A 138,201-nucleotide genomic window follows, 5' to 3' on the forward strand; every position below is an offset into this window, starting at 1 on the left:
AAATATATATATATATATATATATATATGTGTGTGTGTGTGTGTGTGTGTGTGTGTGCGCGCGCGCGCGCGCGCGTGCATGTGTGTGTGTGTGTGTGTATAGACTATTAGGTATATATATAATACCTTATTAGGACCCCCGCTCCCAATCTTGGGCTCAGGGGGATCCAGATAATAGGTGATGAGCCCGGTGCTGGACCCAGAAGCTCAGAGATGCTGGTGGGAGAGAAGGGAGCAGGTAGGCTAGAATCCAAATGCAGGCTAGGCTTAAACCAATGTAACCAAAGTAAACCCTAATGTGGTCCATAACCAAACCACGAAGCTAGCCATTCCCATAAAGAGCCAGAATGAGGATTTTGTTACTAACACCAATGTGATACCTCTGTGTTCACATTCGCCAGAGTCAGAGGGAGTTCTAATCCTACCCACGGCCCTAAACCTATCTCTAACTCTAATCCTCTTCCTGTCCCTAGGTCTAGGTTGAACCTTAGCCTTAACCCTAACTTCAGACAAACACTAACCCCTTCTAAGCTCTAATGTCTGTCCCTAATCCTAACCCCTCCCCACAGGGGAGGATCAGAAGGGCAAGGGGAGCTGTGAAACACCCCACTTATCCCCTAAGAGCAACAACTGCTCCCAGTCAGCTTGAGAATTTCCCCTTCTCCCCTATTCCCTTCTCTCCTATTCAGGCCTCTTCTGCTGTTGGTGCCTCCTACCTTTCCCTGGATGTGTGACCCGCTGTGGGCCTTTAGGATATGTGTAGGGGTAAGGGAATGGAGCCAGGAACTGCTCAATCCTGCAATGACATCCCTTTCCCTTTCTTTCCACCTGCCAAGCTAGCACCATCGCAGCTCTGATTCCTCACCCTAGGGGGAGAAATAAAAACCTCTTGATCCTGGGGAAGAGGTACCTGAAAAGCTTTGGGTTTCCATAAAGAGCATCCTGCAGAGAATGCCCAGTCTATAAGCCAAAGAGCTATTAAATCCCTCAACTCCCCATATAAGAAGTTAATAGGCTGCCAGAGGTGGGAGGCGGGGCTTGGGCCCCTGCTGGACAGTGCCCAGAGTTGGGGCGAAGCAGCAGGGTAGAGGCAAAGTGTTGGCAACTGTCTCCAACTACTCTCACCTAAATTCAAACTCCAAGAATTGGAGTCAGTATCAGCTATCAGGCTTGGAAGCTGGGGCACTCTGAACCAGGTTGACAAACAGGAGCTGGAGGAAGAGCAAGGGAAAGTGGTGAATTCTTTTCTGCCCCTACCCAGACTTTCAACAAATCTTGTACTTTCTCAGACTCAGTTGCCTTGCCTATCAAACAGGGATGGTTATTGTTACTTAACCTTTTAGGGAGGTGATGAGGTTCAGATGAGATGATGTACCTGAAAGCCTGGGTCATCTGAATACTCACTGACACCTCTTCTATACCAGGCATCTGCCAAATGCTGGCAATACAATGATTCATAAACCACAGTGCCTGCTTGGAGGAGGTTGACAGTCTGGCCAGGGGATCAAGCACATCCACAGATATGGTTAGTATAGTAGAGGGGGTGCAATGAAGGCTCAATGAAGTGTAAAGCCCTCTGCACATAAATGAAGTTTAAGGGCAGACTCCCATACTCAAGCCCTCGGCATGGAGGCCCTTCTCTTCCAAGGGCTGGAATTTCAAAGGTGATGGTGTTGGGAAGTGCAGAATGAGGCTGGGCCCTCAATGGGCACTAATAAAACACACATACACACACACACAAAAAAAAAAACAAGTAAAAGGGCGGAGGGATCTGCAAAGCACTGTATAGAAGCTAATCATTTTGTTATTGTGATCATCTGTGCTGTCCTCACACAGGGCTGGAGCAGGTACATCCTGGGGAGAAGAACAGTTGTGCCTAGAAAGGAGACTCACAAAGGTCTCAGGGGCCACAGTGGGCTCAGGGTGGTGGCCATAGGATGGTGACATCAGGACTGTGCCTGATGCGCCACCTCCCACCACCTCTGATCTTCAGGTGCCAGGACCCTGGATACAGGTTGGCCTGAGCAAGTGAGAGAAAGACTAGTCCTGAAATATCCTGGGGGGAGTGGAAAAGCTGAGAAGAAAGGCAGGCTGTGTACAGTCCCCAGGGGGTCAGCGAGCCAGTGCCACACACACCCTGCCACACGCACCCTGGAAAAACCCTGTCAGTGGGGCTGCAAATACCCTAGGGTCCAGCCTCCCCCAAAGCCTCCCCCCTCGCCCCAGGCTGGCTCAGTCCTCCTCTCCAGCGCTGAGGGAGAAAAATAACAAAATGAGGAGAAAATAAGCTGTTTGGCTGTGGTGTGAGCAGGAATATCCATGCAGGGCTGCCCACCACTCACCCTTACTCACTCTTTCCACACCCAGCCGGGGCGCCCAGCATGAGACAGACCACCCCCCTGCCCCCTCCCCCGTCTGGTCTAAAAGCAGACGCTGGTGAGCGAGCAGCAGGTTATAAATATGCCCAGGGAACTGCCGCCAACTCGCTCCCTTGTCATCCCCTGGGAGGGGCAGGGTGGGGTGGCTCCTAGGGAGGAGCCAGGGCTGCCCCGTTCCCTGAGGCCCAGGAGGAAGTGGGGCTTCCTAAAGGCTACCATATTTTCCCCCCTTTTCAAGGTGAAGGAACCACTGCCACTCCATTTTCTCTGAACGTTTGCTTATCTCTTCAGAGATGGGGTCCCTACCCTCCCTGGGCCCTGGCTGAAAGCTCAGAATGAAAGGGCCCAAAGCACTCTGTGTCATGGCACAGCCGGATGCTACTTCTCTTCTTCACATGCATTTACGCTCAGCAAAACGGAAGTTCATTCATTCATTCGACAAGCATTAACTGAAAGCCAACTGAATGCCAGACCCTGTGCACAGGCACACCTGTGTGCACAGTGTCTGCATACACAGGTGCAAGCACACACAGCCACCCCTACTCCATGTGCTCACATCACCTCCAGCCCCCACTAAGGACTTCCTGGCTTCAACCTGGCAGCCTCATCAGGAAAGCAAAGCTTCAGGCTCCTGGTTGTGCCTCAGAATAGGTTACGGGGCATGGGGCTGGGGGGTGACTGAGAACAGGGCCCCCAAACACTTCTGCTTCCACTACTTCCCTTGTAAATGAGGGGGTCCTTTCTCCCCTTCCTGCGCAGTCATCCTCCCTAAGTAGGTGCCATGTGATGAAGAAAGAGCCATTTCTGGGATGCTGAGGGTACCTGTCCAGGCTGCCAGAGCCTCCCGCCTCCCAGCCACTTGCCAAGTAGGTGCCAAGCTGGGGCAAGAGGGGGCACTTCCACCCTATGAAGCTCCCAGCTCTCCTCCCCCAGGGCTGAACCCCTCCCTTTTCCCTCCTCCCTATTAATCCTCGGAAGTTAAGGGGCCATCCCTGGCGGCCCCTCAGCCCTATTGTGGCCCCTCGCCCTCCTCGGCTGGCGTCTAATTAACTCCTCCTGCCCCTGGTTTTGTGTGCCCCCCTTACCCCACCTTGTCGGCCCCGCCCCTATGCTCGACCGGCTCCCCCCCACGGACATTCCAGCCAGGCCGGGCCAGTGTGCCAGGGCAACCAGGGCCGGACCGAGGCCTAATCCTCCCGCCGCCTGGCCCGGCTTGGGGAGCCCCACTCACCTCCCCGCTCTCTGGGGGCTGCCCGGCTCTGCTGTGGCGGAGACACACAATCGGGACAAAGGCACAGCCCCCAGGGGGCTAACTCAGCCTTCACGCCCAGGTTGTGCGGCATTTGGGGAGTTTAATGAATTGTCCATCACGCCTTTCAGGGCCCGCCCGTCAGCCTGGATTAATCTTCGGAGCCCTGGTGGGGTAGGAGACACTAAGCCTGTATTTATTACTCTCCCATTGTCACTAATTGAGGTAATTATCTGTGACTCTGGCCTGGCCAACAATGAGGCATTCACTCCTGGGACCTCGATGGGCCTGGCTCCCACTCTCGGCACCAGCCCTCCCTCCCCTCCTCTTCCAAACCCGCCAAGGGCTATGATGGGCCCTGGAGCATGTTGGGAAAGTGGACAGTGTCCCACAATGCTTCACCTCCCCACCAGTGTCTCCCACAGCCATCACTACAGAGCTATCTCCTGGTCCCCCCAAAGAAGGTGAGAAAAGAAGGCAGCCTCTGTCAGGGGATGGATTTGGCTGGCAGAGCCCCAGGCCAGAGCGGGACCTGTTTCCGAGGATTTTGGTTTTCTGGACTCTCCAACTCCTCATCTCCAGATGCGTGATGCCGGGGTCTCACGGGGTGCTTTTGCAGATCCATCCTCATGTCCCTATAGCCTCCAGGGTGTTAGGAGGTCCTAGCCTGTACCAGGCCTACTCTGGGGAGGTCCCTAAACCTACCAGGGCTGGCAGAGCGGCTGTGGATGTGATGGGAGAGGCTGAGAGAGACAGCAGGAAAGGGCCTGTCAGGTGAAGAGCAAAAGGAGGCACGTCAAGAAGGAGCGGTCAAGAGTCACAGCATTCCCAGGGGTCACACTAATGTGGCCATGCAGCAACCTCAGCGAGAAACTTGGATTTGGAGGGGCAAGAGTTCCAAAGAGCATATTTCACGTGGAGACAGCTTTCTGGGTCAAGGTGGTTGGCCCTGGGGAGCAAGTGTGTGTGTAAAAGAAAGAGAGAGAGATAAGAAAGGAAGATTTAGGCAGAACCAATTGTGAGCTCCTTGAGGGCAGGAACTATGCCTTTGTGTCTTGGTCACTGTTGCTTTTATGAGAGCTTAACATTGTACCTTGCAGGTAATAGGCACTGTCAAATGAATGGATGACTACAGATGAAGCCGGTACTTGCTTTAAAACTGGGATCTGTGAGCTATTCTCTTCCACAGCTGCACTCAGGCCCCTCATTCTCTCAGGACTTGCTGGAAGGAAATGTCTAGACCACCCCTGGACCGTCAGGGGTGGGCACTTCACCAGTTGTAACACGACAGACCCTGGCCGAACTCAGAGCGGCAGTTGGGATAGCGCCTCCTTGTGGTGACTCTTGGAAGAGCTCCTGGAGAGACTCTAGCAAAGAAGGCAGGGTTATCTCTCAGGAGCAGGGGATCACCCCAGGCCGCAGCCATCCTTCTTCCTGTATGTCTGAACTGCATTGTTATGCCAGCGTTCCTGTGGCACAGTTTTATCATTTGTTCCTTCTTTATTCCAGCATTTTCTGAGAGCCTGCTCCATGCCAAACTTGTTGGGTATACAGAGCTAAATCACCTCCAGCAGCTCATGGTCCAGCAGCAGATTCCACAAGGTAACAAGACCAACGAGGTTACGATCAAGCCGCAGGAAAAAAAGTTCTCCAGGTGTTGAGGAGGCACTAGAACATTCCCAGCTCAAAAACTCTATCATTCACCTCTCCCTCAATTCCTCTCACTGAAGTGCAAATGTTTTATCTTCATTACCAAGAAACAGTCCGGGCATGGTGGCTCATAGCTGTAATCCCAGCACTTTGGGAGGCAGAGGCGGGCGGATCACTTGAGATCAGAAGTTCGAGACTAGCCTGGCCAATATGGTGAAACCCCTGTCTCTACTAAAATTACTATATATATATATATACACACACACACACACACACACACACATATATATATATAAGCCGAGCGTTATGGTGCCCGCCTGTAATCCCAGCTACCCTGGCGGCTGAGGCAGGAGAATCGCTTGAACCCAGGAAGTGGAGGTTGTGGTGAACAGAGATCACACCACTGCACTCTAGTCTGGTTGACAGAGTGAGACTCCGTTTCAAAAAAAAAAAAAGAAATACTTCAAGATCTGGCTCCCACACATCTTTCCAGGACTCACCCTTCTTCCCCTCTGCATTCCCTAATGCCTCTGTTCCCTATGAAAGCCACGTGTTTTCCCACCTCTCTGCATTGTCCCACATTCTAGAATGCCCCCCTTCCCTGTCTCCCACTGTTGAAACCCATCTCAGACGTTCCTTCCCCCATGAAGACTCTTCTGATTTCCCTTGGTCTTGCCTGTTAGAGCTCCTGAAGCACCATGTTGGTAGGGCTTTCATTAGCAGTGCATACTGGGTATCCCATTGGTGGTTGTCTGTGTATATTACTCATCCTCTTACTAGGCTAGCCCTTGCAGCACTGACCTGGGCATATCATATGCCTTTGTTAAATGGTGAATAGATGGCAACATGAATAAATGGATGCATGGACAGAGGAATAAATTGATATAAGTATAAATGCGGCTGGGTACAGTGGCTCATGCCTGTAATCCCAGCACTTTGGGAGGCCAAGGCTGGCGGATCTCCTGAGGTCAGGAGTTCCAGACCAGCCTGGCCAATATGGTAAAACCCTGTCTCTACTAAAAATACAAAAATTAGCCAGGCATGTTTGTGGGTGCCTGTAATCCCAGCTACTCAAGAGGCTGAGGCACGAGAATCGCTAGAACCCAGGAGGCGGAGGCTGCAGTGAGCAGAGATCTCACCAATGCACTCCAGCCTAGGCAACAGAGTGAGACTGTCTTAAAAAAGAAAAAAAAAGTATAAATGGCCAGATAGATGACAAATAGGTTGGTGGACGGGTGGATAAGTGGATGTGGAATGTATAGATGGATGGGTGGGTAGATGGATGAATGGAAAATCTATCCATAAAAGGACTCACAAAAGGCTATGTAGGCAGAGTGCAGTGACTCACACCCGTAATCCCAACAACTGGGGAGGCCAGGATGGGGGGATCGTTTGAGCCCAGGTGTTCGAGATCAGCGTGGGTGGCATAGGGAGACCCCGTTTCCACACACAAAAAAAAAATTTAGCCAGGCGTGATGGCATGTGCCTGTGGTGCCTGCCATTCAGGAGGTTGAGGTGGAAGGATCACTTGAGCTGGGGAGGCTGAGTCTGCAGTTAAGTTGTAATCGTGCCACTGCACTCCAGCCTGGGTGACATAGAAAGACCCTGTCTCAGAAAAAGAAAAAAGAAAAAAAAAATGGCCAAGTGTGGTGGCCCATGCCTGTAATCCCAGCACTTTGGAAGGGTGAGGCAGGCAGATCGCTTGAGGTCAGGAGTTCGAGACCAGCCTGGCCAACATAGTGAAACCCTGTCTCTACTAAAAATACAAAATTAGCTGGGCGTGGTGGCACGCAGCTGTAGTCCCAGCCACTTGGGAGGCTGAGGCAGAAGAATTGTTTGAACCCGGGAGGTGGAGGTTGCAGTGAGCTGAGATCGCACCACTGCACTCCAGCCTGGGTGGCAGAAAAGAAAAGAAAATTGAAAAAAAGTCTAGGTAGCACCAGAGGCTTCAAGGGAAGGAGCTCACCCCATCCCAGGATATGCAGAGGCAGAGACGTATTCAGGCCAAACTTCCCTTCACTAACATCTGCACCCTCAGCAACTTGTCTCCCAGACGCCTGGATACATTCCACTCCCCATAAGAAGTCATAGTCTGGGAGCTGCTCCTCTTTTCATCCTCCCTGGTCTCTCAGGAATGCTTTCATTAACATATATTATGCCATCTTCCTGCACTGCAATGACTGTGGGTTTCCTCTTCCACATCTCTTTCCCTATATCATACGCACCCTAGCTTGTGAGCTCCCCGAAGGGAAGAAGCATGCCTGAGTCTCTTTTGTGTTCCTAGCACCTGGCATATATGTTTAATGGGTGAGTAAACAAATGAACAACTGAGTGAATGCTGCTTCTTCCCCATAGACACATTTTACACACTTCCTGTGTCCTCATGTTCAGTTATCTCTCCTGGCCCTCTTCTTCTCACACACATCACACGCATACTCCTGACCTTGACACTCTGAAATCCCAGAGTTATATGCTGGGGCTTGGTTTCCTTACCTATCACCTATCTGTGGCTGATCTAGGGAAGTCCCAGCCGTCCCCTGAGAGTCTGAAAGAGACGGCTCTTGACTCTCATAAAGCCATGTTAACTGGGTCCCATCGGGGGCAGAAAGGGGCTTCCCCGGGAAGAAGTTGGCTATTGGGAGGGTAGCAGGATCCTGCACTAACCTGAGGTCTGCTGCCCCAAATTGACCACATCCTCCTGCGTCTGCTGTCCCTACTCCTGACCAGTGAGGCTGTCCCAAGGTAGGGGGTGGTTGTGGCCTCTGTCTCAAGGCTGGCTGGCAGACACAGCCAGATTTAGAAGTCATTTTCGCAGCAGGGAGCCTCCAGTGTCCCACCCACAGAGCCCTGGAGGGTCAGTCTGAGATATGGCTCACCAGGGGCTGGCCCCTAGACCTGGAGTCACTCCTCCCCTTCTTGTCTCTCTCCTTTTTTCCCCAGAATTTTGGCAGCTGGTGCTGACTCTATCCTTAGGCAAAGATGGAGTAAGTTCTGGGGGAAGGGGTGTGCTGCACTGACACCATAACCGCTCAAGCACTGCCAGGGCACCATTTACCCATTAAAAGGGCTGTCTGTACCCACCCCAGGATTCCTCCCTCCTCTCCACTGGCATCTGCTGCCTGATTCTCCTCCTCCCCTACTTTTTTTTTTTTGAGACAGAGTCTTGCTCCGTCGCCCAGGCTGGAGAGCAGTGGTACGATCTTGGCTCTCTGTAAACTCTGCCTCCCAGATTCAAGCAATTCTCCTGCCTCAGCCTCCCAAGTAGCTGGGATTACAGGCGCGTATCACCACACCCAGCTAATTTTTGTATTTTTAGCAGAGATGGGGTTTCACCATGTTGGTCAGGCTGGTCTCGAACTCCTGACTTCGTGATCCACCCACCTTAGCCTCCCAAAGTGCTGGGATTACAGGTGTGAGCCACCCCGCAATTTTTTTTAAAAGACGGAGTCTTGCTCTGTCGCCAAGGCTGGAGTGCAGTGGCGTGACCTCGGCTCACTGCACCCTCTGCCTCCTGGGTTCAAGCAATTCTCCTACCTCAGCCTCCCGAGTAGCTGGGACTACAGGCATGCGCCACTACACCTGGTTAATTTTTGTATTTTCAGTAGAGATGGGGTTTCACCGTATTGGCCAGGCTGGTCTCAAACTCCTGACATCATGATCACTGGCCTTGGCCTCCCAAAGTGCTGGGATTACAGGTATGAGCCACTGTACCTGGCCATCCTCCCCTACTTCTAATTCTCTCTGTCCCATCCTCCTGTTCTCATACCCCAACACTAATAAAATAGCCCTAGAGAGAAATAATAATCAGAGCTAACAGTCAATCACCTACTATGTACCAGGTATTGTTCTTTCTTTTATTTTATGTTTTTTCTTTTTAATTAAAAAAATTAAAAAAAAAAAACAGAGAGACAAGGTCTTGCTATGTTGCCCAGGCCGGTCTTGAACTCCTGGGCTCAAGCAATCCTCCCACCCCAACCTCCCAAAATGCTGGTATTACAGGGGTGAGCTACTGTGCCTGGCCAACTGTTCCAAGTGTTTTACATATTGAATTATTTACTCCTCCCAACGACTCTAAGAGAAAAGCACATTGTTTACTTATTTACTTATTTATTTATTTATTTATTTTTAGAGACAGAGTCTTGCTCTGTTACCCAGGCTGGAGTGCAGTGGTGCAATCATAGCTCACTGCATCCTCAAACCCCTGGGCTCAAGCAATTCTCCCACCTCAGCCTCCTGAACAGCTGGGACTACAGGAGAGTGCCACCACACGCAGCTAATGAAAAGCACTTTTAACAACCTCAGTTTATAACTGAGGACACCAAGGCACAGAGAGGTTGAGTAACTTGCCCAAGGTCACATAGCTAGTATGGGGTAGAAGCTCCAGAAACCACATTCTAAACACATTAGTCAAGTCGTTCGACTATGTTAGCAGTGTGGGTGAGATTTCAGAAACTTGCTTCCTGTGTGTTCATCCTCAAAGGGGCTCAGGCAGCATGGTAAAGCCCACCCTCATAGGGTCAGCCCTTCCAAGGTTGCATACAGCTCACCTCCTCTTCCAGTCCCAGAGCCCTAGAGCCCTTTGGTTGTAGAAAAATCTAGGCAGATGCTTTCATCACTGCCCTGGTCTTTCCCAACTTTCTTTGTTTTTTTTTTTGTTGTTGTTCTGTTTTTTTTTTGTTGTTGTTGTTGTTGTTCTTTTTTGTGTGTGTTATTGTTTTTTAAGACAGAGTCTTACTCTGTCACCCAGGCTAGAGTGCAGTGGTGCAATCTCCGCTTGCTGCAACCTTCGCTTCCCAGGTTCAAGTGATTCTTGTGCCTCAACCTCCCCCATAGCTGGGATCACAGGCATGCACTACTATACCCAGCTAATTTTTGTATTTTTCATAGAGGTAGGGTTGGACCATGTTGGCCAGGCTGGTCCTGGTCTCAGGTAATCTGTTCATCTTAGCCTCCGAAAGTGCTGGGATTACAGGTGTGAGCCACCACACACCGCCCTTCCTCAACTTTCCTCCTCCCCCGAAGTCCAGCCTCTTCCCAAGCCTGGAGGCCCAAGGCACATTACTCCTCAGCTGGACCAGGCTTACCCCAGTCTGGCCTCAGTTTTCACTCTTGCCTTATCTTCCACAACTGCCATTAATGTACTCGCAGCTGCAGGCAAATCAGACCATTGAGCAGTTTCCTAAACATACCCTGCTTACCTGCATCCATGCCTCTATTTTGGCTGATCCCTCTACTTGAAATACCTCTTCACCAAATTCTAACGCTGAGGTCATCTCCTCCATGGAGCCTTCCCTTATCTCACAAAATCCATACAATCTCCCTTGTTTGACTCATTGTAATACTTAACACATTGCTCACCTTCACCCCATTGTCAGAAAGGCCTTACTCATCCCTATCCTGGAATCCCGCACAGTTTCTTGTTTCCAGTAGGTGCTCAGTACATGCTCAGTAGTTAGAATTGGTAGTAGGTAGATAGAATTGTAAGTGAAAGGGAGACAGATCTCAATAACCGTTGTTTGTTTTTTTAAGTAGATAGAATTGTAGGTGAAAGGGAGACGGATCTCAATAACCTTTGTTTGTTTGTTTTTTTGAGATGTGGTCTGGCTGTGTTGCCCAGGCCAGAGTGCAGAGGCCCAATCTTGGCTGATTGCAACCTCCTCCTCCCAGGTTCAAGTGATTCAGCGATTCTCGTGCCTTAGCCTCCTGAGTGGCTAGAATTACAGGTGCATGCCACCACACCTGGCTAATTTTTGTATATTTGGTAGAGACGGAGTTTCACCATATTGGAGGCTGGTCTGGAATTCCTGACCTCAAGGGCAGATCTCAGTAACCTTTGATCACTGCCCAAGGTGACACTCCTCCAGCAAGAGCTAATTTGAAACCTGGTAGTGTGGGTTCCAGGAAGGCTCTGGGATGAATCTTCCTGGATAGCTCTGACCAGTGTCTTCCCTCCGGTTCAGAAACCCAAAGAGGAGACCTTCCTCCACTGAACCAAGGCCAGCGGCCCAGCTCCTGCCAGATGGTGGCCACCCCCCACCCCAGGTGGTCCTGCGCCACTCCGAGTTCTGCTCAGAGTACCCCTGGTTGCAGGCGGGAGTGATGTTGAGATAATTGGAGACTAAAACCATAAGTGGTTTGAGAGCGGGGTTGGGGACCTGAACGCTGAGCGGGAGTTGGAGTTGGCAGGTCTGGGTTGGAGTGGGAGCAGAGGTGGGCCGGGGGCCGGGGCAGGACCCGGCGACTGAGTCTGGGAGAAGCCCCCGGGCCCGCGGAGCCGGCAGCTAAATTTACCCCGGCTGACTCAGCCCTTGCTCGGAATGGGGGGCCGGGGGAAGGCGCAGGGCAGTGGGAAGTGCCAACAGGGGTGGGCTGGGGGCAAGGAAGGGAGAGTCCTGGCTGGGGGAGAAAAGAGGTGGGCCAGGAACTCCCAACGAAGAAAGCAGCCCCCTCTCCCTCACACAGAGCAGGACGTAGCAGAGGAGTCCCGGGGGATGGCCACCATGGGGAAAAGGTCAGTGAAAGGAAGACGATGCCAAGGCTGGATAAAGGGAAGCTTAGATTTATTGAGCGCCTACTGTGTGCCAGGCGGTGTGCAAGGCGCTTTACATACATTATCGCATTAAGTCCTCACAACAACCCTGCGAGGTAGGTGTTTATAAACCCCCATTTGACAGATGAGGAAACTGAGGCTCAGGGAGGTGAAGTGATGCGGCCAAGTTCACATGGCTAATAAATGGCAGACAGAGGTGTCCAAGGATCGGAGAGAAAAAAAAAGACTTCGGTGTCTGAGTCCCAAGCCGGCTGGGGTGGATGAGTACAAAGATGGGACCGGCGGGCTCCAGAGGTCTGGGAGGCCGGAGGCCTGCTCCCGGCCCAGCACGGCTGGAGACTGCAAGGCTGGGGACCCGCGCTTGGGAACTAGGGATCAGATTGAGTGGCAGAGCCGGAATTAGCAACTGGGGAGATCCGCGACCTGCGCGCGCCCTGTAGTGGCTATAGAGAGTATCACACCCCACGCCCACTGGCTTCTGGGGACCGGCCTCTTTCCTTGCCTGGCCAGTTTCTTGGGAAGAGGCCGAGATGGGAGACATTCTCAGGATTTTTTCAGGTGGGCGATACCACCTGGGAGGGAAATCGTGGCCACGCCTCAGAGCATCACTAAGGAGCATTAGGGTGGAGGAAAAGGGGAAGGCCTAAAGAGGTCCCAAGCTGATTCATTGGTGTCCTTCCCTCCCCAGCTCAGACCACCACAGGCCAGGGTCAGTGACAGGGCCACTATCTTGCCCTGCTTTGGGGAGCCCTCACCTAAACCTGGGAGACTGGGATAGGAGTGCCTCACTCCCTTACCTCTTCTGCAAACCTTGGGCAGTCTCCTGAATTGATCATGACTTCAGGTGACAAGGAGGCTGCCCAGAAACCCTCAAACTCTGTTCACTTATTCCCAACTCTCATTCTTGGCTTGTCGAGGGGAGGATGAGATAGAGTCCTTTCCAAAGATCTCAAAATGTCAGAGATGGAAGGATGGACCTTAGAATACCATTGTTTTATATACCAGGAGGCCTGGAGAGGGAAAGTGACAGGCCTCAGTCAACCAGCAAGTCAGTGGCAGAGTTGGGATTGAAATCCAAGACTTGTGACACCAAGGTGAGCCCTCCTTCTGCTTTGCTGGTTGTTGCTGGACCTATTCCTCTTCTGCCAAGAACCCCTCTGTCATCTGATCACTCTGCCACCAGGTCCAAAGCCTCTCCTTCACTTTTTCCCTCCTCCTCAGAGGCCCTGCCCTACACTGCCCTCCTATAGCTGCCACCACCCCTGCCCTCCTGCCTGATCCTTGTTAGGCCTCTCTGCTCAGCTCCGCACCCAGTGCATCAGCTGCGAAGAGCTCACCCTTGTGTCCTGAACATAACAGACATTAATTAAATCTACTGCTGATTCTCACCTCTCCTGAAACAAAATCATTAATGGGCATATGCTTCCCTTCCTTTCATTTATATTTCAAGGATGGGAATAGGTATGGGTAAGGATACAAGGAAAAGAGAAGCAAAGGAAGTCTGGGGAAGAATGGGGACCAGTGGACCCAAGGATGGATGTGTTGGGGACTCAAATACAAGAAGGGGCCTCTCACTGCCTCTTCCTATTTCCCTGTTGAGTCCCCCTGATGTCCCTCACCCCGAAGAGGACCTCCTCGGTTTGGCTTATGACATCTAGGATCTCTCCGACACTGTCGCTCAGTTCCGCTGTCTTCCCATCTTCCTCCGGCGAACTGTTTCCAACCCCGGGCAGGGTCCTCTCATTCCGCCAGGAGGCGCCTGGGGCTTCTGTGTCGCTTCCATCAGAGGAGCCGCTATGGACGCTAAGCTCCTCAGCTTCGTCCGTGTCCGAGTCAGGGGCGGTGTGGCGGCGGATACGGGACACGGCTTCTCGCAGGGCCCCGGCGTAGGGCCCTGGGGTCCGCGCCCAGCCCCGGCCCGCGCGCCGCTGGACCACCGCCACTTCCGAGCCCTCGGCCCTGCCCTGGGCTCCCGAAGCTCCTGGGCCTAAGGCTTGGTGCTCTGGGCTACCTGGCTGCGTGGGGGCGTCCCGCAGGTTTACTTCCGGGGCCGGGAGCCCCAAGATGCGGGAGGTGCGCTCCTCCAGTGAGGAGTCCCCCGATCTCCCGCCCTCAGCTTCGCCCCCGCGGCCCCCGCCGGGCTGGTGTAAAAGGCGACTGTTCGACAGCCGCTTTCGGCAAGGGGAAGGAAAGACCGTGGCCCCTTCACTCTCCTCCTTGCCGGGCTTCGATTGGCTGGCGGATTCCCCCACCACGCGTGTCACCCCAGAGGGCAAAAGCTGCACCTGCTGGGTTCGGGGGGTTGGAACATATTGGGATCGTATCACCACGCACGTGGCGTCAATGACAAAGACTCCTTCCCCACGGGACGGGCCCTGGGAACTGCGGGGCAAGGTGTGGGCACGGCGGGTCGCCTTCCAACCCTCCAGGGTCTCCGGTCCTGCCCCCTCTGCAAGACCCAGGGATTCTCTCCATCCGGTGCCTCCGGGAGCCCAGGGTCTGGGGAGTGTCTGGCTATGGCGGGGCGGCTGCTTTTTAGGGGAGGGAATCCAGCATTTAGGGAACCAGATCTGTTCTTTTCCTTCTTTCCCTTCCCTCGAGCCCTTGAGGTGGTGCCTGGATCTGGGAGCGGGACGCGGGGCACTGGGAGCCGCAGTTGCAGACCCCGCAGGAGTTGTCTCGTGCCTGCGCTCCCTGTAGCTTTGGCTTGGGGATGGCTGTCGCTACCACTGTTCAAGTCAGCAGCAGCCAGCCCCAGGCTTTTCTCCACGACCCCCTTGCCGGGCTCTGGCCTTGCTCTGGCCGCTCCACAGCCTGGGGATCCCCCCAAGAGACCTTGCCCCTGTCGGAGACCCCAAGCCCCGAGGACGTCCCGGTAGATCCGAGGATCCAGCCTCTTCTTTGCGCGCCCTCCCTCTGTCCTGGCCGGAGTCGGAGGTGGGGCTGATGAAGTGGGCACCTGGGAGTGTCCGGGGCCTCTCTTAGTCCCCAAGGTCCTATGGGGGCCTTCGTAAGAAGGTGGAGCCACGTAGGGTGGCGGCCGGTCCCAGCGGCGTCGCGGGGCGGTCCCGGCAGAACCTCTCAGCAGCAGGTGAGCCTCGTAGCTTGGGGGCCCCGGCCGCCGACCTCCCCAGGGCCCCGCCCACGCCGACCCTGGGTCGCTCTGCGGCTGCGCGGATGGACGGGGCGCTCGCCCCACCAGCGCCAGGCGCTCCGGCCGCAAGGTAGCAGGGAGCCCTGCCGGCTGGGCTGCCCGAGGGGCGTTGCGGGGCTCCGGGCGGGGCCGACCCGGGGGGCTTCGTCGGGCCCCACCAGCCTTGCGCCTTTTTCGCTCGGTCTCCTTGGCCTCCCGCTCCTGCGACGCCGCTTTCCTTTTCTCTTGCTCCCGAGCTCGGACCTCGGCCAGGGGCCCCGCCCGCCAGTTGGTCGCCTCCTGCAGCACCCTGGAGGCCCAGGGCCGGCGGGGCGGCGGCTGTGGGGATCCCGGGCGCGGCCCACACCTGGGACAATGAGCAGGAACCCAGGTGAGCAGTCTGTGGGGGAAGGGAGCCGAGGTCCGGGGAGCTGGGAGCAGTGGAGACCACTTGGGGCAGCCATGTGAAGGGGTGTGTGTGAGTGTGTGCGCGTGTGCACGTGCGTATATGTTAGGACTGAAGTCGAAGCGGGACTCCTCGCCATCTCTGCCTGCACACTTTAACAGCGTCTGCCCCATCTCACCTCCTGCCCTTTCTCACACCCACTCCTGTTCCCCCAAACAACCGGATGAGTCAGGCCCCAGCCTTCGGGAGCGGGCAGGGGTGGGAGGCGTGGGAAAGAGAAGGGGGATCAGTAGTGCTCGCTGGTGCCTGCGGGGTGGTCCGGACCCCACTCCCCGCCCCACCACTCTCTTCCCCTCACCCCTGCTTCACTCACGTGCGGTTCTGGAACCCGCGAGCCCAGTGGCTGGCCTGGAAGTCCATGGGCTGTCGAGAAGGGGCGCGGCGACTATAATGACAGGAAATAGTCTTCACTTCTATCACCAATAGCTTGGACTTCTGCACCCAGAGGCAGCTGCCAGACTCCTCATCCTGGAGCTCCCGGGGGCTGTCAGGCCCCTCGGAGAACAGTGGGCCATCCAGCATCCTGCCCCACCCCACCCCGGCCCCCCACCCTCCCACCCGCCCCAGGAGCCCCCTCCCAGCCCAGGGAGCCGGCGCCCACTGCAGAGCCGCGGGCCCGGGGACTGGGAACTATATATACCCGGGCACACGTGTGTGTGCCTGTCTCTGTGTGTGCGCGCGCATGTGACACCGCGCGGACTGCTCCGCGCTGCTACCTCCCCCATGTGCACGGCCGCCCCCTGGGGCCCGGGATTGGACGCCCCTTCCCACTGCTGTTGTCCCCCAAGCCTGATGGGATCGCACGAGTGGGCGGGGGAGGGACTTATGATTCTTGCCAAGCTGACAGTGCCCCCTCCCCCGCCCCTGTTTCTTCAACCTTCCTGCCGTTTTAACCCTTTACTCTCCTGCTTGTCAGGTTGCCTGACCACCAGGGTTCTGCCCCTGGCTTCCTGCCTCAGATTTCAGTTTCCCCAACATAGAGTGCGTGAGAATGGAACTCAAGGTCTCTGCCTGCCACTCTGCTGGTTTCCATGGGGTTGGGGTGCAGGAGGGGCTGGCCCACGGCTGGGGGGCTATTTTTAGCGGCAGTGGCTGTTCGGGTGCAGAGATGAGATGAGTAACCAGCTCCCATGCGGTGGAGAGAGGAGGCGGTGGCTTTCACCAAGCTTTGTGCGACTCTGAGGGAGAGCTGCCTTCCCTAAGCTCAAAAAGGGTGACCCCTACACCCGTATCTCCTCGCCAGCTCAGTGCTGCAGCCTAGGACTGCTGGTACAGCAGGACACAGGCGTGTGCCTTGGCCACCCAAGCTGCCCTACCAGTCCCATTCTACATGTTTGTCCTTGGGCAGCCAGGGAGCCCTCCCACAGCAGCAGGCTTTCACCTCCAATTTAGAAGCAGGATTTGGGGGTTATATTGTTCTGTGCCCACACAGCCTGCCCAGCTTTATGGAGGACAGAGTAAGTGCTTATGCACTCTCACCCTTCCAGAGGGGGATGGAGAAGAGATGGTGTGTTTGCTTGGCAAAACTAATCCCCTAGCAACTGAAATGATAAAAGTGGCCTTTTTTTTTTTTTTCCAATGTAGAGCTCCCCCTCACCACCACAATTGCCTAGTTCACTCAGCCCCCACCTGAAGTGGTGCTCCAGATGCTCACCTTTGGGCTGCCTCTGTCCTGGGGGGCTGTTGCTTACATCCACATGATCCCTCCTCCTAAGCTTATACCAGGTGTCCCCTGATTCACCATGGTAATGTTAGTGGCAGCACAGCCCACGCCAACCCTTCCATGCAGAGACTTAGCAACCATGCCTGGCAACCATGGCAGCAGCCTCAGTGGAGGGGAGGGGTGCAGAGAGGGGAAAGAGAGTGTGTGTGTGGCAATGGTTCCTCGGGAAGAAGGGATAATTTGCCTCTGGAGAGGAATAGGTAAGAATAGAAGCTTGTGAGTCTCCCAAATTTTATCCCTTGTCTCTCCCTCAGCTTCATCCTCACACTGAGACTGATAGGTTGGGTTTTAGGGGGAAATCAGAGAAGCAAGAGTTCCCAATTAGTTTTCCACTAATGTACATGGAGCCCTTTGGGTCCAGACCCTTCCTTTTAAGGGGATGGGGGAACAACCAGAAAGGTTGTTGTGGGGCAGAGACTGACTAACAGCTCAACAAAACCAGGCCTCTGCTCCCTAACACAAACCTTTAGAGAGAATGCAAACATTCCCTGTCCCATCCACCCTACCCCCCTTGATTCCACACACCTGCCAGCTGCACCGATGACTTGACTCGAAGGTTCTTCCTTCCACCCTAGGTCCCACTAGAATCCTGAGGCTTTTTAAAGCCCCTGCCTCCTCCCTAGGCAAATCTTCCTTAATGAGGGAATGTGACATAAGAGGCCATCTGTCCTTTCCACCATGTACTTACCCTCCCCACACATAAACATACTCTAATTCTAATAACTTGGAAGCCTTCCTCCCCCAAGTTTGAGAATGTGCTGTGAGAGCTGTAAAGGGGTGAAGGCTGAAGCAGGGGCTCCTCTACAGTCATGATGCAACACTGAAAGCAGAGCTCTGATGAGGGCCACCTTCTTTTTTTTAAAATAAGCTTCCTCAGGTCGAATCTGATGAGGGCCTTGATGCTTTTCCCTGTGTTCCATCGGGAAGCCTAGTTTGGAGAACCCAGTATGCCGTGGCTGGAGGGTCATCAGAGGGGTTAGGCACTGTCAGGGAAGGGGTTAGCAGCACTGTGGGGGAAGGGGCAAGCAATGACTCTGAAATTGCTCCTGGTTTGGATAGGAAACTGTATCATACCTGTAAGGCAGGGGTGAGCTGGCACCCAAATTTAGCTCATACTCCAGTCTAGCAGTTCTGGTGTTGGGTGCTGACTGCTGTTTGGGTCTACATGGTTTCAGTACAGGGAATGGATCTGATGGAGTGACCAGTGCCCTGCTGTTCTCCCACCATCCAGCTCTGTCTCACCTTGGAAGAAAGGCAAGGGATTTGCAGGTTTAAAGATAGTGCCAGCGGGGTACGGTGGCTCATGCCTATAATCCCAGCACTTTGGGAGGCTGTGGTAGGTGGATCACAAAGTCAGGAGTTTGCGACCAGCCTGGCCAATATGGGTGAAACTCTGTCTTTACTAAAAAATACAAAAATTAGCCGGGTGTGGTGGTGCGCGCCTGTAATCCCAGCTACTCAGGAGGCTGAGGCAGGAGAATCGCTTGAACCTAGGAGGCAGAGGTTGCAGTGAGCTGAGACTGCGCCACTGCACTCCAACCTGGGCAACAGAGCGAGATTCCATCTCAAAAAAAAAAAAAAAAAAAAATAGTGCCAACTCAGCAAAAGCCAAACAGTCCAACCTTCCTTAAGAAAAGCTGATAATGGTGGCAGGATTCTCTGCCCAAAGGAGACCCTCAAGTCTGTCTACTCTTGGGAGTAGACACACTGTTACAGGATTTTCCTTGGGTACCAGCCATGATTCAGGCAGAGGGGAAAGTGAGATAGAAAGGAGGAACCACAGGGTAAGGAGTAGTTGTGAAAGAATTAGAAGTCGGAAGTCTACTGTAGCAGTAAAGACTGTTTGGGTTCAAATCCTAGCTCCATTTTTTTTTTTACTAGCTGTGTGGTCTTGGGTTAGTTACCCAGCCTCTCTGTGCCTCCATTTTTTAAAATCTGTAAAAAACTGGAATAGTGTCTACTATTGTTCTGAGGATTAGTTAATATATGTAAAGCACTGAGAATGATGTCTGGCACACAGTTTTGTGTGTGTACGTGTGTGTGTGTGTACACACGTTATTATTAATGACCAGTTGAAGAAGCCATATAAAGTAGGACAGTAGTATCCATCAACTGTAAAAATCAAACACTGCAATACCATGAAGAGATAGCTGTCATTTAATTAGATTTGCCACAAAAAGCAATAACCTTAGCTAATCACGCTGCCCTCCTCCTCCACCTAACCCCCATCTCCCTTCATATGCACAAACACAGGAACCCAAAGCCCCTCCTCCCCACAATCCTCCCCACTCACATTATGGGAAGAAATGTCACTAAATGGACTTAGCCTCCTCCATATAGCATGGAACAGGTGAATAAAAATATCTTTATGAAGAATTTTGTTGTGCTGTTATCTTAGGGTTGAATCAGGGCTGAGATGGAGGCAGAGGCAAGTGAGGTCTGGGGATCTCTTAGAGATCAGGATTTGTCTGAGAGGCACAGAGCCTATAGTTCACCCAGAAAGGGGGCTATGTCTAAGAAGACAGGGGCTAGAATTGGCTAGGCTGAAAGTTTTTTTCAAGTGTATGTGTGAGGGTAAGGGTAGCTATAAATCCATTCTCCTTCCTCCCCCTATACCTTCCCTAGCTCCCAGATAGAAGGGCAGGGGGCCCTGAGCAGGGAACAGAGTCACAATTCCCCCAAGTTTCATCTGATTCCCACAGAGCTTCCAGCAGGCAGTGAGTTGGGCATATCCCCTGGTGCTGCCTGACCCCTTCCCCCAGCTCAGGGCTTCTTCTCTCCACCTGTGAGCACCAGGGCCTGCAGGATGTCAGACAGTGATACAATTCCCTTGACCACATCATTTTCATCCACCACTACAAGTCGGTGAACCTGGCACAGAACAACAAGGGAAAAAGGGAATGTTTAGTGCTGGCCTCAGGGGAAGCCCCTCTGCCCCTACTCTCCTTGCCAAACCCCACTCTCAAGGTTGCTCCCCTCAGCTCCTTTAGGGTTGCTGGCCTCCCTACCTCTGCTTCCACTAGCCTGTTGATGATGGTCTCCAGAGTCTCATGCAGGTAGCACTTGAGAACACCCTCAAAGTAATGTGATCGATGTTGCAGGGCTTTAGTCACAGATACATCTAGGTTGTTGTAAGTCTTTTCTGCTGCCAGATTCTGGGGAGACAGAGGAAGGAGCTTGCAGGGAAGCAAGAAAGCCAGCCTCCAAACCCTGAACCCATCCAACCTCACCAGAGGGATTCAGGGCAATTGTCAGCCACAAGGCATACCCAACTCATTCAATTCCTTTTCAAATAGGATTTGAAAGCCTGGAAGCTTCTAAGACCCTTAGATCACAGAAGAGACTCCCTTCTCCCTCTCCATATTTAATAGCACCCCCCACCCTTCCCTACCTCCCAAACCCTCCACAATCACTCACGATAACATCAAACTTGGAGTAGATGTCCACCACACGCCCTAGGGGGACAGAGGCAGCTCAGTAAGGAGGATCTGGGGTCTAAAGCTCCCCCTACTCACAGAATCACCCTCCTGGCTAAGCTGAGGGGAAAACAGATTTTCCCGGAGCCACCCTGACTTGCCTGGATCTTCCCTCCCTCTCCTTCTGCCCAATCTCTCACCCTTCTCGTCCACCACTGGCAAGGCTGAGACTCGATGCTGTACAAAAATCCCCAGAGCCACATAGACGGGGGTGGTAGTGCGAACCATAGCAATATTGGCATAGGTGCCAATCTGTAGCTCTTCCAGAGACTTGGACATGAACTCTGGCTTGGGGAACTCAGTGATCTGAGGAAAGAACCATCAGCTTAATTTTCAAGGCACCCAAAGCCACCCTTGGATAACCCCTCCAACCCAGTATGTTAGAAATAAGGGCTGGGTGCGCTGGCTTATGCCTATAATCCCAGTACTTTGGGAGGCTGAGGGGGACATATTGCTTGAGCCCAGGAGTTCAAGACCAGCCTGGGCAACTTGGCAAAACCCCATCTCTATAAAAAATACCAAAAAATTAGCCAGGTGTGGTGGTACACACCTGTAGTCCCAGCTCTTCTGGGGGTTGAGATTGGGGGTCACCTGAGCCCAAGAGGTTGGAGGCTGCAGTGAGCCATGATAGTGCCTCTGCACGCCAGCCTGGGCAACAGAGTAAGACCTTGTATCAAAATAAATTAATAAATAAATAAGAAGTGGGGCTGGATGCAGTGGCTCACACCTGTAATCCTAGCCCTTTGGGAGGCTGAGGCGGGAGGATCACTTGAGCTCAGGAGTTTGACACTAGCCTGGGCAACACAGTGAGACCTTGTCTCTTTTTTCAATAAATAAATAAATAAACGAAAAAAGAGAAAAAAGAACTGGGCTGAGGAGCACTTACAAACAATTTGAGGAACTTCAGAATGCGCTTGTGGGTGAGGATATACAAAGTATTGCCTGATTCTGGGTCAATAACTGGCAGCCTGTGGATCTTGTTCCGAATTAATGAAGAGACAGCATCAAACAAGCTGTGGGAGGGTTGGAGATAATAAGTTCCACAGTGCTGGGGCTGAGGGTGAGTAAACAGCTCCATAAAGTGTATCACTAAACAGGGAAAGCTAATGGTTAGGGAAGGGGGGCAGAGTACAGGCCAGACTTAGAGAGAGAAAGAAAGTGTGTAAGTGTGTGTGTGTGTGTATGTGTGTGTGTGTGTGTGTGTGTGTGTGTGTGTGTGTGTGTGTGTGTGTGTCTTTTCTCTCTTCTTCCCCTTTCCCTGGGTGTCTAGGGCATTAGCTAGGCTGATGGCAAATCTCTTCCCCTTTTTGGACAGATGGATAACTGGAACCCACCTGGCATTAGGAGAAATGCAGACAAGCGGTTTAAAGGAATCCTGGAGGTACACCTCTGAAGGGAAAAGGGATGGGTCACAAAATACCACCATGGAAAAGCATTTCCCAGAAACCCTCCATCCCTTTATAACCTTTTACAACCCCAATTCTCTACATACCTCTCCAAGTTTCTATCTTGTGTTCTTCTAGCTCATAGATCTGTACCTGAAAGCAGAAGCAACAGAATTTGAGACCTGATCTCTCTGCTTCCTGAAGCCCTTGTGGCTTGCTGGGAGCAAAAGAAATGAGAATGAGGGACTTAGGGTAGGGAAAGTGATTTTGGTCATTGGGCTAAGGTTCCTTACCAAGGCTGATTTATAGTAGCGGTGCAGGATATTGATGAAATCAGTGATGGTCAGCATGCCTAGAGGACAAGACAGAGCCCTCAGTACTGCCTGAAGCTTGTCTCCCTGCCCAGCACAAGATGCCAATAATAATGTGTTTCAGAAACTTTTGCTTACCCACAAAACTTTGCTTCTTACTATCCCATAAAGGGGCAGCTCGTACACCGTTAGTCACCAAAGCAAAAAAAGCTTTCTTCACCTGTAGCCAAGACAGTAATAATCATAAAGGCAAATCCACAGGGGCAGGACTGTAAAATAAAAAACAGTGTTTGGGCATGTTGGGTAAAACATGAGACTAACTTCACAGAAGGATAAGGATATTACCCTTAGGATGAGATAGGATGAGAGGTATTAAACCACAGGCTCCAAAGGGGGAAGGGAAAAGAGGATTCACCCACCTGCAGGGACGTATCAAATACAACCAATTTGGAGCTTGTGGGAATCAGGTCATAGCAGCGATGAGACTTCATGAAGGAAGTATACACGCTATTGTTGGATTCTGGGGTCTCTGCATAGGGTGGGATAGTTAGCAGCTTCCTTCCCCATAAAAACTCGCAATCAAAAGAGACAGAAAACAGAATAGTGTTCTAGTATCTCAAATATTTACAGCATGATTTTTTTATAAGGCCCCTTATCTGTCTTGTTCCTATTGTTTCCACAAAACCTGCATAAACCTCTTAGAAACCATTTCATCCAACCCCTATCTCCAGGTTAAGACTTTATCTATTGGTCCCTATAGGTAAAAGAAAGTTGACTAAAACATAAAGCCTATAGTATCTCTCTTTAACATGTTATAATCTAAAAATGTTTCTCATCTTTAATCCAAGCTTTCCCTTTCATATATTTAGCACATTTTCACTTTCCTCTTTTTTCAATGAAATAAGCTGCTTAAAATTCTTCCAAGACTGTGCTGGGCATGGTGGCAAGCACCTGTAATCCCAGCTACGCAGGAAGTTGAGGCAGAGGATCACTTGAACCCAGGAGCTCAAGGACAGCCTGGGCAACACAGCGAACCCGTCTCAATTGAAAAAAAAAGTTAAAATTTTAAGACCTGCAAATGGGAAAGTCATGGTCCAAGTTGGGCCATTTCTCATTAACAATAAGTTGGAGCCCAGTGCTCAATCAACCTGGCTCAAAACACCCTGATAGTCCATTCTGGGACCACCCTGTAAATCAGAAATCATCCCAGGAGATCCTGGGTAGTTTACCTTTTTCTATTCCTGTGATTTTAATTGCTCGCTCTAAACTAGGGAAGCAATCTCCCAAAATAATAGCTTGAATGTGCTACATACTATACTATGTGCACTTAAAAATATTACATTAGCCAGGCGCGGTGGCTCACGCCTGTAATCCCAGCACTTTGGGAGGCTGAGGTGGGTGGATCACGAGGTCAGGAGATCAAGACCATCCTGGCTAACACGGTGAAACCCTGTCTCTACTAAAAATACAAAAAATTAGCTGGGCATGGTGGTGGGCGCCTGTAGTCCCAGGTACTCGGGAGGCTGAGGCAGGAGAATTGCTTGAACCTGGGAGGCAGAGGTTGCAGTAACCCCAGATTGTAACACTGCACTCCAGCCTAGGCAACAAGAGTGAAACTCCGTGTCAAAATAATAATAAATAAATAAATTACATTGACTGGGCATGGTGGCCCACGCCTGTAACCCAGCACTTTGGAGGCCAAAGTGGGTGGGTCACCTGAGGTCAGGAGTTTGAGACCAGTCTGGCAACATGGCAAAACCCCATCTCTACTTAAAAAATACAAAAATTAGCCAGGCGTGGTGGCACGTGCCTGTAGTCACAGCTACTCAGGGGACTGAGGCAGGAGAACTGCTTGAACCCAGGAGGTGGAGGTTGCAGTGAGACGAGATTGTGCCTCTGCACTCCAGCCTGGGCGACAGAGTGAGACTCTGTCTCCAAAAAAAAAAAAAAAAAAAAAAAAATTACAAAATTTAATCCTTACAACAAATGTGTAAGTACTGTCCTCATGTTTCAGATGAGAAAATAGGTGTAGTTAAATAAACTGTTCAAGTTCACCCATTAATAAGTGGCAAGAAAGACTCAAACAAACCCAGATCTGATTCCAAACTTCATGCTCTTAAGTCTTTAATCAATTTGGTTTTTAATATTTAATTTTTAAACCAAAGTTATACAGACACACGGTTTAAACAGTCAGTTTTACAAATTTTGTTAAGAAAAAAATGCAGTCCTTGCAACCCACCTTCCTGTACTACCCTTCCCCAGAGATGAGAACATCTATCTACCTCTTTTAGTTGATTATTTTGGTACTTAATTCTATGTCCTTAAATAACATGTTTGTATTGCTAGTTTCCGATTTTTTTTTTTTTTCATTTTGGGGCATTATTTATCATCTACCTACCAAAGAAGAGGAGAATTTCTAGTTCTCTCTCCTACTAGGGCTTCACCACAAACATGTACTTCCCATCCTCCCCATTCTTCCAGGAGCTAAACCATAATGTTTAAATCTTTTTTATTTATTTTTTTTGAGAGGGAGTCTTGCTCTGTCACCCAGGCTGGAGTGCAGTGGCATGATCTCAGCTTACTACAACCTCAGTCTTCCAGGTTCAAGCGATTCTCCTGCCTCAGCCTTGCAAGTAGCTGGGGTTACAGGCGCCCGCCACCATGCCCGGCTAAATTTTGTATTTTAGTAGAGATGGGGTTTCACCATGTTGGCCAGGCTGATTTCGAACTCCTGACCTCATGTGATCCGCCCACTTCGGCCTCCCAAAGTGCTGGGATTACAGGCATGAGCACTGCACCCAGCCAGTATTCAAATCATTTTGACTGAATATTTATTATTCAGAAATAAGCCAAATAATAAACTATGATTTTTTTTCTTCCTTTCACAACTTTGTTTTCTCTGGAGTTAATGTCTTGTCCTTTTGTTTGTTTAATTTTCTATGTATAATTCTTATAACTAATCCAACCCCCAAATGCTTCACCAGTTGTTTAAATCTCCTTTCAAGAGGTTAAAAAGCATTAGATAGTCTATCAATTTAAACTACCCAAAGAAGTCTCGCTGGAGCCTTCTGACCTGCTCAAATCTGGGCTGGTTTAACTGGTGTGCACTGCTGTCATCCTGGGATCTTTCTTCATCACCATCCTGGGTACCCCTTTCACGTCTCTCCTCCACTGGTGCTCCTGTATCCTATATCGCATTTTCATATTTTTTGATTACTCCCTTATTTTGGTGGAACACATCTTCCAGTACCTTCCTGAGAAAGGGTGCATGGAAGGTACATGTTTTTGAGACCTTGCAGCCTGTAGATATCTTTATTCTACCCTCATCCTTGGATTTATAATTCGACTGAATAGAGAATCTGCAGGAAAGCTTGGAATGTATTTTCCTGCAGAATGTTGAAGGCATTCCTCCGCTGCCTGCTAGCTGCTGGTGTTGTTGAGAGGCAATTCTGACTTTTTGTATGTGACTTTTTTTTCTCTCTCTGAAAACTCATAGGATCTTCTCTGTTTCCAGTGTTCTGAAATCTCAGGATGACTGTGCTTTGGGTGGGTCACTTTCATCCATTGTGCTGAATATTTGATGGGCCCTTTCAATATGAAAACTAATGTCCTCAAGTTCCAATAAATGTTCTTGAATTAGTTCCTCAATTATTTCCTTCCCTCTGTGTTGCCATTTTTCTCTTTCTATGACTCCTATTTAGAAACTGGACCTCCTAGACTGATCCTTTAATGTTTGTTTGTTTTGTGGGTTGTTGAAATATTTCCTTTTTTTTTTTTTTTTTTTTTTTTTTAAAGAGACAGGCTTTCATTCTGTCACCCAGGTTGGAGTGCAATGGCGAGATCATGGCTCACTGCAGCCTTGACCTTCTGGGCTCAAGCAATTTTCCTGTCTCAGCCTCCTGAGTAGCTGGGACTACAAGTGCATGCCACTGTGCCTGGCTAATTTTTATTTTTTTTTGTTGAGACAGGGTCTTGCTGTGTTGCTGAGCTGGTCTCGAACTCCTGGTCTCCCGCCTCGGTCTCCCAAAGTGCTGGGATTATAGGTATGAGCCACTGCACCTTCTCTCCTATTTTCTACTTTGTTGATTTTTAACTCTCCTTTCTGGGAAATTTCCTCATGTTGACTTTTGAAACCTCCAGCTGTGTTTAAATTTTTGCTATTATATTTTTAATTTCCAAGAGTTCCTTTTTCTTTTCTGAAAATTCCTTCTATAAAAAATTGTATCCTATACTTGTTTCATGGTGGAAATATGGTTTTTTGTTGTTGCTTTTGTTTTCTTGAGACAGAGTTTTGCTCTTGTTGCCCAGGCTGGAATGCAATGGTGCAGTCTCAGCTCACTGCAACCTCCAACTCCTGGGTTCAAGCGATTCTCCTGTCTCAGCCTCCCGAGTATCTGGGATTACAGGTGCACACCACCATGCCCAGCTAATTTTTGTATTTTTAGTACAGACAGGGTTTCATCATATTGGTCAGGCTGGTCTCGAACTCCTGACCTCAGGTGATCTGCCTGCCTCGGCCTCCCAAAGTGCTGGGATTACAAGCGTGAGCCACCATGTCCGGCTGTCGTATTCTTTAAAGATATACTACTTTCACAGGTATTGAGAAATATGTTCCTTTACCTAAGGTTATATTAATATTATTAAAGTTTTCTTCTCCACTTTTCCTTCCAGTTGCTTTTTTCATGTTTGTTTCTTCCGTGTGTACATGAATTCGGGAGGGGCAGTTTGCTTTTTCATTTTTATTTATTTTTTACCAGGGAGATACAGCCTTCAGAGTAAAACAAAGGTACATTCCAGGGTGGGGTCGGGGGCAGTTTGGATCATTTTTCACAGATCCTTTCTTTAGATGTTTGGTAATCCCTGGTTTAAAGGAAAACTTAAACCACAACTTAAGAGTGGAGGCTTTAAAGCTGAGTGGAAGCTCTAAGTGTGTAAGTGAGCCTTACTGACTGCGAATCATTTGGGTAGGAAACATTCAATACTTAAATATTTTAGAACTTCCCTTCAAGAGGATTCTGGAGAGAAGGATTATTCAATTTCATGCTTGGAGGGTGAAGTCTTTTCTGCCAGTGCTCTGGAAACTGAAAAGGAAAAGACAGCTGGAGGCTCAGCATCTAGTATAGTTCACTACATGCTCCTGTTTTCAGTGCAGTACTTCAGTCCTAAGCTGTGCCCGAGTCCCTTGCCAGATTTCCAGTCTTTGCCACAGGTGGGAGGTGGAGTTGCTCACTGTTGCTCACCCGATCACTCAATGGGATAGGGTGTCTTGGGATCTGACTGTTTCTTAGACCTTAATGCTTCTTGGCTCTCACTGCTAGTTATAATTCAGTTTTCTCAGATCTAAGTCATTCATCACTCTTTTGTCTGCTTTTCAGCTTCCAAAAATTCATTGCTATTATCTCCTCTCCTGTTTTCCCTATGGTGTGTATCTTTTTCTTTAAAAAATTTCCTTTATGATGGTTTTAGGGGACTTTTTGTGAATATATATTCAATGTACCATCTTTTTTTTTTTTGAGACAGAGTCTTGCTCTGTCACCCAAGCTGGAGTGCAGTGGTGCGATCTCCACTCACTGCAACTTCCTCCTCCTGAGTTCAAGCGATTCTCATGCCTCAGCCACCCAAGTAGCTGCGATTACAGGCATGTGTCACCACGCCTGGCTAATTTTTATATTTTTAGTAGAGATAGGGTTTCACCATGTTGGCCAGGCTGGTCTCAAACTCTTGTTCTCAAGTGATCCACCCGCCTCAGCCTCCCAAAGTGCTGGGATTACCAGGCATGAGCCACTATGCGCAGCCCAATCTACCAATCTACCATCTTTAACTGGAAGCCTACCATTGTTATTTCTTTTTTTTTTTTTTTTTTTTTTTTTTTGAGACGAAGTCTGGCTCTGTCACCCAGGCTGGAGTGCAGTGGCGCGATCTCAGCTCACTGCAAGCTCCGCCTCCCGGGTTTACGCCATTCTCCTGCCTCAGCCTCCCAAGTAGCTGGGACTACAGGCACCCACCACCTCGCCCGGCTAGTTTTTTGTATTTTTTTAGTAGAGACGGGGTTTCACCGTGTTAGCCAGGATGGTCTCGATCTCCTGACCTCGTGATCCGCCCGTCTCGGCCTCCCAAAGTGCTGGGATTACAGGCTTGAGCCACCGCACCCGGCCTACCATTGTTATTTCAACTTGAGAATTCAAACTCCCAAGAAAATGTTTTTGGACACCAGTTGAAGATACATACACTACACTGATAGTTAAATACTATCATTCAGGCCACAGGCCCACAAATATATTGGATTTGGCTTTCTCGGTGTCTTTTTTTTTTTTTTTTTTTTTTTTTTTTTTTTTTGAGACCAAGTCTCGCTCTGTCGCCCAGGCTGGAGTGCAGTGGCACCATCTCGGCTCACTGCAACCTCCACCTCCCAGGTTCAAGCAATTATCCTGCCTCAGCCTCCTGAGTAGCTAGGACTACAGGCGCCCACCACCACGCCAGGCTAATTTTTTGTATTTTTAGTAGAGACGGGGTTTCACCATGTTGGCCAGGATGGTCTTGATCTCCTGACCTCGTGATCCGCCAGCCTCAGCCTCCCCAAGTGTTGGGATTACAGGCGTGAGCCACAGGACCTGGCCTGTTTGTTTGTTTATAATTGAGACAGGATCTCACTCTCTGCCCGGGCTGGAGTGCAGTGGCACAATCACAGCTCACTGCAGCCTCAACCTCCTGGGCTCAAGCAATCCTCCCACCTCAGCCTCCCCAGTAGCTGTGACTAGAGGTGCACACCACCATGCCCGGCTAATTTTTAATTTTTTGTAGAGACAGGGTCTCACTTATCCAGGCTGGTTTCGAACTCCTGAGCTCAAGTGATCCTCCTGCTTTGGCCTCTCAAAGTGCTGGTGTTACACTGTGCCCAGACTTATTTAAATCAAAAATTTTTAATCTAGAAATTTACATAAAAATCCAAATTTCTAGTGTCTTCAAAGTCAGAAGATCTGCCAAAAATAGGTCTTAATTGACCAGACCTAGATAGTTGTTGCCTTTTTTTTTTTTTTTGGGACGGAGTTTTACTCTTGTTGCCCAGGCTGGAGTGCAATGGCATGATCTTGGCTCACTGCAACAAAATCCGCCTCCTGGGTTCAAGTGATTCTCCTGCCTCACCCTCCCAAGTAGCTGGGATTATAGGTGCCCACCACCAAGCTCGGCTAATGTTTTCTACTTAGTAGAGATGGGGTTCCACCATGTTGATCAGACTGGTCTGGAACTCCTGACCTCAGGTGATCCACCTGCCTCGGCCTCCCAATGTGGTGGGATTACAGGCATAAGCCACCACAACCCAGCTGCCTTAATTGTAATTTTTTTTTGAGACATAGTCTTGCGCTGTCCCCCAGGCTGGGGTGTAGTGGCACGATCTCAGCTCACTGCAACCTTTGCCTCCCAGGTTCAAGCAATTCTCCTGCCTCAGCCTCCCAAGTAGCTGGGATTACAGGTGTGCGGCACCACGCCCGGCTAATATTTTTATTTCTAGTAGAGACAGGGTTTCACCATGTTGGCCAGGCTGGTCTTCAACTCCTGACCTCAGGTGATCCACCCGCCTTGGCCTCCCAAAGTGCTGGAATACAGTCATGAATCACCATAGCCAGTCCAGTCGTCACCTTCTTTTAGATGCAACACAAGATCTACAGGTTGTCATAATCATATGTAGTTCACTTCACTGCTTGGTCCATGTAGGCAATTTGAGTTTCAGGTTTCTGCCTTGGTGCTAATACAAATGTACTCAAAAACATAAAATAGGCACTGGCCGGCATTGGAATTGTCTTCCTTGTGCTCTGGATTTTAGAGGTTTAGTGCTTCTATTACTAGATTAGTTCTAAGAGCCTTTTTCTAATTTTTTTTTTTTCCTGAGATGGAGTTTCACTCTTGTTGCCCAGGCTGGAGTGCAATGGCACAATCTTGGCTCACTGCAATTTCTGCCTCAGCCACCCAAGTAGCTGGGATTACAAGCATGCACCACCACACCTGGCTAATTTTGTATTTTTAGTAGAGACAGGGTTTAACCAGGTTGACCAGGCTGGTCTTAAACTCCTCAGCTCAAGTGATCCACCTGTCTCGGCCTCCCAAAGTGCTGGGATTACAGGAGTAAGGCACAGCGCCCAGCCCTTTGCATAATTTTTTGTGTACACTCAATGGCTTTAGTGAGCTTGCTGGGTGATAAAATCCTGGTGGCACTGTTTCTGGACTACGCAGAAAATACCCAGGACTTCTAAAACATGGTTAGCCAGCCCAGAGCTGCCTATGGAAGTTTTCCCTGTACCTCAGAAGTTTCTCTCAAGTGGTTTGATAATTGAAGATATTAACCATCCCCAATCTGCCCAAGATTTATTCCTGGGTGATCTTGCCAAACTACTGTCACTGATTTTTGTGGTTTGGCCCATTATCTGGCCCTGCTTTGACTTTCCCAGGGGAGAGATTCAAAAGCATTGTTGAAGACATTGTTAGGGTCAGGCTATTGTTTCCATGCCCACTTTCCTTTCTTCAGTAAACTTACCTTGAGGATGCTCATTTTCCAGAGCTGGGGAGCTATCTGAAGAAATGACCTGGAGAGACAAGAAAACAGATTCAGCTTAACCTGGTTCCATCCATTTAAGCCTAGCAACATTAGGGGAAGGGCTGGTGAACAAATAATGACTTTCTTTAAAGCACTATAAAGCCACCACCTCCCCCAACCCTGTTTTTTTTCTGTTTCTGAGACAGGGTCCCGCTCTGTCACCCAGACTGGAGTGCAGTGGTGTGATCACAGCTCACTTCAGCCTTGACTTCCTCCGGGTCAGGTGATCCTCCCTCACTTCAGCCTCCTGAGTAGCTGGGACTACAGGCGCACGCCATTATACCCAGCTAATTTTTGTATTTTTAGTAGAGATGGAGTTTCGCCATGTTGCCCAGGCTGGTCTTGAACTCCTGGGCTCAAGTGATTGCCCTCCTTGGCCTCTCAAAGCACTACGATTACAGGCACGAGTTACTGCACCCAGCCTTATTAGGCTCTTCAGAAATAATGATCTCATTTAATCTTCATAACAACTCTGAAGTAAATACTATTATTAGCCTTATTTTCACAGATTGTCTCTGAGAGTCAAGAGATATTAAGCAAGCTGTCCAAGGTCACATGGCTGATAAGGAGTGGAGCTGGCATTCAAACACCTATCTTCTGGTTCCAGAGCTTGTGGTTTGCTTTTTTATAACATCAAAATTTTAATAAATAACATACATGAAAAAACAAAAAATTTTAAAACTACTTATACCTAAGAAAATAATTTATTATAACTGATGAAGAGTTTGGTTATCTTGGCAGTGTTCATTTTTGTAAATTTGCTTGTTTGTTTGTTTTGTTTTGAGGCAGAGTCGCGCTCTGTTGCCCAGGCTGGAGTGCAGTGGCATGATCTTGGCTCACTGCAACTGCCTCCTCCTGGGTTCAAGCGATTCTCGTGCCTCAGCCTCCTGAGAGCTGGGATTACAGGCGTGTGCCACCACACCCACCTCATTTTCATATTTATAACAGAGACGGGGTTTTTACCATGTTGGCCAGGCTGGTCTCAAACTCCTGACCTCAACTGATCTGCCCGCTTCGGCCTCACAAAGTGCTGGGATTACAGGCATCAGCCACCACAACCAGCCATTTTTATAAAATTTTTGAATGTATTTATTCCGTTCTGATGAAATTCTACCTCTCTGGAATCACAGAAGAGAAGAAACCAATACTGCTACAATATTGTGCCTTCCAGAAATACTTCTATCCACTTCTGAGTGGAATGAGCATTATCTGCAAAGCTCATGTTCTTGTACACTATACCGCCTAATGAAACATTAGGTCTTAAAAGCTAAGACTAAAGATCTGAGCTTAGGGCTAACCCCTACAAGATTCTCACAGATCCACTTTATTAAAACATGGAAGCCAGAGAGATAGCATTGTCTTCCCCCAAACACAGACACTCACTAGCCATATTTGTAGGCACTAGAACCACAGACATTGGTTCTACCATTGTCTACCTCCATGGTAGAGAGAGGGCCACAACTGGGGAGGATCCCTGTAGCTGACTGTTAGCCAGTCAAAGCCTGAATGACTGAGAGGTGGATAAGGAACATGAATGTTCTGAAACTGGGGACTCGAGTCCACTCAGCACCCTTGTCAGTCAAACAAAGGCTGCTATAGCCAGGGGATGCTGGTTTTCCAAGTTTCCCTTCCCAAGACAGTCTGAGATTAGAGTGCTTTGACTAGACAAAACTTAGAACCATTTCTGTGCTCCCTCAAGTGGGAACATTTGGAAATGCCATTGTTATTTAGGAACCCAGAAGGGATCACAACAATTTTCATCTGCTAGCATCAACAGTCTTGGCTCCACTTTCTCTGGGTGATATCTCCAAAATAACTTAAAACCATACTTCATCCCCATAGCTTCTGTAGTAACATGACATTAAAAACTTCAACCTGGGAGGTTGGCTGACAAAATTCCTAAACCAGGGAAGTTCACAACAGCCCTAAACTTTTCTCCCTTAACGGGCTAGGGGAGAGTGCAGGGAGTAAGGGGGATAATCTCCTTCTCTTCCCTCTGGACTGCATAAGACTGTCAGCTTGGCCTGCCATTTTGGCAGGACTATCAGAACAACAGCCTCATCACTTGTAAGTAGGAGAGAGGGCTGTGATAAAGATAAACACATGATATATCAGAGTCTCACAAAGATCTACACAAAGGCACAAAAACAGCTACTTCTGTAGAATTTACCCATCATATGATATATATTGTACTGTGCGATACTTATTTTGTCCGTTATCTATCCAAACAGATTATAAATTCCTGGAAATCTAGAACTATCTTATACTTTGTATCCCCCATACCACCAAGCACAGGATTTTGCATATAATTCACAGTTGTTTTGTTTTTTAATTCTCAAAGAATGATGCACACTGATAGGAACAGATATGCCTAAGACTAAGTTACAGAGGGAGGAAAGAAACATATAGCTAACTAGAGATACAGATACCAACATAACAGAGTCAAATACAACTGAATATGTGACTTTTTTTTTTTTTTTTGAGACAGAGTCTCGCTGTGTCACCCAGGCTGGAGTGCAGTGGCGTGATCTTGGCTCACTGTAATCTCCGCTGCCCGGGTTCAAGCGATTCTCCTGCCTCAGCCTCCCAAGTAGCTGGGACTACAGGCGCCTGCCACCATGCCCAGCTGAGTTTTTTTGTATTTTTAGTAGAGATGGGGTTTCACTATGTTGGCCAGGCTGGTCCTTTTTTTTTTTTTTTTTTGAGATGGAGTCTTGCTCTGTTGCCCAGGCTGGAGTGCAGTGGCGCGATATCCGCTCACTGCAAGCTCTGCCTCCCAGGTTCACGCCATTCTCCTGCTTCAGCCTCCCAAGTAGCTGGGACTACAGGCGCACGCCACCATGCCTGGCTAAATTTTTGTATTTTTTAGTAGAGACGGGGTTTCACCGTGTTAGCCAGGATGGTCTCGATCTCCTGACCTCTTGATCCACCTGCCTCAGTCTCCCAAAGTGCTGGGATTACAGGCGTGAGCCACTGTGCCTGGCCAGCCAGGCTGGTCTTAAACTCCTGACCTTGTGATCTGCCCGCCTCGGCCTCCCAAAGTGCTGGGATTACAGGCATGAGCCACGGAGCCCGATAATGACTTTTAACTTTCTGCCTGTTTCACCATATCAGAGGGGGAATTATGTAGTTACATCTACTTCTTTCTACTTTTTTTTTTTTTTTTTGAGACAGGGTCTCACTCTGTCATCCAGGCTGGAGTGCAGTGGCATGATTACAGATCACTGTATCTTCAACTTCCCCAGCTCAAGCAATCCTTTGACTTCTGCCTCCTGGGCTGCTGGGACTACAGGCACACACCACTAAGCCCAGCTACTTTTTGTATTTTTTTGTAGAGATGGGGTCTTGCTATGTTGACCAGGCTGGTCTTGAGCTCCTGGGCTCAAGCGATCCGCCCACCTTGGCCTCCCAAAGTTCTGGGATTACAGGCATAAGCCACTGTGCCTGGCCTCCTTTCTACTTTTAATAACATAGGGGACCTGAGAAAGTACAACTGTACCACGTAAGTACAAAATATTACAGAGACACAGTCTACATCTGACAAACAGACTCGCAATTTCTTCCAAACTTCTGATCTACGTTTCCAATTATTTGTTTGACAACCATAGATGTCACAGAGACTCCTCAAATGCTTCAATACGAAACAAAACATTTGTCCCTCCAATCCTATTATTCTTGCTGTAGTTCCCATCTTGTTTTTTTTGTTTTATACAGCTGTCTTCTTACCAGTTATCAGCTAAGCTGGTAATGTTAGAAATGCCTCAGATCTATATCTCTCATTGCCAATTTTACAGCCTTAATTTAGGCTTTTACCTCTCACTTCTGCAAGACTGTTTAAATTGGGGTCCTTGGCCCATATCTATCTGCTTTTCAATTTGTCTTTCGTGCTTTCACCAAAGCATCTCAGGTTTGGAAGGGGCTTTCATCTCCATTAACAAGAAACTTTACTTTCCGAAGTAGCTCAGTCCATGTACAGAAAGCTGCTATGAACATTCCTAAAAGACATTCACTGACTTGCTCATAAATCTTCCATGGGTCCCCTATTACAAAACAACGTTCAAATTTAGCATGGTGTGTAATACCTTCAACCTGATCTTAGCCTACTTTTCCAGTCTTTTCTCTCACTGTGACCAAAATCCAAAGCCAGCAACATCAAGCCGCTGGCTCACCCCCAATTCTCCACATCCCCCAGTTTCAGTGCCCTTGCTCATACTGTTCTCTCAATTTGCAGTGCCCTCTCCTAGGTCCAAAGTAATTTTTCTCTCAACTATTCTGTCACAGTCCTTTGTTTTCATATTAATGATAGCATTTATTATAGTCTACCTTTAAATAACAGCTGTTGCTGGCTTGCCCTCACCCTTACTCCAGTTAGGCTGAACATTTTCAAAGCAGGAGTTTTCTTTTTCTTTTTTCTGGAGACAGGATCTCGTTGTGTCACTCAGAGTGGAGTGCAGTGGCATGATCTCAGCTAACTACAGCCTCCACCTCCCTGGATCAAGCAATCCTCCCACCTGAGCCTCCAGAGTAGCTGGGACTACAGGTATGCACCACCACCATCATGCCTGGGTAATTTTTGTGTTTTTGTTTTTGTCAAGACAGGGTTTCATCACGTTGCCCAGACTGGTGCTGAACTCCTGAGCTCAAGCAATCCACTTGCCTTAGCCTCCCAAAGTACTGGCATTACAGGCATGAGCCACCACACCTGGCTGTTTTCTTTTTCCTCTTTTTAACTTCTACCCCAGAGCCTAATCCAGTACATAAAGTGTGAAGGCTAAATTAGAAAATCTACATAAAAATGCTCTGTAAACCATACTACACTCACAAGTAAGTAGAATATGACATGTTATTTTAAATTTAATGGAATTAGACTCCTTATTTTTGTTCAAGATTATCTTGATTAGTCAGAACTGGCTCCCTTGCCTGGGAGACCAACTGCGAATCGTTTTAGTACTTTGGTCGGTTTTCTTTTCAAAAACCTGAAAGAAACAACCTCTCTGTGGGCAGAGAAAGGGTGTGGCAAAGAATTACTATGGGCATGTAATCCAAAGCAAAGTGAACCTGCAGTCCTTTCATAACTACAGTAGCAAATGATAAAAACCAAGATGGGAAGAGTTACTCTGCCTGAAAGAAGACACATGGTTAAAAACTGTGGAGAGGGAAGTGTATGGGAGGGGTTACAGAGCGCTAGAAAAAGACTTCTGAGAGTGAGGGTGGGTGCAAACATGCAGCAGGCAACCCGCGGCATCTGTGGGAGGGTGACAGGGCCCTGCCACAACTGGTCAATGCCTGCTCGCCAAGAATGCGCTGTGCCAAAACTCCTGCTTAGAGTCGCAGAGCGGGCCATGACCTAAACTTGTCCAGGGACACATCGGCCTCTAACACTGCAAGTTTTCCTCTTTCAAGCAAACCTCAATTCTCGGTCTTATTAAGGGAATGTGACTTCACTGGATGCAGTATAAAGATCTTCAGATGTCCTCCTGCCAGGGATTGCAGGGATCACAGAAAGACTACCGAGGTCCAGCAGCTACCTGCAAGCGGAGATCCCTCTGGACGCCCCCTGCCTCACCCAGCAAAGCCGGATCACAACCCCGCGCTCTCAAACCTCTAAAAGGGCTTGAGGTGCTAAGAGGAAAGGAAGCCCAAGATTGCCACGGCTTACGTGGGCTCCAAGGAGGGCCAGGAGTCACTGCCTGCTTGGGCTAAAGGTACCGCGTACGGAAAAGCGGCGGGGGCGCGGCCCAGTCCCAGGAGATGCGCCCAACGAAGAAGCGGAGGGACACGGTCACGGGATAGGGCAGACACCCGGCTGCTTTTTGTTTGCTAGACACCAGCGCCAGCCCCTGCCCGGCCCTCCCGGTCTCCTAAGTGGGGTCTTAGGCTCTACAGCGCCCCCGACCGCCCTCCTGCACTCCTCACCGTCTCCATTGCAAGAGGCGCCGGCTTGGTTTTCTCTTTAGGAAACTCTCTTGGGGAAGGCCACGCCCCACATCCGGTGCGGCGACGCCACTTCCGCCCACGTCACGGCAGTCGCCAGACTACGGCGGAAGGCGTGGAACCCACCCTTCCGGCGGTGGCGGGCCTCGGTAACCGCCCTCCCCCGGGTCCTCTCGGACCGCACGGATCCGGCTGACGGCGAGGGTCACGGGACGGAGCCGCTTGTATTTAAAATGTTCTTTTTTTATTTGTCGTTTAAAAACAAACTTGGAAGAAGCAAAATCCAAAACTTGCCCTTTGCCTCTCGCAACATAAATTATGTACAGTTCAGAATGATCGCTGATACAAAACATGCCAAGGACAGGGGCGCTGAGGGTGGAGGGAGAGAGGGCGCTTTAAAAAAGGGAACCATTTCATCCGTTGTTACGAAGGACCAACCTTGCTGTACAGGATACACACAACACAAAATAAAGTCTTCACGGGATTCACACTTGTCAGCGATTTATTTTTTAAAAAGGGGGAGGGTCCTGGAGGTGAGGGGAGAAGACTGTAAAGGGGAAAACTGAAAATTGAGTATGTGCGAGTGTAAACCAACCCAAAATACAAACACGGGGGGGTGGGGGATTCTGATGCAATTATACAGGCAGGGTACTTAAAAAAAAACCAACCAAAATTCCAACCTTGTAGCTTGGGTCTGAGTTATAGTTTATATAAAAATTAAAAACTGTATAAGGTTTCTTCACTAAATTCTACAGGACTATCGGATACCTAGCATATGCTTACAAAGTCTGCCCCATCCCCTTTTCCCAATCCCAGGGCCCAAGCCCCAAACACAGCCTGACTCACGGGAGCCAATCTCCCCCTCCCTGTAGCCTAGACCTATTGCTCTCCGAAAAGCAACATCAAGGGCTGTGGCTTTGAGGGCTGCAGCCCAGTCTTCCTGCTGTCTGATTTAATTACAGCGGTTCCTGTGGGAGTGGGGGGTGTTATTCTCTTAAACATTTGCAGCTTGAAACAGTTGAGGAAGCAGCTTAAAAAAAAAAAAAAAAAAAAAAAAAAAAAAAAAAAAATCTCCCTACCCCCAACAATCCACAACTCCCCAAATTCAAAACAAAACAAAAACCTAAAATCACAACAGCCACCAAGCTCCCCCTCCAGCAGGCCCGCCCGTCCACCACCACCAAGCCCACCCCTACACTCCAGACATCGGATTCTTGAAAATATTAATTACAAAATGCCCTTTGCCCACAGCCCCTAGAAGAGAACTGCATATAAGCTTCATCTTCATCCCCACGGTTCCCTACCAGAGAGGGGTTTGGGGTGTCACCCACCCCTTACCTACCCCCACCCCCAGGAAGAGGTTAAACTGCAGCACAAGCTTGGGCAGAAAGGGGAAGGAAAGGGAGGCAAGGAACCCATCACCCTCTGGCTCCCCCTGGGGTCAGCTCTCTTTTGTGCGTTATAACATAGTCCAACTATACAACAGGGGGTGGGAATTGCCCAGCCTCTATACCCCCATCTTACAGCAGTCACAGCCAGGGGGTGGGGAGTGGGGTGGGGGGTGAGGAAAAGGGCGGTAGGTTGGGTAATGGAGGGGGCCCCCCCACAAGGGGAGCTCCATGTGTCCGCCCCACACCCCCCTACCATTTATAAACTGGTTTTGTAAAAAGAAAATAGATATATTTATATAGAATATATAAAGCACAAAAATTAGTAGTTTTACATTTGCTCTCCCCGGGGGTGGGGGGAGAGGGGAGGGTTCTCACCTCCAGCCGGCTCCCCCATGCCCCACAAGACTATGTACAATCCCATGTATAAATAGATAAATACCCCCCACCCTCCCCTCGCTGACACTAAGCTCCCCACCCCCACATCACCACCCCTTCCCACCAGACCAGCAGCAGTTTGGTGACTGAGGGAAAGTGGGAGCTCCGGGCCACACCCTGCCTCATTAGGTATGGGCATGCCACTCAGGGATAGCCCTCACCCTACCCCCCACCCAACCCGTCCAGGGGCTGGAGGGCAAACGGGCTCATGATGGGGTTGGGAAAACAGGAGAGAGATATCCTGGTCCTAGGTTTAGCCCCCTCCTGCCCCCATGTCCAGATGGAGAAGGAAGTCCTAGAGCAACTAGGGGCCAGTCATCCCCAATCTTCATCATCATTTGCCTCAACCACCATCCCATGCCCATAATTAAAAACAAAGATGGATTTTTTGTTGTTGTTTTTCTTCCTCCTCCTACCCCCTCTTCCACCCACTCAGAAGAGGGCAGTGAGGTGGGGGAGAGGGTTGGGGCAGTAGGGGGCTTGGAGAGGGTCTCACATTTCAAAACAGCAAAAAATCCAACACTTAAATGAGGTAGGTGTGGGTGCGGGGTCTCCTTGCCCGGCTTGCCCAGCTTGCCCTCCTAGGCAGCTGGGCGCCTCTTTCCCGTTCATGTTGCATTTGTCAGAGTGGAAAACAAGGAAACACAACCCATAGAGAGACAGAAACACAGAGGAAAAGAGGGAAACAGACAGATCAAGAGGGAGGGGGATGGGGGTGAGGGTGGGGGCAGGACCCGGCAGGCAGGGCCAGGTGTGGGACCCGGCCTTTGGGATTGTCAAGCTTAGTCAAGTCTCTTTGCAGCCTTGAGTTGGGCCGGAGAGGTCAGTGGGAGCAGCAGGGCTGTGAGGCCCGGCCACACATCCTCTTCCCCCACCCTGCTGCCTCCCAGATGCTTCTGGGTAGTTCCCGGCCCATATCCCCCTCAAACCTGAGATGCCCAATGGCTGCTTCTGTCTGGCCCCTCCTGGAGCTGGGGGCAGAGATGCCAGCCTGAGGGCCGGTGGTGGGGAAGAGGGTTGTCCCTGGTGCCCAGGGTGGGCTTGGCCTAGGGCCCTCTGCCCCAGCCTCCTGCTCCAGGGGCTCCGGTCAGCCGGCAGCCCCAGCCCTGGGTCCTGGCTCTGGCTGCTACCTCTCTTCCCCCTCAACCCTTTCAGGGAAGAGGTTGTGGGTAGGGGGACTCCCCTGCCTGGTAGCCTCAAAGCTTCTTAGTTCATCCATTTCCGACAATTCCAGGCTCCACAGTGGCAGGGGATCTTGTGCTGATCGTCCTCAAAATCAAACTGATAGTCATAGGTTAGCTGAAAAGAGAAGAGGGCAGAATCAATGCTAGCCCCCACAGGAAGAAGGGAGGGCAGAGAAGATACGATCTGAGGTGTGCAGCCTAGGAACCCACATTTAGGGAATGGCAGAGAAGGGGTGAAAGGAGTAGTAGCTGCTTTGTCACTCACTCAGGATACTTCCTCTCACCTCCTCTCCTTTGGGGATTCGCCGGCTGGAGATGATGATGATTTTGTCCTCTTTGTCAAATGTCACGACTTCGGCCACACAGTTAGGGGCACAGGAATGGTTAATGTACCTGGGTAGAAGGACAGAGTCAGGGATGTCAGGCAACTAACTTGGGAAAATTTTGATTCCTTGTTGTCTATCCCCCAGAGTGCTACTCAGGGACCATTAATTTCCCTCCTTCCTCGTCATCTCTCACCTGGCAGGGCCGCCGGTCAACGTAGCATCAATCACATGTTCATTGTTTATTCGGAACATGTAGATGCCTCGATTCTAGAAAGGCAGAGGTTGCAGAAGAAGGGACAAGAGTATCAGAGAGTGGGATCAGGTAGGAGACTCAGGCAGTGGGCTTCTGTTGCATGTTCTTCATTTCTCCTGCCTTTCCCTTCCCCACCACAGCTTTCCTCCTGCCCTCCTATGACCAGTCCTGACCCTTGCTCCTTGGTTGAGTGAGGACTATGCACCACAATGGCCCCTCTGTCAGCTTATACCTGCTCTTCGTAGATTTTCTCCCGCCGGTTGGCCACCTCGTTCCGAATGATGGTGCCAATGTACTCGATAACCATTGTGTGCTTTTCTAGGTCCTTAGCTGCATAGAGCCCCAGGCCCTGGATGCGGGAGCGAGCCAGGTACACGTTGTTCTTCCATTCGGTGCGCAGCCGCCGGTACTGAGATGACTTGGAGTGCACAAACTGCTTGCTGTACGGGGTGTTGGTCTCGCCTGTGAAGGTGCTCTGATATGCCTTAGACATGCTGGTGCTGTTCAGGGTATGGGGCCTGGGAGGTGATACAATCCATGACAAGACAGCTCGCCCTCAGACCAAGTACACACCACCCACCTCCTCCACCACCTCCTGGGATGTGCAACACATCAGTTAGGGGCGTGTGCTGCTGGCAAGCACTGGAAGTGCAGCCTTGGGAAAGGAGTAGAGGCAACTGGGTCTCAGCTCTGGTGAGGAAGCAACTAGCTATAGGGACCCTTCTGACACCCTGGGTGGTACAGAGAGCCCAGGGTGAGGGGTGAAGTGTGGAGGGAGATGGGGGGCACCAATTCCCCTACACTGAGCCTGCTCTCCCATCTCCCACTTCCTACCAGTCTCCTGCCAAACCATTCTCAAGGCCATGCTCCTCTGGGAAGTTTTCTGCAAGTAGCCTAGGCCTAGAATTTAAGCTGATGGTTTGCCTGAATGTCTGAATCCTACCTCCTGCACATACCGGAAGCCCTGAAAATGGGGACTGTGCCTACCACGCTGGGCTAGATTTGAATTAAAACTGGCTGTGAACTCACAGCCTAAAGGTGGTATCCTTTCTTCAGATTGTCCCCTTCTCTGACATAACATTGGGCTCTGTGCAGATGGCTCAGTGCAGGGGAATGACGGCTGCCTGGCAGGATACCTTTTACCACCCTAGGGTACCAGCCAAATTCTTGCCATCCCAAAGCAGTGGTTTTCAAATGTTTCTGGTTCTTTTTTATTTAGCAGAAATCTTTGCTTTTTTCTTTAACAAAATGTTGACTGGAACTCCAATACATAAACTAGATGACAATGGAGCTCTTCTGGTTTAATCCAATTTGGGGAAGGAAGAGCTATGCATGGGAAGGCCAAGTTCAACCCATCAGTTTATGTGATTGAGGACTTTTTGGAACACATGCACTCACAGTTTGAAAACCACCATTGCAGGGCATCAAGGACAAGGTTGGCTAGGGATAGAGAGTCTCTGACACTCTACGACAGCCTAGGAGCCACCAAAGACCTTCAAGAAAGCCCTGCTACCATAGATTCTGCCTCTCTCTACCCAAGGACTAAGGTCCCTGGTACACAGAAAGAACAAGGACCCACAGAGGTAAGGATCTGGTCCCAGCTGTGTGATCTTTGCCTAGTCATTTAATCTTTCTGGGTCTCAGTTTTCTCAGCTGTAAAATGGGGGTCATACCACCTGCCCTACCTACCTCATAAGGTTGTTGTGAGGATCAAATGAGATAATGGATGTGAAAACGCTTTGAAAAAAAAAGTATAAAGTGCTATACAAATGTAAGGTTTTATTATTTTTCTATTATATCTCTAACTATTTGTTTTTTTACACCAACACTCACAGGGAAGGGAAGGTGACCCTAGCACTCATGGGGTATCTGAGGTTTGGGAGAATCACAGGCCCTCCCGCCGGAAATAAAACAGGAGAGGAAAAAGGTGACCAGGTCCCTTATATATTTCATAAAATTTCACCAGTTTACCCATTACCTCCCCAGGGTGCCCGAGATAATTCTGTCCTATATCCCAAGTGCATCTGAGCAGGTTGGGAGAAGAGGAAAAGGATAACCTACCAATATCTGTGTGCCCTCTAATTAGGAGGTCTAAGAGTGATTCCCCAGTTTCTCCACGAGAACTCTGATCTGTATCCTAAATCCTCATGATGGGACCAGAGGATCCCTATCAACACCCACACCCTCCCTTGGCTCCAGCATCACAAGCTCACCGTTTGTAGTGTGTGAGGATTTTAGGCTCTGATCGGGCACAGCCAGTGGGGTTGATCATGAGTGGCAGCTCCATAAGGGGGTGGCGCCCATAGCGGAATAAATAGTTTTGACAGTTCTCCACCCCGGGCAGCTGTGGGCACAGTTCATACTCACCTTAGCCTGAGTTTTTTTGGGGTGGCCAAAGTTCTCAGTGCCCGCCAAGCCCCCCAGCTCCCAGCCCCTTCCTTACTGATTCAGCTATGCGAAGCACAGCGTGCACCGTCAGCCCAAAGAGCTCCTCGCCCTTCAGATACTCAGGGAAGAGTCGCAGCATGTCAGCCTCTTTTCTCATGGCAGCCACAGGCTCAATGATGCGATTCCACACGGCTAAGAAGCAGGGAAGAGAGCAGCCCTTAGAGGCAACTTCTGCTAACTGACCTCCAGTCCCTAACCCCAATCCAGAACCGCAGTTGTTTTCTGTGGCCTTCAAGCCTCCCTATCATGAAGGTGTGTTGGTCTTCCAGATCCTCTCTTGGCCTCCTAGTCTCACTGTCTGTTAAGAAGCAGGAGGCTTCCAACCCCAGGGGGTCATCACAGAGCCTTGAGACAGAAACCCAGGGCCCAGTAGACCTAGCATAGGCCATGGAAGGTCCCTAGTGAAAGAACAGGCATGCTTTGGAGTTGGAAAGACTTGCGTTCAGGTTCTAGTACTGGCCATGGGACCCTGAGCCAAAACAGTCATGTGCAGCTTAACAACATTTCATTCAATGAGGAATCATATATACAACAGTGGTCTAATAAGATTATAATACTGTATTTTTACTGTATCTTTTCTATGTTTAGATGCACATACTTACCATATGTTACAACTGCCTACAGTATTCACTAGTTACATGCTGTACAGATTTGTAGCCTAGGAGCAATGGGGTATACCACAGAGCCTAGGTGTGTAGTATGCTGCACCATATAGGTTTGTGTAAGTACACTCTATGAAGTTCACACAATGACAAAATCACCTAACAATGCATTTCTCAGAATGTATCCCTGTCATTTAGCAATGCATAACTGTACTTAAATCTAAGACTCAGTTTCTTTATGTGTAAACTGGGCATAATCGTAGTACAATACTTACCTCATAGGGTTGTATGAACAAAATAAACTACACAAATCACTTAGCTTAGTTTGTGGCTCACAGTACACACTCAAAAAAAGGTACCTGCTCTTACTGTTATTTTATCATTAACACTAAAACTAAAATCAAAGTAATTTTTTTTTTTTTTTTTTTTTTGAGACGGAGTCTTGCTCTGTCGCCCGGGCTGGAGTGCAGTGGCCGGATCTCAGCTCACTGCAAGCTCCGCCTCCCGGGTTTACGCCATTCTTCTGCCTCAGCCTCCCGAGTAGCTGGGACTACAGGCGCCCGCCACCTCGCCCGGCTAGTTTTTTGTATTTTTTGTAGAGACGGGGTTTCACCGGGTTAGCCAGGATGGTCTCGATCTCCTGACCTCGTGATCCGCCCATCTCGGCCTCCCAAAGTGCTGGGATTACAGGCTTGAGCCACCGCGCCCGGCCCAAATCAAAGTAATTCTGATTTCATCCAGGGAAAAACCACCACAAGGAACTCGGTTAGGATTAGGTTAGGTGAAGCAGACAATAGTCTCAGAACTGTTTCCTTTCGTTCCACTGAGGATAGCAAAAGGAACTAGAATATGTGAGATTAGACAAGCAAAATATTTTCAACTACAAGGGAATTTAGGGTGACAGAGAGGCTCAAACACTTTCACTGGGAATTTTCAAGAGACCCCCTGCCTGCCTGAGGTGGGGGAAGGAGGATCACTCACATCGAGGCTACAGGTCCTCTTACAGACACTGTAACAGTGACCCTGGGAGAAACTTTCCCCATACCATATTATCCATTTCAAGGGCCCACCGCTCACCCTGGGGAGAAGCGTCAGTGAAGACCAGGTCCTCCAGGCCCTGCTCGATGACTTTGATTACAAACTCCGGCCGCCCGTTGTTCTCACCAATAGAACAGCGATAGCAACAGCGACGATTGTTGGTGCGGAGGCTCCAATAGATGCGTGTGGCCTCGTAGCCCACGGGATAGAGGGCAGTGGCACTATGAAAGTCAGCCATCTGGTGAGGCAGCAGCTGTCCGATGGCGTGGAACACAAGGCCCCCCACACGGAACATGTGCAGCCGTTCTCCCCGCTGAATGATGCTGGCGATTTGCTTCACCTCGTCCCGCTCAATGTAGACCCGCCGGAAGACAGCAAAAGAGCTCAGCTCTTGCTCACAGGGGCCCTTGATCTTATGCATTGGACACAGCATGGTCTTGTCCTTGAAGAACATGCACTTGGCACGGATGGCACAAGCAAAATGGTAGACATTGGGGCAACGCATGCGATTGCAGCTGCTGGTGGCACCAGTTCGCTGGCACAGGGAGCACTTGGTTAGCAGTCCTCGGTGCAGGGCAACCTCCACGTTCATTAGTGCCCCGCCCTGGGTCTCATACACCTCCGTGGACCAAAGGGCACAGTTGAGGTGCACCCACAGGTCCAGGTCCAGGTTCAGCAGGCGGGCCGGCCCATCAGTGGCCCCATCACCCTCCTCATGACAGAAACAGCAACGACGCATGTCTCGAGGTACCTTGTCAGGTCGCAAGGCTGTGCCAAGCTGCTCCATAAACTCTGCCACTTCCCGCTCATCCTCCTGCCGCCCGCTGCCCTTCTGGATGGTCAGCAGCAGCCGCAGCCGCTTCCAGCGCACTCCTTTCCATTTCTTGAGGCGAGGAGGACGCGAATCTTCACCTTCTTCAGGGGGCCGGGCACGGGGCTTGGGTCGGGCTGATTCAGGGGATGAGGCCAGTGGCAGAGGTGAGGGGACAGGTGGCTCAGCCAAGGGTTCGGCGGGAAGTTCAACCAAGGGTTCAGTAGCGGGACTGGCAGGAGAAGGTGCCAAGGGGGAAGGGGGCGGGGAGGGTTCTTCAGGAGGTGGGGCCGAGAGCTGTCGCACATCCAGATTGGAGACATTGTAGGTATAGCTGTGCTGGGTGGGTGGCTCTGGGGCGGGGCTCTCCTGTAGGAGGGTGCCCTGTATCATTAGTGCCAGCTCCTCATCTAACTAGCTCCCTCCTTCCCCTCACCCATATCCCACCCTCCCAAAAGGCCTCCACATTCTTTGCCCTAGGCAGCCCCTTTTTTCTTTTCTTTTTTTTTTTTTTTTTTTTTTTTTGAGACATTCTTGCTCTGTTGCCCAGGCTGGATCCAGAGGCACAATCTTGGCTCACTGCAACCTCCGCCTCCTGGGTTCAAGGGATTCTCATGCCTTAGCCTTTCGAGTAGCTGGAATTACAGGCATGCACCATCATGCCTGGCTACTTTTTTGTTTTTGTTTTTAGTAGAGATGGGGTTTCGCCATGTTGGCCAGGCTGGTCTCAAACTCCTGGCCTAAAGTGATTCACTCGCCTTGCCTCCCAAAGCACTGGGATTACAGACATGAGCCACCATGCCTAGCCAGCAGCCCCTTTTTTCTGACACACACCCCTTTTTCTCCCCTAGACCTACCTGTTTCAGGAGGCTCAAGATGTCTAGTTGGCTCTTGAGGGTATAGCCAGGCAACACTGCATCAAACTGCTTCAGCCAATCAGGGCCAGTGTCTTGGCTCTTGCCTCCCAGACCCTTTTCCTTCCCACCTGCAGAAAGGAGTGGATCAGAGCGTCCCAACAGAATCACTCCCCTCAAGTCCCAAAAGGCTTCCCTGCCACACTCACCAGGACCCTCAGCTTCCCCCTTCTTAGGCTCAGTGCCTGCCCGGGCGGGGCCCTCTGGGAACAGCACCTCATAGGAGTTGGGGATCTTCATGCTTAGCAGCTCTGCCACTGCCACCATCACACCATTCAGGTTCTGCCAGGGCCGGGGAAGGGATGGGAGAAACATGTCAGCCAAGTGTTTGAGGTGAGTTCTACTATCAGCTGGGTGGGGACAAGGACACCTAGAACCCACTCCCCAGGGTAGGAGTTCTATCCTGTGTCACCCAGCTCTTTTCACACACTTCCCTCACAGCAGCCTTTCCCAAGCTGCTGTGGGCAATGACGGGAGCTCCACGAAAAGGGGACTACGTCAACTACGTTTAGGAAGTGATGCATGCTCTATCCATGACTTGGAGGCTCATGATACACGTCAGCAAATTAAAAGGACCTGAGGACTTTACTTGTAGTAAAGAAACCCATACTGTCATTTTAACTGTGTTTTCCAACTTTCTTTGACCACAAAAGTCCGTTAATATTTTCAAAACAGCTGACAGAGTCCCACCAAACATGACTGGGGCAACGCTATCATGTAGTACCTGTGGCATTACACACAGAGGCGCTCCTTAGTTGTTGACTTGTCTGTCTTTACCATGGGACTATGAGCCCTGTGAGGGCAGGAATCATGCTTCATTTATCCAAATTCCACAGACTCTAGCCCAGGCTTTCACATACAATAGGTACTCAATACATGTTTTTAAACAACTACAATTTTTCTTATCCAGACAAATTCTAGGGACTGCCCTCTGATCAGGTTCCCCTCAGCCTCGAGGTACCCCTAGGACACACCTTGGCTGCAGCAGCAGAGACTGTGAGCATGACTGACACCTCACTTCCTTTGCCCTTTTCCCAAGTTGTAGCAGGCAGCTTTCCAGGGACCTCCAGGTCAAGGGCCCCATAAGGTTTGGTATCTGGGAAGACTGAATGAGAAAGAGGGATTTGTGTAACCCCTGGCCGCCTCTCCCCCAGCTTCGGACAACCCAGGTGAACTGGGCCTGGCCCACATCCAGAGTAGCACATACCTGGGATGCTGGCCCGAGGAATGAGGGGGATGACAGGGGAGAGGGCCCGGTCCTCTTGCTCCCACCGGCCTGAGCCCAGATGAGGGAAACGAGGGGCCTCCTCCCCCAAGATGCTCTCAGGGGATGAAGCTGGCACAATGCTGTCAGGAGAATCGCTATCCTCATCACTCTCCATCCTAGGGACCAAAAGTAGACATTTGTTGCTACAGCCCTGTAGACTCCTCCTCCTAAATCTAGAGATGAATAGATGTCTTACTTGAAATCTGCCATTGGCCAAAGGAAATATGAGGCAACCTGTCCCCCACCCTTGTTCCTCATCCCCATTTCCAGCCCCACTCCTACCTGACATCCTCAGTCTGATTGTGAGGGGGTGTAGGCAAGGCAGCCAGCAGGTCTAGACTCTTCACCTCTGAAGTATCTGAGGGGTGGGTGGGGAGAAGAAAAGTCAGGTGAGGGTGGCCAGGGCTGATGGTACCTTCTCCCAATATTTTAGGCCTAATTAGCATGAGATCTCAGCTATCACGATTAACTGTCCTCCCACCTACCAGTTTGGGGCAGACAAGCTATATTTACTGAGTCTGTCCTGCATGCCAGGCACTGGCTTTATTTATTTATTTATTTTTTTCGTAGACATGGGGTCCTGTTATATTGCCCAAGCTGGTTTTGAACTCCTGGCCTCAAGCAATCCTCCCATCTTGGCCTCCAAAAGTGTTGGGATTACAGGCATAAGCTACCATGCCTGGTGGCAGTTGGCTTTAGATACACTCTTTGGAGTTTGTTTAGTCATTTAACAACTCCATTAGGTGAGTACTACAATAACCATTTTACAGTGAGGAAACTGAGGCTCACACAAGTCAATCAAGTTACGCAGATACAGTAACACAGTTGAATGAATGCAGGAACCAGAATTCAAATCCAGATCAGTCTAGCTCCACACGCACTAAAGCTGGACTGTTCCTTCTATAAAAAGCTTCATAAAGATGCTCCCTGCCACCCAGCTCCCCTATTGCGTTTGCTCTAGACTCCAAATGTCCATTCTGGTCCCCAAGAAATCAGTCCTGAAGGGGCCCTTCCCACCTCAAGTGCCCTGTTATGTAAACACACAGGACAGCAGGCAACCCACTCATTTCTAAACTGTACAGCACACTAACTGGCTTGGACTCCAGCTACCAAACCCCACCAGGGGTGGCATCTGCTCTTGACTTACCCCTCAGTGCCCCTTCGGTATCCCGGGCAGAGGCAGCATCCTTGGGGTGCTCCCCCAGCTCTTCAGATGGAGTGACACCATTCACCATCTTCTGCTGCACCGATGGGGGTGGGGTGGGGGGCAGCGACGAGGGTGGTGTCGGCGGGTTACTCAGGTTATTCTGGGGGGTGGGGGGTGGGGTGTTGTGTGCAAGATGGCATAGGGAGACTGGTATAATCTCCTGGCCCCACTCTACGTCAGCAATTCCCTCAAGTTTTCCATTCCCACCCTCACCTTCCCAAGAACTTCACTATTCCCAAAAAATATTGCCATTTTTCTGACCTTGGTAAGCAGCTGGGAATAGTAGTCAGGGCCAGTGGGTAGTGCCCCACTTCCGAAGGCCCCCCTCAGCTGGCTCTGCCCATTGACTGGGCAGCCACTGCCAAAGGGGGCGAAGAGGCTAAAATTGGCGGTGATAGCAGGCTCCGTTAGAGGCAGCAGGGACAGCTCCTACAAGGGGCAAGATGACAAAGTTGAAAACCTGGAGCGTTTGCATTGCTGTCTTGCACAGCTGGGGGACAGGGTGCCCCCTATCCTGGGATGGGACCAGGGGACTGGCTCCTGGGGGTCACCTGTTTCAGCTGTTTCAGCAAGGCCTCGCTGGCCCTGACCCCGTCCTCCTTCCGCAGCTTCTTTCGGGAGCTCACCAACCTGTCGCTTGCCTTCTGTACCCGCTTGGGCTTCGGTGTCAAAGGCTTCCTTGCTGCTGCATCCTAAGCCAAATAAGCCCAGTGAAGGCTGCTACCCTCCTCCTCAGAGCCCTCATCTCTTCTGTCTGACCCAGGTTCACTCATTCTGCCCCCCCCGCTGGCTCTAGGCCCCACTCTACCTGCTCTACTCTAGCCAGAGTACTCACCTCCTTATTGCTGGGGGTACCCTGTAGTTTCTGCTCCAGCCCAGCCAGCTTGCTGTCAATGTGCCCGTTGATCTCAGCTCGCAGCCCCTCGGACCCCCGCCCAGTGCTGAGTTGCACATTCTTTGCCCGGAGTAGCTTCTGCAAGAGCAGATGCCCAGCTTCTGAGCGAGGGCCTGCCAGCAGGAGGTGGTTGCTGGTTCCTGGTGCCCCTATTGGCTCCCCATTGGCCTCCCTCTTCACTGACTGGGCTCCCAGGGCACATGGCTCTTCCCGAGGTTCCTGCTTGATGCTGAGTTGGGGTGCCTCAGGCACCACCTGTCCATTCACCTGGTCCAGATGCCCAGGTACCAGGCTGCTCTGCTCTGGCTTCTGGGTTTCTGCTAGGTTGTCTGGGGGATCCCAAGGTCCCATACCCTTGCCAAACAAGGTATCTGCAAGCTGGGCAGCAGCAGGTGAGACCCTCCCAGGAGGCAGCTCCAAGGTTGGCCCCTGGGGCTTGGGGGTCCCTGGATGGGCAGGAGGGAGCTGGGCCTCAGTGGGAAGCTGGGAGCTGGGGGAAGGTAATTGTGAAGGTCTCTTTGGCTCTTGAGGGCTGGATGGTGGAGGTGTGGGATGGACAGGGCCAAGGACTGGTCCTGTAGATAAGGCTCCTGGTGGGGCAGGGAGCCGGGGTGGGCCCTGAGGTCGAGGCCCTGCCCCTAGCTCCTGGAGGGGGCCTGTCTGTGATCCAGGGAAGCCCCCAAGTTGAGGTTGGCAGCCCAGGAGGCCCTGGAGGGGAGAGGTCTGGGTCCCAGGCTCCTGGTAGGGTGGGGTCTGGCGTACTGCCTGACTCTGCTGCAGCTGCCGCTGCATGAGGAGTGCCTGTAGCTGCTGCTGCTGCTGAGGACTTAAGTGTCGCAGCTGTGGGTTTTTGGCCAGGACTCCTTGGAGCTGTGCTCGAAGCTGACCCACCATAGGCATGATTCCAACCCCAGGCAGACCCTGCCCAGACTGGAGGACAGGTCCTGGTTTGGGAGGTTGTGGCCCTGTATTATTTTGCATGGGCCGCTCTAGCATGGGCTGTTGGGGGCCCAGAAGGTTCTGGGTCATGGGCCCAGGCTGCTCCCCTAAAGAAACAGAGGGCTGAGCAAGCAGGTGGGGCATAGATGAAGCCTCAGAAGATGATCCACTGCCTAGCTGCCCATGGCTTCCTCCACCTGCTGTGTGGAGCAGGCTAACTTGCTGCTGCTGTTGTCCTGGAAGCCTCAGAGGTGGCTGCAGCTGCAGAGAGCTAGACTGAGGCTGGGGCTGGGGTTGGATAAGCAGAAGTTGTGAGTCCCCAGAGAGTGAGGGCTTTACCTCTCCTGGTTCAGTGGCCATTGACTCAGGGGTAGTTCCTATTGCTAACGACCCTCCCTGATGTGTAGAGGGCCCCTCAGTGACCTCTGAAGAAACAGCCGGGTCTACGGTGTTTTGTTCCTTGCCCGTCAGGAGGAGGGTTGGGCCCAGGGCTCCAGGGCTAGAAAAGTGTTGAAGAGGCTTTGCTGGCATGCCAGGGCCAAGTGCCACCTGCTGCTGCTGTTGTTGCTGAGGAGACAGTAAAGTTCGACTCTGGTTTAAAAGGCCCATCTGCTGCTGCTGCTGTTGTTGCTGTTGCAGCTGTTGCTGTTGCTGTTGTAGCTGCTGTTGCTGCTGTTGAAGCTGCTGCTGCTGTTGCTGTTGTAGCTGCTGTTGTTGCTGTTGAAGCTGCTGCTGCTGTTGCTGCTGCTGTTGTTGAAGCTGCTGCTGCTGTTGCTGCTGCTGTTGTTGAAGCTGCTGCTGCTGTTGTTGAAGCTGCTGTTGCTGTTGTTGAAGCTGTTGCTGCTGTTGCTGTTGTTGAAGCTGCTGCTGCTGAAGTTGCTGTTGCTGTTGTAGCTGCTGCTGCTGCTGCTGCTGAAGTTGCTGTTGCTGTTGCAGCTGCTGCTGCTGCTGCTGCTGCTGCTGCTGCTGAAGCTGCTGTAAAGAGCCCATGGGCTGAGTGCTCAGTTTAGGCTGCCCACTGTGTGACATCAGACTCTGCTGAAGATGGGACAGCCCTGCCATGGACCCTTGCTGTTGGTGCTGTTGTTGCTGCTGCTGCTGCTGGGCTGTGACCAGCCTGTGTCCCATAAGGCCCTGACCCTGCTGTGCCAGCTGGGGGGAACTGAGCACCCGGGACTGGGTCATAAGCACCTGTCTGTGAGGGCCCTGGGGGCCCAAAGCTCCAGGGTGCTGCTGCTGCAACACAGCCACCTGGGCAGGGCCCAGCATGCCCTGGGGCCCCTGGGGTGGTTGAGGGGACAGCTGCTGGACCAGGAGGCCTTGGTGGCTGCTGGGAGGCAGAAGTCCCTGGGGCTTGGGACCCAGAGCTTGGTTTGTCTGTACTCCAGGACCCTGCTGCTGTTGCTGCTGGATTGCTACCTGTCCTAGAAGGTGCTGCTGCTGTTGCTGCTGCTGCTGCTGCAATTTCTGGGCCAGCTGCATGCGTTGCTGCTGCAGCTGCAGCTGCCTTTCCTGTAAAAGTCTTGAATCAGGTCCGAGGCTTCGAAGAGCAAGGTTGCCAGGAAAGAAGCCCCCTGAGGGGCCAGCCAGGGATCCAGCCCCACCAGAATGTTGCTGTTGTTGCTGTTGGGCCAGAGCTGTGTTAAGGAAGGGGCCACCAGGCTGTCCAGGTAGTGCCATACCCCCAGGGGGCAAGCGAAGACCTCCAGCTTGCCCACCCGGAGGCCCCTGTGGTGGCTGCAACCCATGGCCAGGGAGCAGCTGACCAGGGAGCTTGGTGAGCAGCCGGGGACTCTGGGAAGGGCTAAGAGCCAGCACAGCTGAGTGTTGTTGCTGTTGCTGCTGCTGCTGCTGCTGTTGTTGCTGCTGCTGCTTGTTCCGATATTCCGCCATGAGATTAGTGTGCTCCTTCTGCTGTTTCCGGACCTAACGCGGGAGGTCGGAGAGGTCAGGCTGGGGCAGGCTCCCCCCATGCCATCCCTCTTCCCTGCCTTCTAGGTGCTAGGCTGAAGTTTGCTTTCCCCCACCTGATCCAGCTGTTTCTGGATCTTGCTCTGCTGCTCTGTAACCAGCTTGAGCTTCTCAGCATCAGCTTCTGGGAACTCACGGCCAGCTTTTTTGGCAGTGCGCTGCTTGGCACACAGAGCCTTCCGGGACTTGCGGTGTACACCAATCTGCTCCTCTAGCACCTTCAGCTGCATCTGTAGGAGCTGCTGGGTATGGAACAGCCACTCCTCATACTGCCGCTGGTCAGCTTCATCTGGGAAAAGAAGCTGGGTGTCAAGACCTGCAAAATGGTAATCCCAATCCCTTTTCCTCCATATGTCCCAAACCACTTCCCTGCACCTTCCTCCCATGCCCCATACTCACTGATCACTCCCTGAGCAAAAGTGGGCGGGTTGGGACGAGGTTGGGAGGGATCACCAGCACTCCGCTCCTGCAATGAGAGAGACTGCTAAAGGGTCATTGTTCCCTGCTAGGCCCTAAGAAGGATGCCCCAATGGCATAAGACACAGGTTCCTACTCCCACCTGACCACTTACCTGGCCACTCCCAGGTGCCACATGGTTCTGCAGATCACTGCCGGGTCCCCCCGAGAGCCTCTGGGCTAGCAGAGACACCTGCTGTCTGGAGTCCACCAAAGCACAGAGGATAAGTGTTGGCAATAAGAAAGTTGGAAGGCAAAGAGACGTGGGACAAGTAGAGAGGGGGGCCAAGAAGGGGTGTGACTGGGAAAGAAAAAGGCCAAACCCATTCCGGCCCTGAGTCTTACCTGTTCATACCAGGTGCCACCCCAATGCTGCCCTGAGCCATCACTTTCTTGATGCCTTTCAAAGCCACCATCTTGGCCTTTGCAATAGGATCAATGATATCTTCTGCAGCAAATTTGTCCAGGTCTGGAAAGGGGAGAACCAAATGAGCTGGGCTATGGGGCCAATGCTTCACTGAATATCTGCGATTCCTTTCAACATCCTGACCTCAACCACACCAGGCAGAACAATGGCATGGCAAGGCAGAAAGACCACTGAATTAGGAGCCAGTCTACCTGGGAGAATCGGCTCTATTATTCACAGGACATGTGGTCCTGTTTTAACTTGCACCGTGCTAGAAAAAGTGGCTCCGTAAATATTTGTTGAGTCAACCTGCATTATTTCACCTCAGTTTACCCTTTTATTTGATACAGATGATGATCCCTACTCCGTCTACCTCAGAGGTGTTAGGAGGATCAAACGTGACAAGAATATAAGTACACTTTATAACTTGGAAAGCATTCTTCAAATGCAATGTTCTTAGTGCAACTAGCACAGCCCAAGAACCCAAGATGCTGGCACTGTTGCAAAGCCCTAGATTCCAGAGCTGTTTTGGGTACCACATGCATCACCTGTAGTCCACTCTCCTGTCTGTCTAGAATGCTGGGCAAAAAAGAAAAAACAACCAACTACCAAAAAGTTAAATCTTCCTAAAATCCCACACTTTGTATATTTCTCCACTGCTCAGAAAACTTAACTGAGCGCCCACTTTTTCTCCTTCCTTTTTTTTTTAAAGATAGAGCCTTGCTCTTGTCACCCAGGCTGGAGTGCAATGGTGCAGTTTCAGCTCACTGCAACCTCTACCTCCTGGGTTCAAGCGATTCTCCTGCCTCAGCCTCCCGAGTAACTGTGATTATAGGCACCCACCACCAAGCCCAGCTAAGTTTTGTATTTTTAGTAGAAACGATGTTTCACCATGTTGGCCAGGCTGGTCTGGAACTCCTGACCTCAGGTGATCCACCCACCTCAGCCTCCCAAAGTGCTGGGATTAAAGGTGTGAGCCACAGCACCTGGCCAGAGTTCCCACTTTCTTAAGGACTAACCAAACTCCCTCTCCTGGAATTCTGAGGCAGTAAATAGTTAAGAGGAGTACCGACCAGACTTCAGATCTAGCTCTGCTAGCTGCTGTGTAATCTTGGACAAGTTACTTAACCTCCACTTCTGTTTCCTCTTCTGTAATCAAAGATAATAACAATATCTATTTAATGAGTCTGCTGTAATGATTAAATTGGACAAAAAGTGTGAAGTGCTCAGTAAACTGCTTGGCAAATAGTAATTACTCAATAAATGGTATTATAATTTGAGGTCTTTTTCAATCTGGCCCCCATATTACCTCACCAAAATTATGTCACTTACTTCACACTAAACAGTTTACTCCAGCCTAACTAATTCACTCACTGTTCTTGAAACACCCCATAGGTTTTCCCGCCATTACAGCCTCAATGAACTTTTTCACCTATCCCAATTTTTTTTTTTAAAAGACAGAGTCTCGCTCTGTTGCCCAGGCTGGGGTGCAATGGCGTGATCTCAGCTAACTGCAACCTCCACCTCCTGGGTTCAAGCAGTCCTCCTGTCTTAGCCTCTCAAGAAGCTAGAACTACAGGCATGCACCACCACACCCAGCTAATTTTTATTTATTTATTTATTTTTGAGATGGAGTTTCGTTCTTGTTGCCCAAGCTGGAGTGCAATGAGGCGATCTTGGCTCACCAAAACCTCTGCCTCCTGGGGTCAAGCAATTCTCCTGCCTCAGCCTCCCAAGTAGTTGGGATTACAGGGATGCACCACCACGCCTGGCTCACACCCAGCTAATTTTTGTATTTTTAGTAGAGATAGAGTTTCATCATCTTGGCCAGGCTGGTCTTGAATTCCTGATCTTAAGTGATCCACCTGCCTCGGCCTCCCAAAGTGCTGGGATTACAGGCATGAGCCATCGTGCCTGACCTCAACTGCTTTTTTTTGCACCACTACTCTTCAAGTCCTAAGCTTTCAACTTCACTACAGCCACAAAGGCTCTGCTACTTAGGCTTCATTCATACATTCATTCCATTTATTCAAACATCTGCCATATGCCTAGTATATGCCAGAACTGTTCTCTCTTCTTAAAAGCTACAGTGTTTCTGCCTCTACCACTAGTATGATATTTAACCAAAGTTCCTTGTGTCCCATCTTAAGTAGGGATTATTTGAGGTCTCTAGCCTCAGTGCCCATTTAGTGATAACAACGATCACCCTGAGTAACTTGGCTATGTTACTAGCCGAGGTTACCTGTATCTGGGAAGAAGCTGTTTGCCAGCTGCTGCTGCATTGCCAGTTGCTGTGGCTTCATGCACATGGAAGGTGGCATGGTGCCCATGGGCTTCTGTGATAGCACTGGCTGTGAACTCTGCTGGGGTACCAAGCCTGCCTGCCCTCCATGCTGCCCACTTAGCATATGCCCTTGATTGGACACCATAGCCATGGATGGAGCCAGGCGCTGTTGGAGGGCATGAGCTGGTGGCTGGGTAGGCATCAGTGGTTGGGGCAAGCCTGGCTGTCGGGCACCTCCAAGACCCAGGGAAAGCTGCTGCTGGGACCCAGCCAAACTGGGAGAAGAACCCTCATGTGGCAAAGACATGGCCTGGGCAGGGCCTGGTGCAGAGAGTAGGGAATGCTGCTGCTGCTGCTGCTGCTGTTGCTGCTGTTGTTGGGCAGGCTGCAACTGTGCTGAAAGTTGCTGCTTCTTCTGCAGCTCCTTCTTCTCATGCTCCAACAGGTCCTCAATGAGCAGGGGTAACTCGCTGGCTACCAGTGAGCTCTCCATCTTGTCTAGCTCATCCCCAGATGCTACAGGTCCACCAGGCAAGGTCAAAGCCCCACTCTCGAGCTCAAACTTTTCTAGCAGGGAGGATCCTCCTGGGCCACTCAGTGGGCTGGGGGTCAGCAGGTGAGCTGGTGGTCCTCCTGTGGCCCCAAAGGAGCCCTTCTCAGCTGTGTGCCCACTGCTAGAAAATGGCCCTGTGCCCATCCGGGTATCCCGGCTGCCCATCACGCTCTGTCCTGGCTTTAGCCCCAGGCCAAGGGAATTGGCAGCAGGTGCGGGCTCTACCTTGGGGGTAGCAATGGTGAACTGGCAAGGGGAAGGGTGGCGTCCACCCTCCTCCACCTTAGGCTTCACCTCAGGGAGCACAGATGCCAGGCGGGGCTCAGAGGCATCAGCAGCAGGAGGAGGGCGCTCCTCAGGGCCCAAGGGTCCTGGCTCCACCCCACGCAGCAGGGCCTCCCGTTCAGCCTTCTCATTAGCTGATTCTACCAGCCTCAGGTGCTCATTGAAGATGTCCTTCTTGTCCCCAGTGTCCAGCTCAGGATCAGTATATGCCAGCAGGTCAAACTCATCTCCATTGAGCAGGTCATCCAAGTGGGGGTCATTCGTCTCCAGGTTTTCTAAGGTGCCCAGTTCATCATCACCCTTGGCCACATCCACACCCAGACCCAGGTGAGCAAGCTCTTCATCATCCTCTAGGGCCTTGTGGGCATCAAAATCATCATCCAGCTCGGGATCCTCACAGGGCAACTTCCCAGCTTCCAGGGCCAGAGGAGTGGGGCGGCCAAGCTCAGTGCTCGAGGCAGGTCGGCTGACCAGCTCCAAGCCAGTTGGCAGGGTAGGACCCTTGGTGTGGGGTGTCGGATGTAGACTGTTGTTCAATTCAGGGGCCGGTGGGGCTGAGGGTTTCTGTGGGGGAAGACCTGATACCGCCAGGCCCCGAAGCCCTTCAGGAGCCAGTCGGTGGGGGTCCTCACTTACAGGGTAAAAACGGGGTCTCTGAGGTGGGCCCTGACCAGGAAACGGAGTGCCCCCAGGTCCCAGTCCTTTCTGTACATTGTGCCGCAGCTCAATGAACTGGGCAGGACCAGCTGGACCAGGCACTGGTTCACCAGGGCCTGGCAGACGGGTGGGAATTCCCGCCAATGGGGAACCTAGAGCTTGGCGGCCAAGTTCAGGTACAGGAGTTGATGGAAAGCGAGCTGACATGGCAAATCGCATGGAGGTTGCTGCTGTTGCCTGTTGCTGCTGCCACAGTTGTTGCTGTTGCCCCTGTAAGGGCAGGGACCCAGGATAGGGTGCTCGCTGATAGAAAGCTTGGGAGCCTCCTACCAGTTGCCTGGAAGAATATACAGTAGTCAGTGAGATGAAATCAGATGAATAGGAGCAAGAACATGGGCTTACGGCAGTGAGGAAGGATAGAATTAATGCAGCGAGGAAGAAACGGAATGAGGAAGAAGAGAAAGTGATACTGGAAAAGGATTAGTGCTACAGGAAAATCACAAGAGCGTGCGACAGTGATAAAATTCATACCCCTTGGTTTACCCCCAGGGAACCTCCTGGAGCCTCACCGGCTGTTCACATCCATAGAGGAAGGCGTGGCTGGTGGAGGTGGCCGGGAGAGTCGGTCATCGCCAGGGAAGGACCCTTGCCCCAGGATGGGGCCACTCAGCTTGCCTGGGGGCAGCCCCACAAGGTTGCTCTTGTCCTAGAAGAGACAAGGTAGATGAAGGTGGGGCAACCTTCAGTATCCTGGCCCCACTATCCCTTGTCACTCTACCTACCTGAGTCCCAGCAAAGGCGGTCTGGCCTCGACTCAGCTGCTCAAAGGCAGGGCTGCTGGGCTCAGCACCCCAGCTGCCTGGAGGTCCCACTGCTCCTGCAGCTGCTGCAGCTGTTTCCTTCTCCTGCCGCAGCGTGTTGCGCTGGATCTGCTGCCGAATCAGCAGCTCTCGTAGTCGCTGGCGCTGTGCAAAAAAAAAAAAAGCAGAAGAGGAATAAGCCCATTCTACTCTAATCATGGGGCTGACCCAGAGACAGCAGTGATATGTGGGGCTTAGCTCCACAGTATCAACTTACTTGCCGTTGCTTCTCCAGCTCTGTTTGGCTAAGGCCGGACATGCCTGGGTCCTGGGTACCTGGGAGTTCAGGTGTCGCCAAAGAGCTACCCATTCCAGCCCCTGGGTCTTCTCGCTTTTCGACAGGAGAGGTGATGCCTGATCGCTGTGAGGCTCCATGGGACAGGTAGGGGAGGGAGCCGTCGGGTGCAGGTGGTGGCAGAACTGACGGGGGGCGTAGCGGGGACAGCCCATAGCTCTCCCCTGTGGACCCGCTGCTGGGCCCCAGGGGGCTGCCCGATGGGTGGAAGTTCCCTGTGGCTACTGCGTAGTTTGTGCTTTGAGGCTTGCCCAAGGTGGGGCCGGGCCCAAAATGGCTGTTGATCCCATGGGGTGGCGGGAGACCAGGCTGAGGGACAGGGGGCTTTAGGGAAGGCTCCCCTACCGCCTGAGGGAAAGTGAAACGCATGGGAGAGGGGGTGCCCACAAATGCTCCCGTCCCAGGGGACCGGACAAAATTGGGGGGCTGCCCACTTGGGACCTTGGTATGGAGCTCACCTGCCGGCCCCGAGGGCAGGGCTGCTGGGAAACCCCCAGCCCCCAGCGAAGTGTGGGCTAGAGACCCAGCCTTAAAGGCAACTTCAGGGGGCTGGGGTCGGGGTGGCTTATGCAATGGGGCAAATGGGTCACGGGACTGAGGGCGTGAGGGTGGGCGAGAATAAGGGTCAGGGGACTGGAAGCGAGGGGTAACGGGGGATGGGCAAAAAGCTTCAGCAGACAGAGGACGGGGTGTCAGTGGAGACTGGGAGCTGGACTGGGACTGAGGACTGGCAGGCACTCGGGAGAAAGGGTCGGAAGGCAGTGAGCGAGGGGGCAGAGCACAGCAGCTCTCAGGTGGCGGAGGCTGGGGCCGAGGAGTCAATGGGGGCTGAGCATAGGGGTCAGGGTAGGAGCCAGTGCGAAAGATGTCCGGGTGACTTGGAGGAGAAGGGGCCAAAGCCTGGGCAGGGGGTGGCTCCTGGGGCCTTAGGCCCAAGCCCGGGCTCTGGGGCTCTACCTGAGATGCCCGAGGGGTCAGGGGGGCTTTGAAGACATCAGGTGTCTTTAACTCCAGGCCACCCAGGTGGGGGCCTGAGGAGGGTGAGTCAACAAAGCCCAGGTTTGGGGGCCCATAGCTAGGAGAGGATGCCCCAAGCTCTTCCTTCTTCACCTCTAGGGCCTTCCGGGACTCCCCAAAAGGTGGGGGCGAGAGCAGGGGCTCGGAAGCCTTGCCTCCCCCTACCCCAGGGCTCTCAGGCACAGCCAAGTTATCCAGCGAGGGGCAGCGGGGTTTGAGGAATGGGTCAGGTGTGGAGGGCTGGTGTCGGGGGGTGCCAGGTGGGGTAGTGTGGAATTCCCCTGGCTGGGCAGTCCCAGGACGAGATGAGGCGCCCAGCATCGGGGGCTGCGCAGGGGCCCCCGTCGGACTAGGATAGGGGGGATAGGTGGGTGGTGCCGTGGGGAAGCGGGGCTCCAGGGGATAGGCGGGGGTCAGTCCAAAGGGGTCCTGTGAAGGCACTTGGGCGGGCACCTGGGGTGGGAGCTTGAGAAAGAGCTCACCAGGCGAGTCAGGGCCGGGCACCGAGCCCGCCGGCGGCTTCAGGAACCCGTCCGCAGAGGTAGACAAGCCGGCGGGGGTAGCGGGGCTGCCAATGAAAATGGTGGGGGCAGCAGCCGGGGGCGGGCTGCCCAGTGCCCCTGGCTGAGAGGGAATGCGGAGATGTAGGGCCGGTCGGTCAGTCTTACGGGCTATGTCGCCCACCTTGGTCTGCTTGTTGATCTGGCTCTCAGCCTGCTACAGGAGGAGACCAGGCACAGGGCAGTCAGGCTGCTGCAGGCAGGCCCCACAGCCCTCCACCCTCAAGAGAGGCCACCCACTAGAGGACTGCTACACCCCAGCCCAGCCCCACTCACCTTCTGCACCTTGTTGATGCGGTGAGCTGCCCGATTATCTTTGGCCTTTTGCTGAGAGATACAGGACACAGCCTTAGGGCCTAGTGCTTGGTCTCATGCCCCGCCCCCATACTGTACAGTGTTTTCACACTCCCTACCCAGAAGCTGATCCCTTCGGGCCCAGCTGCTTTAGGAGTGGGGAGTGGAAAGAACTGAGGTAAATTACCCAAAGATCCCTTCCTCCCTCTCAGTTCTCATGCTAACCCATGCTCCTTTCTGTCTCACCAGGTAGGGGGCTTTGTCAGCTGCTGGAACCTTTCTCCAGAGCTTCATAATTTGTTTGCAACGGCTTGACCAGTCTGGAGGGCAGAGAGAGTGAGTCAGAGGAGACTTGGCAGGCGACCCTTCCACCTGCCATGTTGCCAGGCTGTCTCCTTTGCCCTCGTCCCACAGGTACCTGGGTAATCTTGCTTGAGATTAGGAAAATTAATGTTGGCATAGAGCACGGGTGAGATGGTGGACAGCTGGCCCAACTCCTCATCCTTCTCCCAGCGCTGAAGACTCCGCTGGTTATAGGAGAGTCCGTCGCCCTCACCCTCCGTGGTGGGGGTTGTGGGGGTGGAGGGCGTGGTGCCACCTGAGCCTGTCCAGGGGCTGTCGGGCTCACCGGGTTCCGGGCTAAAGAAGCCCCCGCGCTCCCTGGGGCGCAGGGGCAGAGAGTCACAGGGCGCAGGGATGCCAAGTCCCATCCCAGACCAACTGCCCAGAGCCTCAGGCCACTGCCCTGCCCCAAAAGAGGAGGGCCACTAACAAGGGAATGGGGAGGAACAGGGGAAGTGCTGCAGGAGTCTGAAGGAGGCAAGGCATGAACTCAGATGGAGGGAAAGGACAACGGGGACTGCCCACGAAGTTTACACAGAGACACCAACCTAGAATCCAGGAACGGGGACTGGCAGAGGCCTGGGTAGGAGTCCATTGGGCTGCTGGAGGGCAGATTGCCCAAAGGGAGTCCACCTACAAGATGAACAGGATCAGAGAAAAGAGAGCGACTGGATCATCCTGGAGGCAAGCTTGGTTATGTCAGTCTTCAGACCACTCCCACCCGTATCACCTTGAAGAAAGGGTCTCTGCAGTGGCGTACGGCTGCCTTCTAGGCCAGGGGTTCCGCAACCCAGATGCTGCTCTCGTTCAGAGCCCAGAACATCCTTGAAGAGCTGCTGCAGGTCCTTGGATTCCATCTTGGGCAGTTCTGTGGGGGAATGAAGGATACTACTGACGAAGACTGGGAAGTTCAGGTGACACAACAGGTCTACAAATGATCATGGCCAAGGAAGGTGCCCAGTACTCCCCACCAGAGAAGCTGTACAGATCATAGTCCCACCGATAGGACCTCCTCCTTCTCCCACAGAAAACCCTTATACACAAACAGGTGTGGGTCACAGCCTCACCTTCTGTGGAAATCCTGTCTAAGTCAGAGCTAAGCATCCCTTCACCCGGGGTGCCTGGCTTCTCAGGGTCACTGGGCACTGGAGATGCCTTCACGCCCCCATCCTCAGGTCCTGTAAATGCCAGGAGAAACCCATGGGTCAAGGCCAGTATGGGTCATGGCCACTCTGAACCACAGAGGCCCATGGGACAGTTTCTAGCCTCTAACCCCTGACAATGCTCAGGGGCATAGCAGAGGGACAGAGGCAAGGCCAAGACAGGACACAGTCCCCCTGGCAGCCCTCACCTGGTGTATCAGCTTTGCCCTCGAGGCCACGGGATTCTTCATCTGCAATATCTGGACCATCATCTCCTATGAGCAAGAGGCCCCACTCCAATCAGAGATGTCCTATGTCTGATGCCCAGAGCAGGTCTCCAGTCCCACAGCCCTACAGGCCAGGACCCTTGACCCCACACTTGACTCCTGGAGGCCAGTCCATTTCCCATCAAATAAGCTGCCAGCTCCTAAGCCAGAAGGAAGTCGGATTCTCTCAGACCACTTACTCCCACATAACTAACCTTTCTGCGATGTGGGGAGTTCCTTCCTTTCTGAGCCTCCATCTCCCTTGGCTTTTGGGGTTCCTAGTCCAAAGCTTGGCCGGCCCACCCCAACTGCAAAAAGGGCCTTACGGCTCAGGTCCAGCAGCTCCTTCCCAAAGAAGGCTTCCTGTGGGGCAGTCAAGGAGAAACAGGTTTCTTCATGCCCTACAGGGCACAGACACCTCCCTCACTGCTTGGAGCCTGAGACCAACCTGCAGGTAAGCAGGGAACATGTCCTCCAGTTTGCTCTTCTTGCGCCCTCGCCGCTGTTGCTTCTTCTTCTCATCCCCTTCAGCTAAGCTCTGCTCCACGGTACCCTCTGCAGGCAGGTCAGCAGGTATCACTGTGGACAGAACAGAAGTGTCACACTTGGGTTGAGGGCATGCTGCTCCCAACTTGCAGGGTGACACTTTTTGCCTACACTCTCCCACAACACCAGCTGGGTCTACCACCCTCTTGGCCCTTTCAATGAGTCCACCCACTGGGTCTCTCTAGCATTGCCCCACCTTCTCCCAGGCCCCACTGGTGCCCTCACCCGTCTCACCCTCGTCGGGCTGCCCATCCCCACTCAACACCTCCGCCTGTGCAGCTGGCCCCTTTTTCGTGCGTGTGTGGGATTTCCGCTGTCGCACCATGAAACCACCAATGCCTATGAGGAGGCAGAGCTGCGGATGAGAAGCCGCTGGGGGACCTATTGAGCTGCACCAAGCCACCCCACCACCCCACACACCCATCCCAGGACCTCACCAGGCCGATAGGGTTTACGCTTGCGTTTTTTGCTTTCCTCGGTCTCCTCTTTGCCAGGCTCCACATCAGGGCTGACAGGACCCTCCAGTTTAATTTCGCACTCCATGTGCTCCACACCACCTGCATATGGTGACAGAAGAGATAGAGGCAGATCAGAACTATAGGCCCTTTTAACCTTGTCATCCTGCCATGGAGAGAGCTGAGGACCTTGCCTCAGAGCCACTTAGACAAGACCAGCAGTGCTTAAGGGTAACTGTGAGTGGCAATGTAGCCCCCACCCAACATCCCACTCCCAGAGGCATGCTCCCACTATTCTGCCGCGCCCTAAGATTCCCCAAGCTAACCTTCACCCTTGAGCAACTCATCGGTGTCCAGGTCCCCATCCTTCTTGTCATCAGGACCAAGGGCCTCTGATGGCTCAGAACCCTCCAATCCTGCCTCGCCTGGGAGGCCAAGCCGTCCTCGCCGCTGGCGCCGCTTGTGCAGTGGTGACATGGTCAGGTTACGCAGCAAGGCCATGCCAGTTTCTGTCAGCCACACACCTTCGAAGCGAAAGTACTGGGGCTCTGCATTAGAGGAGAGTGTGTGATCCCTGGATGGAGGACCCAGGGAAACCAGAACTGCAAGTTTCAACCTACGTCCTTAGCTGAGACAAAGATAGTGACAAAAGTGCAGCTTAGGGTCTAACTGCTGGGGAGAACAGACCACCTAAGGCACTGGCTGAGGCCCGAGTTCTCTGTCAGTGACCCAGGGAGATTCAGAGAGGAACTGTAACTCAGAAGCCTGCCTTTGCTCATTATTAACCCTAGCGTCACTAGGGTGATTATCTTGCTGTCTGGGGCTATGAGGGCCCCTACTTGCTGAATGCCAGCACACAGTGTCCTAGATGCTAGGAGCAGTGCCATATCACGATAAAGGAGATGTCCCTGGCCCCTTTCACTGATAAAAAAGAGTTATGTTCTCGGCCGGGCGCGGTGGCTCACGCCTGTAATCCCAGCACTTTGGGAGGCCAAGGCAGGCAGATCACAAGGTCAGGAGATCGAGACCGTACTGGCTAACACAGTGAAACCCCGTCTCTACTAAAAATACAAAAAATTAGCTGGGCATGGTGGCGGGCGCCTGTAGTCTCAGCTACTCGGGAGGCTGAGGCAGGAGAATGGCGTGAACCCAGGAGGCGGAGCTTGCAGTGTGCCAAGATTGTGTCACTGCACTCTAGCCTGGGTGACAGAGTGAGACTCCATCTCAAAAAAAAAAAAAAAAAGAGTTCTGAAGATGAAATTCTGGCAGTAAAGAGGCCATGGTGCCTGATGAAAGGAACACTGCCCAGGAAGCTGGAGAACTTGGTTCTAGTCGTAACTTTGCCACTAACTCACTAGGTAACCTTGGGCAGGCCACTTAACTTCTCTGGGTCTGAGTTTCCTCCTCTTAAAATGAGGAGATGAAGCTGGGGGGTTGGAGTTAGACCAGATGATGTCTGACGTCTGGTCTGGCTTTGGCATTCAAAATTTCTGTGACTCACCAGGCTCTTTCACCTTCATGGGCACCAGCTCTGGAGGTGCAACAGGTGCTATGGAGAGAAGGACAAACGGACGTGGCTGAGGTCCTGTCCCAAAGCAAGGTACCCCTGCCCGGACTCCTCCCCCTACCCAGCAGCTGGTACTCACCCACAGGCTTTACCACGTAGGGCTGGCAGGAGATACAGTCAAAGCCTTCATCGGCTGCCTGCTCCACATCGTCCTCTGTGAAGAGGCTCTCACAGCCAGCATGCATCCACCTGGAGAACAGAGACTGGAGGAAATGAGCTCAGGCAATGCGAGGCTAGCAACAGGGCCAACATGAAGAGAAAGGGATGTTCTCACCGTTCACAGTGACGGCACTGGATTAGTAGGTCCTCTTCTACATAAGGAGCATGACAGATAGGGCAGGTCACCAGGCTGGCACAGGGCCCACAGTGTGTGTAACTATTCTGCCATTCACAGTGGAAGCCAGGGGAGGCAGCCCCACACTGCATACAAGACACACACCTGGTAGGAGCAGGAAAACAGAGCCTGAGCACCCAACCTATCCAAAGTACCCAGAAGTCCCCTCACCAGGAACCCAAGCCACCAGCCTGGCCTCCTAAACCCAGCCTCTGTCACATACTCAACATCATATCCACTTTAACATCTCAAGGCCCCAGGGCTCCAATAAAGATCACAGTCTCCTTACCACTTGCACTTCCAGCCACCCTTGGGGACGGTGAGCAGTGGGGGGTCCAGGCAGTATGTGTGGTAGCTAATATCACAGTCATCACAGAGCAGCAGGCGTGAGGGGTCGGAGGCCTGGCCGCACACCTCACACACAATACACTCCACACAACGCCAGCCCTTAAGCAGCATCACCTTGGTGATCTGAGGCAGAAAATGGGAACTTCTCAGGGTGTGAAGTGGAAAGGAGGTGGAACTTCTTTTTTATTTGGGGGGGGGACGGAGTTTTGCTCTTGTTCCCCAGGCTGGAGTGCAATGGCGCGATCTTGGCTCACTGCAACCTCCACCTCCCAGGTACAAGCAATTCTCCTGTCTCAGCCTCCCAGGTAGCTGGGATTACAGGTACCTGCCACCATGCCCAGCTAATTTTCTTGTATTTAGTAGAGACAGGGTTTCACCATGTTAGTCAGGCTGGTCACAAACTCCTGACCTTGGGTGATCCACCTGCCTCAGCCTCCTGAAGTGAAGTGCTGGGATTACAGGTATGCGCCACCATGCCCAGCCTAGGAGGTGGGACTTCTAAGGGTGAGGCTGGAGGAACCTCAATGCAGAGACTAGGCCTCCATTTGAGCACAGGGAGACTTAGACAGAGCACCCTTGTCCCCAAAACAGTGACTCTAAACTTAGATTCCCAATGATCTCTGCTGATCAGAGAAGAGCTGCACTAGCCACTGCCTCATTGTGAATGGAATGGCAGTCTTTCCACTAGCCAAGTCCCTAAGAAGAGACTGTAGACAGAATTAAGTCCCCCAATTTTTCTTTTTTCTTTTCTTTTCTTTTTTTTTTTTTTGAGACAGAGCTCACTCTATTGCCCAGGCTGGAGTGCAGTGGCACGATCTCAGCTCACTGCAACATCTGCCTCCCAGGTTCAAGCAATTTTCCTGCCTCGGCCTCCCGAGTTCCTGGGATTACAGGCACATGCTACCACACTCAGCTAATTTTTGTATTTTTAGTAGAGACAGGGTTTCACCATGTTGGCCACAATGGTCTTGAACTCCTAATCTCAGGTGATCCGCCTGCCTAGGCCTCCCCAAGTGCTGGGATTACAGGTGGGAGCCACCATGCCCAGCCATGTTGTTATTTTTTACAATGGACTGAATTATACCAGCAGGTCAGGGTCTACCACAAAGAAACTATGAAGTCCACCATGAGTTCCAAAGTATTTTTCCCCAAGAAAAGTTTGATAACCACTGGTGACTAATGAACAACATCTATGACCAATGGCCACTTTAAGAGGTCGTATGGCCAGGACAAGGAACTAAGGTAAGAAATAACTGACCCTATTTCCCAGCCTACACCTCTTGGGCCCGAACTCACCTTGCTGTTGACACAGTAAGGGTGATAGCACTGAGAGCACTGTGAACAGGCAAGGAGGTGGCCCTCTGCTCCCCGGCCAAAGCTGCCACATACCACACACATGTCCTGGGGAAACACAGAGAAACCCGAATATCCAACTAGATCTCCCCATCCCACTCAGATCCAGCCTACTATGATGCTACAACACTGATTTGCGACCAGAGAGTCAGGAACCCCATCCCACAGCATTAGGACGCTGTAAGCTACCAAGGGACCCTGCTCCTTCCTAGGATGCCTCACTCACCTAGTCAGGTCACTTGAATTTGTAAAGCCTGACATGGGTAAAGGTAAGAAGAAATTAAAGGAAGGTAAGATGGGGTAAAGACTGGTCAGGTGAGAATCACATATGTGACAAAATTCTATCAGCTTAAAGACTATTCAAGTGAGGACACATGTAAGTTCCCTAAGCTATAAACTTCATAGGGCAAAGACTTTTTCACTGCTATTTCTCTAGCTCCTAGCTTAGCGCCAAGCTCAGAGGAGACACTCAAGAGAAATGTGATGGATGGACAAACCAATGAACAACATGATTAGAATTCATGGTCTGTTTTCTCATTAGCTGGGTATCCCTAAAAGTAGGTCCAGTTTTCCCCATCAATTCTCTCATCAAAACACAAACATACACAATGTTCAGTGTGCCAGGTCTCACTGTATGGTACCTGCATTAGGACAAATTTGTCTGTGTTGGAGAAGAGAACCACGGTATTCTGCATGGTGTCGTCATCTTCTTCCTCCTCCTCCTTACTGGGAGAGCTATCAATGTCAGCAACCTGATGGGGAAAGAGTTGTAGAAAGTGAGGCAGATAAATCTGCCCCCACCAAGATACTTTCCTCTTCGGTGTTGGGGGAAGAAAGTGTGAACCCCTGGCTAAGATGAAGGCCAAAAGCCAGAAATAACGGACAGAACACCCCAGCTCCCAAACTGGGCCTCAGCCTGATAGCAGAGATTTCAGAAAAACCTGGGGGCCAAGTGGACAGGAATTCAGACACAGCCAGACAGGCCCTAGACAAGCAGGCAGGTATTCAAGCATGCAAGGGACTGGAAGGACTCAGAGGGTGCTAAAGCATGGTCGGGGGATGGGAGGAATAGGAGGCATCTCCTTACTACCAGAGTCTCAATGGAAGAAGCAGTTGACTTTAGTCGGGCCCGTCCTCTACCACGTCCTCCATGGGCTCCTCCACGAGGCCGGCGTCTTCCTGGGAAACTGCTGCTGCGACCCTGAGTGAAAGAAGGGGACAATGACAGGAGCATGTAAAGGGTTAGTGTGTTGGGTTTATACACTTGAACAGAAAAAGTGACAAATGGACACAGTAAGACAGGTAATAAGCCCAGGAGTCCCACTCAGGGCAGGGGAAAAGGCCAAACTCCCAGATATCAACAAGTGCATAGCTGTAGCCCAAACCCATTCTTTCCCTCCCAGGAGTGGCCAACATGGACATGGAGAAAAAACGGTGACTTGAAAGACCAAGTTTCTGGTCCCAATTCTACTACTGAGTAATCATGAATCTGGGCAAGTTACTCGTCCCTTCTATGTATTAGTATTTTCTCCTTAATAATTGGAATAAAGGATCTCCAAGTATAGGATTCACAAAGCAAGGTGGGAAAGTATCAGTGACACAGGACTATACCTCTGACAGGGCTAACTCTGATCACATCCCGCAGCTAGATAGTCCCTCACCTGTTTTATGCGGGAACGGGCTGGGGAGCTGCGCCGCCGCCCCTTCTCCCCCTCAGTTTTGCCTCCGCTGATAGCTGTCCCAGCATCGCACAATAGTGAATCATCAGTCTCTGGCAGTGAGTCGGTACAGAGCCGTAGGGAGCCCTCATCTCGGGCTGGACTAACATCTGTAGAGACCCCCAGCTCCATGGACAGGGAGCCACCCCCCTCCGGGTCAGGAGAGCCCAGGAGGGGCTCTGAGCCAGGAAAACTGGCACTGGCATCACCCTGGCTCAGATTAGAGATCTCATTAACGATGTCGGATTTGATGAGAGTGGGTGGTGTGGGGGCCACTGGTGCACGTGGCTCTTCCTGTTCTTCACATGGTGAGCCCTGCCCTGCTGTTTGCTTGCATTCGGGGTAGACCTCCATAGGGGTCACGGGGGCCAGCTCCTCAGGGTCCAGGAGCACAGAGGAGCCTTTAAGTTCACTAGCCAAACTGCCAGGGGTCTGTCCAGCCTCTGGCTGTGAACCCGGAGCATCAATCCCATCCAGAGGGGCTGTGTCTTCCCCTAGGCCAGAGAAGTCATCCAGGGCTGGGGCAGGGCTGGGGGCAGGGCAGGAGAGGTCCCCCATCGGGGAAGGGAGAGGACTGGTGGCACTGGGTTCCAAGGCTGGGCATTCAGGTTCTGGAACTTTCTCAGTCTCCATCTCGTGCAGCTCAGGCTCATCTGAGACCCCCACTACCTTCCCTATGGGACTCAACGGGGAGGGAACGGACAGTGGCAGGGCAGGAGGGGAGCACTGGGAAGGAGGGGAGTTTTGGGGAGCCAAGGAATGCTGAAGGAGTGGCGAACACTGAGGGGGAAGGGGCTCCATCAGGATGGGAGAAGCCGGCCCCACGGGGGAGCCTGGAGATGGAGGAAGGATCATAGGGGGGACAGGCTCAGGGTCAGTGCAGTTAGCTTCTGGTGGAGGGCTGATGGGTGTCTCCAGGATGGGGGCAGCCAAGGGTGACTCAGGGTCACTGTCCCCTTTGGCACCAAAGGGGTACTCTAACTCCCCCAAAGGAGACAGAGCCGGTGGGGCCACAGCTGTGATAATGGGTGAGAGCGGAGGAGGAAGGGGATCTGGAAGGAAAGAGAAAAAAGAAGGGCTCTTAGATCAGACATGCCATGAAGAGTTACAGCTGTTCCAGAGTAAGAGGGTACTAACTTTCCCTTACCTGGTGGCATCAGCTGAGGCGACAAGGATGGCTCCCCAGACGGGGACAAGGGCAGCTCCTCAGGCAGAGGGGACAGAGGTGGTTCCCCAGGCTCAGACAGGGCTGGCTCTCCAAGCAAGGGAGATAAGGATGGTTCCCCGGCAGGAGGGAACAAGGGCAACTCCTCAGGTGCAGGGCATTGGCCTGGCTCCTCGGGGTGCTCTTCAGGCCGAGGGGACAGAGGTGGCTCCTCAAGCTGAGGGGACAGGTGCGATTCCTCAGGCCGGGGGGACAGGCATGGTTCCTCAGACTCGGGGGACAGGTGTGATTCCTCAGGCTGGGGGGACAAAAATGGCTCCTCAGGCACAGGAGACAGGTGTGGCTCCTCAGTCTGGGGGGACAGGTGCAATTCCTCAGGCTGAGGGGACAGATGTGGTCCCTCAGCCTGGGGGGACAAGTGTGGCTCCTCAGGCACAGCGCACAGGCATGGCTCCTCAGGCTGGGGGGACAGGTGTGGCTCCTCAGGCTGCGGAGATAGGTGCGGCTCCTCAGGCCGGGGGGACAGGTGCGGTTCCTCAGGCCGGGGTGACAGGTGCGGCTCCTCGGATGGGGGGCAGAGTTGTGGCTCCTCAGGTAGTGGTGACAGGGGTGACTCCTCCAGCGGCAGGGACATAAGCGAGTCCTCAGGTGGTGGGGATGTGGGTGAGTTCTCAGGTGGTGGGGATGTGGGTGAGTTCTCAGGTGGTGGGGATGTGGGGGAGTCCTCAGGTGGTGGGAATGTGGGGGAGTCCTCAGGTGGTGGGGAGAGGCGTGAAGCCTCAGGTGGAGGGGACGTGGGAGACTCCTCGGGCGGTGGGGACAAGGGAGATTCCTCAGGCGGTGGAGACAGGCGTGACACCACAGGCAGCGGGGACAGGCGCGATACCTCAGGTGGTGGGGACATAGGTGATTCTTCAGGTGGTGGGGACATAGGCGAGTCCTCAGGTGGTGGGGACAGGCGTGATGCTTCAGGTGGTGGGGAGAGGGGAGACTCCTCAGGTGGAGGGGACAGAGGAGACTCTTCAAATGGTGGGAACAGACGAGATGCCTCTGGTGGTGGAGACATGGGTGACTCTTCAGGTGGAGGGGACATGGGTGACTCCTCAGGCGGTGGAGACAGGCGAGATGCTTCAGGTGGCGGGGAAGTGGGCAGTTCCTCAGGTGGCGGGGACAAGGGAGATTCCTCAAATGGTGCGGACAGGGGCGATGCTTCAGGTGGTGGGGATAGAGGCGTCTCAAGTGCAGGAGACGGGGGTGACTCTTCCACTGGAGAGAAGGGCGACTCCTCCAGTGGAGAAAAAGGTGATGATTCAGGTGGGGGAGACAGAGGAGACTCCTCAGGCGGCGGAGAGAGGGGCGATTCCTCCGGCGGCCGGGACAGGTGCAATGCCTCAGGAAGCGGGGATGCGGGCGAGTCCTCAGGTGGTGGGGACAGGCGTGATGCCTCAGGCGGTGGGGATGTGGGTGATTCCTCAGGTGGTGGGGACAGGGGTGACTCCTCAGGTGGGGGCAGCAGTGGCATCTCCTCATTTAGGGGGGCCTCCAACTGGGGCTCAAGTTGGACCCCTGCTCTCCCTGCAGACACAACAACACGATGCTCCTATCTAGCTCAGATCTACCCCACAGGAAGTGCAGGGTCTGGGGCAATGCACAAACTGTCTCTTGTCACAGAATAAAAGGGGATGAATTTCAGGGACCCTCAAACCCTACTCACCTAGTGGTTTGGCTTCACATTGCAGGGGCCCCGGTTCCTTGGGTTGCATAGAGGTCACGTGCCCACCCTTTGGCTGCCCTTGGCATGCAACGTACAGAGCATCGGGCTCATCAGTGGGGGTATCGCCAGACTCTGGGGGTGAAAATCTGCAGAGGGTACAGGGGAGCAGGCACTGTGGCTCTCACCAGCTAACAAATCCTAGAGAGCGCACTGGGGCGAGGCACGAATGCTGTGGATGACACTGCCCACCTTAAGGCTCTCCTCTCAAAGTCCACTCAATTTAAGAAGAACCCTGCCAAACTCAGTCCTTCCAACCTGCCAGCCCAATCTCAGTCAGTCCACACCACTTACCTGCTACACACAGGGGTATGCTGCTCAGCAACAGAGCTGACAGGCTGACCTCCCTGGGCTCTGTGACAGCGGTGACAGAGAGAGTAGTTCTCAAACCACTCCGAGTTGGGATTCAGTTCTGCTGAGCCCGCCCCACAGGCCCGGCACACCCGGCATGCCTAAGGGAAAGGAGTGGGCAAAACAGGCATTGGTCAGACAGCAAAGACTAAAGAAAAGTACAGGACTTGTCAAGACAGAGAATGCTGCAGGAGGCAGAGTTAGGGACAATAGGGCAGAATCAGGGTACACTCACCTTGCACTTCCAAGAGTGAGCAGGCAGTTCCTCCATGGGTGGTTTTAGGCAGAAAGTATGGTATCCTTTGTCACACGTCTCACAAACCAACATCTTAGAGTCATTCCCAGGTTTCCTGCAGAGGCACAGGGAACATTACAGTGTCCTCTCTGCCCTCGTTTCTTTTTTGTTGTTTTCATGTTAACAGGTCTTCTCCGATTGCCCTCATTTTCAACCCTAACCTGTGTTGTGCCTAAGACTTCCCTCCTGCCCTTCCATTCCTACCTGCAGGCTTGGCACACTTTGCATTCAGGGCACTGCCAGCCAGCACGTTTGCGGGCAGTCAGAGCAGTGTCCAGGCAGGCCCCGTGATAGTGATGCCCACAGCTGGTACAGAAGAACAGGTCACACAACTCCCCTGGCCCCTCACACACTGCACAGCGAGCCTCCTCTGCAGGGGGTAGAGACACCACAGGTCAGCTATGGATTCCTTGTAAGCCTCAGCACAGTGCCGTACACAAAACAGGCACTCCATGGGCACAGAATGAACAAATAACAAAGTTACTGAGTGCCTGCCCAACGTCTGCCAGCTGTTCTAGGCACCGGAGACACAATGGTAAACGAGACAGGCAAACCCCTGGTGCTCATAAAGTTCACACCTATTTTAGTGGGGCAGACCAACAGTATATAATTCTATACTTTGATCAGTGCTCTGTAGAGTACAAAAATCCAAGGCACACTTGGTCTCTCATTTGCCCTATGACCAAAGATCAGGACTTCTCACCCAGATGTGCAGCCCCCTCACTGTGCTCTGGGCATAGCAGCTGCAGTGTTTTCATGGATAGGAAGGAACCGCTGGCAGTCGCGCAGGGGAAGTGGTAAAGCCGTGGACATCCAGGTGAGCGGCAAGGGATGGAGGCACCGAGCCTGGTGCAGTGGGAGCAGCGCTGCCAGGGTGAAGAAAGAGCCTCAGTGTCAGCCAGCTCTCCCCAAAGAAACAGTTCAGGCACTAGCTCTGCCCCAGTATACCCACACTCCTTCTCATTCCACCCTGACTCTCAGAAACCCACCAGCCCTACCCTTCACCTATGCAATCCGTTGGCCCCAGCCCCACCTGTGAGATCCCTGAGAAGATGGCCTTGTCCACACCACATAGTTCTGGGCCCTCCTGCCCCCATACGCCTGCCGACCACGCAGCACACCAATGGTGAGCCCAGCAGGACCCTTTACAGGTGGGAAGAGGTAAACAGAAAGGAAAGAGTTAACAGAAAGAGGATCGCTGGCTCAGGACTACCCAGTCCTTCTCCCATTTGCTGCCCCATTCTCCTCACTCACCTCCAGGTTCTCCTAGGTGGGCAGGTGTAAGGCCCTCAGGGAAACCAATCTGTGACAGGTCCTCACTGGGCAGCACTGCCTCATTGGGCCCTGGGCTCCCCGCAGGGGATACCACTGGACACCGGGGCCAATCAAATGGCAACTCAAAGCGCCGTAGCTCCCGCTGCCCATGCAGACTGGGCTCCCCGCAGTTACAGAGAGCACAACGCCGCACCGGACCCCCACTGTGGACACACAAGCATCAGTACCACGCCAGGCCCCCAGCAACCCCATGATTTGGCATGCCCATGCTTCCCCGACACTCATTTTCCTAATTTCTCTTCCTTGAAAGCCCTAGACTCTCAAATCAAATCCTTATGTGCCCTCAAACAAGTTACCTGCAGTCCTGAGGAGTCTCCTGAAGACTGGGACTCCCAGAACTAGGGACAGAGACCTCTCCCACATGTGGGTTAGGCAGGTCTGACTCAGTGGCACTTGGGTCCTCAGAAGCTGCAGGTCCATCAGCTGAATAAACAGACAAACAGCATGTGTCAGTCATCATCCCTATTTAATACAAAGTCCACTCACCAGATACATGAGATTATCCAAAACCTGAGTGGATCAGAGTGATGATATTTCAACTGTTGTCCCAAAGAACAAAGTTGTTCCATTACTTATCTGCTGCATAGACTTAGCTCATGTCCTTGGGCCAGGACCAGAAATGTAAGGTTGCCTGTGAAATCTAAAAGCAAACAAAGAATTTGTCCTACTTACCTGCCGGTTCTGAATCTTTATCCTCACCAGGCAGCTTCTGGCTGTCCATCCCTCTCTCCGACTGGGCAGGGCCCTCTCGGGGAGACCTGTTGGTGCCAAGAAAGAGATCTATATGCCTAGTAAGTCTTCCCAAGAAGCACTTCTCCCAGAATCCTGGGAAGAAGGCATCCAGACCCTCCAGACATCAGAGCAAGCCATACTACAAACTCCTATACTGACAAGAAAGTCATTCTCCCTAACCTGTAGGGTCACTTCCTCCCCAGATAAACACATACCCTCTTCTCGCACTCTGGAGAGATTCTCAGGGGATCCATTTGACTTTCCCACTTCCTCTGTAAGAGTTCCTGGGGCCATAGCATCCAACTAGAAGCATATCCATTTATATCTAATACTGCCGTTTGCCTTGCCTCTGGGTTTTTGGCTTTTGGTGAGCCCTATTCCCACACCTTTTCTTCAAGTCTCAAGTAAGCTGCCATTCTAGAGGCCAGTCCGTGCCAACCCAGGGATAGTCATGACCCAGGAAGCCTGAGTCCAGCAAAAATCCCTCTCCCAGAGGCAGAGTCTGAGGCACTGCAAGAGATGGAACACACTACTAGAACTATAGCCTAGCTATGGATGGATCTCCCCCACCGCCACTTGTTTCTACGAGGACATCACCATCACAAAAGAAGAAACTCCCTAATTTCCACCCACTTCCAACCTAAATCCAGCTCAGACGAACCCCTGGCCCGTGCCCTAACTGAGCTCAGGGTCTCATCCAGCCTGAAGGTCTCAGGTCATTGCCCTTAGCAACACCAACTGCCCTTCCTCTTCAGATATCCCTAGTAGTTAACAGAAGTGGACCTTGAGAGTTACTGAGCATGTGTAGCCAGGCCTGAGGCTAAGCATGCTGGGAATTGTAGTCTCAGGAAGCATACAGTCACTCAGAGGAGTTCTAAACAGGGCAGGACATAGCACAGCAGAGCCGAGTAGCTTCCTTCCTCTTCCCTCAAGCAGGGTTTCCACACACATACATGGGGGTGGGGAATAACGGTCCCTTGTCCCTTCTAAGAAATGCATGCCTGTATCAGAGCCTAATGAAACACACTAAAGTTATACCTAAAAAAGTTGAGACCTACACCTTTGGGTATTATTTTCCTAGACCTTAGAGGGAATTAAGCACAGCCGGGGGAGGGGAGGGGAGAAGAACAATAATTACAGACATGAGGAATAGGAAAGGGACCCTATAGGAGGAGGAAGAAAGGGATAAGTGCCAGCAGCTTGTAGTGGGAAGTATAAATCCTTTCTCTTAATCAGAGAAGAATACAGTGTTCCTAAAGAAAGTGGTGGTGAGGTGGGGGAAATCCCTAAAACAGAACTCTAAACAATAAAAGTTTGATAAATTAATCTCTCACCTTTTCCACTCTTCTTGGCTAACCAGAGTGACCACACCACCCTTAGCAAGGACAGCCTCTCCTCCCAAACTGGAAGGCAAATACCCCAGTCAGCCACTTAGGGTTGAATGACTGGGACAAACAAGACAAGGGGGAACCCTCAAAGGTGCCCCAAATCAGTAAATCAATTCCCTAAGAACTACAGTATCACTCCTCCTGCTCTGAACTCACCCTTTATTTCCAGATACTGGCTATGCCCCTCTGGAGACATGTCACAGGAAAGAAAATTCCTTTTTCCCCTAACACTCTCAGAACCTACTGGATAAAGTAAAGCATCACCTGATACACATCATCTCCATTCCCAAGCCATCTCTCTTTCCCAAACCTGCCACACAACCACACCTGAAAGGAAAGCAGGGTGGTCATCTGGCCGGCTCATAGAAAAGCTGCTCCAGAACTTCAAGGAGTCCTTAGAAGCTACCATGGGAAGTGGGAGATGGAGGTGAGGGCAGCAGCCAGGCCCCTCTTCCATTCAGTCATTCAAGGCCTGACCACACCCAGAATGTCCAAGGGGCTCTTAAAGTTTTCTAATTGTTTGCATCTTACTATATCTTACCACTACATACCCCCAAAGATCCTCTACCCGCTCTGCTCTCAAAGTTGAGGCCAAAAGAGTCACAAACATCAAGAAGTAAAAGGCAACAATGATAATACAGTGGGTAGGAGGAGAGCTGCCTCACACAAGGCCAGAGGGGCAAATTCCTCAGCTCTCCCCCAAGCTCAGCCCTCTCAGCTGGTAAGGCTGGTACTGCTCAAGAAGGTAAAGAAACCACCTTCATCTGGCCTTGAGAGACAGACTACGACCATCCTCCAAAGCCAGAGCCCATGGATGGGGCCATGGAAGATGAGAGATTAAGCAGCAAAGAGAAGAATGTCATACAAGTTGTACCAAAAATAATCTAGGGGGCACCTCCAAAAAGCCTGAGCCCTCAGTCCCTATTTCCCCAGCCCTGAAGTCCAGCACCGGGATCCCAATGCTGATTCCCAGTTAACAGGCCCCTGAACGTATCTAAACAAAGACCCCAGGTTACCCAGTCCCATCATTCACAGTCAGTAAACCCACACACATACACACCAAGGATTTTTTCCCTGGATCTAAACTGGACTAGTGTCTCGCCAGGCTTCCTCCACAGAACTAGAGATCCCAGACAGTAGGTACAGATGTAGGGAGTAAAACTGTGCTGGCGCCCCTCAGTCCTATACCTTAGAGGTCCAAAACAGCAAAGAAAAGGACAGGGATTTATCTCAACCCACTCTCCTTCCTGCCTCCCTCCCAGACCAACAGCTTTCACTCCATTTTCCCAGGCAAGGGGGAAATGGACACTTGGAGAGGTGTAAGGCTGCAGCAGGCCCTTGAGTGAACAGCTCTTCAGTAGGACTCAGGACTTCCTGGTTCCCAGCCTGAGACTCAAACCACACCTCTTCCCACCCCCATTTTGGGTCAGCCCTCCGAGATGGATCCAAAAGGAACACTGGCCCTGCAGACCCTCTGAACTGTGTCCCTGGCTCATCTTGAAGGCAGGCACAGCTAACAAGGTGCAGTCCTACGTAAGGAAGTTGTTTCAGGACAAACAGGAGGGACTCTCCATAGAATGCAGGAGTGGAGAGCAGGGTTGACAGCTCACCTCACTCCACTACCCCGTGCCACCTCTCACCTTTGAGAAATCTTTAAAAGGCAAAACCTCTATTTTCTCTTTTTCAAAACCAGACTCAAAGAAATCTAGCATATGTATGTTGGAGCAGATAGAGGGAGCAAAATCCACCAGCCAAATCCCTGCTGGGCAGCATGACAGGTGTGAGAGGGGCAGTCCCAGCCCAAGCAAGGCCCACAGGATTGAGGCTCAAGCTGCAGGCATATACACACTCGTTCTCCCCAATACCTTCTGCCAGGGGTAGAATCACTGGTTTCCAGGAGAAAAGAGCTCTGATCAAGCCATTTCTCCTCCAGAGAGCTACAGGCCACCCCATTCTGCACAGTTGGTACAGGATCAGAAAACCAGTTAACAATCCCTGGTCAAAAAAGGGTTGGAGAGGTCTGGGAGGGGCTTGCAGGACTGGCCAGGGACTCACAGCAGCCAGCTCTCCATACCAGGCCGGGAGAAGGCAAAAGACAAAAGCCATTTTTTGCAGCCTACATTCACAGGGAGCAAATCTCAACGGCCTCTTCTATAATCCTCTAGAGATTAGATCCATCCCAAGAGGAGGGGAGGCAAAGCAGGCTAAGACAGCAGTAGGCCTCACTGGGGTCACTTTGCCAGGCAGGGATAGTTTAAAGTTGAACAGCAGGGCCAGAGCTGCCCCCAGCCCCGCCTCCTTCTTGCCCCAGCCATCCCCTTCATCACAACTAGTCAGTTTCCACACACTCTCCCTTTGCCCAGTGAAAGAAGGCCTGGTGAAGGATCTGGGGTTCCCTGAGTTTTCCAGGGACTGCTTTGGGTGCCCAACTCGGTAGGAACAACCTTAAGGTCCAACTGGCATAATAAGTCTGACCTGGCAGTGGCACCCTCCCCCACCATCCCAAGTTGCTCTGTCCCAAGGCCCACAAGGAACCCTGAGAAGAGCAGCAGCAGCCTGGGATTGGTGCTGGCATCAGGGCCTGGGTCCTACTTTAGTCGAGCTCCCCCAACACAAAAATAAACAGGCAGAGAGGCTATCTGGCCAGGTTCCCAAACTCCCGTGGTTCTCTGAACCCCCAGTCTTTAAAGAGGCACACCCCAAGATACCAGGCCTCAGTTCTGCCCTGGTGACTGGCTCAGGTTCCCTTGACAGACCCTGCCAAAGGAACGCTCCCCAGCTTTGGCACCCCCTTCTCCAACCTAAAGGCCAGCTCCGGCTAAGATAGTCCATCTGGCTGTGCCCCCAGTCCAACCCTTTCTGGGCCCTGGCCGGGCGGACTTCACTCACCTCTTCACAGGGCGATCCAGAAATCCTCATCCGAGAACATGGCCAGAGCCCGGGCCGCTCCCCGACCTCCAACCGCCAGAGCGATCACAGCCGCCCCCCGCACGGGGGGGCTTAGGGGGGCCAAGAACGGTAAATCCAGGTCGGAGTGGCCACCCTCCCCCCACAAAAAACAGCAAGAAGCCAAAGAGGGGTTCTCTGCCTCAGGTTCCAGCAGTTTAGGTTTCCATGGACAGCCCCAGGGCGGCGAATCCCGAGCGGACACAAAGAGAGCACCGGTGGCTTTGATCTTGGGCGAGCAGGCTCCGCATCCGCGTCGCCGGGCGGCCTCTTAGTCCTAGGGCCCGGCCAGCGCCCCGGCCGCCCGCGCCGGGCTCGGGCGGAACGTCGAGGCTCTCCAGATGGAACGTCGAGGCGCCTCCCCAGCAGCCCGGAAGGAATGCCGCGCCGCCCCGCGCCTGGCCCGGATGGAACGTGAGACCCTCGCAGGAGCGCCGAGCCCCTCTCCCCGCCCCGGCCGGCGCCCGGGGCCGCGCGAGCTACGGCGACGCGGGGCCGGCGGGGCCGCGGGGCTGAACCTGACACACACCCAGCGCCGGGCTTCTCGACCCCGAGCGCTCACCCTCGGCGGCTTCGAGCCCCCCACCTTCTGCTCCCCCCGGGGAAGGGAGGAGGCTAGGTGGGCGAGGAAGAGGAAGGGGCGGGCGGTGCGAGCCCTCTGCCCGCTCCCCTCCGGCCGCTCCAGGCCCTGCGCTCGCCTCCCTTCCCCTCTGGCCTCGGGAGCTGCCCCGCCCCCGGCCTGGCCGGCTTTGGTCGGTGGCACCCCCTCGACCCCCGGCTGACTGTGATCGCAGGGGGCCTAGAGGTGCATGGCCCAACCCCGGCTCCCGGCACCGGGGGGTCAGGAAACTGAGCGGAAAGTGGGGAACGAGGCAGCCATTTGCAACCGGAGAGGAAAGTAGTGCAGCGCGGCGCCGCTCCGCCTCCCCCCCTCCGCCTCCTGTTCGGCCGGTAGGGTGGTTCCTGCGAAGGGGCTATTTCCTGGCCCGAGAGCTGGGCAGCGGTCGTGAAGATTCGTGAAGCCTTCGGCGCGAGATCCGGGGGGGCCTTTTGCCCGGGGCACCCCACTCGAGAGGGGGAGAAAGGAGAAGAGGCGGCCCTATTTTGTGTTGGAGCGGAGCGGCGGAGGGATCCCGCCCTCTCGGAGGAAAGGCTGTGACTTTGCAGTTCTACGCACACGCTGCGGGATCCTTCCGCTCCGGGTTAACCCCGACCGCGCCGGGCCGGCAGCCGGGCAGACACGTGGGAACGAAGCCCACCTCCTGTCTGCCGCGGCCCTGGAGCCCCTTCATTTACCGCCCAGGCCGCGAAACTAGGACTCCGGCTGCTTTTTAATTCCATACCCTTGCAGTCATTGGTCCCTGAAACTCCAACTGCCCCCTCGCTTTGGCCAGGGGCAGTCTTTCCCGGGAGGGGGATGGAAGAAGAGCCAGGAGATTGGCCGCTGCTTAGCATCCTGGGAACTGGAGTCCGCAAATGGAGAAAGTGAGGTACGGCGCCTGGCGCTGCAGAGGGTGGGTTCTTGCCACGTTTAGGGACCCGAAGAAAACTGGACTAGTCCCTAGTCGTTCCTCCTGGCTCCCAGTCCCCCGTGTGAGGAAGGACTGTCGGTGCCCACACAGTCACTACACACACCTCCCCATCGAAACAAATGTAGAGCCTCCCTTCCTTTTCAGGGTGCTCCCATTCCCACCTCCAGTCCTTTCAGATATTCAATACCCCTGTCCCTTTTTTAGTAAACTGAAGTAGCCTCGCTGCTACCTGGCCGGAGTACTGTTCTAGACAAGATCGCAAAACATACTCTTTGCAGGCACCACCCCCCCCCCACCATAAGTCTGGATGAGAAAGGATTGGAATGCCTCTTCTGCATCAACTGCACATATGGGGTGGACAAAAGGAGACAAATTAACTATGTCCAGATACTTTCTATATTCTTAGTTATTCCTCACCTTCATTATGAGTTACATGGAATTATCTCCATATGACAGATGAAGATTAAGGCTACAATAGGTAAGATTGCCCACAGAAATACATCTAGTCAGAAGTTGAGCCATTATTCAAACCAAAGGCCACGTTTTTCCTAGGATTACAAATAATACTACAGTTTTTTAAAGGAAGATGTGGAGAAAGAGGCAGGCCGATTCGATCCAATGCCAGCTTTGTGGGGAAAGGGTTTACGGTGCTATCCAACAGAATTTTTTTTTTCTTTTTTTTTTTTTTGAGACAGAGTCTTGCACTGTTGTCCGGGTTGGAGTGCAATGGTGCGATCTCAGCTCACTGCAACCTCTGCCTCCCGGATTCAGGCGATTCTCCTGCCTCAGCCTCCCTAGTAGCTGAGATTACAGGCGCACACCACCAGACCCGGCTACTTTTTTGTATTTTTAGTAGAGACAGGGTTTCACTATGTTGGCCAGCCTGGTCTTGAACTCGTGATCCGCTCGCCCTGGTCTCCCAAAGTGCTGGGATTACAGGCATGAGCCACCGCGCCCGGCCCCAACAGAACTTTTCTACAGTGAGAGAAATGGATTAAATCTACACTATCTAATATGGTAGCCATTAACCACATGAGCTGTCGAGCACTTCGAAATGCAGGTGGTACAAGTAAGGAACTTTTTATTTTAATGAAATTAAATAGCCACATGTGACTTGATGCTTTTATATTCGACAGTGCAGGAGACCTTAATCCCTACTGGTCAGAGTCATAGGAGGGATCAGGACTAGATTTGTCCTACTCCAGCCACACATTGGCATCATGCTTTCTGCACTGACCATTCACACATATTTAAGCAAAAAAGTTCCAGCAGTGATCGCACACCTCTTTTGGTTACAATAGAATAAGTTAACCAAGAAACAAGTTGGAAAATGGAAGGCCCCTCCCAGGTTTGCACCCAGAGGCAGGGAGAGGCAGACCCTCACCAGAAAGACCTCCAGTAATAACACAGATAGCCACCCACTATTTCTGGGTTTTTTTTTTTTTTCTTTTTTTTGAGACGGAGTTTCGCTCTTGTCTCCCACGCTGGAGTGAAATGGCGTGATCTTAGCTCACTGCAACCTTCGCCTCCCAGGTTCAAGCGATTATCCTGCCTCAGCCTCCCTAGTAACTGGGATTACAGGAGCCCACCATCACACCCAGCTAATTTATTTTTAGTAGAGATGGGGTTTCACCACGTTGGCCAGGCTGGTCTCAAACTCCTGACTTCAGGTTATCCACCCACCTTGGTCTCCCAAAGTGCTGGGATTACAGGCGCGCCCGGCTGCCACCCACTATTTCTTAAGGACTTACTATGTGTGAAGAACTGTAGTAAGCTTTGCATTTATTACCTCATTTAATTTTCACCTCAACTCTATGAAGCACACTTAGCCACTCTTCATAAATGAGAAATGGAGGCGCTGAGAGGTTAAGTGACTGCCCAAGGCCACACAGCTAAGTGGAGGAGCTATTAACCGCTATCACTACTGTCCCCACACCTTGAGATTATTGATAAACTAGAAAACTTCACATGTTTCTAAGTCTACCCCAGACCTCGTGAAAATGGCAGCAGGAAAGTAGGCCCCTGTAATGAGTATCCCAGGTCAGATGTGCAAAAGGACTTAATTTTAGTATAAGGAGAGAGGTTAGTGACTGCCCAGAACCTCCTAAGCCAGTGAGATTGTTGTTTGGAGTATGTTTCTTCTAGCAGCCCTTATTTCTTTTTAGATGCTGGATCAGAAAAGCAAAAGCAGCTGTCAGGACTTTTGAAAATCAGCATGACAAGCCATATCCCCACTGTAAGCCTGGAGCCAGGCACTGACAAAGTCACAGCTAAAAATCACATCTAGGTTCTGTCAATCCTTCCCAAGTAAGTACATTGACAGGTACCTCGGGCTCCCTCAGTTGTCAGAAGAGGTCTGTACCTTCCCTGTGAAGATCTACCATTAAAGTAACCCTTACACGTCCTTGGAGGAGGTATTAGACTAGTTAGGCAATCATGCTGGTGGCAGGGTGGGGATCAAGAAAAGCGGAGGCAAACAGGACCAAACTTTCCTAGCTGAAATATCAATCCTACTGAGGTGGTAGGTCCATAAAGGCAGAACCAATAGCCTTTGACACCTGAAAAAAGTAGACCACCAAAGGTGTGAAAAGTACAAAAAGATGAAAGGTATGAAAAGAGCAAAGGACAGCCATTTTAATGAAAGACACTGGGGACATGGAGGGCCGGGGGGACTGATAGGCACCAGATGCATTATTTCTTACTTTACTCAACACTCTTGGGAAGTCAAAGTCTTCAAAACACTTTAGTCTCTCTGCCTCTACACTTCTCTCAATTCTTACATCATTAGGAATGAGGGGCTTCCTTCTCCCGAAACCCTGTATGCTTTGAGTCCAAGCAAATGCTGAGGCCCCAGGAAGACAGCTAGGTCAGCATGTTGCATCTGGCCACTAGAGGGTGGTGTTTCTGTAATTAAGGGGATCTTGAAAGGCTACAAAACTTGGACGGGAGTGGCAGCCAACTGGACTCAGTATATGAGGAACCCAGCAGAATAGAAAGGTAGGAAAGGCAAGTTAGGATAATGGTCGTTAATAAGTGAGGAATAAGGAATAGGAACAAGGTAGGAGGAAAGATTTCCCACCAAAGACCACAGCCATGACTCCTTGGAAAAAGAGATACTGGCTCTGAGCTCTCCCTAGATACACAGATGTCAACAATAAGGCCGGGAGTAGTGGTTCACGCCTATAATCCCAGCACTTTGGGAGGCTGAGGCGGACGGATCACTTAAGGTCAGGAGTTCGAGACCATCCTGGCCAACATGGTGAAACCCCATCTCTACTAAAAATAGCCAGGCGTGGTGGCGGGTGCCTGTGGGAGACTGAGGCAGGAGAACTGCTTGAACCTGGCAGGCGGAGGTTGCAGCAAGCTGAGATCGCAGCACTGTACCGCTCCAGCCTGGGCAACAGAGTGAAACTCCGTCTCACACACACACAGGAAAAAGAAGTCAACAACAAAAGATTTCTCAGTTTATTTGCATATATACATTGTCACCCCAGGGAGCCAGCTCTGTTTCAGAAGTCCCTGGCTCCCCTTACCCAGCCAACACCCAAAACTCACCCAAGAGGATGGGTCCTGGATAAATAATGCCCAGGACTCATATCCTGACCCCACAGGTTATAACAGAATTCATCTAGCAAAAACAGAGGGCTAGAGGCCAGTGTCCATGAGAGGTCCTTGCCCCTTTGTAAACATTGACATCCAGGCCACTAGAGCCTGGGGAAAGTGTGCAAACATGAGGATGCCACACTGTGTGTCCAGGGGTCAGGAACACAGCTGGCAACCATACCCGTGAAGTCCTGAGGGTCTGACCCCCCACTGGAACATGGCAAGTGCCAGAGGCAGAAACAAGGCAGTTACACCACACCCAAGGGCTCACATGAGATGGCAGCGATGCTCTTGCCCATAGGAATTCTCCACACGGGCAATCTCCTGGATGACTTTGGTGAAGATGCCTTGAGTCAGCTATAAGGGGAGAGGATTCAGGGCAAAAGTCAGTTCAGTGCCAATACCACCCAGCTCTGGGGTGAAAGCTCCATTCCTGCAACATTCCCACCAAGCAGTACAATAAGGAAAACACGGCTACCACCACCACCCTTCTAGTCTTCGGGCCGAGCACCTGATTCTCTCGAGCAGATGACTCCATAAATGTCGCACCCCAGGACTCTGCCAGCTTCTTCCCTTCAACTGCCTGTACCTCTCTGGAAGCAAATTTGGGACATAAAGATGGAGGATAGAAATGTTGGTAAGTGCTCTGAAAAATCTTCAGAATCAAGGCTTCCTGGCGAGGCTTAGTGGCTCATGCCTGTAATGCAGCACTTTGGGAGGCCGAGGTGGTGGATCACTTGAGCTCAGGAGTTCAAGACCAGCCTTGGCAACACAGTGAAATACCATCTCTATTAAAAAGAAAATGGGCTGTGCGCAGTGGCTCATGCCTGTAATCCCAACACTTTGGGAGGCCTAGGCGGGTGGATCACAAGGTTAGGAGATCAAGACCATCCTGGCTAACATAGTGAAACCCCGTCTCTACTAAAAATACAAAAAATTAGCCGGGCGTGGTGGCATGCGCCTGTAGTCCCAGCTACTCAGGAAGCTGAGGCAGGAGAATCGCTTGAACCCAGGTGGCAGAGGTTGCAGTGAGCCGAGATCACGCCACTGCACTCTAGTCTGGGCAACAGAACAAGACTTCATCTCAAAAAAAAAGAAGGAAGAAAAAGACTTCCTCTGACCCACGCCATTTCCCCAAGTTTTGGGAGGAGGGCTGTGGAAAGAGAAAATATAGGTAAACAAAGGAACAATGGGTGAATCTAGGACTGAGGCTTGAAATATGAAATTGTGGCTTTTAAGATAGAAGTATTATCTTCCTTAAGCTTCAGGTTAGAGACAAAGAGAGGTGAAATGACTTGTTTGAGTCAGTGGCAGAGCCAGGATGAGAGCCTGACTGATTCCCAGTCCATTTCACTTCCTTTTCCTCTAAGTAGCAGAGATTTACATACCTCTCTGGAGAGAGATCTGCCTTGTTCCCAACTAGAACCACTGGCACCCTGTGAGGAAACAGCAGTTATTTCAGAATCCCCTCATTCCCCAACTCCTTATATCAAGGCTGGACGACTCCTTATCAGACCAGGCAGGATCTATATCCGAGCCTCTCTAACTTGACAATTCTCCCCTCTGCTCTCTCCTACTCCCTCATGCCCACACTATGTCCCTATCCCCCAAGGCCACTTACCGGGTTTTCCCATGGCCTTCGTGTAGCTTTTGGTACAGACTCTCAATGACTTGGAAGCTTTAAACACAAGAATTGGAGCTATAACTTTATGAGACAGTCCTCAGGTCTTCCCAAGTCCCACACTCACAACCTTGGTCACTTACCTATGTAGAGAGGTGACAGAATACACAAGCACATAACCATGGACTCCAATGATGAATGAATAGGGCAGAATGCTGTACTCATCCTGTCAAGAAATGGAAACATCAGTACCTAGATCCAAACCACTCAGATGGCAAAGGTTGGTGGGACAACATCCAGGTGACCCTCCCTGGGGCACGCCCTACTATAGTCACTTCAACAAGTATTTATGGAGCAGCTCCAATGAGCCCTGCATACTCTTAACAGGTAAAATGCTTTTAATACTACTTTACAGATGAGCCACAAAGACTACCAGACTTCATCTCTGAGGGCTGAACTGACACTTTTGGATACCATACCCCAACTGGTACCTGCCCTGCTGTGTCCACCAGGTGTAGGTGAAACTCATCTTTGCCAAGAGTCACTATCTTGCTGTAAGCTGAAAAGAAAAGAAAACTTGACTGTGAGGTGCCTTATAGGGCCAGCAATGTATGTCCCCTGACTTTTTTTTTTTTTTTTTTGAGACAGAGTCTCACTCTATTGCCCAAGCTGGAGTGCAGTGGCTCGATCTCGGCTCACTGCAACCTCTGCCACCTGGGTTCAAGCGATTCTCCTGCCTCAGCCTCCCGAGTAGCTGGGATTATAGGCGCCTGCCACTGCACCCGGATAATTATATATATATATATATTTTTTGAGATGAAGTCTTGCTATGTTGCCCAGGCTGTAGAGCAGTGGCTATTCACAGGTGCACTCTTAGCACCCTATAGCCTGGAAGTCCTGGGCTCAAGCGATCCTCTCACCTCAACCTCCCAAGTAGCTGGAACTATAGGTATGCACCTCTGCACCTGGCTGTCTTACCTTCTTTTTTTTTTTTTTTTGGCAGCTTTTTTTTAAAGTAGATTGTTGGTTGGGCTCAGTGGCTGACACCTGTAATCCCAGCACTTTGGGAGGCCAAGGTGGGCGGATCACTTAAGACCAAGAGTTCGAGACCAGCCTGGCCAACATGGTTAAACCCTGTCTCTACTAAAAATACAAAACATTAGCTGGGCATGATGGTGCATGCCTGTAGTCCCAGCTACTCAGGAGGCTGAAGCATGAGAATTGCTTGAACCCAGGAGGTGGAGGTTGCAGTGAGCTGAGATTGCGGCACTGCACTCCAGCCTGGATGACAGAGTGAGACCCTGTCTCAAAAAGAAAAGAAAAATAATTACTTTTGTTTTATTGATGAATAATAGATGCACCAAGTTTCAGGGTACACGTGATAATACATTCATATAATTTGTAAGTATATCTGCAATATTCATCACCTTAAATATTTGTGTTTTCTTTATGCTAGAACCATTTGAATTCTTCTCTTATAGCTATTTTGAAATGTAAAATAGCTTATTGTAAGCTATAGTCACCCTACTGATACTACTAAGTCTTACTTCTATCAAACTATATATCTGTACCTATTGATCAATTTATCTTCATCCCTCCCACTCCCTTCCCCCTGCTTACATTCTTTTTATTCTCTTTTTTTTTTTTTTTTTTTTTTTTTTGAGACGTTGTTTCGCTCTTGTTGCCCAGGCTAGAGCACAGTGGCGCCATCTCAGCTCACTGCAACCTCCGCCTCCTGGGTTCAAGCAATTCTCCTGCCTCAGCCACCCGAGTGGATGGGATTACAGATATCCATCACCATGTCCAGCTAATTGTTTGTATTTTTAGTAGATACAGGGTTTCACCAGTTGGCCAGGCTGGTTTCGAACTCTTGATCTCAGGTGATCCACCTGCCTTGGCCTCCCAATGAGCTGGGATTACAGGCGTGAGCCATGGTGCCTGGCCTTTTTTTTTTTTTTTTTTTTTTTTTTTTTGAGACAGCCTCATCCTGACACCCAGGCTGGTTTGCAGTGTCACAATCTTTGCTCACTGCAACATTTGCCTGCTGCGTTCAAGCGATTCTCCTACCTCAGCCTCCTTAGTAGCTCGGATTACAGGTGTGTGCCACCATGTTCAGCTAATTTTGGTATTTTTAGTAGCGATGAGGTTTCACCATGTTGGCCAGGCTGGTCTCAAAATCCTGACCTCAATCGATCCGCCCGCCTCAGCTTCCCAAAGTGCTGGGATTACAGGCATGAGCCACTGCGCCTGGCCTCCCCTTACATTCTTAACCTTGGGGTTGACACAGATAGATCAGCTCCAGGGAGTTATCCAGGTAACTGGAAAGACACACTAAGGTTTTTTTTTGTTTTTTTTTTTTTTGAGATGGAGTCTCGCTCTGTCGCCCAGGCTGGAGTGCAGTGGCCGGATCTCAGCTCACTGCAAGCTCCGCCTCCCGGGTTCACGCCATTCTCCTGCCTCAGCCTCCCGAGTAGCTGGGACTACAGGCGCCCGCCACCTCGCCCGGCTAGTTTTTTGTATTTTTTAGTAGAGATGGGGTTTCACCGTGTTAGCCAGGATAGTCTCGATCTCCTGACCTCGTGATCCACCCGTCTCGGCCTCCCAAAGTGCTGGGATTACAGGCTTGAGCCACCGCGCCCGGCCCACACTAAGGTTCTTAATGTCTACATTTAAACTATCCCAGACTCAGTATCCTGCAAAATCCATACTCTAGCCATCCATCGAACAGGATTGCTAAAGAAGAAATTAGATGTAATGTGTAAATAAATCAGCCCCTTGGCACCAGAGAAATACATTATGGAGTTGGGTGGGCTATCCAATCCCTCCGGGTCGCGTCACCAGCACACTAGGGGAGAAGTCTACTCACTATTCTCCACTGTAGGATCGTAGCCTTCCGAGAACTCGCCTTCCACAAATTGATGTGCCAAAGATGTCTTCCCTGTGGGGAGCAGTGTGGCAGCTGTATCCAAATCATCCATCCACATTCACATCCTCTGTCCTTTCGGACTGTGGCCCAGGACCAAAGGGTACCCCAAATTAACACCACAGTCTGTGAGTGCCTCAAGCAATCCTATCCCTTGTGTCTACCCTCACCGTCTTTTCGCCCGGGGTCTCCGCACTTTGGCTACCGGATGCATTCAGAAGCGCAGCAGGAAGCCTTTCCCGCCGCCTTCCCCACCCCATCCTACCCGCAGGAATATCCAAGATTCCCCAGGATCGAGTCCGCCCCGCCCCAGGACACCTGCGACTATCTGTCCCCACGGAGACCGCATCCCGGTTTTCAAATTGTGACCCCACCCCTATCCCCAAAGTAACGCTGGGACCACTCTGAGATTACCGCAGCCAGGTCCTCATTGAGCCTTAAGTGCTTGCGGTTCCTGCAGCCTCCACACACCACCAACCTTTATTCCTCCACTCTTCCAATCCTCGCTCTACAACCCCATTCTTACGATGTCACCATTCCTCCCTGGGTCGCGTTCCCACGGCAGCGCGCCTCTTCTGGCCACAAAGCTGCTGCGCGTCCGAGTTCTGCAGGGCGGAGACTCACCTACAGAGCGGTATCCGAGGATGACCACCTTCCTGTAACGGACCAGCGGCATGGCAGGAGCCCGCCCCAGGGGCTTGCGGAACTGCGGGCTGAGAGAGCCCGAAGACGAGGTCAGGGTGTGGGCAGGTGCAGGAAAGTCGCTCACCCAGAAGCTGCCGTGGGCAACTTAGAGGGAAACCAAAACAAGCGCCGCGCCCGGAGCTGCCCACGTGATCACAACACAGCACGTCTAACGCGAGGGAGCCCGGCGCCGGGGGAACTACTGTGCCGCGCCGCGCCGGGCTCCGCCCCTCAGGCCGCTCGCCATTGGTCCATTAGAATGGGTAAGGGCGGTGCCGCCAGCAGGAGGGAAGGGTGGGCCTCACGTGGAGCGGGAGTACTGGGAGCTGCGCGTGCGCAGACTGGAGCCGGTTCATTCATAAAGAAACAGAAAGGAACCCGGGGTCCTAAAGGCGTTTGCTCATTTGCAGCCTAGCTGAAGTGGCTGCGAAGAATTATGGATGGAAAATACCCGTTGTGTGGTTTCTGGCCATAAGATTCTAGCCCTTTGCATGGTCTCTGAGGTCCTTAGATACGAAGAAAAGGGCCGAAGTTCCAATATATTCCCTCTGCTTCCCCAGCCTTCAGCCCCAGACCTATCAAGGTTTCCAGTCCTCCAGCATCTGATTTCAAACTGCAATTCTTGTTCTTGCGGAAATTGCTAGAATTTATGATCAAGTAGTCTGAGGTTTCTTCTTCATCCTCATGATCCTCAAACATTCATTTTTCAACAAATACTGAACATATACTATGTGTTTCAGGCATTGCTCCAGCTTTGGGGTCAGAACATGGACATGAAAGACAATGTGTCTGCTCTTATGAAGGGGGAAACAAACATACAACAAGGAGATATCAGATAGCGTTAAGTGCTATAGAAGATGGTGTGATAAAAGATGACCACTTTATTTTTTAAAGACAATACAGCATTTTAAATTTTTATTTATTTATTTTGAGACAGGGTTATGAGACTGGCTAATTTTGTGTTTTGGGGAGAGACGGGGTTTTGCTATGTTGCCCAGGCTAGTCTCGAACGCCTGGCCTCAAGTGATCCACCCGGCCTGGCCTCCCAAAGTGCTGGGATTATAGGCGTGAGCCACCGAGCCTGGCTGAGATGACCACTTTAGATTAGTAATACTTTCTCCCATAGGAAACCCCATTTAAACTAAGATCTGAAGGAACCAGTTAGCAGATTTCAAAAGAAGAATCCACCAATGCTAAGGCGATAAGATGGAAATAAATTCAGTAAATTCCAGGAAGAGGGGAAGAAAAAAAGAAAGCCAGTTAGCCTAAAGCAGATGAAGTCTAAGAGAATGGCAGAGGCCAGGCCACATAAAGAAGTCTGGGCTAATTTTAAGTACTTGAAGGTATTTAAGCTGGGGCATGACATGATCTACATTGTCTTTCTAAAAAATCTCCCTGGCTTTGGTGAATGGATTGGGGTTTGAGGGGAACAGGAGCAAGAGGAAGCAGGGAGATTGGCGAAGAAACTGTTACCTGTAGTCCAGATGAGAGTGGCGTGGCTAGAGTGATCATGTTGAATGAAGTTGAGAATTCAGGATATTCTGAAGCTAAGGTTAAAATGACTTGCAGAAGGATTGGTAGAGGAGGGAAGAAAGGAAGGAAATCACCTAGATTTATAGAGAGTTCTACTATACTACGTGCCAGGTGCATTTTATTGTTATCTCATTTAATGTTCACAAAAGCCGTAGGCCGGGCGTGCTGGCTCATGCCTGTAATCCCAGCACTTTGGGAGACTGAGGCAGGCAGATCGCTTGAGGTCAGGAGTTCGAAACCAGCCTGGTCAACATAGTGAAACCCCGCCTCTACTAAAAATACAAAAATTAGCTGGGTGTGATGGTGCGCGCCTGTAATTCCAGCTACTTGGGAGGCTGAGGCAGGAGAATCATTTGAACACGGGAGGCAGAGGTTGCAGTGAGCCAGGATCACACCATTGCACTCTGCACTCCAGCCTGGGCAACAGAGTGAGACTCTGTCTAAAAAAAAAAAAAAAAAAGATATTCTACTTTGTGCCAGGCACTCTTACTATGTGTTGCACAGTAGGATACAGAAATAGGCCGGGCACGGTGGCTCATGCCTGTAATCCCAGCACTTTGGAAGGCCGACACAGGTGGATCATGACGTCAGGAGATTGAGACCATCCTGGCTAACACGGTGAAACCCCAGCTCTACTAAAAATACAAAAAATTAGCCAGGCATGGTGGCGGGCACCTGTAGTCCCAGCTACTTGGAAGACTGAGACAGGAGAATGGCAGACAGGAGAATGGCGTGAACCTGGGAGGTGGAGCTTGCAGTGAGCCGAGATCATGCCACTGCACTCCAGCCCAGGCAACAGAGCAGGACTCCATCACAAAAAAAAAAAAAAAAAAGGAAGAAAGGAAAGAAAGAAAGAAAACAGATGCCTTTTATACTGCTTGTACCGTCGAGATGAACTCTCCATTCTTTTCCACCCAGATTTGTGTCCAGGAGGCAGGCCTTGTCTCCTGGCTTTCAGTGAATCTCAACCAAAAGAAAGCACACACAGGAGATTCAATGGAGGGAAGAAGTGTCTCTGTCCCTCATTGAAGGTCACAGCACCTCTCAAGGCAGCCGCCTCCTCCAACACACACACACAGCTGTCTCCTAGTTTTCAGTGACTCCCCTCAGCCTTCAGGCCTATAGCAGTATCAGCCTCTTTTCTGTTATTCACCTTGGGGCATTGCTCTATCCCTTGTGGTCTCCCTATACCCTGCCCACAGCTTTGTAAACAGTCTCCTTATTAAACCATCTTAATTCTCCTGTTTTGAATCAGGGAGAAAGCAAAAGAGCCAAGACAAAGGGCTTTCTCCTCTTGAGACTTTTTTTTTTTTTTTTTTTTTTTGAGACGGAGTCTCGCTGTGTCGCCCAGGCTGGAGTGCAGTGGCGCGATCTTGGCTCACTGCAAGCTCCGCCTCCCGGGTTCACGCCATTTTCCCGCCTCAGCCTCCGAGTAGCTGGGACTACAGGCGCCCGCCACCACGCCCGGCTAGTTTTTTTGTATTTTTAGTAGAGACGGGGTTTCACCATGTTAGCCAGGATGGTCTCGATCTCCTGACCTCGTGATCCACCCGCCTCGGCCTCCCAAAGTGCTGGGATTACAGGCTTGAGCCACCGCGCCCAGCCGAGACTTTTTCTTTTTACCTGGCAAGGGAAGATCTCACAGCAGATATTCACCTACATCTCATTGAACAAGATTGTTTTATATAGTCATCTCTAGCTGTAAGGGAACCTGGAAATTTTAGCATTTTCTTTTCCAACATCTATAGTAAAGAAAGGCAAAAGACAAGGTGAGTAGAAATAAATGTTTTGGCCTGACGTGGTGGCTCAGGCCTGTAATCCCAGGATTTTGGGAGGCCAGGCAGGTGAATTGGTTGAGCTCAGGAGTTCAAGACCAGCCTAGGTAGGCAACATGGTGAAACCCTGTCTCTATAAAAAATACAGAAAAAAAGAAGAAAGAAAAATTAACCAGGGATGGTGGCACGTGCCTGTAGTCTCAAGCTACTTGGAAGGCTGAATGAAAAGATCACCTGAGCCCAAGGATGTTGAGGCTGCAGTGAGCAATGTTTGTGCCACTGTACTCCAGCCTGGGCAACAGAGATCCTGTGTCAAAAAAAAAAAAAAAAAAAGAGGCTAGGCACAGTGGCTCACGCTTGTAATCCTAGCACTTTGGGAGGCCAAGGCGGGCGGATTGCCTGAGCTGAGCTCAGGGGTTCAAGACCAGCCTGAGCAACACAGTGAAACCCGGTCTTTACTAAAATATAAAAAAGTTAGCGAGGGCTGGGCATGGTGGCTCACGCCTGTAATCCCAGCACTTTGGGAGGCTGAGGCGGATGGATCATCTGAGGTCAGGAGTTCGAGACCAGCCTGGCCAACGTGGTGAAACCCCGTCTCTACTAAAAATAGAAAAATTAGCCAGGTGTGGTGGTGTGTGCCTGTAGTCCCAGGTACTTGGGAGGTGGAGGCAGGAGAATCATCTGGACCTGGGAGGCAGAGGTTGCGGTGAGCCGAAATCATGCCACTGCACTCCAGCCTGGGCAACAGAGCGAGACTCTGTCTCCAAAAAAACAAAAAGAGAAATGTTTCATGAGCCAATCTATAAAACCTGCACATTTTAGGACCAAGGTATTGATTAAATATTCATTAAAAATCACTTTAAAAAGGAATGCATAGGCCAGGCACGGTGGCTCACACCCATAATCCCAACACTTTGGGAGGCTGAGGCAGGTGAATCATGAGGTCGGGAGTTTGAGACCAGCCTGACTAACATGGTGAAACCCCATCTCTACTAAAACTACAAAATTTAGCCGGGCATGGTGGGAGGCACCTGTAATCCCAGCTACTCGGGAGGCTGAGGCAGGAGAATCACTTGAACCCGGGAGACAGAGGTTGTAGTGAGTCAAGATTGCGCCACTGCATTCCAGCCTGGGTGACAGAGCGAGACTCCGTCTCAAAAAAAAAAAAGTAATGCATAAATGGTTTATTTAATAAAGATCACAAAAATAGGATCGAATAAAGGAAGAATAGAACTTGAGTATAAGTCAAAAAATAATATATATTAAAATATATAATATATAAATATTTTATATATAATAAACATATTTATTATATATTATTTATATAATAATAGAAATAAAGGAAGCAATTCATCCTAATGTTAGAAAAATGGGATTGGAATAACATTTCTTTTGTTTTTTATTATTTTTATTTATTTATTTATTTTTGAGACAGGGTCTCACTCCGATTGCCTAGGGTGGAGTGCAGTGGCATGATTTTGGCTCACTGCAGCCTCTACCTCCTCAGCTCAGGTGATTCTCCTACCTCAGCTTCCTGAGTAGCTGAAACTACAGGCATGCACCACCATGCCCAGCTAATTTTTGTATTTTCAGTAGAGATGGAGTTTCACCATGTTGTTCAGGCTGGTCTCAAACTCCTGGACTCAAGCAATCCACCCACGTCAGCCTCCTAAAGTGCTGGGTTTACAGATGTGAGCCACCGCACCCAGCCTGTTTTTGTTTTTTAGAGACAGGGTGCCACTCTGTCACCCAAGGTGGAGTGCAGTGGTGCTGTCATAGCTCACTGTGGCCCATAACTCCTGGGCTCAAGTGATCCTTTTGCCTTAGCCTCCTGAGTAGCTGAGACTATACAGGCATGCACCACCATGCCCAGCTAATTTTTTTTTTTTTTTGTGGAGACGGGGTCGCTCCCAGGCTAGTTTTGAACTCCTGGCCTCAAGCAATCCTTCCTCCTCAGTCTCCCAAAACACTGAGATTACAGATGTGAGCCACCGAGCCTGGCCTGAAATAACATTTCTTTTTTTTTTTTTTTTTTGAGACGGAGTCTCGCTGTGTCGCCCAGGCTGGAGTGCAGTGGCGCGATCTCGGCTGACTGCAAGCTCCACCTCCCGGGTTCACGCCATTCTCCTGCCTCAGCCTCCGAGTAGCTGGGACTACAGGCGCCCGCCACCACGCCCGGCTAGTTTTTTGTATTTTTAGTAGAGACGGGGTTTCACCATGTTAGCCAGGATGGTCTCGATCTCCTGACCTCATGATCCACCCGCCTCGGCCTCCCAAAGTGCTGGGATTACAGGCTTGAGCCACCACGCCTGGCCTGAAATAACATTTCTAAGACAGCATAATATATTGCTATGTCTCAAACAACTGAGACAAAATAAAGATAAGATGTTCCCAGAAAACTGTTTTAAATATCTCTGGGAAAAGTGAAAAATGTCTCTACTCTGTTTGCATCCAAATTATATGGCATGTCTTTTCTAATGGACTCCATTGCACAGGTATTCAAGGCTTCTTTGTTTTCCACAGTCATGGGTTTACCTCCCTGCTGATGTATCAATTACCTATTGTTGCATAACAAACCACAACAAACTTTGGTGCCTTAAAACAACAATGTATTTTTCTCAGGATTCTGTGGGTTGAATTGATGGTTCTTATGTTGCCTCCTCTGGACTCACTCTTGTGACTAGTCAGTGGAAGCTCCACTGGGAATGGAAGGTCTAAAATGACCTCACTCATGTCCGGAGCCTTGGTGCTGGCTCTTGGCTAGGCCTCTGTCTCTCCACATGTCTCTCATCATTTATTGGGGCAGCCCGAGCTGCTTCTTCTTGGGTAGCAGAAGCACCCAAGAGGGCAAAGTTAGGACAATGCATGGTCTCTTGAGGCCTTAGGCTTTGAAACTCATTTAACACAAGTTCTGCCACATGTTAGTAGCCTAAGCAAATCACAATGCCATCCCAGATTCAAGGCATGGGGAAATAGACTCCATTTCTCCATGAGAGAAACTGCAAAATATTGTAGCTCTGTTTTTCAATCTGCTACAGAGTAGATTGATTATGGCAAGAAGTCCAAGCTGGAGTTCTTCATTTACCAAGCCCCCAGGTTTCCACAGCTGTAGTTGAGACTTACAACTCCATCCTCACTACAAACATCACCCTGGAGCACTCAGATTGCACCTGCATGGGAGACAATGAGGCCATCTGTGACATCTGTCGTAGAAACCTTGATTTTGGGTACCTGACCTACAGTAACCTGAACTATCTGATATTGAATCTGTTGTTGTAGTCAGTTGAATATTAAGAACACATTTGGCTTTAGTAACAGAAAAACCAAGTTGCAATAGCTTAAACAAATAAGTATTTATTTTTCTGAAGTAACAAAGCTGGAGGTAAGCAGCATCAGTCCAGTTGCTCCATAATGCCAGGGCTGGTACCTGCAGTCCTCTTAACTCTTCCCTTATGCTTGTCACCTCATGACCACAAGATGAGTTCACCTTTAGGTATCATATCTAAGTTCCAAAAGAGGATCTAGTAATCATAAAGGCACTTATATTGAAAATGAGTATTTTAGCCAGGTGCGGAGGCTCACGTCTCTAATCCGAGCACTTTGGGAGGCCAAGGCGGGCGGATCATCTGAGGTCAGGAGTTCGAGACCAATCTGACCAACATGGTAAAACCCTGTCTCTACTAAAAAATTAGCCGGGCATGGTGGCGCACATCTGTAATCCCAGCTACTCGGGAGGCTGAGGCAGGAGAATCGCTTGAACCTAGGAGGCAGAGGTTGCAGTGAGCTGAGATCACGCCACTGGACTCCAGCCTGGGCAACAAGAGCAAAACTCCATCTCAAAAAAAAAAAAAAAAAAAGAGAAGAGAAAAGAAAAGAAAATGGATATTTTCATATCAATATACAAGTTTGGGGCCAGAAGCAGTGGCTCACACCTGTAATCCCAGCACTTTGAGAGGCCAAAGTGAGCAGATCACTTCAGATCAGGAGTTCTAGACCAGCCTAGGCAAAACCCCGTCTCTACAAAAAATACAAAAATTAGCTGGGCGCGGTGGCTCACAACTGTAATCCCAGCACTTTGGGAGGCCGAGGCAGGCGGTTCACAAGGTCAGGAGATCGAGACCATCCTGGTTAACATGGTGAAACCCTGCCACTACTAAAAATACAAAAAAAAAAAAAAATAGCCGGGTGTGGTGACGGGCGCCTATAGTCCCAGCTACTTGGGAGGCTGAGGCAGGAGAATGGTGTGAACCCAGGAGGCGGAGCTTGCAGTGAGCCGAGATTTTGCCACTGCACTCCAGCCTGGGCAACAGGGCAAGACTCCATCTCAAAAAAAAAAAAATACAAATTTGGCCGGTGCGGTGGCTCACGCCTGTAATCCCAGCACTTTGGGAGGCCAAGGCGGGTGGATCCCAAGGTCAGGAGATCGAGACCATCCTGGCCAACATGGTGAAACCCCGTCTCTACTAAAAATACAAAAAACTAGCTGGGTGTGGTGGCGCATGCCTGAGAATCGCTTGAACCCAGGAGGTGGAGCTTGCAGTAAGCAGAGATTGCTCCACTGCACTCCAGCCTGGTGACAGAGTGAGACTCCATCTATAAATAAAATAAAATCCAAATTTGATTAGACGACTCCTCCAAGCTAAAACCTAATTAAATTAATTTATTCGACTAAAATGACTGCCTATGTCTCTAGAAAAATATCAAAATCCTTAACATAGTACAATGCCTAATAGTATTTGCAGAGGCTTAATAAATATTTGTGGAAGGGAGAGAGTCAGGTTTGGATCTGGGAGGAGCTGCCTTGTGCCTTCCTGTGTTGATTTGCCTTGTTTAAATCTCAGAGCATCTCTTCATTTCCAACTTCATGGAAGTACCTAATGGTAGCCTTTGTTAACTCAAGACCACACAGCTGGTGAATAGGAACCAAGTAGAATATATAGCCCTATTGTTTTTAACTGTAGAATCACAGTTAAGTGAGAAACAATCAGTTTAAAAGTGATAACCACTGGCATGATGTTTGATCCTCCCCAGACACCCCGCCAATAGTTTCTAGGCCTTGGTACAGTCTTTCAGAGATAAAGGAAATTCTCCTTCCATCTCAACAAAGAAGTCCCTTCATCTTTGGACAATTCTGAGTTATTGAAAATCAGGCAATTTAAAGACTACTCTATCCTAGTCAATTTATTGAAATATATAGAGAGTCAAAGAGGGCTGAGAGAGAGCGAGAAACCTATATTCTCCTTTCTGTAGTGGTCCCAAGGTGCTTTGGGCCAGCTGCTTCCAAGAGGAGAAGGTGGGTGACCTTGTCTTCAGCCTATTTAAGGAAGAGATCTGCAATATCTGTTCTCAAAGATTCTGCAAGATACTATAGACTAGCCAGGGACTAGAACAAGGATGGGATGTGTGTGGAGGAAATGGGATTAATCCCAGATCAAATGTTGGGTGGAATCCCAGCTGCTGCAGCTGCTGGGGGCTTAACCAGCTGTTCCCTGGGCAGCTGTAATGTTCACCCCAGGCCTGGTTCTTAGGATGACAGCTCTCTCTCAGCTTGTGGCGGTCAGCTCCAAGCTAAGCCAAGGCTCTGCTAGATGGATGGCTGGAAAGCAAAAGAGAATAACAGAGAAGAAGTACCCAGTTCAAAGGACTTCTGTTTGGACATCATATGGTTTGAAATCAGACAACTGTGTTCTTAGGTTTTGCAGTCCCAAAGAGAGAAGTTAAGACACAGTTCAAGTTTCTGAGAGAAGCAAAGCCAGGGCTGGTGGTATCACCTTCAATTCTGTTCCATTGCTATCCTATCCTATCCTATCCTATCCTATCCTATCCTATCCTATCCTGCTCCAATTTCTCTACATGGCTCCCACCATCTGCTCCCATAACACACTCCGTGTGGGAGTGGGAGCATTTCCTTCTTGTAATTGAAACTAGAGCAAGGACATTCAAATGCTCAACCGAGGACCAATCTACATAGGGATAAGGGCTATCTAAAAAGTCCTATCCGACCAGGTGTGGTGGCTCACGCCTGTAATCCCAACACTTTGGGAGGCTGAGGCGGGTGGATCACCTGAGGTCAGGAGTTCGAGACCAGTCTGACTAACATGGTGAAACTCTGTCTCTACTAAAAATACATAATTAGCCGGGCGTGATGATGCGTGCCTGTAATCCCAGCTACTTGGGAAGCTGAGGCAGGAGAATCGCTTGAACCCAGGAGGTAGAGGTTGGAGTGAGCCGAGATCACGCCATTGCACTCCAGCCTGGGCAACAAGGGCAAAAAAACTCCATTGAAAATAATAATAATAAATAAATAAGTCCTATCCAATTGCTAGTCTCCCCTAATAGCCTAATAGCTGGGATTATAGGCACACGCCACCACGCTCAGCTAATTTTTGTATTTTTTCAGTAGAGACAGGGTTTCACTATGTTGGCCAGGCTGGTCTCAAACTCCTGACCTTGTGACTCGTCTGCCTCAGCTTCCCAAAGTGTTGGGATTACAGGAATGAGCCATGGCACCCAGTCGTGTTTTTTTGTCTTTGTTTTTGTTGTTGTTGTTGTTGTTTTGTTTGTTTGTTTTGATACAGAGTTTCACTCTTATTGCTCAGGTTGGAGTGCAATGGCATGATCTCGGCTCACTGCAAACTTTACCTCTGAGTTCAAGCAATTCTCCGCCTCAGCCTCCCGAATAGCTGGGATTACAGGCATGTGCCACCACGCCTGGCGAATTTTATACTTTTAGTACAGTCGGGGTTTCTCCATGTTGGTCAGGCTGGTCTTGTACTCCCTACCTCAGGTGATCCGCCCACCTCGGCCTCACAAAGTGCTGGGATTACAGGCGTGAGCCACCATGCCCAGCCTCAGTTTCCATTTTAAAATGCAAGTTTGATTATTCCTCTCAGCAGGATTTTTCCCTTGCTTCAAATATTACCATTACTTTTCATCTTTAGGACAATATTCAAAATCCTTAAAGCAAGCTGGGTGCACTAGATCACACCTGTAATCCCAGTGCTTTGGGAGGCCAAGGTGGGAGGATTGCTTGAGACCAATAATTCAAGACCAGCCTAGGCAACATAGTGAGACCCCATCTCTACAAAAAGAAAACAAAGTTAGTTCATGCCTGTAGTCCTAGCTACAAGTTACTCAGCAGGCTGAAGCAGGAGGATGGCTTGAGCTCAGGCATTCCAGGCTTCAGTGACCCATGGTGGCACCACTGCACTCCAGCCTGGGAAATACAAGACCCAGATCACATCACCCTCTAGCTATACTGAACTTGCTGATGCTCCTTTGATCTCCTCAGATTCATCTTACTCTTGCTCCCCAAATCCAACCTTTTGCACATGCCGTTCCCTCTTGGACAACTCACACTCATCTTTCAGGTCTCAGTCTAAGTGTCACTTGTTACCACATTCAACAACCTCTAACCATTTATGCCTGTCTTGCCAGATGAACTATAAGAGCCATGGGGAGAAGGGATTGTGTCCCTGTCTGCCTCTATTGTCCTATCTCCATCACACAGCACAATACTTGACACATAGTAAGTACTCATGAAATTTTAATGAACTGAAAATAACCTCCTCTCAGGGAGATGCTTATTTGTATACATCCACCAAGTCATATACAGAGACAACAACAATGACAATATGCTGATTGGCCACAAAATTCCTTGCAGGGAAATAGACCCTGACCACCTTCTTTCCCATGATAGCTGCCTCAGTCTTCCAACCAAAGAGGAAAGCTCCCTCCAATATTACAGAGACCACAAAAGCACAGTCAAAAATAAACATGTAGGCAAAGCCTGGTGGCTCACGCCTATAACCCCAACACTTTGGGAGGCCAAGGTGGGAGGATCACTTGAGCTCAGGAGTTTGAGACCAGCCTGGGCAACATAACAAGACCCCATCCCTTTTTTTTTTTTTTGAAATAGAGTTTCGCTCTTGTTGTCCAGGTTGGAGTGCATGACGCCATCTTGGCTCACCGCAACCTCCACCTCCCTGGTTCAAGCGATTCTCCTGCCTCAGCCTCCCGAGTAGCTGGGATTACAGGCATGCATCACCATGCCTGCTAATTTTGTATCTTTTTTTTTTTTTGAGATGGAGTCTCGCTCTGTCACCCAGGCTGGAGTGCAGTGGTGTGATCTCAGCTCACTGCAAGCTCCGCCTCCCGGGTTCACACCATTCTCCTGCTCAGTCTCCAGAGTAGCTGGGACTATAGGCGCCCGCCACTACGCCCAGCTAATTTTTTTGTGTTTTTAGTATAGACGGGGTTTCTCCATGTTGGTAAGTCTGGTCTCAAACTCCCAGCTTCAGGTGATCTGCCCGCCTCGGCCTCCCAAAGTGTGGGGATTACAAGTGTGAGCCACCATGCCCAGGCCTTTAAAAAAAAATTAGAATAAAATAAAATAAACATGTAGGCTAGGTGCAGTGGCTCATGCCTGTAACCCCAGCACTTTGGGGGGCCAAGGTGGGAGAATTGCTTGAGGCCAGGAGTTTGAGACCAACCATAAACAACATAGTGAGACCCTGTCTCTACAACAAATACAAAAATTAGCCAGGTGCGGTGGCATGCACCTTTAGTCTTAGCTACTCAGACGGCTCAGGTGGAAGGATCATCTGAGCCTGGGAGGTCGAGGCTGCAGTGATCCATGATTGCGCCCCTGAACATAGTGAGACTCTTTCTCAACAAATAAATAGCTGGGTGCAGTGGCTCACAACTGTAATCCCAGCACTTTGGGAGTCTTAGGCAGGGTGACTGCTTGAGTCCAGGAATTCCAGACCAGCCTGGGTAACATAGTGAGACCTCATCTTTACCAAAAAATCAAAAAATAAGGCGGGAGGATCTCTTGAGCCTGAGAGGTTGAGGCTGCAATGAGCCGTGATCATGCCACTGCATTCCCACCTGGGTGAGAACCTGTCTCAAAATAAATACATAAATAAATAAATAATTTCTTTCTTTCTTTCTTTCTTTTTTTTTAAAAAGGCTCGGCGAGGTGGCTCACACCTGTAATTCCAGCACGTTGGGAGGCTGAGGCAGGCGGATTATTTGAAGTCAGGAGTTCAAGACCAGCCTGGCCAACATGGTGAAATGCAGTCTCTACTAAAAATACAAAAAAAATTAGCCGGGTGTGATGGCAGGAGCCTGTAATCCCATCTACTTAAGAGGTTGAGGTAGGAGAATCACTTGAACCCAGAAGGCTGAGGTTGCAGTGAGCCTAGACCTTGCCACTGCACTCCAGCCTGGGTGACAGAGTGAGACTCCATCTCAAAAATAAATTAATAAATAATTAATTAAATTAAATAACCATGTGGAGTTTCTAGGTCAGAAATGCTCACTTTTCAGCCGGGTGCACGCCTGTAATCCCAGCACTTTGGGAGGCTGAGGCGGGCAGATGACGTGAGGTCAAGAGTTAGAGACCAGCCTGGCCAACATGGTAAAACCCCATTTCTACTAAAAGTACACAAATTAGCTGGACATGGTGGCAGATGCCTGTAGTCCCAGCTACTTGGGAGGCTGAGGTAGGAGAATCACTTGAACCTGGGAGGCGGAGGTTGCAGTGAGCTGAGATCATGCCATTGCACTCCAGCCTGGGTAACAAGAACGAAACTCCGTCCCAAAGGAAAAAAAAAGAAAGAAAGAAAGTAATGCTTATTTTCTTTTTCTTTTTTCTTTTTTTTTTATTTTATTTTTTTTGAGACGGAGTCTTGCTCTGTCACCCAGGCTGGAGTGCAGTGGCCGGATCTCAGCTCACTGCAAGCTCCGCCTCCCGGGTTTACGCCGTTCTCCTGCCTCAGCCTCCCGAGTAGCTGGGACTACAGGCGCCCGCCACCTCGCCCGGCTAGTTTTTTTGTATTTTTTAGTAGAGACGGGGTTTCACCGTGTTAGCCGGGATCGTCTCTCGATCTCCTGGCCTCGTGATCCGCCCGTCTCGGCCTCCCAAAGTGCTGGGATTACAGGCTTGAGCCACCGCGCCCGGCCAGTAATGCTTATTTTCAAGGACAGCTGATTACTTCCACTAAGTAGAGACCCTGTCTCAGCACTAGCCTCTTTCTACCTCAAATATTTCTGGAAGCTTGAACTAGTTTGCTAGAGCTACCATAACAAAATACCACAGACTGGGTGGCTTAAATAACAGAAATTTATTTTCTCACAGTTCCAGAGGCTGGAAGTCTAAGATCAAGGTTCTAGCTGATGTGCCTTCTGGAGAGGGCTCTCTTCCTGTCTTGTAGACAGCCACCTTCTGTCTATGTCCTCACATAGTCTTTCCTCAGTGCATGTGGTAGAGCTAGTACCTGAGCACTCTGGTGTCTCTTCTTATAAGGGCACTGATCCTGTAGGATCAAGACCCTACCCTTATGACCTCATTTAACCTTAATTACTTCCTTAGAGTCCCCTTCTCCAAATACAGACACAGTAGGGGTTAAGGCTTCAATATATGAATTTGAGCTGGGGGGAGGATACACAAACATTCAGTCATAACAAAGTTCAATCTTCCCTCTCCTTCTCTAGTCCAAAAAGAGCTAAGGGTCTTCTTATGCTTTCTGTGTTGGCGTACCAGCCTGCCATAGATTCCTGCCAGAAACCTGTATCAGTATATGTATTTCCTTAACTGGATGGCTAGATAGCTTTAGGGAGCTATCTAGCTATTTAGTTAGGGAGCCAATGAAAATGAGAGAGAAATAACTGTCAGAAAGCTGGGAGGACTTTATAGTGACTCAGTGAAGGGAAGGAGAAAAGGTGAAAAACAGCTAAGGTCCAACAAGATGCGGCCCCATTCATCAAGGTGGTCTTATTTCTTTTTTTAAAAAAAAAATTATTTATTTGTTTATTTATTTTGAGCTCTTGCTCTGACACCCAGGCTGTAGTGCAGTGGTGTGATCATAGCTCACTGCAACCTTGAACTCCTGGGCTCATGCGATCCTCCCATCTCAGCCCCCCAAATAGCTGGGACTACAGGCATGCACCACCACACCTGGCTAATTTTAAAAATTATTTTTTGTAGAGACAGGGTCTCACTATGTTTTCCAGCCTGATTTTTTTATTTTTATTTTTATTTATTATTTTTTGTTTAGATGGAATCTCACTCTGTCACCCAGGCTGGAGTATAGTGGTGCAATCTCAGCTCACTGCAACCTCTGCCTCCCAGGTTCAAGCAATTCTCCTGCCTCAGCCTCCTGTGTAGCTGGGATTACAGGCTCCCGCCACCATGCCTAGCTAATTTTGTACTTTTAGTAGAGACAGGTTTTGCCATGTTGGCCAGGCTTGTCTCAAACTTCTGACCTCAAGTGATCCGCTCACTTTGGCCTCCCAAAGTGCTGGGATTACAGGCATGAGCCACCTGCACCTGGCCCAAGTCTTATTTCTTGTTACTCCCGCTTCATTTTGCCACTTACTGGCTGTGGTAACTTAGCCACATGACTTAAGCCTCTCTTTGTCTCAGTTTCCTCTTCTGCAACACCATCTCAGATTGTGATTGTGAGGATTAAATGAAAATGCAGGTAAAGTCTGGGTGTGGTGGCTCACGCCTTAATCCCAGTACTTTGGGAGGCCAGGCGGGTGGATCACCTGAGATCAGGAGTTTGAGACCAGCCTGGCCAACACAGCGAAATCCCGTCTCTACTAAAAATACAAAAAATTAGCCGGACATGGTGGCGGGCACCTGTAATCCCAGCTACTCAGGAGGCTGAGGCAGGAAAATCACTTGAACCCTAGAGGCAGAGGCTGCAGTGAGCCGAGATCATGCCACTGCACTCCAGCCTGGGCAATAAGAATGAAACTAGAAAGAAGGGAAGGGGAGGGGAGGGGAGGGGGAAAAGAAAATGCAGGTAAAATATCAGGGCAGGGCCTGGCATATCTTAAATTCTCAGTAACCATTAGCTACATATTGTTACACTTCCAGTCTTCTGCTCTAAATAAGTTGCACGGCTTCATCTCAGATTCTGAGTCCTTGCTCATGATGTTCCTTCTGCCTGGAATGCCCTTTCCAGTCTCCTCCGCCTACACATGCTTCAACATCTTAGTCAGGCCCTCCTTTCTCCTCAAGGCCTTCTCTGTACTAATATGGCATTTACCACCGGTTCAACTCATCCAAATTAAGTAACAATGTTAAATATTTTCTGTGTTTATGTCTACTTCCCCAGGGAAGAAGCTGTTTGTTAACCTTTTGTGTTTTTCAGTGGGGAATACAGGGCTACACTGCAGATGTTCAGTAAATCCTGCTTGAAGGAAGGAAAGAAGGAATAAAAGACTGGATTCTGGGCAGATAAACAAGTCACCTGAAACCTTTAGGCAGTGGTTCTCAACTCTGATTTCTCAATACGCAGACAGGTATTGCCAGGGTGATAACAAAATGCTTCATAAATTCTTAAAACAATATTACTTTTAATTATACTTCTTCAGAAAAGTAGTCTCAGGCACTACCTGGGACCCCATTATGTTTTCACCTCCTTGACTACTGAGCTCAAGGGTCACAAAGGTGAGGGACATGAAGAGTCAACTTCAATATGTAAAGAAATCTGGACTACTACAGAAATGCTGCTAGTATACCTCCAGCTTCTGAAAGTGCTGTGACACAACCCCAGAAAGTTTGCACGACTGATGCTTTTAGTGGAATGGTGAGGAAAGAAGCAATCGGAAGGCAGCAAAGTCAGTGAGAAGTGGCCAAAGAATAGAAAATATTTACTGAGTGCCTATTCCACATCCAGCACAATCCTTGTCAACCATCCTGTCACAGAGGTATCATTATCCCCAGATCTGGCTGACTTATAAGCTGAATCATCATTGACTATTTTGTTGATGGTAAAATGTGCTGCAATTGGGAGGTATTGCATGGCCAAGTGAATATGCCCACCTGCTACACCGAGATGCTGCTTGAAGGCAAGTCATGCATTTTTTTTTTTTTTTTTTTTTTTTTGAGAGCTAGGAGGGGACTCAAAGGAATAAAGATAATGAAGGGAGGAAGTGCGGGTTGAGAGGTAAACCTCAAGCCTAGAAAATTACTTACAGAATGTAGTTTAAGGGAAACCAATGAGTTCTCCTTGTCCTGAAACATCTCCCTAGCTAACTTATTACAGTGCTAGGAATCATCACCATTATGATTTTATGGTTAAAGGTTAAAACTGTAAGATATATGTATTACTGCTGGGCACAGGGGCTCACACCAGTAATTCCAGCACTTTGTGGGGTGAAGGCAGGAGCCTAGGAGTTCAAGACCAGCCTGGTCAATGTAACAAGACTCTGTCTCTACAAAAAATACAAACGTTAGCCAAGCATAGTAGCATGCACCTGTAGTCCCAGCTATTTGAGAGGCTGAGATGGGAGGATTGCTTGAGCCCAGGAGGTTGAAGCTGCAGAGAGCCAAGGTCGCACCACTGCACTCCAGCATGGGCGACAGAGCGAGATCCTGTCTGTTTAAAAATACATGTATATATATGCATTACCTGATTACCTGGGAAGGGCAGTAAAACCAAGGAGCCCATCAACATAGGAAAACTAATTTGTTTATCAGATTTGTCATCACCTGTGGTGACATGACAGGAAGGCACCAGATCTGATAAAAAGAGACAAGGGTAGGTTTAGAAAGTAGGAAAGGTCCACAGCTTGGGATGTGTTTCTGAGACACGGAAAAACAAAGGTGCAACAGACCCCCAGTGTGGGTTGAGGGCAGCAGTAGGTGGAAGGACACCAAAGGTAAACTTGGCCAGCTTCCAAATATTGCCTTTATCAAGCACTACCTGGAACACTATTATGCTTTCACTTCCTTGACAACTGAACTCAAGGGTCATGAGGGTGAGGGACATGAGGCAGCAACTTTGATATGTAAGGAAATCTGGGCTACTACAGGTATACTAATAGGGCATCTGCAGCTTCCACGAACCACAGAGCTAAACTAGGCAGGAGGGATATAAAAGTGCCATGGTTTGGAAGGACTTTCCCAAGGAGAAGCAGGTGGACTCCTTGATAGCTCCTGATATGCGTGGCTCAGCACTGGCAGCTTAACAAGGCCCACCCATCATCCCTCCCCTCCTGGGAGCAGGCTCCTTTGCGCAGGTCCAGTACACCCTTCCATGTCTGAGGCCTCTTTCCTTCCGTTTCAGAGAACCACATGCGTAGGCCTAGAATTATCTTGAAGGCCACCAGAGGGCGGTGTATAGCAGGGACCCTGTGCGGTGGGCGCGCACTTCTGCTGCTGACAAGGGCGAGCTCCAGGTGGTACCAACAATCCCCTATTGAGGTGAGGCAGGGAGGGGGACTATTTCCTCCTCCCTGCCTCACCTCCACCCAAGACACTTCCCTTCTGGAGCAGCCCAGCTTCCTCCTGAGCTTCCATTCCTAACTCAGGGACACCCGCCTGCCTGGATTCCAGGTGTCTACTGCGTTGGAACCTAAAGGTTCCAAAAACACCCAGGCTAGGGAAGCACAGCTGGTGATAATGGGAGAGGGAAGAGGAGGCGCAGAAGACCAAGCCAGTAGAAACAACAATCAGGGCCAGCGATCAGGAGGGGAGCTCGGGTTGTAATGCTGATATGCCTTTGTTTAGGGAATCTACTTCCCCCACATACACCCAGGCCTAACCCATTCTCTCTCTCTGAGCAGCCCTTCCTAAGGAAATATTCCATCCCCTTACCGTGCTCCCCTTCCTTTTACAGGCCACGAGTATGTGAGGATTGCCAAGTTATTAGCCAGGTTTCCCATGGATCATCAGTTGGCCCAGTGGCATATCAGAAAAAACATCCACCCCATCCAGGCCCTGCCACCAGGGTAGGATGGGGACCAGGACTACTGGCTAATAATAGGGGACTAGATGTTTTGAGTATCAGTACTCATAAGGGCCTGAAACCCTGCTGGAGCCCCTATAAACAGAGAAGGGGTGTGCACAGTCTTTCCCACCCCAGACAACCCTGGCCCCTTCAGCCGCAGAAGCAAAATGCTGATCCTCTCTGGGTGGGAGATGGAAACAGCAGCCTGGAAAAGGGTACGACTCTTGTGGGCTCTGTTGCTTATGGGTTGGGATGCCCCTTCTGAAGGGAGGAAAGGGGTCCCAAAGACCCTGCTGAGGAAGGAGGGGAAGCCGGAAGTAAGGTGTTAACTCAGGTTGGCCACCTTTCTCCCCCTCTCTGGAGGTGAATCACCCTCTGAATGGAGGTGTTTTCCAGTAAGCTCCTGGAAGCCCGCCTTGTAGGAAAATGTCAGATGTCAGACTGGCTGGCGGTGTCAGACAGTGTTAATGCCATGCCCCAGCCCCTCACCTTGGCAAGCTGGGCAAGGGAATCATTATATTACAATTTATAAATAAGAAATAAAATAAAATTATTGGGTGGGGCTGAGGCACTGGGGGAGAGGCTAAATAGTCCTCTTTTTTTTGGAGACAGAGTCTTGCTCTGTCACCCAGGCTGTAGTGCAGTGGCGGGATCTCGACTCACTGCAAGCTCCGCCTCCCGGGTTCACGCCATTCTCCTGCCTCAGTCTCCCGAGTAGCTGGGACTACAGGCACCCGCCACCACGCCTGGCTAATATTTTTTTCTTTTTTCTTTTCTTTTCTTTTTTTTTTTTTTTTTTTTTTTTTTTTTTGTATTTTTAGTAGAGACGGGGTTTCATCGTGTTAGCCAGGATGGTCTGGATCTCCTGACCTCGTGATCTACCCGCCTCGGCCTCCCAAAGTGCTAGAATTACGGGCGTGAGCCACTGCGCCCAGCCTAAATAGTCCTCTTTAAGGAGTGCGCACCATCAGCCCCACCTACCTAGGACCCGGGATCACCTCCTCTAAGTTCAAGGTTGCCCCTAAGCCAGGCATAGCCCCATTTTCTCCCTCCCCCTCCCTCTCCCTCCCTTCCAGTCGGCATCGTCTGCTGCCCACACCCCCACATCTCAGCCAGCAGGCCCTCGTTTGCTCGGGCGCTTCGAGGTTTCTATGCCTGGGACGCTCAGCCCAGCAGCTCCTCTGCCAACCGGTAGAGGAGCCGAGAGTACCAATGCATGCCAGTCGGCTGGACGGCCCCGCCAGGGAGCAGCGCCCCTAGGGCGTGCAGCAGTCGCAAGGGGGCAAAAGCGCGGTGCGCCCACTGGTGACTCTCCAGAACCGCGTAGCACGAGGCCAGGACATCGTTCACCAGCAGCGTCCCGTGCGCTGTGAGCGGCGCGAACACCCCCACGGCTTCCTCCCGCGCCACACGGGCCACGCGCGTTGGCCGAAGCGCGTCCCCGCCGGGCGCCAGCACCGAATCCCCAGCGCGTAGCCGGCGCGCGAACACCGGTGCAAAGTCGCCTGGCGAGGGCGCCGGCCCTCGAGCCGCAAACACCAGGTGCCAGGGTGTGAGCAACAGTTTGCGTGGGGGCCGCTCGGTCTCCACAGCCACAAATGAAGCCCGGCGCTGCAAGTCCCGGTCCAGGAAGAGCAGCACCGGCGTGGGCACCACCCGGCCTGACGCATCGGCAGCCAAAACCCAGTCTCCGCGGTGCAGTTCCCGTAGCCCCTTCCGCTCGCCGCTCCACAGGCGCACAGTTGCATTTCCCGGAAAGCAGCCGCCCGCCCGGACCGCCAGTGAGTTATCTGCAGGGAACAACCACAGGGAGGATTGAATCAAGACTAGTGGTTCCAGAACGATGGCACCGAGTCTCAAGGCCAGCGCAGACATCGCCAGTCCTGGACAACACAATTTCCCATTAACCTGACTGGCCCCAACCTGGGCAGAAAAGGAAGGGTGGTTTTCTTTCTTTTCTTTTCCTTTTTCTTCTCTTATTTTTTATTTATTTATTTATTTATTTTGAGATAGGGTCTCCCTCTGTCGCCCAGTAGATGGAGTGCAGTGGCAGCATCTCGGCTCACCGCAACTTCTACCTCCTGGGTTCAAGCGATTCTCCTGCCTCAGTCTCACGAGTAGCTGAGATTACAGGCATGCGCCACCACGCCTGACTAATTTTTGTATTTATAATACAGATGGGATTTCACCATGTCGGCCAGGCTGATCTCGAACTCCTGACCTCAAGTGATCCTCCCGCCTTGGCCTCCCAAAGTGCTGGGATTAGAGGCGTGAGGCACCGCCTCGGCCCCTGGACGGGTATTTTTCAACACTAAAGCCCGCTTGGTCTCCCCTAGGGTGGCAACAGGACTACTGCAGACTCAGTTTAACGGAGGGAGCCCCCTTTGGGCGGATTTTACCACCCTCCTCCTACTGTACCAGCTTTGACCGACACGTGGACGTGGTTGCGGGACTCGTAGTAGACCCAGTCGAAGCCGGCTTCCACTGCGAGGCGCGCCAGCAACCCATACTTGTTGCGGTCGCGGTCAGACGTGGTGATGTCCAAAGCACGGCCTTCGTAGTGGAGTGAATCCTGAGCGTGGTGGCCGTCCTCGTCCCAGCCCTCAGTCACTCTTAGGCGCACTCCTGGCCACATGTTCATCACCGCAATGGCCAACGCGTTCACCCGTTCCTTACAACGCTGGCGGGGAATAAAGGAGTCAGTCTCCCACCACCACCCTGGGGGCAAAAGGGACCTGGATAGGAGGGCTGATTCTTTGTTATTCCGGCCCCACTCCTCCCCCTCCCAGCTTTTGAGTGTCCTGGAGAAATGAGAATCTGAATAGATGGTAGTCGCCAATCTGCACTCCGTTCCCAGGGCGTCGTTGGAGAACTGTGGGGTCACCTCTGAGGTTGAGAGTGGATGCCCATACCTACCTCCTTCCCCATTTTTAATGCCCGTCCCTCACCCCTATTGGTTCTGGGACAGCGGCTTAACCTGGGAGAAGGCCAGAGTTGGGAGGGCGAATGGAAGCGTGGTCAGGGAGGGCCTGGTTGCTCCCGGGGAGCCCCTGTTTGAGCCTGGCCCCCGCCCCAGGCACCGGCTCTCCTCCCTCCGCCTGATTCATCTTTTGTTTCATTGCCTTCCCTGGCACCGGGCATCGCTTCCTTCCTTCCTTCCTCCTCCTCCTTTCGGCCCCTAGCATTAACCCCTTCGTGCTCCGGGTGACCCCCACAGAGGTGCCCAAGAGGAGCTGTGCGGGATCAAGTCTGCTGGAAAAAGGATTGGGGTGGCGGGGGTTGCGCGAAGTACAATGGCCATTCTCCGGGATGACTTAACCGAGCGAGAATCCTGAGCCCAGGCCGGGGACGCGCAGGGAGAAGCGGACTCAGCAGCTCCGGCCACAAAGGCGCTTTTCAGCCGCCCCGGCTCAGGGAGAGGAAAGGGCAGAAAGCCGCGCCCCCCATCCCTGCTCCGTCCGGCTAGGTCCCCTCCCCCCGCATGGCCAGTCTTCCCAGTTCCAGCTAAGGCTCTGCCAGTCCGGAGAGCCCCCATCTCTCCCATCTCTGCTCTAAATGCAGCCCAGAAGGGCGTGAGAATAGCACCTGAGAATAACGGGATCCTTGCGCGGATCTGGGGAGCCCCCTGCAGGGTGAGAGTGGAGAAGAGGAAAAGAAGCTGCGGCTGTAAGCCTGCACCTGGGGGAGTGAGACCACAGTTATCTTGGCCGCTCCAGCCTGGGAGCGGGAGACCTTGGCGCGCACCATAGCAGGAACACCGCGGGAGGAGGCGCAGAGGGACAGCTTCCTTTTTTTCTTTCCCCTCCGACTTCTCACCTCGGACTTGGTTTCCTCCTAACAGAAGGACACTTTTCCCCCTCTCCTTCTCTAGTCGCCTCCACCTCCGCAGAGTTGGGGGGTGGGGGAAAAACAGGAAAAGTGGTAGCTCCTTCCAACTTTGTCGTTTCGTCCCCTAAGGAGGCCCCGAGGCCCTGACCTGCGGGGGCAGCAGCCCAGTGCAGAGCCAACTCAATGGAGGCCTTTTGCAGCCAGGGTGTGGGAGATAAGTAAGGCTGAGGGGGCTCCCAAGCCTGTCGGAGCCCCTCCTGAGCCTGTCCCTTGTTCTGCCCACTCTGCTGCAGGTGGCAACCAGAGAAAAGGGTCACAATGTTCCATGGCCAAGGAGGAAAGAAGAAATGCCCCTTTTCCAATCTCTGGGTAGGAGGAAGGCTTCAGGGCAGAAGCAAAAGGAATTCTTTCTCCCCTGGACAGGTTTTCCTAACAAAGTAACCTGGAAAACTATGGCAATTATTCAGAGGAAATCCGTACCCCTCCCTCTCCCCTCACCTCCCCACTCCATACACAATTAGGTGGTGTAATGGAAAGTATATAGGGCTCAGAATCAGGAGTCCTGAATTCTAGTCCCAGCCATGCCACTTTAAATTGTGAGAGTTTAAATTGCTTTTCCTCCTGGGGGAAGTCCAGCTCTCAGATGTAAAATGAGGGTGGCAGTCAGGGTGGGGAGGGTTGGAGGAATGTGATCTCCCAAGTTTTCTTTCAGTTCTAACATTCAAGATCACTGGCCAGGCTGGATGAAGTGGCTCACACCTGTAATCCCAGCACTTTGGGAGGCCGAGTCGAGAGGATCCCTTGAGCTCAGGAGTTCAAGACTAGCCTAGGCAACATGGCAAGACCTCATCTCTACAAAAAATAAAAAATAAATCACTGGCCAGAGGTGGTCCTTCTCTTCCAAGGCATTGCCCACCTCACTCTAGGCTGATTCAGTTCCAGTGCTCCAAAATGGTAGATTAATTTATCTTAATTGTGTAATTCCAAGGAAAGCCCCTGAGATAGGCAGAGCTTGGAAGACTTAGGAGCCCTCTGATTCTCAGGTGGGCCCATCTGTTATTCTCACTGAGGATGACTTTTTACCCCAAAATTGTCATTTAGACCCTAGGATAGCCCTAGAATAGACCCTAGAATAGATGTGTCCTGGTTCTAGGACATGTTTCCCATGCCAAAAGCAATTTCTGCCCAGCCCCTCCTCAGGTACATCGTCTGGTGACCTGACCCTTGGCCACCCTGTCCTAGCCCTTTTCAGTCTCTTCTTTTCGGCCCACAGAGCTTTTCTACAATCAGGTCAGGAGCCAGGCTTCTGTCTGCTGCCTAGCCAGCTCCTGGCCCCCAGCTCACCCCAGCCCTTCCTGCCTAGCTGGGTGGCTGACCCCCGGTCCACGCCTCAGCCATTTCCCGTCTCGCCTGCCGCCATCCTCCTTTCCCCGCCCTCGCTGCCTCTCCCAGCTTCACTCTCACTAGTCAGTCCCTCCTCCCCTCCCCATCCCAGACTCTTCTAGTCAGGATCCCTCCTAACCACTCTGTCCAGCCAGTAAGGATCCCCCCCCCCCACCCGGGGCTGGTGACAAGGAAGATCTCTAAGGCTAAAGTCTCTGTAGGTGAAGCTGGACTCACCCTCCTGGGCTGCCACAGGAAAACGGAGGAGCTGGCAGTGCCCTGGCTCAGGTAGAGAGAGGCCCTCCTTACCTCGGTCATCAGACGGTCCGCACCACTGTTCTCCTCATCCTTGAAGATGATGTCGGGGTTGTAGTTGGGCACGAGGTCCCGGAAGCGCTCAGAGCCCCTTGCCACCTTCCCCTCGGCAGGCCCACTGGCGCCCAGGGTCCGCTCGGGCACGCCGGGCACAAATTGCTTGTAGAGTAGCGGCACGAGCTGCTTGCGCGCATAGCGGCGCCGGCCAACCGGCCCCCGGCCCGGCCCGCAGCTCTGGGCTGGCAGCGCCAGAAGTGCCAAGCAGCACAGGGGCAGCAGATTGGTCAGGAGAGCCATGGATACAGCGGACCTGGGCCAAGAGCGAGCGTTCCTGTCCTCACTAACTCTCCTGTCAGTTAGGCATCTCCACAGGCACCAGAGAGGGCAGCAGGCAGAGCTGCCCCCAGAGTGCCCTAGAGTTCTTGTGGCTCAGTGCACCTGGCTGCTGCTAGCTCTGCCCACGTGCCCCCGGGGGGGGTCGTCTAGGACCTGCTACTGACGAACCATCATAGCAGGGAAGGGGGGTCGTGGGTGAGTGCCAGCCCAGCCCGTCTCTGCTGCAGGACTCTGGTGCTGCCAGAACGCCCGGACTCCGGACTCCGCCTTAAGTGGCCCCTGGCCCCGCCCTCCGCCCTTCTCCCAAGATCGTCCCACCCCCTCTCACCCGGGCGGGGGATCTAGCCGGTCACTGCTGGTCCATTTTGCGACTGAAGTGTGTCCCATCCTGGAAACCAGGCAAACACCTGCCTAGGAAATCCTTGTAGCTTTACAGTCCTTGGCTGCCTAAACATCCTTCTACCTCCAAGCCTAAACTTGGAACCATACCACCGTCCTCTGATACTCGAATTGGAATTTTTGCTCTCTCAAAGCCTACCCTGGCAGGCCATGCCCTCCGCTGTCATCCAGGAAGTATGGGTTCCAATTTCTGCCCAAGACCAGCCAAGCCCTTTGGGCAGACAACCAGAGCCTCCCTTCTCTGTGGTCCTCCCCAGATCTCCCCAACTTCCATCTCTCCTCACACTCAGCATTAAGCAGGACTGGGAGGTGAGGATACCAGGGGCCCATTTCTCTACTAAGTTTACAATCTCCTTTGGAACTTCCCCAGAACCAGGGACAGAGCTTGGTACTTATTGTCTGGTTTAGGACTTCCAACTTTTTTCCCCTTCTCTTCTTTGCCAGGCATCTAATAGCTGCTGCTTTTCAAATGAATAACTTGTCGGTTGGAAGCTGCTGAAGGGCAGTGGACATTCAGAAGTCTTTGTAAGAGGTGAGGATCGCTTCCCTTAACCGTCCATCTAGGCACTTCTCCAGCTTTCTCCCTCTCTGGACTCCCCGGGCTCCATTTTCAGCCACTCAGATCTCATCTCAGAGGCACCACATCCAATTTCTTTTGTTCAGAAGTCATTTCTTCAAGAAGCCTTCCTTGATGTCCCAACACTGCCCACCTGTGTTCCCTCAAGAACCAGTACTTAACTGCAGTGGTAGAACAGTATTAGAATTATTTGGCACCTTACTAGACAAAGCAATCTTAAGCACACACATATTTATCATGTATCTCCAAGGTTAAGTGCCTACTCTACAGAAGGGTGCTCTGCAAGTATTTGTGGAATCTACACTTTGTGTTTCATACTCACTCTCCCCTAACCCCACTCTATGGCTAGTACTCATAGCAACTTAGCGTACATTAGAAAAAAACCAGGCCAGGCACAGTGGCTCACTCCTGTCATCCCAACACTTTGGGAGGCTGAGGCAAAGACTGCTTGAGGCCATGAGTTGAAGACCAACCTGGTCAACATAGTGAGACCCCATTTCAAAAAAAAATTAATTAGTGGGGGATGGTGGTACATGCCTGTAGTCTTAGGTACTCAGGAGGCTGAGGAAGGAGGATCACTTGGGTCCAAGAGTTCAAGGTTGTAGTGATCTAAGATCATGCCACTGCACACTAATCTGGGTGACACAGTGAGCCCCCCCCCAAAAAGATGGCTGGGTGTCGTGGCTCACCCCTGTAATCTCATCATTTTGGGAGGCCAAGGCAGGTGGATCGCTTGAGCTCAGGAGTTCAAGACCAGCCTAGGCAACATGGCAAAACCCCATCTCTACTAAAAATACAAAAATTAGCCAGGCATGGTAGCATGTGTTTGTTGTCCTAGCTATTCTGGAGGCCGAGCTGGAAGAATGGCTTGAGCCCAGAATGCGGAGGTTGCAGTGAGCTGAGACTATACCACTGCACTCCAGCCTGGGTGATAGAGCCAGATCTTGTCTCACAAGAGAAAAAAGAAAAGAAAAAAGCACCCCTTCCTCAAGATGCCTGACTTTTATGAGAAAACTATCATAGTAACTATCCATACAATGACTATGAGGTGAATGGTGTCCCTGGAACTTGTGCAATACACAATCTGTATAACTCTAAGTTTTGTGCTCTTACCACCAGCATAGCACATGGGCTCTTCAAGAAACTGATGGCCTCTAGTAAAAAGCTAGGTTCTTCTCTCAGGTAGGAAATGAAAATCCTTGTCAGCCAGCCACTTATTTTACTCTATATCCAATAGTTAAGCCAGGGAGGATAGGGCTGAAGGTGTGAGTGTACCCGGGGAGGTTATCCTACTCCTATGCCCATGTCCTAAGGCCATGGATATAAGGAGTCAGGGGACAAGCCAGCTTTAAGCAAGGCTGAGGATGGAGGAGTTTTCCACTGCCCAACTGCATGGCCTAACACCAGATCCAAGTCCCCAAAGGATGCTAGTAATATAGATGAAGGGGAAGGAAAAGGATGGTGGGCAGGACCCCTCTGCTTCTCTTACTGGGCAGACTCAGGACTGGTGGGAGCAAGGCTGTTCAAATACACACAGAGACAGGCGCTTTAAAAAAACAAAGCAAATCCTGGGATCAACTTTATTGCTGATGGGTGAAGCCTCCTCCTATCCCCTTAGTCTTTCAGGTGGTCCAAAGCCCCTCCAGGATAGCACAGTGCTTAGGCTCTGCTGGGCCAGAAGCAAGGGAAACAATCTATCTCTCAAGCCTGGCCTGGCCCAGTCCTTTCCCTGCCCCCACCCCACCCTATTGCACATCAAATCATGTAAACATGGCTATGGGCATGGCCCAGAACAGCAGTGAGGCAGATTGATGTGTAAACAGATTTGGGACCAGGGGCTAGACCCAGTCACCCAGCTCTACCCCATGCTGAGGCCACAGTTAAGTATGGAAAAGCAGGAGGTCCTGGTCCCAAACTCTGGCTCAGATTATGCAACAGTGCAGATGGCTCTGCTCCCCTCTGCCACCCACCCTCTCAGATTCCAGGTCCTGAGGTCCAGCTAGCCTTGGGCTTCCCTCCAGGCCTAGGCAGCAGATGGCAGTGTCCAGTTTTCTCCCTCCCACCCCCAGCTGGAGGTCACTGGTGCTGGGTCTTCCTAGATGCCCGGGGGAAACCAGAGACGGGCAGTGGCAGTCTGTCCAACCCTGGAGAAGAGGAGGAGATGGGCAGTCAAAAGCAGGTCAAAGGTCCAGTCCGTTGGGGACCAGACAACTAAGCCACAGAATGTGGGGATGAGGTATGTTACCCACAAAGCAGGATGCACACCCTCTCCCCTGCTGGGGTGACGGGGTGACCCGTGATCCAGAGTGTCCTAGATAACTACCACCCCCCAACAGCCTGCACCCTCACTCCCTCTCACCGAAGGCCCGGATCAGCTCTGCCCGCACAGCTGCAGTGAAGGTCTTCACCAGACAGAGTGTAGTAAGGCCTGCAAAGGCTGCGTTGTAGAGGAACACAATGTAGAAATTGCCCAGCCAGTTGAAGCGTCCAAAGTCACCCAGCAGGTCAAAGCGAGTGAGCCCTGAAGTACAAAGGCCAGGATGAGAGGTGGGCTCTCCAGGCCCTTTTCTGCTACCAGTCCAACTTTGTGCTGCCTCCTGGTGGCCACATTTCAACACTGCAACTGATAGGTTGGCCTCTCCCAATTCTACTTGGCAAGCTGACTAGCAGTTCGGGACTGTTCAAAGTGTCAGCAGCTAGGCTTGCTTCAGCTTCGCTTCCAGAGTCTGGTATCTTCTCCTCCAGTGAGGGCCTCCTCTGGCTACTGGTGTTCCCAGGAACTCCCAGGGCCTACTACTTGTTCCTGGGCCTGGAACAAGCAGTTCACCAAGTTTTTTTAGTAGACAGAACAGTGTGGTTGCTGAGCGCTCAGACTGATCAGGCTGCTTTGGTTCATATCCCAACTCCACCCCTAACTAGCTGTGTGATCTGGGGCAATTTCCTTAAATTTTCTGTGCCTCAGTTTCCTAAGAATTAAATGAGACAACACACATAAAGCACTGTCTCTGCCAGGCACTATTCTAACATTTACTGGGCTCCTCATAATACTATCATAAATCAAAAAACTCTGCTCCCCACCTGTAAATATTCTTACCTGCATCCAACCTAAAGGAACTAACTGGAAGACCCACAAGCCTACTGTCTTACAAATTCTCCTGGCATAAATACAAATGGTAGAGTGGAAATAATATAACATTAAGAATTAAACAGAGCTGTTTTTTGTTTCGTTTAATTTGGTTTTGTCTTAAGACAGGGTCTTGCTCTGTTGCCCAGGTTGGAGTGCAGTTGCACAATCTTAGTTCACTGCAGCTTCAAACTCCTGGGCCCAAGCAATCCTCCTGCCTCCGTCTCACACATAGCTAGGACTATAGGTGTGCTAATTAAAAAAAAAAAAAAAAAAAACTTTTTTTTTTGGGGTAGAGATGGGGTCTCACTATGTTGCTCAAGCTGGTCTAGGACTCCTGGCCTCAAGTGCTCCTCCCACCTTGGCCTCCCAAAGTGCTGGGATTACAGGCGTGAACCACTGTGCCTGGATCACAGCTGATTTCTTTTTTTTTTGTTCTGAGACAGACTCTTGCTCTGTCACCCAGGCTGGAGTGCAGTGGTACCATCTTGGCTCGCTGCAACCTCCACCTCCCAAGCTCAAGCAATTCTCATGCCTCAGCCACCTCCCAAGCTCAGCAATTCTCACGCCCCAGCTGGGATTACGGGCATGTGCCACCATACCTGGCTAATTTTTAAATTTTTCATAAAGATGGGGTTTCACCATGGCTTGGCTTTTTTTTTTTTTTTTTTTTTTTTTTTTTTTTTTTTTACGGGCTGGCTCTCTTGCAAACTCCCTGGCCTCAAGCCGATCCGTCCACCTTGCCGCCTCGCCCCTAATTTTTTTTGTGTTTTTAGTAAAGTTTGTGTTAGCCAGGATGGATTACTGACTTGTGATGAGCCTCCCCACCTTGAGCCACCGTGCCCGGCAGCCCACTCCTGGCCTCAAGCCGAACCGATTGGCCTCCCAAAATTACAGATGAGCCAATGGCCCCAGAACATATAAAACACAGAGGGTGATGTGGTATTTAGGGGGAGGTAGGAGGGCGGTTGTTACCTCTGCAGCTCACATACTACCTTGGGGTCAACTAGTTACATTCTCAAACTTTTTTTTTTTTTTTTTTGAGATGAAGATTCGCTCTTGTTGCCCAGGCTGGAGTGCATGGCACGAGCTCAGCTCACTGCAACCTTTGCCTCCTGGGTTCAAGTGATTCTCCTGCCTCAGCTTCCTGAGTAGCTGGGACTACAGGCATGCGCCACCACGCCTGGCTAATTTTGTATTTTTAGTAGAGACGGGGTTTCTCCATGTTGGTCAGGCTGGTCTCGAAATCCCAACCTCAGGTGATCCGTCCGCCTCGGCCTCCCAAAGTGCTGGGATTACAGGCATGAGTCACTGCGCCCAGCCACTTTTGAACTTTTTAACCAGTTAATTATAGATATAGCTCTTAAGGCAGGAGAAGGAATGAGTATATTATCTGACACCCCAGTGTAGAGAAAGCACTAGCCTGGGGTTCAGGAGACAAGGGTCCTAGACTGACTTGACCTTGCCTCAAACTAGCTGTATAATCTGGGTCAATCAGGTAGCTTCTCTGTTTATCATCTTTCAAACAGGAACATTTACTAGATTACTCACCCAGGAGAAAGATTTAGAAAAAAGTGTGCTCCCCGACCAAAAGTAGAAGTAAATGAGAGAGGCAGTAGCAAATGTAAAAAGTATGTATTTTGCAGCAACAGTACCCTGAAGCTCAGTGTAGGCACTTTACAGAGCCTCACTTTCCTCATCTGTATAATGCGGATAATACCTACTCACGGGTTTGTTGTGGGAATTAGAGGAAGCATGTATATAAAGTGCCTGCTTTACATCAGTAAGTACTCAAAAAAATCCAATTCCTTTATTTCCTCCTTTCAATACTTACCTAGGGTTCGAGAGAAGACAGGAAGTGCTGAGCTTAGGACCAGGAGACAGACACAGTTCCCAATTATCTGGGTGGAAACAGGGAAAGGAGTGGTGAGGGTGGAAGAGCTGCAGGCACCTAGTGCCCATCCACACCCCACAGGAGGCTTCCCTTACTCCCTCCCAGCTACCTGCGTCATGGCGGTGTCATGCCATCTGGGCCGCAGGCTCCGGAAGAGTGGAGAGCTATAGAAGCCCACAACTGAGGACACCATTAGGTAACTGCCACTGCATTAAGGAAGAACTGGCTGGCTCCTAAGAATTAATAACTCATCTCAAAGGGAACAGAGCTCTCTCTCAGCCCACTTCTTATTTATTTATTTATTTATTTTTATTTATTTATTTTTGAGACAGGATCTCACTTTGTCACCCAGGCTGGAGTGCAGTGGTGCGATTTCAGCTCACTGCAGCCTTGACCTTCTGGGCTCAAGCGATCTTCCCACATCAGCCTCCCACATAACTGGGAATGCAAGCACGCACCACCACGCCCGGCTAAGTTTTTGTATTTTTTGTAGAGACCGGGTTTCACCATGTTGCTCAGGCTGGTCTTGAAATCCTAAGCTCAAGAAATCCACCCGCCTCAGCCTCCCAAAGTGCTAGGATTAGCACTGTGTGAGCCACTGCATCCGGCCTCTTTTTTATTTTCTTCTGATCAGATTCTACTGAACCACCAGCTCTCCTTTCAAAATTAAGTATTTTCCTTCTTTCTGAACCCGAGGTTGATGAAAACTTGTCCCATTTCCCATCAGTGTTGCTCAGAGTCCCAAAGGAGACAAAGTCCAAGAAGTGCTGTCTAGAGTCCCAGGAGACAGGTTTTTGTATTCCAGAAGGATACAAGATGAGTACAACCTGAACGACGGCACCAAAGGAGCCCAGCTTGGAGAAGGAGACCTGGCCTAAGGAGGCACCCTGAGGAGTGGGGCAGTGTCACTGTGAGCATTCCCCACCATCAGCACTACCCGGCACCCAGCCTTCCCACTGTCCTCAGCTTCTGCCTCCTCTCCCCAGCTGTTCTTAGGCCCTCCCCAAAGGATATGGTGGGAGGGCAGCCTGGTACCTGCATGCCTCGGGGCATGGCAGCCTCATCGATGAGCAGCTCCAGGATGTGGATGGCCACAATGAGCACAGACAGGCCCTGTGTGAGGCAAGCTCAGACTCCCATCCTACCCCAGACCACAGCTCGACCCAGAGCTAAAGGAATGGGCAGAGACTCTGGTCCAACATTTCCAGTTTCCAAGACTAGCTCCGCTTCCAATGAGCTGTACGGGACCTCATCAAAGCTGTTATTAGCAACAGAGTGCCTTTGAGGACATTATAAGATACATCTCCTCTAGGTGGATGGATTGCAAAAAGGATAAATAGGAAAAGGCATCTCTCTTCCTCCAACTGATAAGATATATTCTTGAGTCCATAGGGGAATCGACTGCTTATTCTCATGCCAGGGCAAACCTGCACAACTACTCACTGGCCCTGTGTGACCCTGGGCAAGTCACTCAACTCTGTCTCTTCATCTACAAAATGAGGGTTGATGTGCTCAACATTTGTGTTCAGCACAGGCAGGACATAAAAGCAGGCACTCAGTGAGAAGCAACCACTATTACTGATGATAACCAGGTCCCCTCATCACCTCCCCTCTCCCTGAGAAGGCCTCGAGTACTGAGGGTCTACTCCCCACCTCTAGGGCTGGTATACCCACCGTCAGCACCAGCAAGCACAGCATAGCCAGGGGGTAGCCCAGGTTCCGTTGCCAGGCTGAAGCCTTCCGCCGCTTCTCTGTGCAGGGATGGGAGGCTGTCAGCAAGCACCTGGAACCAGGGGCTACTCTCCTTGAGGAAACCCAGGTATCCCAAGCCCTACCAACCCACATACCCAGCAGGACCCTCTGTGTCTGCAGAGCCAGGAGCTGTCTGTGTAGCAGCTCCATGTCTAAAGGCAGCCAGCAGGAAGTAGGATCTGAGGGCAGAGAAGATGGTGTTGCTCCCAAGTTGGGCAGTCTCTGCCCAGGCCAAGCCCACCACCCCATCAGGGAAGAACTGCAACTCACTACAGATCCTGCGGGTCAGGGCTGCCTCCTCAAAGGCTGAGCAGTACAGCTGCTCCTCCAGGTCTTCCAGCAACTTGGGGCAGGGGAAAGGAAGAGACTAACTTTCAGAGGCTCCCTGACCCAAAGGCCCCAGGAGAACCCTGTTCTTCCCAGGGCTCCGTAGTCTCAGGCCTCCCCCAAACCCTCATTCACCACCCTGTGGCCCGCAGCTTTGCTCAGTCCCTCCCAATTGCCCTGTATTCTGCCCTGCATGTCTGGTGACCAGCTCTGCATGATAGGGGTACAGGATACAGGAACCAACAAAGGCTGCAGCCCTCTGCAAGTTGTGCACTACACAACCATAGGGTTGTTTCATTGTTTGGTTCCAGCTCTGCAGGAAGCTCACCCTGCAGGATCAAAGAGCAAGGAATACCACATACCCGGGGCTTGACCAGCAGCTTCCCAGTGACGGAGAACATGCGGGCGAGACCCAGTGGAGTACACACTGTGAGAACAAGAGCCAGTCACCTGCCAGACCCTGCTCTCCACCCCTTGCCTAACATGCCCCTCCATTCCCCCTCCTTCCAGCCTGGTTACTCTGGTCCAAGGACCCTACCCATTCCCTCCCAGACCCTGTACACTCACCCAGGAGTAGCAGAACCCCAAGGAAGGAGATGCATGAGTAGAGGTAGGGGAGATAGTACTCCCAGAAGTCTAAGGATAAAAAAAAAGAGGATGTCAGCTCATCTCTTCTTGCTTACTGGTGGCTGACAGGCCTCAGAGTCTAGACAAGGGCACAGTCCCCACAGCTGTTAGGCAAGTAATACAAATGAAGAAAGCTGGCCAGCATCAGCAGAAGAGGGAATGGCAGGGCCTATAACAAACTGGAGATCCTAACCCCTAACTAAAGGGTATAACTGCTATTTGGCCTCCATCACCAGGGACCAATGTAGCCAGATCTTCTCCTTGTCAAGCAAAGTTAGATATCTAGATGTTAATATGAAACCTCCCAATTTAAAATGTTAGCAACTGAATAATACATATTTTAAAAACCATTGCATAGGCCAATGAAACATTTCTGCAGATTGGATTTGGCCAGATGTCTATCAGTTTGAAACTTCAGTCAAAGGGAGAAGGTGCCAACCTTCTCCTTCTTTGGCAACATGGCCAAAAGCCATGTCCACACAGCCTGGAGGAAGCTGGGCCACTCACCATAGAGTGACTCTCTGCTGGCCTTGTTGTTATCCACAATGGCTGACGCCACCCACACCATACCTAGCACCAGCAGAGTGAGGAGCATCAACATCACCACTGTCTCATAGACCCGGCCCAGGACACCCTACAGAAGGAGGCAACAGGTGAAGGAGGTTAACATCGGGCAGTGTGGGGATGGAAAGACATCAGAGATGGTGGCCAGCCTGCGGGAACCAGAGAGGTCTGGATTCAGGAGATAAGAGAGAGGGTTTTCCTCTTATTCTGCTAAGTTGCTCTGTCTTCCCACTCCCCAGTCTAAGGTCACCCCACATACCAGGTGTTCTTCATTTGCATCTCCTTTTCCCAGACCCATTCCTTGTCGTTGTCTGCTCTGGGAGGCTGACCTCTGAGGTCTGCATCCCACAAGCTCTTTGCCCTCTAGTTTCGCATCCAACAGGAGAATGGAAGGTAGAAAAGAGGTGAGGGTATGTTTCCTGTGAGTCCTCCCACGTCTGCCACCATGGTTTTGGCAGTAATTATGACACAAAGACAACAGCTCCTCTCTGGGCAGCTTCACATCCCTGGTTTCAGCTATTAGTGGGTTCTAGAAACTATTTCCTCCCTTTGTCTCTACAGGCCTAAGGGTGGTAATGACTTCCTACTGTCACTAGAGCCTCAAACTTCCTTTAACTAAACCTCTGCAAATAGCCTCTTTATTAAAATCTCTTCAGTTGAACCATGTGTGTGGAATTCCGTTTCCTGCCTGCATACATATCCCCTACTTACCTTTCTGGAGCCAGCAAAGCCCTCGGACTCAGTGAAGAAATAAGCAAAGGGCATGAGGAAGATGAGGGACAGGTTGGAGAAGAGAAAAACAAGGTTCCAGAGGCCTAGAGCAAAAAAGGAAAAGCAGAGATGGTCAGTAAAGGGAGGGGCAACCGACAGGAGACTGACCATTTGCAGGAGAAGCGGAGAGGGAAGGTGCGACACATGACTGATTGGCCCACGGCTGCCTGAGTCTGCCCGACTCTATCTGCTCTCTGCTCCCTATCCCCACCCCAAGCCGCCTCTAGGAGCCACAAACCATGGATGAGGGAGCCGTTGAGCCACTGGATGTAGTAGTTCCGAGGCAAGGAGAGTAGCACCTCATTGCTGATGATGGAGAAGGGCAGGAGCAGGACAGCACCCAGGGCAATTGCCAGGGTAAAGGTGCACAGCTCGAGCCTGGGCAGAGAAGGGGAGAGTGTCCTTGCTTAGCTCAGCACTCACTACACTGTGCTGGAGAAGTTCCATTTGTCCTGAGGGCACCTGTGGCTTCCAGAACCAGCTGTAGCAATGACAGAGCTAAGGAAGGAGCCGTCCAGTTGGGGTTCTACCCACTGCCGGCTCGCTCTAGCCCTTTACCTCCAGGGAAGCCCCAGCTCATGGGATGGGCACAGCTTCGGGCATTCATGGGAAGCCCGTCACCTGCCATGTCACATACCCAGGCTGTCCCCAGGAATGTGGTCCTCCCATACATGCCTATAAGTTATGCCAGGTATGATGCCAAAGCTAGGGGGCCTGGCTTCTCTTCTTTGCTCAGGGATATGGATTTCTGAGCTTACCTCTTTTTGCCCAGATAAGCACAGGGTCATCCTATGTGGCTATGTATGCCCTGCACAAAGGCATGAGGGCAAAGGAGGACAAGGGGAAACTGAAACCTAGCTTCATAGCCAAGGTCTATGCCCTGGGCTGCATACACTGAAGAGGGGCACTTCTATCTCGTTGGTCCATCAAGGGTGGAGGGCTACCTTCTGATCTACTAACTCAGAGGAGTCATCTCTCTCTCTTTCTCTGTATGTGCTAGTGAACATTGGCAGCCTGGAATATGGGCCTTCCTCTCAGAACCAAGCATGCCCCTTCCTCAGGGGTTCCCATCTTCCCCACACCCTGCTCTTTTTCTATCAATCTGCATCCCCACTCTGGTCACTGGGAGGTGAAGCCAAGCTGGAGCCATTTCCGGTGACTCAGGCCCCAGCGGATGTTCCTGGCCATGAGGCTCCCACAAGCTCCTGGCCTAACCAGGAAGACAGGAACAGCAGCTTTTCTGAGCGTCCCCAGGGTGAGGTAAAGCCGGAAACCAGAAATGGGGTGGAAACAGAAACTCTCTCTTCACCGTGTGAGACTTCCCCCTTCTCCCTCCAGCTCTAGGCCTCCCTAGATCCCAGTTCCTAAAGACCACTGGTGTTAGGTGCTGAGGCAGGGACACTTACGCAATCTTGTTGACTGTGGCATCTGCATCATCCACTGTAAGAGACAGAGGCACGGGGAAGAGGCAGGACATCAGGGGGCAGCTCTGAGGCCGTAAGTATTACAATGTGCTCCCCGCCCCATCCCTGCCCCCTCAAAGAAGGCAGAGCTGAACAGAAGGCTCCAGGAGACCACACATTATGAACTCCATAGCCTATTCTCCAGCCATGGTGGCAGCTTAAAAATCAGTGGTCCCAGGTGAAGAGAATACAGGCCAGACTTTCCTATACTTCTTTCCTCCTCCCTAGATCTCTCCCATCGCAGGTTCCTCTTTATATGGTCAAAATATTAATATAATAAACAACTAGTCTGTGAAGTTGGTTACATCAGTGGCTGGGTCTAGGAAAGGGAAAAGAGAGGAGGGGGAAGGGAGATTCACAGAGAAGGTCCCCAAGGGAATTACTCTAGGGTAGCTGCCTTGTTGGGTGGGGACTCATCCTGAGCCATCCTGAGAGGAGGAAAGGCTGGGGCTAGAAACTGGGGCAAGTGTGCCCCCACCTCCAATTACACAATGTCTAGGGAAGGAAAGTTGCAATCTGAGCATACTCAGGCTCCCCATAAAGAGAAAGGCCACCATCACCAGGTGCCCCAGTCATCAGGGAGGTCTCTGGTCCTGGCTGTGGGAGCACTAGGAGAGGAGATGACACAGAGACTGTGCCCGTAATGACATTCACCCGGCAGTTGCTCACTTCAGGTTCACAAAGGACTTTCACATTAACCATCTCCTTTGGTCCACACAATGGAGTAGGTAGACATCACTATGCCCATTTTGTAGGATGAAACTGAAGATCAGAAATGTTATATGACTTGCCCAGAAGACACTTCCATCTAGCTGCCCTTGCCCCTGTCTGTGCAGAAAGGGAGGCTGAAGAGGCAAAGGCTCCAGAACAGCCCCACACAGCCACTGCTCCTTTCCCAGTGGGCGCCATAGGCCCATTACCCTGAGGCTGGTCCATGGCAACTGGAACTCTGGCAGGAGGGAGGGAAATCACAGTACCTGTGGTGAACTCAGCAGGCTTCTTAAAGCGGGTCAGGAAGATGTGGCAGAGGATGTACAGTGTTGCAAACAGAAGTGTTGAGATCTGTAGCAGAATGTGAGCTGGGATGAGAAGCTCTAACCTTTAGCACATTCCACAGCCAAGGGCCTCTCTGTTAATTCCATGGCCATTACTTCCTTAAGATAAGGCTCCATACTTCCAGGGGTTCCATCTGGAAGTATGTTCTGTTCTGATCCCCCAGGTACTTCCTTCTAGTCAGAGCCCCAGGGACCTCGAAGAAGGGCCAGACAGGGGCTGCCCCATGCACCTGGGGAAACAGCACCATGCCCAGCCCTACAAGGACTTCACTGGGAGAAAACAGCTTCAGCCCAACTCTGGTTGGTAAATGGGCAAAGAAAACTCCTAGAAATGCACAAGCACACATATTTCAAACCAGTTACAGAACCAGAGGGAATTTACTTGGAGCACATTATTGGGAAGGGAAGCAGGTTTGAGGGGAGGAAGACGTCTGCATTGTCCTGGCACCCCATCACTACCCTACCCTCCTACCTCCACCCACACTGGTGCCTTGACCCAAAGTAGGTGTCATGTTTCTAGACAAAGTCACAACTTCTATTCGATGCTTATTCAGGGGCCTGAAAGATCAGGTCTGCTGGGCCAAACCAGAGCCTCATTTAATCCTCTACCCCTAACAGTGGGCTTTAGCTAGGGCCCAATATCTAGTGTTTCTAGAGCTGGCTAGACTGTCAAGTGACAGTGATGGCGGAACTCGGCCACGTTAATCTGCATATTCATTCCTACTCTATTCCAAGTAAGCGTCTACTGCCCAGAGGAGGAGCCATTGGCCAGCTTGGCTCTATAATCAAGAACAGAGAGTCTTGGCCAGGCACAGTGGCTCACGCCTGTAATCCCAGCACTTTGGGAGGCCAAGGCAGGTGAATCGATTGACATCAGGAGTTCGAGACCAGCCTGGCCAACATGGTGAAACCCTGTCTTTACTAAAAATACAAAAATTGGGCTGAGCGCGGTGGCTCACGCCTGTAATCCCAGTACTTTGGCAGGCCGAGGTAGGAGGATCATGAGGTCAGGAGTTCGAGACCAGCCTGACCAACACGGTGGAACCCCCCCCCCCGTCTCTACTAAAAATACAAAAATTAGCTGGGTGTGGCGGTACGTGCCTATAATCCCAGCTACTTAGGAGGCTGAGGCAGGAGAATCACTTGAATTCAGTGGAGGTTGCAGTGAGCCGTGATCGCACCACTGCACTCTAGCCTGGGTGACAGAGCAAGACTCCGTCTCAAAAACAAACAAACAAAAAAATTACAAAAATTGGCTGGGCGCAGTGGCTAATGCCTATAATCCCAGCACTTTTGGAGGCCAATGCGGGAGGATCACGTGGTCAAGAGATCGAGGCCATCCTGGCCAACATGGCGAAACCCCATCTCTACTAAAAATACAAAAATTAGCCAGGCGTGGTGGTATGCACCTGTAGTCTCAGCTACTCGAGAGGCTGAGGCAGGAGAATTGCTTGAACCCAGGAGGCAGAGGTTGCAGTGAGCCGAAATTGTGCCACTTTACTCCAGCCTGGCGACAGAGACTCAGTCTCAAAAAAAAAAAAAAAAAAAAAAAAAAAAAAGCGGTGTGTGGTGGCAGGTGCCTGTAATCCCACCTACTCGGGAGGCTGAGGCACAAGAATCACTAGAACCTGGGAGGCGGAGGTTGCAGTGAGCAAAGATCACGCCACTGCACTCCAGCCTGGGCAACAGAGTGAGACTAGGTCTCACAAAAAAAAAAAAAAAAAAAAGGCCAGAGAGTATCAAGAAAAGAAGTTATTGTGTTTGAGATATGCCAAGAAGACAGGATCAGTCTCATGGGTCTTCCAGTCTCCAGAAAGGGCTGACCCCACAGGGAATACACATACAGCTACCTATACAAGGAGGGAAGAATCCACAGAGACGCAGGAGAGCCATCGATCCAGAACAAAGTCATAGCTTTTGACATTAGGGAAGCAGAATAGAAGGAGCCACTCAGATTGCAGCTGCAAGATTTTTATAGCCTGTGTTCTGCCCTGGGCTTGCATAATAGCCAGGAAGGTGGGAGGGCTCAAAAGGTCAGGCTGGAGTTCCACGCAGTTCCAAGAGGCTAGGTTGCGCTCCAGCCCCTGGATGAGAGCCAGGTGGGGGAGGCACCATAAATCTTCAGGCTACCCTTAGCCAGCACTGATGTTCTCAGCTCATGGGACTAAAGGATGGGGGAGACATCCAGGAGGCTGCTTCTGTCCAAGGTCTCATTCCTCCCTGTTCTCTAGGAATGTGAGCCTCCTGCCTGACACTGTCTCAAGACCTGGCTGTGCCTCTGCAATATGCCCAACCCACCAAGTGGACTGTCCACCAAGAAACACACAAGGAACGCTTGCCGAAAGCAAACTTCTACTGGAGTTGCACACTCAGACTAATATACTTTCCTGTCCTCACAGATAAGAGCAGACCTAATTATGTCCTGGCTCAATTTACCCTACCTCCAATAGGCTGCCCAGGGCTGGCTAGAGCCCAGCCTGAGAAAAATGAAGGGAATGACCCCCACACTGGGTTCCCCCACTTACTAACATTTCTTTCTGTTTTCCCAAACCATTCCCTTTCCATTTACTATTTGGAGATGAGGGTTGCTCTGGGGAGCTCTGGGGAAGGAAACAGAGGAGAAAGGAGAGAGGTGAGAATTCAAAGCAAGGCTGAAGAAGATATGACTCCCTAAGCTCCACTGCGTACCCCTACCCCAGAATTGAGGAGTCCACTTCTCTGCGGCAGGTTCAGCTGTCGCTCTAAGTGGCAGGGATGGCCTAAGGAACAGCAGCCAGGTACCCTCTGAAGCCCTGGGAGGACGACTTACTGGGGAAACCCCGGAATGGCTGAGAGGCTGCGAACCCAGCCTTGCAGGGTTTCAAACAAACACTAATGAGAAAGAAGAAAGACGGGGGAATACCTGGATACTTGGTTGTTCCTCATCTCTACATATTAGGATCCACCCTAGTAAGACTCCTTTCTTCCAAAGCAGGAGATGACCCACCAAGTCCCCAGGTTCCTCCCGTTTGCCATCCCTACACCTCCCCTCTTTTCTGGAATCAAGCTCAGAGTGACGATTTCTCCCCTTCATCCAACGTCAGCTGGGTTTGCCCTCAACCCAGTTTGAGAAGCAAACCCATCCTTCCCCGATTATCAGACTAAGGCGGACTCCGCAGGCTCTCAGACGCGCTGGGTGAGGGGTGGGAGGGAGGGGCAGGGAGGGGCGTGTTGGGGAGGAACGGAAACGACGGCCTTTGTTTACCGCTCAGGGACCCAGCTGATCCCATCTAGGGGATCGCTAGCCGGGCACCCGCCCTTCTGCTAGGACGGAGGCTTCCGTCGCCCGCCGCTGGCCCAGGCATGGTTTGACGGCGCTCTGAGACCAGGTGGGCTCGGACCCCAACCTACCCCTCTCCCGCAACCCCCGCTTCTCCCCGCCGGGGCCCCGCACTCACAATGCACTCGCGGATCCTCTCGTGGAATAGCTGTTCTCGCACGGATAGCACTTCGCAGTCAGGTGCTTCCATACTCTGCTCAGCATGACTGGAGCTGGGGTGCCTCCGGGCCCGGGGAGGACAAGCGGGGAGGAAGCCGCCGCCGCCGAGCACCCGGACCCAGTCTAGGAGCCTTTCCTCGCAGCCTGCAACAGAAACTCGGGGCAGTCTGGGGCTCAGATACAGTCGTCCGGACGCCCCACCCTTAAAGGGGCAGGCACCACCCGCCTCGTTTTAAAGGGCTCTGTCCTTCCTTTGCTCCCTCCCCTTTAAGGTCGGGTCGCGCTCACGTTTCAACGCAAACACCCGCCACTAGGCTCGCTACGAGGAAGGGCCGCTGAGGTTCCATCTTTTTAAGAGATCTGGTGACGACACAAGGGGTGGGCGGGTTCCTTCCATGGGGAGGAACTCATTGGCTCCTAGAGAGCTGCCGCTCATCGCTGGAGGAGCGGTGATAGGTTCGCCCTGTGGAGGAGGCGAGATCTTTTGGGCCTACCGCTGCTGATTCTAATTGAGCAACTGTCTCTCTCATCTGGGAAAAGTGACGGTTCCTGGATTTTAGTGGCAGCTAAGATTTTAATTTGACCTTGGTTAAATGAACCATTTGAATCAGGCCAGCCAGGCAGGATGTGAGGGCACCCTAGGGGTTCTGAAAGGTACCTCTGCCCAGTAACCGATGTTCTGCAGTAGCATTTTCTGTGTGTTTGTGTTGGGGTGCCCCTCCCCACACCCCCACCCCGGTTTTCACTCAATCATTTTTGTGGAAGGCCTAGTGTGTGCTGGAACAAATACTGAAAAATACTGGAGAGAGGACTACAGAAATACTCTGCAACTTTGTGAAGAAATGCCCACAAGGATCATTGAAGAGTGGGGCTGAGTTAAACATTAGCTAACCACTTACTATGTGCCATTCACTGTATAGTCGTTATGTCAGCCATGTTACCCAGGCTGATCTCGAACTCCTACCCTCAAAGTGCTGGGACTCCCAAAGTGCTCGGATTACAAGACGTGACCCACCCAGCCTATTATCTCATTTTAAACATCACTACAACCTTTCAGAGGAAGATGTTGTGATTCAACTTTTATTTATTTATTTATTTATTTATTTATTTATTTATTTATTTTTGAGATGGAGTTTCCCTCTTATTGCCCAGGCTGCAGTGCAATGGTGTGATTTCGGCTCACTGCAACCTCTGCCTCCCGGGTTCAAGCGATTCTCCTTCCTCAACCTCCCAAATAACTGGATTACAGGCATGCGCCACCACGCCGGCTAATTTTGTATTTTTAGTAGAGACGTGGTTTCTCCATGTTGGTCAGGCTGGTCTTGAACTCCCAACCTCAGTTGATGCGCCTGCCTTGGCATCCCAAAGTGTTGGGATTACAGGCGTGAGCCATCGCCTCCGGCCAAGATTTTGTGTGTGTGTGTGTGTGTGTGTGTATGTGTGTGTAGTTGAGTCTTGGAAGTAGACAGGATTTAGATGAAGGGAGTTTTTTTTTTTAAGTTATTTATTTTTGACACAGGGTCTCACTCTGTCGCCCAGACTGGTGTGCAGTGGTGCGATTACGGCTCACTGCAGCCTCCAACTCTCAGGCTCAAGTATTCTTCCCATCTCAGCCTCTTGAGCAGCTGGGATCACAGGCGGGCACCAGCACACTTAGCTGATTCTGCCATGTTGCTCAGACTGGTCTTGAACTCTGGACTCAAGCTGTCGGCCTGCCTTGACCTCCCAACGTACAGGGATTATAGGCGTGAGCCAACAGCCCTGACCTCCTCTAAATTCTTAAAGCAACATCCAGCTGCATAGTTCAGTGGGCAGTTAAAAATTGGCCATGAGGCTGGGCGCGGTGGCTCACGCCTGTAAGCCTAGCACTTTGGGAGGCCGAGACAGGTGGATTACCTGAAGTCAGGTGGCAAGACCAGCTCGATCAGGGAGACCCTAATCCAGCGGCACTACAGGAAATAAAGACACACACACACAGAGAAACATAGAGATGTGAAGTGGGAAATCAGGGGTCTCACAGCCTGGAGAGCTGAGAGCCCCCAAAAGAGATTTACCCATGTATTTATTAACAGCAAGTCAGTCATTAGCATTGTTTCTATAGATATTAGATTAACTAGAAGTATCCCTTATGGGAAACAAAGGGATGGGCCAAAATAAAGGGATGAGTTGGGCTAGTTATCTGCAGCAGGACCATGTTCTTAAGGCACAGATCACTCATGCTATTGTTTGTAATTTAAGAACGCCTTTAAGCGGTTTTCTGCCCTGGGTGGGCCAGATGTTCCTTGCCCTCATTCCACTTAACCCATAACCTTCCAGGGTGGGCGTTATGGCCATCATGAACGTGTCACAGTGCTGCAGAGATTTTGTTTATGGCCAGTTTTGGGGCCAGTTTATGGCCAGATTTTGGGGGGCCTGTTCCCAACAGTCAGGAGTTCAGGACCACCCTGGCCAACATGTGTGAAACCCCCTCTCTACTAAAAAATACAAAAATTAGCTGGGCATGGTGGTGGGCACCTGTAATCCCAGCTACTCAGGAGGCTGAGACAGGAGAATTGTTTGAACACGGGAGGAGGCTGCAGCGAGCTGAGATCTGCCATTGCACTCCCGCCTGGGCGACAAGATCGAAACTCCGTCTCAAAAAAGACTGGGTGTGGTGGCTCACGCCTGTGATCAAAGCACTTTGGGAGGCCGAGACTGGCGAATCACCTGAGGTCGGGAGTTCGAGACTAGCCTGACCAACATGGAGAAACTCGTCTCTACTAAAAATACAAAATTAGCTAGGCATGGTGGTGCATGACTGTAATCCCAGCTACTTGGGAGGCTGAAGCAGGAGAATCACTGGAACCCACGAATTGGAGGTTGCAGTGAGCTGAGATCATACCATTGCACTATAGCCTGGGCAACAAGAATGAAACTCTGTCTCTACAAAACAAAAAATTGTCCATATATGCATTGTTTCATAATATTTGTCCTCTTGAGTTGTTGTTATTTAAATATTTTGTATTGTTTAACTTTACCTTCATTTATGTCTTTCCTCTTTTCCTCCTGTCTTCTCCTCTTCAAGAATTAGAAACACGGCCGGGCGCGGTGGCTCAAGCCTGTAATCCCAGCACTTTGGGAGGCCGAGACGGGCGGATCACGAGGTCAGGAGATCGAGAGACCATCCCGGCTAACACGGTGAAACCCCGTCTCTACTAAAAAATACAAAAAAACTAGCCGGGCGAGGTGGCGGGCGCCTGTAGTCCCAGCTACTCGGGAGGCTGAGGCAGGAGAATGGCGTAAACCCGGGAGGCGGAGCTTGCAGTGAGCTGAGATCCGGCCACTGCACTCCAGCCTGGGTGACAGAGCAAGACTCCGTCTCAAAAAAAAAAAAAAAAGAATTAGAAACACATATTTGGCCTTTTTTTTTTTTTTGAGATGGAGTTTCGCTCTTGTTGCCCAGGCAGGAGTGCAATGGCGCGATCTTGGCTCACGGCAACCTCCGCCTCCCGGGTTCAAGCGATTCTCTTGCCTCAGCCTCCCAGAGTAGCTAGGATTACAGGCGAGCCACCACGACTGGCTAATTTTGTATTTTTAGTAGAGATGGGGTTTCTCCATGTTGGTCTGGCTGGTCTCCAACTCCTGACCTCAGGTGATCTGCCCGTCTCCGCCTCCCAAAGTGCTGTCATTACAGGCATGAGCCACCGCGCCAGGCCCATATTTGCCTTTTTTTTTTTTTTTTTTTTTTTTGAGACACGGACTCTCGCTCTGTCGCCCAGGCTGGAGTGCAGTGGCGGGATCTCGGTTCACTGCAAACTCCGCCTCCCGGGTTTACGCCATTCTCCTGCCTCAGACTCCCGAGTAGCTGGGACTACAGGTGCCCGCCACCAAGCCTGGCTAATTTTTTGTGTTTTTAGTACAGACGGGGTTTCACGGTGTTAGCCAGGATGGTCTCAATGTCCTGACCTTGTGATCTGCGCGCCTCGGCCTCCCAAAGTGTTGGGATTACAGGCGTGAGCAACCACGCCCGGCCATATTTGGCTTCTGATTGACCCCATTCTTTTCTTCCCCAAAACTTAACCCAGTGCAGTTCTTGTAGTAAACACTTAAACAGGGCCGGGCGCGGTGGTTCACATAGGTAATCCCAGTACTTTGGGAGGCTGAGGCAAGTGGATCGCCTGAGCTCGGCAGTTTGAGATCAGCCTGACCAACGTGGAGGAACCCCGTCTCTACTAAAAATACGTTATTAGACGGTCGTGGTGGTGCATGCCTGTAATCCCAGCTACTCGGGAGGCCGAGGCAGGAGAATCGCTTCAACCCAGGAGGCAAAGCTTGCCGTGAGCCAAGATCGTGCCGTTGCACTCCAACCTGGGAGCTAAACTCCCTCTCAAAAAAAAAAAAAAAAAAAAAAGACCAGCCTGGGTAACACATGACGACCCTATCTCTACAAAAAATTTATGAAATTAGCAAGACGTGGTGGCATGTCCCCGTAGTTCTAAGATACTCAGGAGGCTGAAGCAGGAGAATCACTTGAACGCAGGAAATCGAGGCTACAGTGAACTATCATGGCACCACTGCATTTCAACCTGGGTGACAGAGTGAAACCCTGTTTTTATTTTGTAAAAAAAATGGCCGGGCGCGGTGGCTCAAGCCTGTAATCCCAGCACTTTGGGAGGCCGAGACGGGCGGATCACGAGGTCAGGAAATCGAGACCATCCTGGCTAACACGGTGAAACCCCGTCTCTACTAAAAATACAAAAAAAAATAAGCCGGGCGAGGTGGCGGGCGCCTGTAGTCCCAGCTGCTCGGGAGGCTGAGGCAGGAGAATTGCGCGAACCCGGGAGGCGGAGCTTGCAGTGAGTAGAGATCTGGCCACTGCACTCCAGCCTGGGCGACAGAGCCAGACTCCGTCTCAAAAATAAAAAATAAAATAAAAAAATAAAATAAAATAAAATAAAAAAAAAGGAAAGAAAAGAAAAGAAAGAAGAAAGAAAACTTCCTGCCTAATCTAAGACTACTTTCAGGGTGATAGGGTGATTTTGTTCCCAGGACTTTCTGGGTCTTTGGAAAGAGCTTATTTAGCTATTTAGCTAACTCTTTTTTTTTTTTTTTTCTCTCTGTCACCTAGGCTAGAGTGCAGTGGCTCGATCTCTTGTAACCTCCACCACCCGGGTTCAAGCAATTCTCCTGCCTCAGCCTCCCGAGTAACTGGGATTACAGGTGCCCACCACCATGCCCAGGTAATTTTTTTTTTTTTTTTTTTTTTTGAGACGGAGTCTTGCTCTCTCTCCCAGGCTGGAGTGCAGTGGCGCGATCTCAGCTCACTGCAAGCTCCACCCCGCAGGTTCATGCCATTCTCCTGCCTCAGCCTCCCAAATAGCTGGGACTACAGGCGCCCACCACCACGCCCAGCTAATTTTTTGTATTTTCAGTAGAGATGGGGTTTCACCATGTTAGCCAGGATGGCCTCGATCTCCTGACCTTGTGATCCGCCCACCTCGACCTCCCAAAGTGCTGGGATTATAGGCATGAGCCACCGCGCCCAGCCATGCCCAGCTAATTTTTGTATTTTTGGTACAGTCGGGGTTTCACCATGTTGGTCAGGCTGGTCTCCAACTCCTGACCTCAGGTAATCCACCTGCCTCAGCCTCCCAAGGTGCTGGGATTACAGGCATGAGCCACCGCACCCTGCCAGAGCTCATCTGACTCTGAACCATAACTTTTTTCTTTTCTCTGGTCAAAATAGGACAAATTTCTAGAAATTTTGGAATTTCCCTCTTGTCTAGAGTGCCAGGAAACCAGAAAACCAGGAATTTCCTAAGCAAGTCCTTCTTGCATCTGAGAACTTTTTGATGTTGTCGTTGGTGTGGGGAAAAGAAAGAGATCAGCCTGTTACTGTGTCTATATAGAAAGAAGTAGACATAAGAGACTCCATTTTGTTCTGTATTTGAGATGCTGTTAATCTGTGACCCTACCCCCAACCTTGTCCTTGCAAGAGACATGTGCTGTGGTAACTCAAGGTTTAATGGATTTTGGGCGTGCAGGGTGTGACTTTGTTCCTAGAAAAGCTAGGTATTGTCCAAGGTTTATCCCCATGTGATAGGATGAAACAATGTTGCTAAAAGGTTTATCTCAAGGCACAGGATTTTCCTTTAAACTTATTCATGTCACAGATCCTTGTTCTTATGTCTTACTGCTAATTTCCTCCCTAAAAATGATCCTATTGTCCTGCCACTCCCTTATCTTTAAGATGGTAAAGATAATTATCTATAAATACTAAGGGAACTCAGAGGCCGGTGCCGGCGTGGGTCCTCTGTAAGCTGAGCGCCGGTCCCCTGGGCCCCCGCTTTTCTTTCTCTATACTTTGTCTCTGTGTCTTATTTCTTTTCTCAAGTCTCTCGTTCCACCTAACGAGAAACACCCACAGGTGTGGAGGGGCAGGCCACCCCTTCAGTTGGGAGTTAGGAGGAAGAATTTTAGAAACATGCTGGCCGGGTGTGGTGGCTCACACCTGTAATCCCAGTGCTTTGGAAGGCCCAGGTGGGTGGATCACCTGAGGTCGGGAGTTCAAGACCAGCCTCACCAAAATGGAGAAACCCTGTCTCCACTAAAAATACAAAATTCACCAGGTGTGGTGGCACATGCCTGTAATCCCAGTTACTTAGGAGGCTGAGGCAGGAGAATCACTTTAACCCAGGAGGCGGAGGTTGCGGTGAGCCAAGATCATGCCATCGCACTCCTGCCTGGGCAACAAGAGTGAAACTCCATCTCAAAGAAAGAAAGAAAAGAAAAGAAACATGCTTTGAGGGATTCAGTTCTAATTCTTCCTCCGTACCTATCTGACCTCTCTAAAAATATTTGAGAGAAGAATTATAATGAAAGATTGGCTTGAGACAGCAGGAAAAAATTTGTGAAATTATAGACTCTGGGAATGGAGAGTTATATTAGAAGTTATCTGGCCGGGTGCGGTGGCTCACGCCTGTAATCCTAGCACTTTGGGAGGCCGAGGCAGGTGGATCACAAGGTCAGGAGATCGAGACCATCCTGGCTAACACGGTGAAACTCCATCTCTACTAAAAATACAAAAAAAAAAAAAAAAAATTAGCTGGGCGTGGTGGCGGGTGCCTATAGTCCCAGCTACTCAGGAGGCTGAGGCAGCAGAATGGCGTGAACCCAGGAGGCGGAGCTTGCAGTGAACCGAGATGGCGCCACTGCACTCCAGCCTGGGCAACAGAGCGAGACTCCATCTCAAAAGAAAAAAAAAAGAAGTTATCAGGTCTACCTGTATGTGCTACGTGACATAGACCAGGGGTCCTCAACTGCTGGGTGCAGACCATGGCCTGTTAGGAATCGGCCCACACTGCAGGAGGTGAGTGGTGGGCAAGCAAGCATTACCGCCTGAGCTCCACCTCCTGTGAGATCAGCAGCGGCATTAGATTCTCATAGTAGCTGTGAACTGTGGATATAGGTTGGGTGCTTCTTATGAGAATCTAATGCCAGATGATCTTAGGTGAAACAGTTTCATCCTGAAAGCACCCCTCACCACACACACCATTCATGGAAAAATTGTCTTCCACAAAACTGGCCCCTGGTACCAAAAAGATTGGGGACCACTGACTGCTGAATAGATGGCATACTGGTTCATTGTTGGTGCTGGCTAATTTTTAGAAAGTGAACTGCAGTCTTCTTGCCCATCATTTGCTGTGCCCTCTGGGGTTTTGAGGAATGAATCTACTGCCATTTCTAGACCACAGCCCTTCATTGGGTTTCTCTTTTCTAAGCTAACCATCCTCAGTTGTTGTGGGAAGTCAGGGACCCCAAACAGAGGGACCTGCTGAAGCTGTGACAGAAGAACATAAATTGTGAAGATTTCATGGACATTTATCACTTCCCCAATCAATACTCTTATAATTTCCTATGCCTGTCTTTAATCTCTTAATCCCATCATCTTTGTAAACTGAAGATGTACTATGCCTAATACTCCTTACCACTCTCCTCACCCCTTGGAGAAAACTCCATTGTCTATGTTCCTCTTGAAGCCTAGACTGGATAAGAGATTACACAGGCCACATGCAGTGGCTCACACCCGTAATCTCAGCACTTTGGGAAGCCAAAGTGGGTGGATTGCCTCAGCTCAGGAGTTGGAGACCAGCCTGGCAACATGGCAAAACTCTGTCTCTACAAAAAATACAAAAATTAACTGGACATTGTAGCATGCCTGTAGTCCCAGCTACTTGGGAGACTGATTTGGGAAACTGAAGTGGGAGAATTGATTGAACCCAGGGGGCGGAGGCTGCAGTGAGCCCAGATTGTGCTACTGCATTCCAGCCTGGGAGCCTGGGCAACAGTGCAAGACTCTGTCTCAAAACAAAACAAAACAAAAGACAATAACAAAAAAATCAACAACAACAAAAAGATTACACCGGGTGAGCAGTGAAGAGGATGATGGGAATATTCACCTGCCTAGCTTTGAGCACTGTTATATAGAAGGAATATTAGGGTGACAGCCTATCCTGTCAGCTGGGTCACAACCCAGCTCGTGGTACACATTGATTTGGTCATAGTGAGGCAGCAGAAGTTTCTACATGCCAGTATCATGAGATGCTAGGGCCAGAGAGGCTGAGGGATCTTTTTTTGGTTTGTTTTGAGACATCTTCTTTTTTTTTTTTTTTTTTTTTTTTTTTTTTTTTGAGACGGAGTCTCGCTCTGCCGCCCAGGCTGGAGTGCAGTGGCCAGATCTCAGCTCACTGCAAGCTCCGCCTCCCGGGTTCACGCCATTCTCCTGCCTCAGCCTCCCGAGTAGCTGGGACTACAGGCGCCGCCACCTTGCCCGGCTAGTTTTTTGTATTTTTTAAAGTAGAGACGGGGTTTCACCGTGTCAGCCAGGATGGTCTCGATCTCCTGACCTCGTGATCCGCCCGTCTCGGCCTCCCAAAGTGCTGGGATTACAGGCTTGAGCCACCGCGCCCGGCCGAGACATCTTCTTGATGAAGAAGCTTTATTATTTTATTTTATTTTATTTTATTGAAATGGAGTCTCACTCCACACACAGGCTGGAGGGCAGTGGCACGATCTCAGCTCACTACAGCCTCAACCTCCTGGGTTTAAGCAATTCTTCTGCTTCAGCCTCCTGAGGAGTTAGGACTGCAGGGGTATGCCACCGCTCCTGACTAATTTTTGTATTTTCAGTAGAAACAGGGTTTCACCATATTGACCAGGTTGGTCTCGAACTCCTGACCTCAAGTGATCCTCCCACCTCAACGTCCCAAAGTGCTGGGATTACAGAAGTGAGCCACTACAATGAAGAATCTTTAGAACACAGAAGAAACCTTCCTATCCACCTCCATTTTATGTCTCTATCCACCTTTTACTCTCTGCCTGAGGCCCCTTAGAGCTTTGGTCCTGGGCTTGGTCTGAAAGTGGGGAGGAAGTAGATGGATAGTCATCTCTAGCTTTCAGAGTTAAAAATGTTTTTTTGTTTGTTTTTTGTTCAGATTTTTTTTTTTTTTTTTTTTTTTTTTTTTTTTTTTTTTGAGACAGGGTCTTGGGGTCTTGGTCTAGCATCTAGGCTGGAGTGCAAAGAAGCAATCTCAGCTCACTGCATCCTCAACCTCTCGGGCACAATTGATCCTCCCACCTCAGCCTCCCAGGCACCTGGGACCAAA

The 138,201-nt window shown here is 51.0% G+C and overlaps 6 protein-coding genes and 1 long non-coding RNA gene across 20 annotated transcripts; 1 reads left to right on the forward strand and 6 right to left on the reverse strand.

Annotated features, from left to right (window-relative positions):
• Nucleotides 1–11,819: 11,819 nt before the first annotated feature.
• Nucleotides 11,820–16,070, reverse strand: DDN (dendrin). Its single transcript, XM_050746886.1, is given in 3 exon segments — nt 11,820–14,503; nt 14,506–15,326; nt 15,739–16,070. Coding segments are annotated over 3 exon segments (2,136 nt in total). The 5' UTR covers nt 15,948–16,070; the 3' UTR covers nt 11,820–13,397.
• A 3,217-nt stretch (nt 16,071–19,287) lies between these two features.
• On the reverse strand, nt 19,288–36,935 carry PRKAG1 (protein kinase AMP-activated non-catalytic subunit gamma 1). 2 transcript variants are annotated; one of them, XM_050746936.1, is made up of 12 exons: nt 36,827–36,935; nt 30,851–30,899; nt 22,740–22,849; nt 22,459–22,540; nt 22,303–22,361; nt 22,117–22,162; nt 21,959–22,013; nt 21,511–21,637; nt 20,765–20,930; nt 20,566–20,603; nt 20,157–20,303; nt 19,288–20,019 (listed from the first exon to the last, which is right to left on the reverse strand). In XM_050746936.1, exons 1-12 carry the CDS (start codon nt 36,833–36,835, stop codon nt 19,912–19,914), a joined length of 996 nt encoding a protein of 331 aa, XP_050602893.1. In that variant the 5' UTR covers nt 36,836–36,935; the 3' UTR covers nt 19,288–19,911. The 2 variants fall into 2 exon arrangements, with proteins under 2 accessions (XP_050602893.1, XP_050602894.1); XM_050746937.1 differs by lacking the exon at nt 22,740–22,849.
• Nucleotides 36,936–37,069: 134 nt separating this feature from the next.
• On the reverse strand, nt 37,070–78,275 carry KMT2D (lysine methyltransferase 2D). 10 transcript variants are annotated; one of them, XM_050746841.1, is made up of 56 exons: nt 78,190–78,275; nt 73,853–73,938; nt 73,477–73,603; nt 73,100–73,323; nt 72,879–72,988; nt 72,549–72,711; nt 72,050–72,215; nt 71,786–71,900; nt 71,494–71,651; nt 71,143–71,288; nt 69,411–71,003; nt 68,207–69,315; nt 67,636–67,746; nt 67,187–67,297; nt 66,489–66,593; nt 65,134–65,315; nt 64,785–64,949; nt 64,590–64,699; nt 64,445–64,492; nt 63,270–63,491; nt 62,926–63,045; nt 62,723–62,827; nt 62,391–62,521; nt 62,158–62,305; nt 61,886–61,951; nt 61,602–61,712; nt 61,265–61,402; nt 61,083–61,167; nt 60,611–60,852; nt 60,439–60,512; nt 60,175–60,225; nt 58,244–60,055; nt 57,949–58,131; nt 57,736–57,872; nt 55,630–57,503; nt 53,327–53,450; nt 53,097–53,181; nt 52,925–52,991; nt 52,582–52,814; nt 49,556–52,480; nt 49,272–49,412; nt 48,982–49,149; nt 48,661–48,820; nt 47,796–47,871; nt 47,454–47,629; nt 47,221–47,351; nt 46,396–46,528; nt 46,190–46,317; nt 44,561–45,701; nt 42,877–43,013; nt 42,647–42,777; nt 42,123–42,170; nt 40,666–40,951; nt 40,374–40,447; nt 40,139–40,247; nt 37,070–39,969 (listed from the first exon to the last, which is right to left on the reverse strand). In XM_050746841.1, the coding sequence occupies exons 2-56, from the start codon at nt 73,899–73,901 to the stop codon at nt 39,877–39,879; spliced, it is 16,857 nt and encodes a 5,618-aa protein (XP_050602798.1). In that variant the 5' UTR covers nt 73,902–73,938; nt 78,190–78,275; the 3' UTR covers nt 37,070–39,876. The 10 variants fall into 10 exon arrangements, with proteins under 10 accessions (XP_050602798.1, XP_050602796.1, XP_050602797.1 ...); XM_050746839.1 differs by having other exon boundaries at nt 62,714–62,827; XM_050746840.1 differs by having other exon boundaries at nt 67,633–67,746.
• Nucleotides 78,276–79,218: 943 nt separating this feature from the next.
• Nucleotides 79,219–82,394, forward strand: LOC126930850 (uncharacterized). The gene is made up of 2 exons (XR_007717692.1): nt 79,219–79,736; nt 81,944–82,394. It is a non-coding gene; the product is annotated as an uncharacterized LOC126930850 (long non-coding RNA).
• An 834-nt stretch (nt 82,395–83,228) lies between these two features.
• RHEBL1 (RHEB like 1) lies at nt 83,229–88,789 on the reverse strand. Of its 3 annotated transcripts, XM_050748387.1 has the most exons (8): nt 88,550–88,789; nt 87,869–87,940; nt 85,494–85,561; nt 85,146–85,228; nt 85,003–85,059; nt 84,770–84,817; nt 83,893–83,974; nt 83,229–83,738 (listed from the first exon to the last, which is right to left on the reverse strand). In XM_050748387.1, exons 1-8 carry the CDS (start codon nt 88,599–88,601, stop codon nt 83,649–83,651), a joined length of 552 nt encoding a protein of 183 aa, XP_050604344.1. In that variant the 5' UTR covers nt 88,602–88,789; the 3' UTR covers nt 83,229–83,648. The 3 variants fall into 3 exon arrangements, with proteins under 3 accessions (XP_050604344.1, XP_050604342.1, XP_050604343.1); XM_050748385.1 differs by lacking the exon at nt 83,229–83,738 and having other exon boundaries at nt 83,751–83,974; XM_050748386.1 differs by lacking the exon at nt 83,229–83,738 and having other exon boundaries at nt 83,751–83,974; nt 87,869–88,008; nt 88,550–88,686.
• Nucleotides 88,790–107,260: 18,471 nt separating this feature from the next.
• On the reverse strand, nt 107,261–112,794 carry DHH (desert hedgehog signaling molecule). Its single transcript, XM_050748376.1, has 3 exons — nt 112,185–112,794; nt 109,083–109,344; nt 107,261–108,454 (listed from the first exon to the last, which is right to left on the reverse strand). Exons 1-3 carry the CDS (start codon nt 112,485–112,487, stop codon nt 107,829–107,831), a joined length of 1,191 nt encoding a protein of 396 aa, XP_050604333.1. The 5' UTR covers nt 112,488–112,794; the 3' UTR covers nt 107,261–107,828.
• A 2,255-nt stretch (nt 112,795–115,049) lies between these two features.
• Nucleotides 115,050–128,928, reverse strand: LMBR1L (limb development membrane protein 1 like). 2 transcript variants are annotated; one of them, XM_050748357.1, is made up of 17 exons: nt 128,517–128,928; nt 125,002–125,086; nt 123,968–124,001; nt 122,800–122,939; nt 122,502–122,605; nt 121,734–121,860; nt 121,167–121,235; nt 120,962–121,026; nt 120,543–120,615; nt 120,368–120,451; nt 120,195–120,271; nt 119,556–119,633; nt 119,334–119,407; nt 118,630–118,720; nt 118,461–118,527; nt 115,862–116,023; nt 115,050–115,646 (listed from the first exon to the last, which is right to left on the reverse strand). In XM_050748357.1, exons 1-17 carry the CDS (start codon nt 128,586–128,588, stop codon nt 115,579–115,581), a joined length of 1,470 nt encoding a protein of 489 aa, XP_050604314.1. In that variant the 5' UTR covers nt 128,589–128,928; the 3' UTR covers nt 115,050–115,578. The 2 variants fall into 2 exon arrangements, with proteins under 2 accessions (XP_050604314.1, XP_050604315.1); XM_050748358.1 differs by lacking the exons at nt 125,002–125,086; nt 128,517–128,928 and adding an exon at nt 124,585–124,992.
• Between the last annotated feature and the right edge of the window lie 9,273 nt (nt 128,929–138,201).

Source organism: Macaca thibetana, chromosome 11 (assembly GCF_024542745.1).
Source record: "Macaca thibetana thibetana isolate TM-01 chromosome 11, ASM2454274v1, whole genome shotgun sequence".
In the NCBI taxonomy this organism is placed as follows: domain Eukaryota; kingdom Metazoa; phylum Chordata; class Mammalia; order Primates; family Cercopithecidae; genus Macaca; species Macaca thibetana.

Excerpts from the sequence above, each read along its gene's own strand:
- PRKAG1 (XM_050746936.1), bottom strand. Across the intron at positions 22,014-22,116 it reads CAAGATAGAAACTTGGAGAG|AGGTGTACCTCCAGGATTCC; the intron begins GTATGTAGAGAA and ends TTTTCCCTTCAG. Across the intron at positions 20,604-20,764 it reads GCCAGTGGTGGACGAGAAGG|GGCGTGTGGTGGACATCTAC; the intron begins GTGAGAGATTGG and ends CTGTCCCCCTAG.
- KMT2D (XM_050746837.1), bottom strand. The coding sequence starts at position 73,901 with ATGGACAGCCAGAAGCTGCCTGGTGAGGATAAAGATTCAGAACCGGCA. Across the intron at positions 57,873-57,948 it reads CCGCCTTTGCTGGGACTCAG|GACAAGAGCAACCTTGTGGG; the intron begins GTAGGTAGAGTG and ends TGTCTCTTCTAG. Across the intron at positions 49,413-49,555 it reads GTACCCCCAGCAATAAGGAG|GATGCAGCAGCAAGGAAGCC; the intron begins GTGAGTACTCTG and ends TATTTGGCTTAG.
- RHEBL1 (XM_050748385.1), bottom strand. The coding sequence starts at position 88,601 with ATGCCGCTGGTCCGTTACAGGAAGGTGGTCATCCTCGGATACCGCTCT. Across the intron at positions 87,941-88,549 it reads CCTCGGATACCGCTCTGTAG|GGAAGACATCTTTGGCACAT; the intron begins GTGAGTCTCCGC and ends TGCTCCCCACAG. Across the intron at positions 85,060-85,145 it reads TCTGTCACCTCTCTACATAG|CTTCCAAGTCATTGAGAGTC; the intron begins GTAAGTGACCAA and ends TTGTGTTTAAAG.
- DHH (XM_050748376.1), bottom strand. The coding sequence starts at position 112,487 with ATGGCTCTCCTGACCAATCTGCTGCCCCTGTGCTGCTTGGCACTTCTG. Across the intron at positions 109,345-112,184 it reads CGGACCGTCTGATGACCGAG|CGTTGTAAGGAACGGGTGAA; the intron begins GTAAGGAGGGCC and ends ATTCCCCGCCAG. Across the intron at positions 108,455-109,082 it reads CCACGTGTCGGTCAAAGCTG|ATAACTCACTGGCGGTCCGG; the intron begins GTACAGTAGGAG and ends TGTTCCCTGCAG.
- LMBR1L (XM_050748357.1), bottom strand. The coding sequence starts at position 128,588 with ATGGAAGCACCTGACTGCGAAGTGCTATCCGTGCGAGAACAGCTATTC. Across the intron at positions 120,452-120,542 it reads CCTGACCCGCAGGATCTGTA|ATCCTACTTCCTGCTGGCTG; the intron begins GTGAGTTGCAGT and ends CTCTGCCCTCAG. Across the intron at positions 119,634-120,194 it reads TGTGCTTGCTGGTGCTGACG|GGCCTGTCTGTGCTCATTGT; the intron begins GTGGGTATACCA and ends TGCCTCACACAG.